At 42.9% G+C, this 136,816-nt stretch overlaps 3 protein-coding genes and 1 pseudogene across 14 annotated transcripts in view; 2 read left to right on the forward strand and 2 right to left on the reverse strand.

Annotated features, from left to right (window-relative positions):
* The first annotated feature begins 988 nt into the window (after nt 1–988).
* Nucleotides 989–51,601, forward strand: Dlgap5l1 (DLG associated protein 5 like 1). 2 transcript variants are annotated; one of them, XM_039110931.2, is made up of 8 exons: nt 989–6,412; nt 8,342–8,437; nt 11,546–11,644; nt 44,087–44,312; nt 45,050–45,206; nt 46,367–46,498; nt 47,156–47,331; nt 51,008–51,601. In XM_039110931.2, the coding sequence occupies exons 3-8, from the start codon at nt 11,642–11,644 to the stop codon at nt 51,091–51,093; spliced, it is 780 nt and encodes a 259-aa protein (XP_038966859.1). In that variant the 5' UTR covers nt 989–6,412; nt 8,342–8,437; nt 11,546–11,641; the 3' UTR covers nt 51,094–51,601. The 2 variants fall into 2 exon arrangements, with proteins under 2 accessions (XP_038966859.1, XP_063117329.1); XM_063261259.1 differs by lacking the exon at nt 8,342–8,437.
* On the reverse strand, nt 12,606–15,806 carry St13-ps6 (ST13, Hsp70 interacting protein, pseudogene 6; annotated as a pseudogene).
* A 2,775-nt stretch (nt 51,602–54,376) lies between the features above and the next one.
* Nucleotides 54,377–119,633, forward strand: Cd99l4 (CD99 molecule like 4). Of its 10 annotated transcripts, XR_010066450.1 has the most exons (12): nt 54,383–54,548; nt 77,409–77,471; nt 88,930–89,001; nt 89,358–89,444; nt 91,336–91,401; nt 98,334–98,375; nt 99,016–99,135; nt 99,404–99,499; nt 100,335–100,421; nt 101,715–101,877; nt 106,517–112,565; nt 115,838–119,633. XR_010066450.1 is itself a non-coding variant. In XM_039110935.2 (10 exons), the coding sequence occupies exons 4-10, from the start codon at nt 88,998–89,000 to the stop codon at nt 100,412–100,414; spliced, it is 495 nt and encodes a 164-aa protein (XP_038966863.1). In that variant the 5' UTR covers nt 54,412–54,548; nt 75,607–75,661; nt 77,409–77,471; nt 88,930–88,997; the 3' UTR covers nt 100,415–101,680. The 10 variants fall into 10 exon arrangements, 9 of the variants coding, with proteins under 9 accessions (XP_063144271.1, XP_063144273.1, NP_001406439.1 ...); XM_039110935.2 differs by lacking the exons at nt 101,715–101,877; nt 106,517–112,565; nt 115,838–119,633 and adding an exon at nt 75,607–75,661 and having other exon boundaries at nt 54,412–54,548; nt 100,335–101,680; XM_063288203.1 differs by lacking the exons at nt 101,715–101,877; nt 106,517–112,565; nt 115,838–119,633 and having other exon boundaries at nt 99,737–101,680.
* Nucleotides 119,634–136,728: 17,095 nt separating this feature from the next.
* Dlg5l7 (discs large MAGUK scaffold protein 5 like 7) overlaps nt 136,729–136,816 on the reverse strand; it is a 13,498-nt gene continuing 13,410 nt past the window's right edge. For both annotated transcript variants that reach the window (XM_017593688.3, XM_063261260.1), the window contains one exon: nt 136,729–136,816. This exon is cut by the window's right edge and continues 510 nt beyond it. The gene's annotated coding sequence lies outside the window, so the exon portion shown is untranslated.

The raw sequence follows: 136,816 nt of genomic DNA on the forward strand, positions 1-136,816 counted from the left end.
AGTCATCCCCATAGGCCTGCCAGTGATTGGGTGCTCAACTTTTCTTGTTTGGCTCTGCTGACTGGCAGGGAAATGCTGTGGTTGGTGAGGATCTCTTTTCTACTCTTTTTTTTGGTCAGTGTTCAAGGTTTTCAGATGATCTGAGCTTTCTTAGTTGTAATTGTGTCCATAGCTTCTCATTTCTTGTTGTGATCCAACAATTCCATGTCCCCAACACAACACATTGCCACCTTTCATTCTGATGTTAACACAACCTTATAGTGTGTAGATTGATTTAATTCCAATGTTTTTTTATAAACATTTTTTATAAACATTTTATAAACAGTGTCTTTCAGCCTCTGTTGTTCCTTTCTCATTAATGTTCAGAAAATTTAAAGTTAACAGAGCATTATTTAGTCCACCCCTTGGGGTCTTTGTCCTTCCTTTTTGCTGTATCAGCATTTTTTTCTTTTTTCTTTTTTTTTTTTTTTGGAGCTGGGGACCGAACCCAGGGCCTTGCGCTTGCTAGGCAAGCGCTCTACCACTGAGCCAAATCCCCAACCCCTGTATCAGCATTTTTAAAGGTACAATTAGATCTTTTTTTTTTAAATTTATTTTTTTATTAACTTGAGTATTTCTTTTCTTTTTTTTTTTTTAGTCAATGCTTTATTTCAGCAACAGAAAACAAACTAGGTCAGAGGTTATCCTTGACAACCTAATATATATATATATATATATATATATATATATATATATATATTTTTTTTTTTTTTATTAACTTGAGTATTTCTTATTTACATTTCGAGTGTTATTCCCTTTCCCGGTTTACGGGCCAGCATCCCCCTAGCCCCCCTCCCCTTCTTTATGGGTGTTCCCCTCCCCATCCTCCCCCCATTACCCCCCTCCCCCCAACAATCACGTTCACTGGGGGTTCAGTCTTAGCAGGACCCAGGGCTTCCCCTTACACTGGTGATCTTACTAGGATATTCAATGCTACCTATGAGGTCAGAGTCCAGGGTCAGTCCATGTATAGTCTTTAGGTAGTGGCTTAGTCCCTGGAAGCTCTGGTTGCTTGGCATTGTTGTTCATATGGGGTCTCGAGCCCCTTCAAGCTCTCCCAGTTCTTTCTCTGATTCCTTCAACGGGGGTCCTGTTCTCAGTTCAGTGGTTTGCTGCTGGCATTCGCCTCTGTATTTGCTATATTCTGGCTGTGTCTCTCAGGAGCGATCTACATCCGGCTCCTGTCGGTCTGTACTTCTTTGCTTCATCCATCTTGTCTAATTGGATGGCTGTATATGTATGGGCCACATGTGGGGCAGGCTCTGAATGGGTGTTCCTTCTGTGTCTGTTTTAATCTTTGCCTCTCTATTCCCTGCCATGGGTATTCTTGTTCCTCTTTTAAAGAAGGAGTGAAGCATTCACATTTTGATCATCTGTCTTGAGTTTCATTTGTTCTAGGCAACTAGGGTAATTCAAGCATTTGGGCTAATAGCCACTTATCAATGAGTGCATACCATGTGTGTTTCTCTGTGATTGGGTTACCTCACTCAGGATGATATTTTCCAGATCCCTCCATTTGCCTATGAATTTCATAAAGTCATTGTTTTTGATAGCTGAGTAATATTCCATTGTGTAGATGTACCATATTTTCTGTATCCATTCCTCTGTTGAAGGGCATCTGGGTTCTTTCCAGCTTCTGGCTATTATATATAAGGCTGCTATGAACAAAGTGGAGCACGTGTCTTTTTTATATGTTGGGGCATCTTTTGGGTATATGTCCAAGAGAGGTAGAGCTGGGTCCTCAGGTAGTTCAATGTCCAATTTTCTGAGGAACCTCCAGACTGATTTCCAGGTTGGTTGTACCAGTTTGCAATCCCACCAACAATGGAGGAGTGTTCCTCTTTCTTCACATCCTCGCCAGCATTTGCTGTCACCTGAGTTTTTGATCTTTAGCCATTCTCACTGGTGTGAGGTGAAATCTCAGGGTTGTTTTGATTTGCATTTCCCTTATGACTAATGATGTTGGACATTTCTTTAGGTGTTTCTCAGCCATTTGGCATTCCTCAGCTGTGAATTCTTTGTTTAGCTCTGAACCCCATTTTTTAAAAAAGATTTATTTATTTATTTTGTATATGAGTACACTGTAGCTGTCTTCTGACACACCAGAAGAGGGCATTGGATTCCATTACAGATGGTTGTGAGCCACCATGTGGTTGCTGGGATTTGAACTCAGGACCTCTGGAAGAGCAGTCGGTGCTCTTAACCACTGAGCCATCTCTCCAGCCCCCTCTGAACCCCACTTTTTAATAGGGTTATTTGTCTCCCTGCAGTCTAACTTCTTGAGGTCTTTGTATATTTTGGATATAAGCCCTCTATCTGTTGTAGGATTGGTAAAGATCTTTTCCCAATCTGTTGGTTGCTGTTTTGTCCTAACCACAGTGTCCTTTGCCTTACAGAAGCTTTGCAGTTTTATGAGATCCCATTTGTCGATTCTTGATCTTAGAGCATAAGCCATTGGTATTTTGTTCAGGAAAATTTTCCCAGTGCCCATGTGTTCGAGATGCTTCCCCAGTTTTTCTTCTATTAGTTTGAGTGTATCTGGTTTGATGTGGAGGTCCTTGATCCACTTGGACTTAAGCTTTGTACAGGGTGATAAGCATGGATCGATCTGCATTCTTCTACATGTTGACCTCCAGTTGAACCAGCACCATTTGCTGAAAATGCTATCTTTTTTCCATTGGATGGTTTTGGCTCCTTTGTCAAAAATCAAGTGACCATAGGTGTGTGGGTTCATTTCTGGGTCTTCAATTCTATTCCATTGGTCTATCTGTCTGTCTCTGTACCAATACCATGCAGTTTTTATCACTATTGCTCTGTAATACTGCTTGAGTTCAGGGATAGTGATTCCCCCTGAAGTCCTTTTATTGTTGAGGATAGTTTTAGCTATCCTGGGTTTTTTGTTATTCCAGATGAATTTGCAAATTGTTCTGTCTAACTCTATGAAGAACTGGATTGGTATTTTGATGGGGATTGCACAATTAAATCTTTTTACAACTACTTGTCCTGTAGTCTTGTGTCATATACCTGTATTGTGGCTTATATTATAATATGCAAAGAATTCCTTCATCTTATTGGAGACATATATCACTGTCATTCTTAAATTGTACAGGTACCCCCATACTTGCCATTACTTCCAATAATTTTATAATTATAAAATCAGCCTTGTCAGAACTCAAAATAGTTGCTCATTGAAATCCTGAGCCTATATCAATGGTATGTGTACAAACTTTAGTTTGTCAAATTCTGCAAAGTGAAACATATTCATTTCATTTCTTTTGGTACTCTGATGGTAACTTATTTGTAATGAAGTTTGGTTCTACAAAAAACAAGATTGACATTTTCTCATAATTTACTTGTCTTGTTGCCAAGTGATAGAAAAAATTTGAATTTTACCATTAACACAGTATTGGTTATGAAGTTTTGAGGCTTCTAGCTCTTGTTTTACTAATGGTCAATTTCCTCACTTTCTTGTGCTAGTTGACCTGGCAAGCGTGTAGGAGATCAAATATGGGTCATACTTAATAATTTGTTTCTAATTATTGCAGTTGTATAAAAATGTTAATTCTTAGTTACCAGCAGTTTCTGTCTGCAAAATAATTCTTTTTTTGGGAGAGTAATTATGTTAATAGGTCAGAAAAATCAAATAGAACCATAAAAACTTCATACAATTCTCTCTCTTTCAATTTTTTTTTATTTTGGAACTGAATTACATGGGCTTTGGATTACTTTGCTAATTTATTTTTCTGCTGTATAACTGGCCATTCTTAATTTATTTGCATCAGTAAAAATAATGTAGGCACTTCAGGAATTGGTATTCACATTAAAATACATAAGAGAATCCCATTAGTTCTTTTTATAAATAAAGGCATTTGCTTTTAGGATATTAGATGGTTAATTTCTCCCAGAGAGATTCCACAAGTTCTTTCCCACTCTTTATTGATTACCCATAACATAGTAATCTTAGCATTAGTATAAAGCACTATGATTTGTGCTGGGTCTATGCCTGATAGTTCATAAAGTCTTATTTTATAATTGAGTCAGAAACATTTTCTTTGTCTTTAATTTTTTACTTTGTATGTTATGAAAATCCATTCTAAAATACTATCTTTCCTTTGCATAATGAGCCCAGTAGGAGAATTAGTCGAAGGCAACAGAGAGTCCTGTTTGGGTTCTCTGTGATCCACGTGTGCATCTTGATATCTCTATTAAGTTTAACTCTATTAAAACCCCCACCCCCATATAGTTTCCCGATGGCAAGACATTGCCTTGGATATCTCTCTTGGACCTAAGTTCATTGGTCCAATGGTAACCCTTGCCACATCATCTGCACCCTCCTGGAAGTCTGCACTTTCTGAATTATGTTTTGGAAGACAATTGCCCTTAGAGATGCCTTGGCCACAATTTTGTTTCAAATGTCCCTATTCCCCACAATTAAAGAACCAGGCCCTCTGTTATGGGAGACCTATAGCTGTAGCTTGACCTGTTATACTAGCTGTGTATAAGTTAGAACCAATATCATTCATGTTCTTTATCTGTTCATCTATGGGCTTAGCCTGTTCCTTCACTGGCCTTATGACTTTTTACACTCCACATTTTCAGTTTTGATTGCTAGGGTCTCTATCAACACTTGTTTTGTATTGGAGTATGGTATAATCTTATTTACTGCTGAGATTAATCTTTGTAAAAAAAACAATGATGGCTTCTTCAAAGCCTCGGAATTTCTGAAAATGATGTTTGATTTCTTTTCAGGCTTGTAAACTTTGCCCCATGCTCTTAAAGAAACATTGTTCTATGATTGCTTCTTCAATTGAACCTGTTCTTGCATATCAGCATAATAACTTTTACCTATCAACCGGTTCCTCCCCAAATTAATTTCTCTTGCTCTATTGTGCTGTTCCAAATTCCTGACTACTCTTCACTATGAAAACCATTGCCATTTAAGGACCAGCCTCTAGTACAACTGTGACCAATGCCCTCCATTCTTAGGGAATACACCTATTCTGAATATTCCAATGTAGCGTTTGTTTCACTTATGCTGGGTGCATCAAATAAAATATCATTGCCTCCTTAAACTGCTTTAGGCCTTCCATTTCTATAGAATGCAACCTCTCTCATGATAACCTTGTGGATTATCCTCATTAGCAGGCATATGCTTTGTAAGTACTGGGAACGCTCTTGGTGATTTTGACCAAGGACTGCTGTGGGTTTATCCCTATTTCTTGAAGAAAAAAAAGCTTTTATTTGACCATTCTTTTTCATTTCTCTGATACAACTGCCCATTGACACATTTCCTCCCTCTTTTTCTATGTGGGGAAACTCCCTTCTTTTGAATTAGTCACTGGAAATGAACATATTTGTTCTCCTTTTTCTTGATGCTCTCTTATTACCAAGTTGCTCTGTTTCCGCCAGTAATGTTTCCAGTTGGCTAACCAGTGTTTTAACATTCTTATAAACTAATTAAGTCAAAACAAGGAAAAACGGGGGAAAATGGCTAAAAACAATGGAGGGTATATTCCAACAACAGCATCTGTAAATACACTGTCAGCTTTTTCAAACAAATTACCCATCCCTTCTTTTCTGTTCCTTGATCGTACTTGAAATAAAGCTTCCCATCCTGCCTAGCCACAATGGTGGCCAAATTTCTCTTAATGTAAGGTTGGTTTGTTTTGTTTCTGATTTGTTTTTCTTCCTTCAAACAGATTCCACATTGGGTGCTCAATTTTCCTTTGGCTTAAAATTTTTCCCTTTTTGTTTTATAGTTCTTTGTCTCTATAAACTTATATAGCTACTTCATTTGTGGTTTTTTCATGGGTTCTTCTTTTGTTTGTTCCCTAACACTATTGTCTCTGCCTCTGCCCAGCTTCTCCTGAGTAAACTGTGACCAACTGTCTTCTCACTGCTAGCTCATTCTAATTGTTTCTTAGTTTCACTCTCCAAAATGTCTTCTTTACTCTTTTCAAGCCCTGCCTAAGGTCTTCTTTCTTCTTTGCTGACACACTCTTCTGTCTCCTGAACCCTACTTCTCCTCCTACTCTCTCCCACTTCCTTCTCACTTCTCCCCTCCCTCTCAGCTTCTGTTGGCTTTCTACCCAATTCTGTTCCCAGAAGTCCAAGAGCCAACTGTCACTGAAGAGCATAGGGTCATTTAAAGGGCCAGGCACATAAAGTATTTCTTACTGCAGGAATTTGTTCCTATGTGGCTCTGCTTAGCTATGCAGAGGTTGTAACTTACCTGTAGATCAGTGAGACTCTGCATGGAAAATGTTCATGGATGAAAAAATAAGTACAGGCTAAGGGAGCAGGTCCTGGCTGAGTCTATGAGCCTTGTGCACGGAATAGGTCCCCACATCTCCTCATTCATTCATCAGGAAAGGTACTGCAACACAGCAATATTTCCTCTGCGCGCGCTCTCTCTCTTTCTGGTGTGAGTATGTGTGTGTGTTTGTGTGTCCCTAGATGTAAGAGAGGTAGGAGAGCATGATGGTGCCCATGTTGTACATATGTGTAGGTACATGCTTGCATAGGTGCTTATGGTCTGGGTGCTTGTATATACAAGTATGTGTGCATGTGTGCCTGTATGCATTTATGTGTGAGTGTGTGTATGTGCAGGCACACACTCATTTGTGTTTCTAAAGACATGTATGTTCAATTGCTCCGGAAACATGTTAAAGTTGGTAAAGACCAATTTTAATGAGAAAAGTACTCTGTCAGTTCACTTGGCATCCAATGAATTGTCAAGTACAGCAGACCAACATTTTACATGGCCACCTAGCTCCCTATAACAAACAGAAATAAAACCTGCTGTGAACACAGATTTTCAAAGATTTGTAGAGGCAAGCTATATATCTGCATGGAGATTCGTTAGAGATAAAACAAAGGACTATGGGTACATGGAGGAGAGAAGGAGGCTGCTGTGGCAAATCCATGTTCTTGAAGGTCAGGACACACTGCCTAAGTGTTTATGTGTGTTTTCTGCCCTTGGTGCATGCTGACTGTTCACTGCAAGGTCAGGGGACTCATTGTTCCTTCTCAGCATCCCGGATGGTTTTCCTCAGCGCCTCCTGCCATTTTCTTTCCAGCTGTGCCTAATCTTGACTCAGTTAGCATTGGCTTTGGAGTTTGCTATGATTTTATTTGAGAGATGGAGTTGCATCTGCATCCAGTAAAATTCCCAGAGCTGTGCTGAGGTGCAAAACCAGGGCGGTCTCCAACAGCCCCTTTAGGCTTGTGATTGTTTAAAGTGCTCACTGTGTCCTGTCTGTAGCTCTCTGTAACTGCTGTATTTCAAAATCATTCCCTCTGAGTTAAAATCAGCCACAAGGAAGGTTGCAAGAAATGTGAGCCTTCAGACTGTGCTGGTGATGTAAAATGGGGTGTCCCCATGAAGAAGCCATGAACAACTCTTCAGATATATGAACTGCAATCCCTGTTGACCCAGGGATTCCAGAACAAGAAGTAGGTGTCCTCAGAGAAACTAGGGCGCATCAGGTTTGTAGTGGTCCTCCTTAGAGCAGCCCTGAAGGAGAAACTATACAGATGTCATGAATCTTGCGTGAAAAAGGATAACATAGAGCAGCCCTTCCATGGACTACTGCTCAGTACGAGATAATACTTGTAAGCACTTGGCCTTCAACTAGTCATCCTTACCTTACTCAGAATATCCCTGACACAGTCACGGTACAGGGAGGGAAGTTTTATTTTTGGCTCCTTGTTATGGAGATTTTCTAGTTGCCTGGGGTTATAGCTTTAGACCTGAAGTCAGGCAGGCTATGTTAAAGGGAGCTTCATTTGGAGGAAGCTGCTCCCCATGGAGCAACTGGGAAACAGTGCACAATACAAGATGCTGGTCCACTACCATACAAGATGCTGGTCTAAGGATGTGCTGGCATCCAAGCCTACATTTCACAGTCTTGGGAACTTGCTAAGCATGCATAGCTCGCTGGCAAGACCTCATGGGTAAAACTTTATTGTTCATTAGGTGTACAGGAAAAGCACTTATCGATACTTGTCTGTATCTCCTGACCACTATGTTCTTATCCCATCCAAGAAACTATTGGAGAAAGGTGATGTTTGTTTGTTTGTTTTTTCTAGTCCCTCATAGTGTGTAGTTCACAGTTCAGTTTCTAACATTTTTATAGCTGAAAAAAATCTAAGCCTACACGTTCTCTGAGACTATTTCCTTGGGATACAGGGAATGACCTCAACTGAAAATTATTGCTAGATTGTGCAGCAGAACAGAGCTGATTCAGACTCTGCGGCTGACATGGCAGCCCATCACCAGGTCCGTCCCCTCTTTCTCTAGGTCTAAAATCCCCTAGCATGAGGATGTAGCAGAGCCTAGGATGAGCGCTCCCTCAGACAGAGCTGCTGCAGCAGGAGCACTGAGTGTTCACAGCAAGTAAGCCACCATTGCATCCAATCCCAGCAAGCATGGCAGTTGTGGGTGGGTTTTCTTCCTTTGCTTTGCTGTGTGCAAATAGGCCCTGATTTTGTCTAGCCTGTGGCCCAGCAAGAGTGCTTCTGTGTCTGACTGCCTTTCCTTCACGGATAGCACCCATGAGAAAACTGAGGGGGCAAACGAAAGCCACAGAGAACTGGAAACAACATTCCACACTCTAAGATCAAGGCCTCCTCAGGAAAAGACACGTCCTGTAGCTGTGAACTCACCAGTGAGGCAAATCCCAACTGAACTCTAGGGGATACAGCCCTAATCTGAAGCATGAGTCTGTTGGCTAACCATTGCAATGGAAAGAAAGCATCAGGAATTAGCCTGACATATAAAGAAGCCAAAGACAAGAGTTGCTCAGAATTCTGACACCCACCAGCAAGTTGTCCCAGTAAGGGGGACAACAACAAGGAGTTGGTGAGCAAAGTTCCTCTATTAGGGGCTTTCGCAAGTTGACTGAATCCTCATTCCTCCATATGTGGTAGGATGGAGGACTATATTGATGTCACACTGTTATTTAGACACACTATACCAAAAAGCATCACATTCTTTCTACAGTACAGTATTGAAGCCACGCCATATCACACCCATGGGATGCTGACATTAATGCTCTACGGAGATGACAACAATCCCTCACTCCTCTTAGCAGTAATTTGTTCTTCCATAAGGAAAATTGGTGTATATTGTTATGTCTCAAAGCCTGGATTAAAGGATTGATCCTTAGGAAGGTTGTTTAGAGGACATCCAAGTTTTATTTGCCATTTTTGGATAGGCAGATTTTCTCCAATACAGTATTTTAGTATCAAATAAGCACACAGAGGCAGGTGTTGGCTGAAAGAATAACATAGTGGCCAACACAGTACACGATCAGCCTGCTGTAAAGGCTATTCCTTTTCACAGGTCAAAGGCTATGTATTACACCAGCAGCTGGTGATAATTTATGAAGAAGCATTAATTAGGGCTACAATGAATCTTCTTTCTTTTTAAAAAAATTTTTTATTAGATATAATTCTTTACTTATATTTCAAATGTTATTCCTCTTCCCAGTTTCCTGTTCATAAGCCCCCATTTCCTACCCCCACCTCGCCCATATGGGTATTCCTCCTACACATCCCTCTTATTGCCCCCTCCATATTCCCCTGCACTGGGGGTCCAACCTTGGCAGGACCAAGGGCTTCCCCTTCCCCTGGTGCCCCAACAAGGCTATTCTTTGTTACATGTGCAGTTGGAGCCCTGGGTCAGTCCATGTATAGTCTTTGGTTAGTGGTTTATCCCTGGAAGCTCTGGTTGGCTGGCATTATTGTTTTTTATGGGGTTGCAAGCTCCTTCAACTCTCTCAATACATCCTCTAATACATCCTTGCCAGCATCTGCTGTCACCTGAGTTTTTGATCTTAGCTATTCTGACTGGTGTGAGGTGGAATCTCAGGGTTGTTTTGATTTGCATTTCCCTAATGACTAAGGATGTTGAACATTTCCTTAGGTGCCTTTTGGCCATTCGATAATCCTCAGCTGAGAATGTTTTGTTTAGCTCTGTACCCCATTTTTTAATAGGGTTACTTGGCTCTCTGGAGCCTAACTTCTTGAATTCTTTGTATATTTTGGATATTAGCCCTCTATCAGATGTAAGATTGGTAAAGATATTTTCCCAATCTGTTGGTTGCCGTTTTGTCCTAATGACAGTGTCTTTTGCTTTACAAACGCTTTGCATTTTTATGAGGTCCCATTTGTCGATTCTTGATCTTAGAGCATGAGCCATTGGTGTTTTGTTCAGGAAATCCCCCCCCCCATCCATGTCTTTGAGACTCTTCCCCACTTTTTCTACTTTCAAACTAATAGAGTTTGAGTGTATCTGGTTTGATGTGGAGGTCCTTGATCCACTTGGACTTAAGCTTTGTACATGGTGATAAGAATGGATCGATTTTCATTCTTCTACATGCCAACCTCTGCTTGAACCAGCAGCATTTGTTGAAAATGCTATCTTTCTTCCATTGGATGGTTTTAGCTCCTTTGTCAAAGATCAAGTGAGTATAGGTGTGTGGGTTCATTTCTGGGTCTTCAGTTCTGTTCCACTGATCTATCTGCCTGTCTCTGTACCAATACCATACAGTTTTTATGACTATTGTTCTGTAATACTGCTTAAAGTCAGAGATGGTGATTCCCCCAGAAGTTCTTTTATTTTTGAATATATTTTTTGCTATCCTGGTTTTTTTGTTATTCCAAATGAATTTGAAAATTGCTCTTTCTATCTCTATAAAGAATTGAGTAGGAATTTTGATGGAGATTGCATTGAATCTGTAGATTGCTTTTGGTAAAATGGCCATCTTTACTATATTAATCCTGCCAATCCATGAGCATGGAAGATCTTTCCATCTTCTGAGATCTTCCTCAATTTCTTTCTTCAGAGACTTGAAGTTCTTGTCATACAGATCTTTCACTTGCTTGGTTAAAGTCACACCAAGATATTTTATATTATTTGGGACTATGTGAAGGGTGTCATTTTCTTAATTTCTTTCTCAGCCTGTTTATCCTTTGAGTAGAGGAAGGCTACTATTTGTTTGAGTTAATTTTATACCCTGACACTTTGCTGAAGTTGTTTATCAGGTTAAGTAGTTACAATGAATTTTCTAACAACTACCATACAATGATATGCCATGGTCAGTAGGGACTAGCAATCTCTTTGCTTAGAAACATCAGATAATATGATGTTGGAGTGCTATGATGAATGATTCTGGATATTGTTAAATCAGCCAAAAAGCATGTATATACAAGATGCAATCCCAAAATAATCCAGAGGCATTTTTGGGGACCTACATCCAGCACAAAGAAGGTGATTCCTAGATTCCTAGATTGCGATCAGAACCAGGTGACTGTAAATAAAGCAATATGGGAATCACTTGTTCATTCATCGATAGTATAACAACTAGATAGTCACAGCACACATGACATTCATGGGCATGTCCTGAGTTTGCCACCCAATGTTCTCCTGTACATAATGAGATTTATACAAACCCCTCAGATGACCAAAATGTCAAGATCAAAGATAATATTGATTTTTCAGATCAATCAACACTTGCTGAGTTATTTGAAAAACCAATTTGAGGACCCCACAAATTATTCATTCATCTTACAGACCTGAATCCAAGTGAAGAGAACAATGGTGAGTATCATGTGGTTAATATGCACCCCAGAGGTACCAAATGCTGTCATTGTGGGTTATTAGCTATGCTATGCCTTGCCACATTGATATCTGATCTTTTATACTAGTGGGATGCCATTTCTGTGATACAATGTATGAGAGAAATCAACTTTAACAGGAAGCTTTGGTGCCAGGAGGCATCTAGGAGAAGCTGACACTAGCAGGTGACCTTTCTGAGATGTTTCCACCAAGGGCTGAAAAGTTATGTTGGATTCCCATCTTCAGGCAAGGCTGAGGCGATTACATCTGGGCAAAGATTCTTGCTATTAATTTGCTTTCCAGTAATTATTAAATATACATAACAATCACTAGGTATTAGCACACCTTTTTGAGCGGATTTCTGCAGAATTACAAAGGTGCACTATCTTGTAGTCATGCTATCTAGACAAATAGATGATTTCTTAATACTTCATGATGGTCCTATAAGAATCAACCCTTTCTTCATTTCCTAAGAACCCCGTCTGGGTATGTTCCCAACAGCTGACATTAATCTTCTCCCAAAGATCAAAATTCCCTGTACCAAGAGATACCAGGCATGGCTGCTAGTGGCTGCTTTGCTCAGGGCTCTCTGGTGAACTCCAAGTCACCACTGGGATAGCAGGGACAGAGCCTAGCTACAACTATTCACAGCTAAGTTAAAGGGTGATTGGAGGTAAAACCTGGTTCTAGACTCAGTCTCTCATCTCTAATTTGTGCTTTTGATTGCTGTCACCAGTCATCTCATAGCATACACACATACTCCTATTGTTTAGAGATCATAGAGGTCTCAGATGCTTATGTCACAAAGTGTCCCCAAAACTATTAGAATAAAAGATACACTCAGCACTTCCTCATTTGGGGAATCATAATATTTAGAAAGTATGAAGCCAGAGGAAAAACTAAACACCTATTTCTTTTTTTTTTTTGCTTCCCACTAACAAATCTTTATTTCATTCATGAAAGCAGTAAATCATCCACATTCACCTTCCTCGCCCAGTAATTCAAAAGGAAAAACCCAAAAAGATTAGTAAAGAAAAATGTAGGAATTGACATCCCCTAAATTTTTAAAATATATGTTTAAGGTTGAAAAATGTTTTAAGTTTGTAATTCCTAGTAGGAAAACATTATCTGAACGAACACTCTAATGGTAAACCACTGTAAAATGCCTCAGCCGCATATGATGCAGAGGGTAGGGATTATCTTCGAAGCGCCCCAGCTCTCCGGTGAGGTCAGAGGTACACTGGTTTGTATTATTGCCACATCCAGTAAGTGAGCTAAGCTGTTCTTCATTCAGCAAGGGCTTTGACATTATGAGTGACCTCCAAACTTGGCTGACAATTTACTGATGAGATTCATAACCTTTGGGTTGTTCTGATAGTTTGACATATTTGATGGGTTCTGGGCCACATCCTGGAAAGCCACCATGACTTCTGGATCCTGCATGGCTGCAAGAACCTCTGGGTCACTGAGGATTTCGTTGAGTCCAGGCATTCCTGCCATTCCTGGCATGGCCCCTCCCATTCCAGGCATTCCTCCAGAAAAATTTCCAGGCATTCCCCCTGGAAAACCACCTGGAAAAGAGCCAAACTGAGATCCAGATTGTCTTCTGGCTTCTTCTTCCCTTTGGGCTTTTTCATGCTCTTCTCGAGCCTTCTTCACCCTTTCTATTCGTTCTTTTATCTCTCGCTCTTCACGTTTTCGCTCATACTTTCTCCGATGTTCAGCAATCTTTTGAGCCCGAGGCTGGACTTCTCTGAGCATTGCACTGGCATCCTCGTCATAATCCAGTTTACAGGAAGGGCAAGATTGCGAGCTGCTTCTTCCCAGTGACCCAGGAGTCTGTGCGCTTTCCCTCTCTATTTGTATGGTTGAGCTGAATCAGGGTTTATTTCAATAGTTCTGTCACAGTCTCGGATGGCAGCATTTGGCTTCTGTAATTTGACGAAAACACTGGCTCTCTTGGCATACAGAATGGCCAAGCGAGGGTTTAGCTTGATGGCGTCTGTGAACAAGTCAATGGCTTTCTGGAGCTCACCATCATTTAGAGCGTCGATGGCAGCCCCCTTCTTTTCATTTGCTTCATCCATCATCGCCTCAGTTATCTCTGCATTTTCATCTCCCATTTCTTTTTTTTTTTTTTTTTTTACTTTTTTTTTTTTTTTATTAACTTGAGTATTTCTTATATACATTTCGAGTGTTATTCCCTTTCCCGGTTTCCGGGCAAACATCCCCCTCCCCCCTCCCCTTCCTTATGGGTGTTCCCCTCCCAACCCTCCCCCCATTGCCGCCCTCCCCCCATAGACTAGTTCACTGTGGGTTCAGTCTTAGCAGGACCCAGGGCTTCCCCTTCCACTGGTGCTCTTACTAGGATATTCATTGCTACCTATGGGGTCAGAGTCCAGGGTCAGTCCATGTATAGTCTTTAGGTAGTGGCTTAGTCCCTGGAAGCTCTGGTTGCTTGGCATTGTTGTACTTTTGGGGTCTCGAGCCCCTTCAAGCTCTTCCAGTTCTTTCTCTGATTCCTTCAATAGGGGACCTATTCTCAGTTCAGTGGTTTGCTGCTGGCATTCGCCTCTATATTTGCTGTATTCTGGCTGTGTCTCTCAGGAGCGATCTACATCCGGCTCCTGTCGGTCTGCACTTCTTTGCTTCATCCATCTTGTCTAATTGGGTGGCTGTATATGTATGGGCCACATGTGGGGCAGGCTCTGAATGGGTGTTCCTTCAGTCTCTGTTTTAATCTTTGCCTCTCCCTTCCCTGCCAAGGGTATTCTTTTTCCTCATTTAAAGAAGGAGTGAAGCACTCACATTTTGATCATCCGTCTTGAGTTTCGTTTGTTCTAGGGATCTAGGGTAATTCAAGCATTTGGGCTAATAGCCACTTATCAATGAGTGCATACCATGTATGTCTTTCTGTGATTGGGTTAGCTCACTCAGGATGATATTTTCCAGTTCCAACCATTTGCCTACGAATTTCATAAACTCGTTGTTTTTGATAGCTGAGTAATATTCCATTGTGTAGATGTACCACATTTTCTGTATCCATTCCTCTGTTGAAGGGCATCTGGGTTCTTTCCATTTTCTGGCTATTATAAATAAGGCTGCGATGAACATAGTGGAGCACGTGTCTCTTTTATATGTTGAGGCATCTTTTGGGTATATGCCCAAGAGAGGTATAGCTGGATCCTCAGGCAGTTCAATGTCCAATTTTCTGAGGAACCTCCAGACTGATTTCCAGAATGGTTTTACCAGTCTGCAATCCCACCAACAATGGAGGAGTGTTCCTCTTTCTCCACATCCTTGCCAGCATCTGCTGTCACCTGAGTTTTTGATCTTAGCCAATCGCACTGGTGTGAGGTGAAATCTCAGGGTTGTTTTGATTTGCATTTCCCTTATGACTAAAGATGTTGAACATTTCTTTAGGTGTTTCTCAGCCATTCGGCATTCCTCAGCTGTGAATTCTTTGTTTAGCTCTGAACCCCATTTTTTAATAGGGTTATTTGTTTCCCTGCGGTCTAACTTCTTGAGTTCTTTGTATATTTTGGAAATAAGGCCTCTATCTGTTGTAGGATTGGTAAAGATCTTTTCCCAATCTGTTGGTTGCCGTTTTGTCCTAACCACAGTGTCCTTTGCCTTACAGAAGCTTTGCAGTTTTATGAGATCCCATTTGTCGATTCTTGATCTTAGAGCATAAGCCATTGGTGTTTTGTTCAGGAAATTTTTTCCAGTGCCCATGTGTTCCAGATGCTTCCCTAGTTTTTCTTCTATTAGTTTGTCATCTCCCATTTCTTGTGGAGCATCAGTGTCTGCTTCAATTACACCTTCATTGTCAATTTCTAGATCGCTCTCCTCACTCGATGGCTCCTCTGTCTTTATGTTGTCCTCTGTCGTCTTGTCTCTTTTTTCTTCCTTAGTGTTTTCTTCTGACTTCGCTTTATGAGTAGCAGGCGGTACTTTACCCCCCCACGCTCTCCACCCACTCCCTCAGGAAACGCATTTCCTCGGTGTGCAGGACGCTCGGGTCCTGCCTACACATCTTCACGAAGGCCGGAAGCTCGCTCACTTTTCGGGGATCCATAGTGGTGAGGCTGGAAGCTTCTGGCGGTGGGCGGCTGCGGAGGCCCGATGCCAAGCCCGGGAGCGGCTCAACGTGACCAAGTAGAAGGGGCTAAACACCTATTTCTTACATAAGGATCCACCATTCAAATCATTATATACTTTTATATTTACCACCAACTAATTCAGAACCAAAAACCCATTATTCTAACGGCTCAATCCCTTTGGGTACTACACAACACAAATTTAATAATTCTTCATTAGGCTTTTAGTTTTTGTTTTCGATATTCTCTTAATTGAATTCTTACTGCATATGAACTTTCAAAGTTGGTATGTACAGATATAAGAGTTTCTGTGGATATGTACTAGATATATGAGTCTGGAACTAATGATTGCTTTGACCTTTGCTGTCCTTTGACTCTACATTACTAGGTACCTTGTGGTAAAGCAACTGACTAGCTGAGTAGCTTTTCTTTCCCTGTAAAATAATATTTCTTTCTTTATTAATTTATCTGATGATTTATTTATGTGTGCATGCATATGTTACATTCCACATGTGAAGACAGAGGACAACTCGAAGGAGCTGGTTGCTAGTTTCCTTTCTCTGTTGTTCTCCACTTTATTTCCTGAGGCATGGTCTCCTGTGGACCTAGCAGCTTGCCCTTTTATTGTCTAGTGAGCCATCTCATGCTGAGGATCCTGTTTCTGTTCCTGAATCTTCCATGGAATGACAGACAAGCTATCAGATTTATTCGAACTCTGGTCCTCACACTTTATGGCACATACCTTATTCAATGAACCATCTTCCCAGCTCTGATGTACTAGCTTCCTTCTGTTCCACAGATCTTGAACCTATTGATTGCTAGGTATTATTTAAATCTTTAAATGGTAGTCCTTTTTACAGGCTCTACAATTTAGAATACCAGTTCCTCTTTCAGTATTGTATTTTTCCTCTTGAGAAGCTTCTGAAGGGGTCTATTTATTTCATTTTTTTGCTCCACTCCAAAAGGAGTCCATAGGTCATCAGTACCAGGAGCAGACCAGGAAACTAGGCCATAAAACATCTGCTCCAGAAACAGACCCCCAAAGTCCAGGAATAAGAGAATAAGATCCCCAACTGAGGAGCAGCCAGAAGAGAGCTACATGAATGGGAGGTAACTTACCTCAGGATTGGACATCTGTGCTGGGCAGCCTCTGCTGTGGTTTCTCATTCTTGAGGCAGGAATGCAGTCCATCTGGGGCATCCCCTCACCATACCAATGGAGTTTTATATTATGTCACACTGACATAATAGCCAATAAATTGTCCTAACTTCAGAGCTTTGGCCCCTATGAATCATATTAGAGAAAACTATCCCAGTTCCCTATAAAAGAAGCCTGAGCATCTCTGTCTGGGTTGCCATTTTGATGTGGTGACCCCTGCATGCTGGCCTTTTCTGCAGAATAAACTCTCTTTGTACTTATACACTATTTGATTCTGCGGTCTGGCTTCTGTGATTTCTCAAACCCCAAACACTTCACTGGAAGGATGAAGGGATGTGGGACTCCAAACTTACTGACTTTTGTAAGGAATACTAAAACTTCAAGTTATCTTAACATGGGGCCCTCCTTACTGAATGTGCCTCTGTACCACAAGCAAACCATTTCCCTTTGTAAACCTCAGACTATGAACAGCTCTTGCTGGGTTTGAAGAAGCAGGCTTCTCATGTTTTCATTTCGTTCCTTCATACCCAAGAATACTCTTCTACCTCTGGTGACTCATAGTTCCTGCATCCCTACATCTTCAGTCTGATGACAATACACTAGGCTCTTACAAACTCTCAGACTTTCTCATAACAAATTCCAGGGAATTATTTCAGTCCTCCTTTCTCCTGATTACTGTGCAAACCCTGCACCATTTGTACTGTGGGCAATTCTGCTAGTTCTCCACCAAATATCACTGACCAGTACAGCTGATATATATCCAATTAAAGACTCAGCTTTACCAGCATCCCATGCAGAGGAAATGCAGGTGACATTGTCACACTCATTAGGCTAATCCCAGACATCCCAACATCCTGTAAGGTCCATGTTAAATTCTAATCAGCATGACATGATAGTGCTCTTTGTGTTTGCTTGATTTACATATGATCCATATGCGTATTCCCATGTAGGCAGTAACCACCCAACACTGTCATTCTGAGGCCTAGGTTCTCTCCAGGTTCACTTGTTCCTATGACCTCAGATGGCCTCTATTCAGCCAGGGCAGAGAAAAGCATCAGAGACTAGGCAGCAATAGGAAAGTTAAAACTCAGCAATACGATAACACATAACTACCAGGAGAGCAGAGATTGTACTTTATGTATGTGCCAGAAACGAGGAAACTGGTCTGGTCCAAGAGAAGGCAGTCTTTGCCATAAGACTTTGTCACCTGGCCACCCAGATCTGGCCAGTTAGACCAGTAGGCATGGCAGGAGCAAACCATGCACACTGCTCCCCAACTGTGTGTATTCCTGGGCACAAAATCTCACCCGATCTGTCCCTTATGCTTCAGATCAGCATGTGTTTCTCACTCTCTGTCATAACAGACATAGGAGTCAACATTTCCATTTTCTTCCTATTTCTGTCTTAATCCAAGAGTTCATTTGCCCTGGGGTATAATCTGAAGCAATGTCCCAATCCCCAGCACCCCTGAGCTTCTACAGCTGTGAGAATGAAGCTTGAGAACAAGAGTCTGAGATAAAAACACAGGTTAGTTTGGTTGTGTTTTCAAGCCTGCAGTGATGGGCAACTTACAAAGTTTTAGTGACGTTAATTTTAGTTTGTAATAATACTTTTCCAAAACTTAAAAAAACAGGTACAGAAGAGTATTTTAACACAAAGATTAGTGTCTTCTGTGTAGACCAACCACTCTCCTGTCAGTTTAACTCACTCCGAGCCCATGTGCGATTCCTTGTCTCTGACTGCCAGCCCCCTCTTGTCTTCCCATGCTTATGGAGTTGGCTAGAGTATACTGTTTGTTGTTAAACCATTGGATAGTGGTATGGTGTGGTTTTCTGTTTGTGTTCAAGATGATCACAGAAAGAAGTAATTTATCCTCCCCTCCTCTCCATCCCAGTGATAACCATTCATTCTGGAATGCGGGTGTTTAAACATCTGATTGAGTATTCCAGAGTCTATCCTGATGAAATGTAAGGTTGTAATATTTTGTGACTAATACATTAGCATCAGCTGATATCACAGATGCAGAAACAGTGTTATTTGACTCTTCTAGCGCTCCCTTTAGGTATCTAAAATACTGTTGGGTCCAAGACTGCTTCATACAATTTGCATTTATTTAGCATAGAGTCTGTCTAATAGCTGCATGGATCTTTGATTTCTGGAATAAGAACCTCAAATTGGTTAAGACTCAGGAATAGTTTCCTTCTGTCTAGGTATGGAAAGATAGTTGAAGGCCTCATGGAGTCGTCACTCATTTGGGAAACATTCATTAAGACCCTATTGTGCCAAACTCAGACACAGAAAGACCAAGCCCTTGAGAGACATCACCTAATATACAATATACAATATATAATATACAATAAATACATCATCCATAGGTACTGTGGGCTTTTCACAGGGCCTGAGAGACAGTAACTTAGGTTTGGAAGAGGACCAAAAATCTTCCCAGAAGTATTTGAAGACTGCTGAGTCTTCAGAGGGATGAACTAAGAGTCTGAGACCAAGGTGCAGACGGCTAAATCAAAGCCAGTAGTGTAGCCATTAAGCAATAATTCCAGGACTCCAGTGAAGGACTCTTGCAAGAAGGACCAAAATCCTGTCTTTTTGTCAACCCAGCCTTCCTTCTCTCGGTGTTAATATCAAAGTAAACAGCCTACACATTTTATTCTAATTCCCTGCTAGGGGTCTGCCATGAAGCAAGTTTAACCAATTGCACCGCCAAGAGCTGCTTTACAGCCAGGACCAAACTGCTGAAAAGTCTCAGTGACCTGTGGGGGCCCCACAGCCTGCAACCAGGATAACAATGATTGGTTCTGCTGTGTATTTACTCTAGAGTCATCACACACAGGCAAGTTGAGATTTCAACCTGATCCCTAGAGTTTAAGCTACATCCACTTGAGAATTAAAATTAGGTTTTATTGAAGTACAGTCCCCAGCACAACAGAGAAACCTCTCTTGACTTCCACAAGGACACACAAGGTTAGGAAGACTGGCTAAGACCTACTAAGGTCTCAAAATCTCTAGGCAATTTTATTTCTAAATTTAAGGACTAAATACTCTCTACCTCTCTGTCTTTCTGTCTGTCTCTGCCTCTGTCTCTCTGTCTCTGTCTGTCTCTGTCTCTCTCTCTGTGTACATTTGTGTGTGTGTGTGTGTGTGTGTGTGTGTGTGTACATTATATATGTAGAGGATTGGAATACAGAAGACAAGACTATATGAATATGATAACACATTTTGCCAACTCGTTGAAATGATACCAGAGCAGACTAGAGCATAAGTTATTGATTGACCACAGGAATATAGAGGGTGGGATGTTTCTCACTTCTGGGGCTGTGGATTCAGCTTCTGAGTTCCTTATTTGAAAATAAATAATGCAGCTTCTTTGGCCTGGTTGATAAGAATAAAAGCATTGAATAGCATAGTAGAAAGCCTTATAGACATAGCATTAACCTTCCAGGTGCAGAACAATTGGGGGGGGGGTAATTAAAAAAACAAAAAAATTGTTTGTTAGAATTAAATTTATTTTCCATGTCCACCCAGCTTTCCAGATATTTCTAATTAAAATAATATTAAACTAAAAACAATTTTCATTGTGTGCATATGATACTGGGGAGTACACTGTGGGTATGTGGGATCAGAGGAAAAATTTGAGGAGTCAGTTCTCTGCCTCCAATCTTTGGGTTCTACAGAGTAAAGCCTTCTCAGCAGGTGTTTCTAAAGCATGCTGAAGACAAATGATCCTTCATCCCAAGGAAATTGTGATCTAGAGATGACAGATATCATGACTAACAAAAATGAAACTCTATCCTCACCGGAAATGCCCCAAGACCTTCCAGAATTTGGCCTGGAAAAAGACTAAGAGAAGAAAAAAGTTACTTCATCTCCAGAAGATTCCAGAAGTTTGTGGTAAACACAGATTTAGTTCTGGAGAAAAAACCCAGAAAAACAAAAAACTGGTTTTTGCAGCTGCTGGTGCCCTGGGTAAGGGCGAAGGGTTGGTAGTGGAGGATGAGAGGTTTGAAGTAGCCAGCTGATTCCTTACCTTCTTGATCTGTTCTTTTCTCTCCTGGCCAATGAGATGGCAAGGAATCCCATTCCCTTGGCTTCCAATTTCTCAGGGAAATGACAGCAGAGAGGGTTGGCAAAGAAACAGCTGCTTTAGGGACCACATCTGCACAGCCATGCTACATCAGCCAAATGTAGCCCACGGGCCACCTCTGCCCGCTTTTCACTTCTCGATGCAACATGGAATTAAGAGAGGTTTGTACAAATGATTGTTTGTAGTCAGTTTCCTGACCAATTAAGCTAAGGTGTATTCAAACTACTAAAAAGAATTAAGTCCCTTTTTCTTGGGTTTGTGCTTTAAAAGATTACATCTTTAATTTTATCAGTAACAATTGTGGGGAGACATGGCTCGGAAGCCATTGTTAGCTACTCTCTTCCAGAGGACTAGGGTCCAATCCCCAGGATCAGACCCCCTCTTCTGTCCCCACAGGAACTTCACAGCTCATAGCACATAGACATACATGCAGACAAAACCCCTGTAGACCTAAGATAAGAAATAAAAGTCTGCAGGGATGTGTTTTATCTCCGGTTCTATTAGTGTCTACCAAACACCCATCATGTGGGCCCTTGGCCTATAAACCTGAACCTCCCAATCTATGGCCTTTACAGACTACAGCTCCAAACTAAGTGGAGCCTCCTTATGGTGTGAGAAAGGCAAACAGCTACTAAGTCCATGGAAATGTGGAGCAGCGTTGGCTGCTTCAGTGAGAAGAGCTCAACAAATAGTGAGATGAGGAAAGAGCACAGGGACTGAACCCAGCTCTAAGGGGATCCGTAGTGCCGTATGGCTCTGTGAGAGTTAATGGAATTAATATATTTGAAAAACATTCTGTGAAACAGTGTGTAAAGCTCTGGATAACTGTCACCCAGGTAGATGCCTCTCAGGAGCCATGACTCCCTAGACAGAGGAACAGCACTGACTGTTGGTCTGCGTCAAGATTCAGTCCTGACTGGCTGTGCTAGAGGCTTAGTTATTGGCCGACCTCAGCTGTTGAGGGGTAAGCACACTAGTTCTGTAGGATTAACAGAGGTTTGAAATATCACACACACACACACACACACACACACACACACACACACACACACACGTACATACATACACAAGTTGGATCTTCCTTTGCTCTATGTATGGAGTATGTGCTGTGCATGTATGTGTGTGTGCACATCCATATGAGGACAGACATGTGCATTCCGTGGTGCACATGTGGAGGTCAGAGGACAACCTCAGTTGTTGATGCTCACCACCACTTGATCGAACAGGGTCCTTGGTTTACTGGTGTGTGTGCCAGACTAACTGGCCGGCAGCGTCATATCTTGCAATATTTCGGTTGCTGGGATAAAACACCATGACCAACAGGAACTGGGGAGGAAAGGATTTATTTCACCTTGCAGTTCCATAGCACAATCTACTGAAGGAAGTCAGGGCAGGAAATCAAGGCAGGATCCTGGACACAGGCACTGAAGCAGAGACCACTGAGGCTCACTGCTTACAGGCTGCACCCTGTGGCTTGCTCAACCTGCCTTTCATACACCCCAGGGTCACTTGCCCAGGGGTGGCATTGCCAAATATGGGATGGGCCCTTTGCCTCAGTCACTAAAATTGTCCACAGGTTTGCCTACAGCATTTTGTTAATTGAGGTTCTGCATTCTCAGATGGCTGTAGCTCACTGGTTCTCAACCTGTGGGTCATGGACCCTTTGGGGACCACATATCATATACCCTGAATATCAGTTATTTACATTATGATTCACAACAGTGTCAAAATCACAGTTATGAAGTAGTAATGGAATAATTTAATGGCTGAGGGTCTCTACAACATGAGGAATGGTATTAAAATATTGCAGCATTAGGAAGGTTGAGAACCACCGTTTGAGCTTCTATGAGGTTGACAAAAATCCCAGCCAGGACATCATAGGAGCTCTTGAATGACAAATGTGCCTCACCATTAGCTGGACCTGGGCTCTGGAGAGTGGAATTCAGGTTCCCAAGCCTTCATAGCAGGAGTTTTACCTACCTGGTTGTGTCCCCAGCCCACACTGAGCATTCTTGGGCAGAAAATCCAAAATGCTTCATAGTCTAAAATGTATTAAACATTGTCTGGCTGCAAGTGGGAAATTCCCACAACTGGAGTCCAAACACTGTGTCTGTGTGAAAATATATAAAATGACACCCTCAGACCATAGGTGTATGAGAGACATACATCTCATGAAAATGGTGGCTGTTATACTTGGTGGCTGTTATACTTGGCTGTTATACTTTTATTCCACATTCTGGGTAAAAACAAAAACTTTTCTAGTTTCAAACAGCTTGCGGTGTGTGTGTGTGTATGTGTGTGTGTGTGTGTGTGTGTGTGTGTGTGTGTGTGTGAAGATGTTTATATCTGTGTGTATACCACAGAACCCAGTGCCTAGCCTCACTAACATTAGTACTGTTACTAATATTGTCACTCATTTACTGTTATTACCTATTTTATATTTTAAATTCTCAGGGAGTATGATCTCAGGCCTCTGCGCACAAGTCTAAGGCAGCAGTACTTAAACATCTTATGTTCTAAGGACTTCTGGGGCCTACCCAGCCTCAAACAAGCTGAGGTGGGACAGAATTGAACAAAAGGTGAAAAGACTATTTAATGATCTCTGGCCTTGTAACTGCCTCTAACTACTAGAGGCTTCTGAAAACTGAACACTCTCTTGCTTACTCCGTGACTGAAAACCACTGCCTTCTTTTCTCTTTAACCCTCTGTCTTCATTACCCATTATTCCTCTGTGTTTTATTTTTATGTTATAAATCTCTGTGCTTTATTATGTGTTTTATTACACTTTATAAATGCTTTATTAAATGCTGTATCTTTATTTTATAACTGTATTATCGTTGTTATGTTCTTCAGTAAGCACTGAAACTTAACTCTTTATTAACAGTTCAGTGCTTTGTCGAGGGCTACAATAACTTTATTACTATTCTGGGTTAAAAACTTACCTTTTCTTGCTGTTCTCTGTTTTGCTACAGGCTACAAACTTGACTCTTAACTTCCTATTGCTGTTCTGTCCTACTGTTCTGTGCTAAAACCTTAGCTCTTTATTACTTGTGCTTAAACAAGTGCTCATATCTGGTGACTAACACGTGCTGTTCAGCAGTGGGAGTTAAGTAAAAATATTTATTCCTCCTTTCTCTTGCTGGCCAAGGAGCTCCTTAACTGTTCTTGAACCTGAGATAAAAAGGAAAGGAAAGACATCACTCTCACAGACGCATATATACCAGGTGAAGCAGAAAACGGCTGCAGCCCCTTTTGTTTTGTGCTTTTAGTTTTTCATAGCTTTTAGACAATATCTTCTCTATGTAAAAAAGAATACCTCATAGAAAAAATGATACAAAGGAAATTGTTAAATCCTTTACATAGGAAAATGTGCACAGACAGGATACATTTATAGAGGCACACATTCTGGCCAGTACCTGATTTGTCCACAGTTGTTCATGCATACTTACATATATACAAATATACCTACATGTATGTGGAGACATACATGTAGAGAACCAGACATATACATTTGGGTGGGTGGGTGGATGGATGGATGGATTGGGTAGAGAGAGAGCCCCCCAAACCACCAACCTTGTTTCTTTTCTGTAGCATTTTTATACCTTCTTACACAAATGTTCTTAGAAAATTACCTCAGAGATAAAATGTTACAAAGAATGGGAGTTACAGAAGGACGTTGTTCAAAGGGGTGTTTCATTCTATATGCTCTTTATAAGTTCAAAGCAACAGTTTCCTATGGCCTTGCTTTATCATAGTGCACACTTATGACTTCATCCTTGGTCCTGAAATTTACCTTGAATACAAATTTGTCCCCAACCTATTCCTCTTTTTAGTGTAATAATGAAAGTTAATTGTATTTCTCATTATACAGCTTTTATTTACTATTATGTGGAATGGAAACATTCTACTCTTTAACTTTACTACATCTTTCTAGCAAACAACTAAAGCCATATCTTTTTTTTTTCCTGTTTGGATTTTTGATTTATTAGCATTTTATCATTCCAATTCAAATGGTTAATAAAGAGATTAGATGAGAAAATAGTATTGCCATGTTTACTATAAATAAGAGGTGTTATTTTTAAAGTACAAGAATCCAATAATGGTAGTCATATATTAGTAATAACAAACAACTCTCTAGTTGGACCCAAAGCCTGCTGGGGGCTAAAAAACAGATATCTTTTTTTTTTATTAACTTGAGTATTTCTTATTTACATTTCGAGTGTTATTCCCTTTCCCGGTTTCCGGGCAAACATCCCCCTAATCCCTCCCCTCCCCCCTTTATGGGTGTTCCCCTCCCCATCCTCCCCCCACTACCCCCCTCCCCCCAACAATCTAGTTCACTGGGGGTTCAGTCTTAGCAGGACCCAGGGCTTCCCCTTCCACTGGTGCTCTTACTGGGGTATTCATTGCTACCTCTGAGGTCAGAGTCCACGGTCAGTCCATGTATAGTCTTTAGGTAGTGGCTTAGTCCCTGGAAGCTCTGGTTGCTTGGCATTGTTGTTCATATGGGGTCTCGAGCCCCTTCAAGCTCTCCCAGTTCTTTCTCTGATTCCTTCAACGGGAGTCCTGTTCTCAGTTCAGTGGTTTGCTGCTGGCATTCGCCTCTGTATTTGCTATATTCTGGCTGTGTCTCTCAGGAGCGATCTACATCCGGCTCCTGTCGGTCTGTACTTCTTTGCTTCATCCATCTTGTCTAATTGGATGGCTGTATATGTATGGGCCACATGTGGGGCAGGCTCTGAATGGGTGTTCCTTCTGTGTCTGTTTTAATCTTTGCCTCTCTATTCCCTGCCACGGGTATTCTTATTCTCCTTTTAAAGAAGGAGTGAAGCATTATTTCTTTTATACATAAGTGTTATCTCTGCTGTAAGTACTGTGCACCACATACATGCAATTCCGAGATAGGCCATTACGGGGCAGTGAACTCCACCTGGAACTGAGTTACCCTTTTGGTTGTATGTTAAACAAATGCAATATTTTGTTTTATATTTTCAGATTATTTTGAGGGGAATTTTTTCCAGACTTTTCCACAGTATGATTTTTACTGGCATACAGGAAGGCTAAGGATTTTTGTGTGTTCATATTGTATTCTGCCTTTATGAATGTATTTATCAGTCTTAAGAGACGGTGATATATTTTTCGAGTTTTTAAAATAGAATCACGACATCTGCAAATGAGAATATTTTGACTTCTCCATTTTTCATTTCTATTCCCTGGATCTTCCTCAGTTGTCATATTGTTCTTGCTAATTATACAAATACTGTACTTTATAGGTGTGAAACAATGTACATTCTTATCTTGTTCCTGATTGTAGTGTAACTGATTTGAATTTTTCACTCTTTAGCATGAAGGTAGCAGTGGGCGTGTTGTACCTTGCGTTATTATGTTGAAATATATCCTCTATGACTATAGCTTCTCCAGGACTTCTGTCATGAATGAATGATGGATTTTTTTCCAGGTCATTTTTTTTGTACCTAAAAAGATGATGGTGTCTTTTGTGCCTTTAATCATTTTATGTATTTGTATTCAACATACATTTATGTTAAATCAACCTTGTATGTCTGGATTTAAGAAAGCTTACCTGGTCAAACATTACTTTTTATTGTGGTCTTGAATCTGTTACGAGGATTTTTTTGAGAATGTGTGTATAGGTGGAAATTAGTCTGTGATACTCTCTCTTCCTCTCTCTCTGTCACTTGTCTGTAATCCTCTCTCTCTCTCTCTCTCTCTCTCTCTCTCTCTCTCTCTCTTTCCCCTCTCCGGTTTGCCTCTTTCTACCCCTGTCTCCCTCTCTCTCCTTTTTTCTCTATCATTTGTTGGAAAATACCAGATTCAACATAGAATTTTAATGTATTCAATCCTTTTGTCTACCTTATGGAATAGTCTAAGATACTTTAAATGCTCTTTTAATGTCTAATCCCATTGTAAAACTGAGCACGTGAGGTCCTATGATCATTTAGGCGGGAGACTTTAAACACCTACCTCTATGTCATTGGTTACTGTGGCGCTGTTTGAATTATGCACCTTGAGCTGATTTAATATTGGTACATCAAGTACATCCAGTACATCATGAATACCTTAAAAGAATATTCTAGTCTTGGGAATGTAAATATAAAAAGACGTGTTTTCTCCATGACTCCTTTCCTCTCCACGATTTTAGTAATTCCAGCCTTTCTTTTACCTGACTTGGCCAGAGGTTATGACAATCTTGTTAATATTTTCCAAGAACCAACTCTTCATTTCATTCATTATATTTTGTCCTCATTTTATTGATTTCAGCCATGATGTGTTGGATATACATGTTATACCCCTTCCACAAGGCTCAAAGGCCGACCTAAAAGATGGGGCAAAGAGACTATAGGTTCCCAAATTGAGGGGGGATCAGAGGGAAAGAGTATCTTCTGGATATGAGGAGTGCTGCCCTCATGGCACATAGCAGCTGTGGTTCCCTGCAGAGCTTCAAGTCAGTCAACAGTCAAGAGTGCAGTGAAAAGCCTGAGAGCCCCTACTCCTAACTGACATACTATGGACAGTTACTGTCTTCTGTTCAAGGGTTGAACAATTTTTTGTAAGGGTTTATCATGGGGCTATTAAACAGTAATTTAATGTAGAAGATATAAAAAATAGGATTCAAAGAAATAGAGAGTGATGTGGGTGGAATAAATGGGAGAATTATCATCAAAATACATTGGTGGAAATTCTCAATAAAACATCTAAAGTATATTCCTCAATATTATGGACATAGAGAATGTTTTATTATATAGGGATATTTCATTAAGTTACTTTAATGAATTCAATTAATTATAACATATCTGCCAATTCTGTGAGTTCAATGAGAGAGCATTATCTAATTCATCATTAATAATTTTAAATTGCCATTTATGGAAAGAGGAAATATTATTTCCATGTACACATTCAACATTGGACTTATATAAAATATATTTGCAAAGATAAACACTATGTATAAGGGAAAAATGTAATTCAAATGGGCAACATATATATATATATATATATATATATAATACTCACAATTGAAGAAACTCAAATGACTTAGAAGCTCATAATAAATATCTATAATCCTTGGACCTTACAGTATTTCAAATCAAAATTATTCTGAGATATATTTTCACACCGTTCATAATAACTTAGTTTAATAACACATGACAGAACTCACATTTACTGGGTTATGGAGCAAGGGGAACATTGAGAGTCTCCTGGTGGCAATGCAAACTTCTTTAGCAACTTTGGAAATCGGTGTGCTGTTTCTCCAGGAAGGTGGGAATGGGTGTACCTCAAGATACAACTCCAGGGCACATATCCTAATGCTGATTCATCCTAGTACAGAGACCCTTGCACCACCGTGGTCAGTGAAGCTCTATTATAACATTCAGAATTTGGAAATATTCAAGTTGTCCCTTAACAGATGAATGCATAAAGAAAATGTGGTGCATTTACAGACTGGATTGTGGATTAATAACTACAAAAGGAAAAAGGGAAGCTTGTAATTTTCAGGACAATGAATGGATCTTGTAAAAGTCATCCTGGATGAGGTGATCCAGATCAAAAAGGACAAAGGGGATACATATTCACTTTAATCTGAATGTTAATTCTTCAATCTGTGTAACTGTTAGATCAGTTTAGTGTAAGAGACTAGGGAAGTGGGCCAGACTGTCCTCATTTTGGGAAGTACAAGTTTACTTATGGATTGCTAAGCGACACTGTCAGGAACAGGGATGTTGAATGTGAAGAGACAGGGAAGAGGTTGACAATGGAGGAAATATGGAAAGGGACAGCTAAAATTGAGGAAAAATTGAGGTATTGATTGGAAGCCTAATGGAGTAGAAATTCAAATTATTTTTTCAAATTTTTTATAAAGGTAACTAAACATTTATTATAGGTGCAAGAACAGAAGATAAAATATTGATTGGTTTCATCTATGTGAAATTTCAATAAAAGTAAGTCACAAAAGTTATTGAGTTTAATTTTAGTAAACCTATGTAACAGATAAAAAATATCTGGTCCTTATGGAGACATATGTGAACCTCTTCTTGGAAATATAAATATATTATATTATAAACATTATATATACTTACACACAGACATATATATATAATAAATATATGTAAAAATCGACTTATTTGTTTACATTGCAAATGTCATCTTCCAAACTGGTCTTTCTTCTTGAATCCTCCAAATCATTCTGATCCCCTTTTTTTCTAAGAGGGGGCTCCCCCATCTACATACCCACTTCCTCTTCAGCCCTCTAGCACTTCTCTGGGATATCAAGTTTCCACAGGACCAATTGCCTCCCTTTCCGGAGATGCAGACGAGGCAGTTGTCTTCTCCGCATGCTCTGCTGTCTATGGAGCAGAAGCCATGGACTGGCCCATGTATACTCTTTAGTTGGTGATAAAGTTCCTGAGCCTCTGAAGGGTAAACACAATTGATACTGCTGTTCTTCATATTGGGTTCCGATCCCCTTCAGCCACTTCAGGCGCTCCCCTAATTCTTCTTTCGTGGTCATCAGGCCCAGTCAAATGGTTGGCTCTGAATGTCTGCATCTGTCTCAGTCAGGTGCTTGCAGAGCCCCTCTGAGGACAGCCATTTCAGGCTCTCATCTGCAAGCACATCTTGGCATCAGGAATGGTGCCAGGATTTGGAGTCTGGATGAAATGGTTATCATGGTGGGTGGTCTCTGGATGGCCTCTACTTCAGCCTCTACTCCTTTTTTGTCTTTGCGTTATTTCAGACATGGCAATTATAGTTTAAAATTTTTGAGATATCTGGGTGGCTTCATCCCTCCAATGCAGGGCATCTCTAGCTACAGAGGCATTCTCTTGTGTTTCTATCCCTGCTGCTGGGTATTTCAGCTAACATCATCCAGTAGGTTTGTGGGATCCTCTTGCCTCCCTGGCATCTGGGACTTTCCAGGGGTCACCCAAGTTCCACACCCCCCACTGATGCTTATTGTTATTGATTCCCCTTTTCCTCTGGATTTCTCTCCTGTCTCTCCCCATGTTTGCTACTGCCCTTTGTCCTTCCTTCTCTGCCTCTAGTTAGTTCCATCCATCCCTCCGTCTCCCCTGATTATTTTGTTCCCTATTCTAAGTGGGTTTCATGGATCCACAATTTGGCCTTCTACACTGTTAACCCCCATGTGATCAATGATTTGTATGGTGGGTATTCAGTTCTTTGGGGCTTACATACACTTGTCACTAAGTACATCCCATTTTATGTCCGTTTCGATCTCTGTAAATTCACAGTTGTTCAGTTCCATCCCTTTGCCTATAGAGTTCTTGCTGTCCTCATTTCTAATACCTGAGTAGTAGTCCCGTGTGTAAATATAGTACATTTCCGTATTCATTCTTCAGTTGAGGTCTATCATGGTTGTTTCCAGCATACAGCTAATATAAGTAAGGCTGCTATGAACATATTCAAACACATGTCCTTGTCACATGTGGATCATGTTTGAGTATATGCGAAGAAGTGTGTGGTATAGCTGGATCTTCAGGTAAAGCTATTTGCAATTTCTCTGATCCTCCACATTGATATCCAAAGTGGCTATACAGCTGGTAATCCCACTGCAATGGAGGAGTGTTCCTCTTCCTCAACATCCTAGCCAATCTGCTACTGCCTAAGATTTTTATCTTAGATGTTCTGATTGGTGTAATGTCGATTCTCAATTTCGTTTTGATTTGCTTTTTCCTGATAATTAAGGATGTTGAACATTTCTTTATGTGTTTTTCCGGCATTGAGATACCTCAGTTAAGAATTATTGGTTTAGCTCTCTACCCCAATTTGAAAGTTGGGTTATTTGGTTGTCTGGGAGTGTGACTTTTGAGTTCTGTGTATATTTTGAGTTTTAGCACTCTCTCAGATGTAGGGTTGGTAAAACTTTTCCCGATCTGTAGGTTGCTGTTTTGTCCCATTGACAGTGTCCTTTGCCTTAATGAAAATTTTCAGTTTTATGAGACTTCATGTATCGATTGTTGATTTTAGAGCCTGACCCTTTGGTGTTCTGTTCTGCATATTTTCTCCTGTGCAAATGTGTTCTAGGCACTTACTGACACTTTCCCTTCTACTAGTTTCTGCATATCTGGTTTTATGTGGATGTCCTTGATCCACTTGGACTTGAACTTTGTACAAAGAGGTAGAACTGGATAAATTTGCAATTTGCTACATGCAGACTATCAGTTAGGGTAGCATCATTTCTTTTTTTTTATAGTTTTGTTCTTTATTATTATTATTATTATTTTTTATTAACTTGAGTATTTCTTATATACATTTCGAGTGTTATTCCCTTTCCCGGTTTCCGGGCAAACATCCCCCTCCCCCCTCCCCTTCCTTATGAGTGTTCCCCTCCCAACCCTCCCCCCATTGCCGCCCTCCCCCCATAGTCTAGTTCACTGGGGGTTCAGTCTTAGCAGGACCCAGGGCTTCCTCTTCCACTGGTGCTCTTACTAGGATATTCATTGCTACCTATGGGGTCAGAGTCCAGGGTCAGTCCATGTATAGTCTTTAGGTAGTGGCTTAGTCCCTGGAAGCTCTGGTTGCTTGGCATTGTTGTACTTTTGGGGTCTCGAGCCCCTTCAAGCTCTTCCAGTTCTTTCTCTGATTCCTTCAATAGGGGACCTATTCTCAGTTCAGTGGTTTGCTGCTGGCATTCGCCTCTGTATTTGCTGTATTCTGGCTGTGTCTCTCAGGAGCGATCTACATCTGGCTCCTGTCGGTCTGCACTTCTTTGCTTCATCCATCTTGTCTAATAGGGTGGCTGTATATGTATGGGCCAAATGTGGGGCAGGCTCTGAATGGGTGTTCCTTCAGTCTCTGTTTTAATCTTTGCCTCTCCCTTCCCTGCCAAGGGTATTCTTTTTCCTCATTTAAAGAAGGAGTGAAGCATTCACATTTTGATCATCCGTCTTGAGTTTCGTTTGTTCTAGGGATCAAGGGTAATTCAAGCATTTGGGCTAATAGCCACTTATCAATGAGTGCATACCATGTATGTCATTCTGTGATTGGGTTAGCTCACTCAGGATGATATTTTCCAGTTCCAACCATTTGCCTACGAATTTCATAAACTCGTTGTTTTTGATAGCTGAGTAATATTCCATTGTGTAGATGTACCACATTTTCTGTATCCATTCCTCTGTTGAAGGGCATCTGGGTTCTTTCCATTTTCTGGCTATTATAAATAAGGCTGCGATGAACATAGTGGAGCACGTGTCTCTTTTATATGTTGAGGCATCTTTTGGGTATATGCCCAAGAGAGGTATAGCTGGATCCTCAGGCAGTTCAATGTCCAATTTTCTGAGGAACCTCCAGACTGATTTCCAGAATGGTTTTACCAGTCTGCAATCCCACCAACAATGGAGGAGTGTTCCTCTTTCTCCACATCCTTGCCAGCATCTGCTGTCACCTGAGTTTTTGATCTTAGCCAATCGCACTGGTGTGAGGTGAAATCTCAGGGTTGTTTTGATTTGCATTTCCCTTATGACTAAAGATGTTGAACATTTCTTTAGGTGTTTCTCAGCCATTCGGCATTCCTCAGCTGTGAATTCTTTGTTTAGCTCTGAACCCCATTTTTTAATAGGGTTATTTGTTTCCCTGCAGTCTAACTTCTTGAGTTCTTTGTATATTTTGGATATAAGGCCTCTATCTGTTGTAGGATTGGTAAAGATCTTTTCCCATTCTGTTGGTTGCCGTTTTGTCCTAACCACAGTGTCCTTTGCCTTACAGAAGCTTTGCAGTTTTATGAGATCCCATTTGTCGATTCTTGATCTTAGAGCATAAGCCATTGGTGTTTTGTTCAGGAAATTTTTTCCAGTGCCCATGTGTTCCAGATGCTTCCCTAGTTTTTCTTCTATTAGTTTGAGTGTGTCTGGTTTGATGTGGAGGTCCTTGATCCACTTGGACTTAAGCTTTGTACAGGGTGATAAGCATGGATCGATCTGCATTCTTCTACATGTTGCCCTCCAGTTGAACCAGCACCATTTGCTGAAAATGCTATCTTTTTTCCATTGGATGGTTTTGGCTCCTTTGTCAAAAATCAAGTGACCATAGGTGTGTGGGTTCATTTCTGGGTCTTCAATTCTATTCCATTGGTCTATCTGTCTGTCTCTGTACCAATACCATGCAGTTTTTATCGCTATTGCTCTGTAATACTGCTTGAGTTCAGGGATAGTGATTCCCCCTTGAAGTCCTTTTATTGTTGAGGATAGCTTTAGCTATCCTGGGTTTTTTGTTATTCCAGATGAATTTACAAATTGTTCTGTCTAACTCTTTGAAGAATTGGATTGGTATTTTGATGGGGATTGCATTGAATCTGTAGATTGCTTTTGGTAAAATGGCCATTTTTACTATATTAATCCTGCCAATCCATGAGCATGGGAGATCTTTCCATCTTCTGAGGTCTTCTTCAATTTCTTTCCTCAGTGTCTTGAAGTTCTTATTGTACAGATCTTTTACTTGCTTGGTTAAAGTCACACCGAGGTACTTTATATAATTTGGGTCTATTATGAAGGGTGTCGTTTCCCTAATTTCTTTCTCGGCTTGTTTCTCTTTTGTATAGAGGAAGGCAACTGATTTATTTGAGTTAATTTTATACCCAGCCACTTTGCTGAAGTTGTTTATCAGCTTTAGTAGTTCTCTGGTGGAACTTTTGGGATCACTTAAATATACTATCATGTCATCTGCAAATAGTGATATTTTGACCTCTTCTTTTCCGATCTGTATCCCTTTGATCTCCTTTTGTTGTCTGATTGCTCTGGCTAGAACTTCAAGAACTATATTGAATAAGTAGGGAGAGAGTGGGCAGCCTTGTCTAGTCCCTGATTTTAGTGGGATTGCTTCAAGTTTCTCTCCATTTAGTTTAATGTTAGCAACTGGTTTGCTGTATATGGCTTTTACTATGTTTAGGTATGGGCCTTGAATTCCTATTCTTTCCAGGACTTTTATCATGAAGGGGTGTTGAATTTTGTCAAATGCTTTCTCAGCATCTAATGAAATGATCATGTGGTTTTGTTCTTTCAGTTTGTTTATATAATGGATCACGTTGATGGTTTTCCGTATATTAAACCATCCCTGCATGCCTGGGATGAAGCTTACTTGATCATGGTGGATTATTGTTTTGATGTGCTCTTGGATTCGGTTTGCCAGAATTTTATTGAGTAGTTTTGCATCGATATTCATAAGGGAAATTGGTCTGAAGTTCTCTTTCTTTGTTGGGTCTTTGTGTGGTTTAGGTATAAGAGTAATTGTGGCTTCATAGAAGGAATTCGGTAATGCTCCATCTGTTTCAATTTTGTGGAATAGTTTGGATAATATTGGTATGAGGTCTTCTATGAAGGTCTGATAGAATTCTGCACTAAACCTGTCTCTACCTGGGCTCTTTTTGGTTGGGAGACCTTTAATGACTGCTCCTATTTCCTTAGGAGTTATGGGGTTGTTTAATTGGTTTATCTGTTCCTGATTTAACTTCGGTACCTGGTATCTGTCTAGGAAGTTGTCCATTTCCTGCAGATTTTCAAGTTTTGTTGAATATAGGCTTTTATAGTAAGATCTGATGATTTTTTGAATTTCCTCTGAATCTGTAGTTATGTCTCCCTTTTCATTTCTGATTTTGTTAATTTGGACACACTCTCTGTGTCCTCTCGTTAGTCTGGCTAAGGGTTTATCTATCTTGTTGATTTTCTCAAAGAACCAACTTTTGGTTCTGTTGGTTCTTTCTATGGTTCTTTTTGTTTCTACCTGGCTGATTTCAGCTCTGAGTTTGATTATTTCCTGCCTTCTACTCCTCCTGGGTGTATTTGCTTCTTTTTGTTCTAGAGCTTTTAGGTGTGCTGTCAAGCTGCTGACATATGCTCTTTCCTGTTTCTTTCTGCAGGTACTCAGCGCTATGAGTTTTCCTCTTAGCACAGCTTTCATTGTGTCCCATAAGTTTGGGTATGTTGTACCTTCATTTTCATTAAATTCTAAGAAGTCTTTAATTTCTTTCTTTATTTCTTCCTTGACCAGGTTATCGTTGAGTAGAGCATTATTCAACTTCCACGTATATGTGGGCGTTCTTCCCTTATTTTTATTGAAGACCAGCTTTAGGCCGTGGTGGTCCAATAGCACGCATGGGATTATTTCTATTTTTCTGTACCTGTTGAGGCCCGTTTTTTGACCAATTATATGGTCAATTTTGGAGAAAGTACCATGAGGAGCTGAGAAGAAGGTATATCCTTTTGCTTTAGGATAGAATGTTCTATAAATATCTGTTAAGTCCATTTGGTTCATGACTTCTCTTAGTCTGTCTACGTCTCTGTTTAATTTCTGTTTCCATGATCTGTCCATTGATGAGAGTGGGGTGTTGAAATCTCCCACTATTATTGTGTGAGGTGCAATGTGTGTTTTGAGCTTTAGTAAGGTTTCTTTTACGTATGTAGGTGCCCTTGTATTTGGGGCATAGATATTTAGGATTGAGAGTTCATCTTGGTGGATTTTTCCTTTGATGAATATGAAGTGTCCTTCCTTATCTTTTTTGACGACTTTTAGTTGGAAATTGATTTTATTTGATATTAGAATGGCTACTCCAGCTTGCTTCTTCTGACCATTTGCTTGGAAAGTTGTTTTCCAGCCTTTCACTCTCAGGTAGTGTCTGTCTTTGTCTCTGAGGTGTGTTTCCTGTAGGCAGCAGAATGCAGGGTCCTCGTTGCGTATCCAGTTTGTTAATCTATGTCTTTTTATTGGGGAGTTGAGGCCATTGATATTGAGAGATATTAAGGAATAGTGATTATTGTTTCCCTTTATATTCATATTTGGATGTGAGGTTATTTTTGTGTGCTTTCATTCTCTTTGTTTTGTTGCCAAGACGATTAGTTTCTTGCTTCTTCTAGGGTATAGCTTGCCTCCTTATGTTGGGCTTTACCATTTATTATCCTTTGTAGTGCTGGATTTGTAGAAAGATATTGTGTAAATTTGGTTTTGTCATGGAATATCTTGGTTTCTCCATCAATGTTAATTGAGAGTTTTGCTGGATACAGTAACCTGGGCTGGCATTTGTGTTCTCTTAGGGTCTGTATGACATCAGTCCAGGATCTTCTGGCCTTCATAGTTTCTGGCGAGAAGTCTGGTGTGATTCTGATAGGTCTGCCTTTATATGTTACTTGACCTTTTTCCCTTACTGCTTTTAATATTCTTTCTTTATTTTGTGCGTTTGGTGTTTTGACTATTATGTGATGGGAGGTGTTTCTTTTCTGGTCCAATCTATTTGGAGTTCTGTAGGCTTCTTGTATGCCTATGGGTATCTCTTTTTTTAGATTAGGGAAGTTTTCTTCTATGATTTTGTTGAAGATATTTACTGGTCCTTTGAGCTGGGAGTCTTCACTCTCTTCTATACCTATTATTCTTAGGTTTGATCTTCTCATTGAGTCCTGGATTTCCTGTATGTTTTGGACCAGTAGCTTTTTCCGCTTTACATTATCTTTGACAGTTGAGTCAATGATTTCTATGGAATCTTCTGCTTCTGAGATTCTCTCTTCCATCTCTTGTATTCTGTTGGTGAAGCTTGTATCTACAGCTCCTTGTCTCTTCTTTTGGTTTTCTATATCCAGGGTTGTTTCCATGTGTTCTTTCTTGATTGCTTCTATTTCCATTTTTAATTCCTTCAACTGTTTGATTGTGTTTTCCTGGAATTCTTTCAGGGATTTTTGCGATTCCTCTCTGTAGGCTTCTACTTGTTTATTAATGTTTTCCTGTGTTTCCCTAAGTGTGTTCATGTCTTTCTTGAAGTCCTCCAGCATCATGATCAAATATGATTTTGAAACTAGATCTTGCTTTTCTGGTGTGTTTGGATATTCCATGTTTTTTTTGGTGGGAGAATTGGGCTCCGATGATGGCATGTAGTCTTGGTTTCTGTTGCTTGGGTTCCTGCGCTTGCCTCTCACCATCAGATTATCTCTAGTGTTACTTTGTTCTGCTATATCTGACAGTGGCTAGACTGTCCTATAAGCCTGTGTGTCAGGAGTGCTGTAGACCTGTTTTCCTCTCTTTCAGTCAGTTATAGGGACAGTGTGTTCTGCTTTCGGGCGTGTAGTTTTTCCTCTCTACAGGTCTTCAGCTGTTCCTGTGGGCCTGTGTCTTGAGTTCACCAGGCAGCTTTCTTGCAGCAGAAAATTTGGTCTTACCTGTGGTCCCGAGGCTCAGGTTTGCTCGTGGGGTGCTGCCCAGGGGCTCTCTGCAGCGGCAGCAACCAGGAAGACCTGTGCCGCCCCTTCCGGGAGCTTCAGTGCACCAGGGTTCCAGATGGTCTTTGGCTTTTTCCTCTGGCGTCCGAGATGTGTGTGCAGGGAGCAGTCTCTTCTGGTTTCCCAGGCTTGTCTGCCTCTCTGAAGGTTTAGCTCTCCCTCCCACGGGATTTGGGTGCAGAGAACTGTTTATCCGGTCTGTTTCTTTCAGGTTCCGGCGGTGTCTCAGGCAGGTGTCCTGCCGCTCCTGGGCCCTCCCCCACGGGAGCCCAGAGGCCTTATACAGTTTCCTCTTGGGCCAGGGATGTGGGCAGGGGTGAGCAGTGTTGGTGGTCTCTTCCGCTCTGCAGCCTCAGGAGTGCCCACCTGACCAGGCGGTTGGGTCTCTCTCTCACCGGGTCTGGGACAGCATCATTTCTTAAAATGCTTTCTGTTTTCCACTGAATCATTTTGGAATCTTTGTCAAAGTTCAAGTGATCATAGGTGTGTGGGTTTATTAAAGGGCCTTCAATTCTCTTCCACTTATTTACCTGTCTATGTTACAAAATCCATGAAGTTGTTTTTCTCTATTTCTCTGTAGTGAATCTTGAGGTCAGGAATGGTCACTGCTACAGAAGTTCTTATATTGTTGAGAAGTGCTTTGGCCATTCTCGTTTTGCTGTGAAGAATTGAGTTGCAATTTTGATGGACATTTGTTAATCTGTAGTTTGCTTTTGTTGGATGATCTTTTCTGACTATGTTCCTTCTACTGATCCATGAACATGGGGAATCCTCCCATCTTCTGATGTCTTCTTTGATTTCTTTCCTCAGAGACTTTGATTTCTGGTCATATGGTTTTTTACTTGCTTGGTTTGAGTTATGCCAAGATATTTTATAATGTTTGCAAGTAGTGTGAAGGATGTTGTTTCTTTAATGTCTTTCTCTGCCATTTCCTTTGTGAAGGAAAGGCCACTGTTCAGTTTGAGTTAATTTTATGTATAGTCAACTTGATGAAGTTTTTTATCAAGCAAGGAGTACTGTGGTAGGATATGTTGGCTGCTTATGTATACTATCATATCATCTGCAAAGAGTGAAAACTTAACTTCTTCCTGTCTGGTATCCACTTGACCTCCTGTGGTTTTCTAATTGCTCCAACTTGAACTTTGAATGTTCTGTCTTGTAAATAGGAAAACAGTGGAGATCGCCTTGTGTTTCCCTGAGGTTAGTGGGATTGCTGCAAGTTTCTCTCCATTTAATTTGGTGTTTGCTGTTGGTTTGCTGTACATTGCTTCTGTTAGTTTAGGTTTGTGCCTTGCAACAGAATCATCTGAGACATCAGAAGTGCTCTCTCTTTCCTCTCAAAAAGTGAAGATCAGTGAAGGCAAAGACTGGAGACCACGGAAGCTTTTCAAATCTAGCTATGCAAGCATCCATCACTGTCCATGAGTCCTATTATACTTTCTCCAAACATAACATGTTTTCCCCAGAGGATGGCCTCATCAAAACATCACAGGATTCTGAGTAAGCAAAACCCATGTGGCTCTGCACTACACAACATCCAGACAGAACTTCTTCAGGCTACTTTTAAGCAAAGCTGATAAAATTACCTTTTGAATGACAGAATCAGAGGGTGGTTAAAGTGAATAATTTACTTAGAACAGATTTTCCCAAGGATTTAAAGTTCTCTAGCCCTGTTTGATGAGACAGGAAGTGCTGACCTCCTCCCCTCTTTTCAGAAGTTTCTCATGACCCAACTCTTTCACTATGTACATGATGTCCTCCTATCTTTCATCCTGAACCATACTCTAAAGGGGCCTGGAAAAAAACTTGTGGATGAGGTACAGGCCATGTGCTACATAGTGTGAGCTGAGAAAGTCCAGCTTTGTTGATAAGAGCATCCCTATATTAGATACCAACTTAGTGGAAGCATAGGTGCACAGCAAACTAATCCTGACATCCTGTAGATACCATACTGAGAGGAAGGTTTATCTGATCCCATGGGTTTGGGTATTGCATACCCCGGATACTAGGGCTTACAGATAGAGCAAAACCTCTCTACACCAACAGAAATGAGTGACTTTATCCCCTAACGAGGAATGATATGAACAAATGTGCTTAGCTCTTTCAACAGAGGTGAATTTTCATATAGACCTAGAACTTCCAGATGCTTCTAAACAATTTGATCTGTTTGTTCATGAAAGTAAAGGCACTGCAAAGAGTGTTTAAACCAAACTCAGGGCCAGGGAATGGCCCTGGATTACGCATGTCCAAACTCCTGGAACCTATAACACCAAGCTGGCCCATGTGTCTCAGAGCTAAGGTGACTGCCACTATTAGTGAAAGAAGCAGATAAGTTGAGTCTGGTTTAGGATCTTAAACACACATCCCCCATAGAGTTGTGTCTTTCTTCATAGAGACAGGGGAGCTCTGGCTGTTTAATGCATGTGTGAAACGTAGCAGCTGCTTCTCCTGAACCGTCCTGGAGTCCAGTTTGAGAAACCCACTGACATCAATCTTGTTCCTGTCTGGCCTCCTTATGACTTCATCAATGATTGTATGCGATAACAACCATAGTCCCAGGCATCTTTCTATACCTAATGTGCATTCTCTCAACGGATCAAAAATTTGAGTCAACTTATTTCTTAGATGGGAGCTTCATCATTAATGTAGAACCACATACATATGGGCTCCAGCAGTTATTATAAGTGAAATGATTTGTCCTCAAAACTTATTTTTTTTTTTTTGGTTCTTTTTTTCGGAGCTGGGGACCGAACCCAGGGCCTTGCGCTTCCTAGGTAAGCGCTCTACCACTGAGCTAAATCCCCAGCCCGTCCTCAAAACTTATATGCAGGTCTTGGTTCCCACAGAGAAGAACTTAATGACTCAGACTCAGATGGCCAGATTGTGAAAAGGAAAGTGTATCATCATAGACCAGGAAAATCCCTATGCATTTGTTACTGCATGTATGTATGCTATGATGTACAGGGAAAGAGGGATCCTCACTGAGTGTTCATACAGTAATTGGAGTGATTCCATCCTGGCAAACGAACTGCATATCTTAAAGCTCCTGGACAAAAAGTAGCAAACACAGGTAAGAGTAGAAGGGAGGAAATAATCAAACACAATGCTGAATTCATTGGAATAGAAACACAAAGAAAGATACAAAGAGTCAACAAAACCAAGAACTGGTGCTTTGAAGAACTCAATAAGATAGAGAAACCTTTAGACTAACAAACTAAAAGGCACAGCGATTGTATCCAAACAAAATCAGCAAGGGGAAGGGTAAAAAACAACAGAAAATGAGGAATGTCAAAAAAAAATCATGTCTCAATAGAAAAGCTTATACTCAACAGTACTGGGAAATCTGGAAAAAATGAAATCACAGACAGACACCATGTATAAAGTTAAATCAATTCACGAAGTCTCTAATGCGAAAGGAGAGTGTACAAAACATTTTGGAAGCTTTAAAGACAGATACTTGGATCCCGTCCCAGGACTGACGTGTCCAAATATTTTCATCCATAAGATCATGACAGAAATTTTACTACAAAATGCAAAACCTGTGTAACCACTCACTGTAGTGACGTGCAATCGCTGTGTAATGTGCCTTTCCAATGAATGAACCCTGCAGCATCAGGCTGGCCCACTTGTCTAAGAGCTGTGGTTGCTACCCCTATTAGAGAAGTTAACTCTGTGTCAGAAGCTGAAACTCATATAACACCATGCAGTTGAGGCTCTCCTCAAAGGAACAAAAGAAACAAATTTTATTGCATGTTGGATACTGTAGCTGGTTCTACTCCTGAACCATCCTGGAGTATGGAGTGAAAACCCACGGCTATCGATGCTGCTACGCTCTAACGTGGTGTTGACCCAAACATGCTCATCAATGATTGTATGATGAAAGCAACATGGTTTAAATAATCTGTCTAGACTTATTGGACACCCTACATCCTAAGAAAGGTTCGGATGCAATGCTCTACATGGATGGTAATGACCTAACTAAACATGGAACCAGGTACAAATGGGCTCTGGTGAGTTACTGCAAATGAAATGATATGGACCCAAGACTTAGAGCCAGAATACATGGTGAAAATGAATACCTGTCATTGCATGTGAGCAAAGTCACTATCCTTTGGTTACTGCCCATGCACATGGTGTGATCTAAAGGGAAAGAGTTGTCCTCACAGCTTCCAGAAGGACATCAAAATAAAAGAGAACTCTTAGGTTTCCTGGTGAATATTTGTATTCCTCCAGCATTTCTTTGTTTTCAGGGTTTAGCATAACAAATTTATGTCTGTATAGAGGCCAGAGGTTAACATGGCACTGACTTGTCTGCCCCAAACTGGCCCAAAGAACAGTGGGATGTACTGACATTCTGCTCACATCCTGTGACCCACTGCTGCCTCAGACTCCATGGTGTAACCGTGGGAAAGCTGAGAATGTACAAAGGACAAAAGGAGAACTTGAGCCCAAAGGTCGGTGGTGGACACCACAGGAAGGATTGGTGTGCCCGAAAATATTGGCAGGGCTCTGATAACAAACCTTAACCAGGCTCCCTGTCTGGGGTCCACAATACTTAAATATGGTGTAAGTAGACTTGATAGGCTGGCCCTGTATATGTAAGCAATGTGTCAGGTTTGGAGTAATGTAAATCTTAAACAGTGATAATTCGTTCAGAAGTGGGCAGATATGCGAGGCCTAGGCTGCAGACAAGACTGGGAAACTCTTCGCTGATATCTGCCAGAGAGGGGAGCTTAAGAATACATGATTGTTTTTAATGAAGCCTTTTCTGGATGGGAAGATGTTTTCTTCATCAAACTGAAAATGCTCAAAAAACAGCTACAAGTTCCTCCAGGTACTGTTTCAAGCATTTTTCCATTCTCTCAAGATTGTCTCAAATAATAGCTGAACATTCATACTCAAAACTGGATAATTGAAGGTAATGATAAATGTATGCATGGCAAATTAATGGTGCATGCAGATTCAGAGTTCTGGTCCTGTGAAAATAAAGAAAACGATGTTACAGTTTACAAAACTCTGAGTAGTGTCCAAGAAAAGGTGTATAGGCCTCCTAGTTACCCTGTGTTTATTGTACCACATACATGGCTGGATTCATCCATATAATTTTAGGTTTGACGTACCTCCTTCATTGTTTCTCAGGCTCACAGGTAAGCAGTTGGCCAAAATCAATAACCAATTCTTTTCCATTATCCAGGCCCTCTAGTTCTCCATAAGGGCTATTCATTGAACTATCCCAGAGATCCACTGGTCTTCTGACTTCCCCCACATCCCCCCAGTTGCCATTTTGAGCCTTGTCATTGTGTTACCACCCGCTCAAGTATCCTAAGTTAATGAAATCGATTTGGAAAGGATTTACAGGCTTCTCCCACTCGTACACCTGTGTGGTGAGGCAGCATTTTACCATGGCTTCTGCAGACCCTTGTCAAGAAGGCAGAATCCCCAGATGACAGTGTCTACGGGACTCCCTCAGGCACTTAAGAACACATGACAATCGAGGTTTCACTAGATCTGAAGCTTTTTCCCCCCCCTCTATCCCTGTTAGTCTTAGCTACATTATGACTAGAAGTTCATGGTCCAACCCCAAACTCACTCAGGCCTGGACCTGGGAATTCAGGAAGGAAGATAATGGAGAAGTCATAGTTGATGAGACCACAGAGCAGCAAACGACAGTCCCTGTTGAATGTGCTCATGATATCTACTTTAATTTTCTGGTTGTTTGAGAGTTTGTAAGGATGCAGGACTTTAACTTTTTTTCCTTAGGGGAAGAAAAGTTTATTAAGATAAAAAAGACAAATGAAACAGGGAACAACATCTAGGACAGAAAGAAACATGGTACCTGTTGGGTGTGGCTGCCCATTTATAATGTCAGCACTTGGCCTGAGTGAGTCCAGGCAGCCTTGCTTGACTCCATAGCGAATTCCAGCCCAGCATTTGCTAAAATCTAAAACCCAAGCCAATTAAACAAAAGCCACCAGCTACAAACAAAATGACAACTGGTTTTCCCATGCCAGTGCACGCAGCTCGGCCTCCAGCGAGGCCCTGGCCTGGCACAGCACCATCGAGGGGTGGCTGTCAGAAGCCAGCAGGTTGCCCAGGTTGAATCCAGTTCTAGCTCCTTGTGCACCATGATGTGCTACAGCTTCTCTGCTTCCTCCTGCTCTTCCTTGGCCAGCAGCTCCTCTGCATACAGCTCCCCCATGGCTCTCGCTTGGGTCTCGGTTCCATCACTTCTGGGGATTTTAACTTTTAAGAATGGACAGAAACTTTACAATTTGATGTGTGCCCTATACCTGAGCACCTATGTTGCCAGGACAAGGGAGTTTTCATTGCACACAATGGGATTGCAAGACAGAGATTTCAGGTAAAAGCATCAGTGAATATATTGAAACCAAGCCCCCTCTCGATGCAGACTCCATGAAACATTATCCTCCAACTTGCATATTTTTAAGGGAGTAGGAAAAATATTGGGCTCCAGGAAACAGTAAAAACGGTGGGAATTTCACTATATGGCACATGCATGGACCTTGGGTTTATACATTTCAGGGAGAAGAATCTCCCTCATCCAAGGTCTTTAGATCTTTGGGTGTTAACAAAGATGTTCTATCCATATCGAGGCCTTAACCAACGCTCCCTGTCCTCAGAACTGAGTGGTAATGGAGCAGTGAGAACTCTGAAGCTCTGGAAGGAGAGTGTGCGAATGGGTGTTCCCTGACTCAAAAGTGAGTCTCTGGAAAAGGCACTGCAGACACTGGTCAGTCAGGGTAGAGGGAGTTAGCAAGGAAGCTACGGCATTTCCCAGTGACATCACCGTTAGGGTCTTCCCTGGAAATTCTCTCGTATCCAGGAGAACACTAGAATCTTCAGTGATGTCACCAGTGTTGTGGTGACACCAACTGCCAGTGTGCTATCCCTTCAAAGACTAATGGGTTCAGAAGCAGGCATGTTCTCCAGGATCCTCAGTCTCTTTCGGAGGGATGATCGTACACATGCCTCCAGACCAAGGCAGAGGGAGGCCAGCCTTCTATCACGTTGGAGAACAAGACGAATGGAAAGGTCCTTGAGAAGACTCAGTGAGTACTGGGCAGGGCAAGGGGAGCTTCCTGGAGGAGGTTGGCTTGAGCTGGTCCTTCCAGGACTAGGACGTATGATTTGGAGCCTCAGTCTTCCTAAATGGCTGACCCAGACTCAACAATTTCTGATCATTAGTTTGACAGAGAACCAAGAATTGATATATGTCAAGGGGCTTTCCTTGGACCACTTTAATGTCATGGGGAGTGTCAAAGAATACCAGGATGAGCCTCTGTAAGAATAACAATGTGTCTCTCTGAGGATAGGCTGTTGAAGCACTTCATTCTCAGCAGTGTCCTGTAGATTACGTGGGTAATTGATGCCAAGAGGGATACTCTCTTGGTCATATATCAGGTAGTCAGTTACTTTGAACTCACATGATAAGGGATTCACGATGTTAAGCAGTTTGGACTCAAGGACTTACCTGCCTCACATCAGACATTAGCTAAGTAGGTCCTCCAATTCTTCATGTTCAGGCCAGCTTTAGAATTTCAGTGCCAGACGAATGGCTTTAGGAGGTGTGGTCTCTATCTATGATGGCATATGTCATCATATGGCTATGATGGTGGGGAACAGGGACCTGGCTGAATTCAGCTTAAAGATAGCTTTCTTGCTCTGTCAGGGATTCACTGTATCTGTACAACTGTTCATCCTCAGACTTCTGTTTTAGACTAAGCATAGTTTTTCCTGACACTGTGTCCACATATGTGTCTGTTTCCTTGTGTTTATCTACCTACAGATCAGAGGGCATCATCTCAACCCTCCACAAACCCCGTTGAGGAGGAGAGAATTAAGCGTTTGGAGAACCTCAAAATTGCTCTCCACAAGATGCAAAAGGAGAGAGATGAACTCCGGAGTATCCTGGCAGATTACCCTGGAAAGAATTTAAATGACAGGTAGTCACAATGCAAGTTCTTTTAAATCCACATTTCCTCACATCACAGTAGGCCACAACTCCAGGGTGTCCACATAGTCAAAATCACTCTCCTGATTGCATCAGAACGTGAAGTTCAGATGGGAATGAGATGGTGGCACAGGCTATTTTAATTCCTACAAAAGTAAATCATAGCCTGTGGCCTGAATCACAGTGTGGGAATGAGGGTAGTAGTGTGTGAGCTCTCATTGTGTGTTTTAAGAAGCCTGGACAGGTGTTGGCTTGTGGGAATTTCTAGGTGCTCTGATTCTGACCAGTCATTGTTGTAATTGACGTGGAGGTGCTTTGGGTTCAATAGGTCCTGTGAAGAGCTGGAGGGGCCTAACCCCACTTGCGGCCACACAGTGTGTGACTGGACTGACATCAGGGTATCATGGGTTTTCTCTGATTTTATTCATTGTATTTTTAGAAAATGCCACATCCTTGTATTTATTTGGCATTCTAATTGTATGAGAGAGAGAGAGAGAGAGAGAGAGAGAGAGAGAGAGAGAGAGAGAGAGAGAGAGTTTTGTGTGAGTTTGTGTGTGTGTATGCATGTGTGAGTGCGTTTGTGTGTATCACTGAAGATCTGGGTATTCTATGTTCTGATTTGGCCTGAGAATTATCCTGTGTCAATTTCCATGGCATGATAATGATGCGGCTGAGAGCCTCCCTTTGAGCAGTACAACATCTCACCTCTGCTGAGCTTGTATGCACATGGGTATCTCCCGGTATGTGGTATAAATTCTTTTCCCTGTAAATACTGCTCATGTTCCTTTGGGCTTTCATGTAGCAATAGATTCTATGATTGAGAATTGTTACCTAAGAACAGGAGAATAGTCTTCATGGATTTAAGTTGGAGCCTGGATCGTGGCACGGGGTCCTCGAATATTCTTGGCAAGCTAGTCTATTCCTTTAAACCCCCTCAGGGAGCTCAAGCAAATCAGCTCCCTCCTTTTGTTTGCTGGCACTGCTGTCCTCGTGTTCATAATAATAAACTTAATAAATACCAAGTGGACCCTGTACAAGGAGCAGGGGTGTGGCATGTCCTAGGCTGTCGTAGTTCAGGATTCAGTCTGAATTCATGTAATTCTTGAATCCTTCATTTATGTTATTTTATCCTTGGACCATGCCCTACCACAGGAACAACTTTGAGTCCGAGATGCTCATGATGCAGCACCAGGACGTGATGACTGACATGCAGAATATGAGGGGGCAGATCAATAGAGCTTTGATCAAATGCAAACACCTTACACTGGAAAATGACTGGTACTGGTGAGTAACTTACAAGGTTGTGACCCCAGCACTAGGCACAGCATGTGTCAGCCCATCTTATCTGTGAAGTAAAGTGAGGATCAGGCTTTATAGTGTTTGAAGCAGACCAGGAAGCCTGTCTCTAAGGAAGGCTCTAGGATTTTTACCTCTTGTAGATAGTTTGACCAAATGGAAAGAGGCTGTGAGATTCTTCAATCATTGTCCTTCCCAGATAGAGACCCTGTACATAGAAAACGTGTGCACAGTGATGGAGTTATCAATCAATCTTGATGCCCTGGGGCTCTGACAGGAAACACACACACACACACACACACACACACACACACACACACACACACACACACGACATGTAGAAAGACTGGCCTCCAGGTGACATTCTAATAAAATGGACATATAAGCACACATAGGGATTAAGACCTCCTCTGGGAAAAACTTGACTCAATGGTGTCAGGTTTTGAGAAGTGACCTGAGTCTTCTGGAATGTTGCTCTTTTCTCCATTTGACCTGTCTCTAGGTTATGCTCCATGGCTACTGTGGACTTGGAGTATAATCTGGGGCTCTCTTCGGATCAGGACCCTAGAAGGAGTAAGGGACTTGGAGACGTGGGAGGAAGTTGGAGCCTGGCTGGGATTCACCATTTTTTTCTTTGTGTCTCAGCCGCAGCTTCTGCCCCCTCATAACTGAGTTTTTTGAACTGAAGAACAATGCCCAGAGAGCACGGAATGAGAACAGGGAGCTTCTGTGGGATCAGATTGCACTGGAAGAGTCCATTAAGGAAACAACAAGGTTCTGTGGGGAAGCCAGTATGAAAATCCGTGTAACAAGCAGAACAGGTAGGATGAATGAAGCATCAAGGGCAGGTTGTCCTGATATCTAACTGTAAACCAAGTCAAACCAACTTAACCATTCTCCACCTTATCCAGACACTCTCCTAGGACTCATCCAGTTGTTCAATTCTTTGACTTTTTACAAAACTTTCTGTGATGTTGGCTTCATGCAAGGAACTGGAGGATTGACAACCAAATCCTCCTGCTCAACTAGAAAATGCATTTCTTTAAGGGGGATCTGTGGATCACACATTGCACACTTACAGGCCATTATGCTAGAGGGATGCCATGTGGATATCCATCTTTGTAGTGCACAGAACTGATTAGAGTTCAGTTCAATTGCCAAAAGAATGGCTCTCATTGTCAATTATGATGGGGCTTGTGTACTTTCTCTCCTTTTCCCTGTACATTGAGAATGGTCCCTCTGACTGTCCAAATCGTAGTTTATAGGGACAGATCTTGAGAAGCAGTTTGTCAGTCCTGTTTTATGTCACTGGTTTAGTGTTCTCTCCTGAGGCTTATGTCCTGGAGCTGACTGGATGAACAGGGATGTAAGAAAGGCTTTTCTCAGGGTGAGGGTTTGTGTGAGATATGTGAGGATTGGAAGGAAATTTTCTCCAACTCTCTCATCCTAGTGTGCCCAAGAAGTGCATACCCTATACAGGTTTACTGTATAAGGGATGGATAGCAGTGTCTAAGCTCTCACTTGAACCATTTCCTTTGCCTAATCTGTATTCAGCAACTGTTCTTCCAGCATGATGGCCTCCTCATTCTTTTCTGCTTCTCAATTATGATTTCTGGTCTCTCTCTCTCTCTCTCTCTCTCTCTCTCTCTCTCTCTCTCTTTCTCTCTCTCTCTCTGTCTCTTCCTCTCCCCCTCTATCTCTCCTTCCCCCTCTCCATCTCTCTTTGACTCTGTGTGTGTGTGGGTGTATGTGTGGGGGTTTTTTGTGTGTTCCTGTATGCAGAGATATGTGTGAGCATGTTTATGGCTATGGTGCATATTGTACATTGGGGTTGTTTGTTTTAAGTGTTTGTGCTATGGGTGCTTATATATAGAAGTGTGTGTATATGTGTGTGTTTGTGCATGTGTGTGTGTTTTTGTGCATGTGTGTGTGTGTGAACTCCTCAGGTTTCTGAACACAGACACATATACATATATTTATATATATTGTGTAAGTCTATATGTACATAAATAGAAACCACAAACACACACACACACACATATATATATATACACATATACTCAGAGAAAGAGAGAGAGAGAGAGAGAGAGAGAGAGAGAGAGAGAGAGAGAGAGAGAGAGAAGAGAAAACACAATTTTTCCAATTAAATTTTAAACTGTTCTTAATGGGGTCTTGATCACTATTGAAAATATTTATACTGGGAAAACTATTCATCGACATTGACATTACTTGGAGTAAAACTCGGGAATGGGGTACAGGGATGTGAGGAGAGGCTGCTGTGTGAAATCCATGTACCTGAGTGTGGAAACTGCTGTCTCAGGGCTCTTCTGCCTTCTTTGCTCTCGGTGTATAGCAACACTGGAAGGTCACTGGGCTTGTTGTATCTTCTCAACATCCGGGTTATGTTAATCATTAACCTGCCACCGATTTCTTTCCAGATTGTCCTAAACTTGTTTGAATATACCTTGGCTTTGGAGTTTGGCCTGGTATTTGTTATTTGAAACCGTAATTTGCTTAGAGTTGAATGTGCAAGCAGAAGATGTCCAGGAGTTATGCTGAGGTGTTTGCCTCAGACAGATCCTTAGGCTCAAAATAGTCCAAAGCACTCATCCTGTGTTGGGTCGGTGGCACTCTTAACTACTGTTATTAAAAATCATTTGATCTGAGTGAAAATCACCTGTAAGGAGGGTTTAGAAAAGTGATGACCCTCAGACATTGCTGGAGGTGTCAAATGGGTAGCCCTGTGAGAAGCCATGTACAACTCTTCTGAAAGTTCAACTTTTTGACACAGCGATTCCAGAAGAAGAAGTAGGTGTCAGCAGAGAAACTGTGGCACATTAGTGTTGTAGTGGTTCACCTCAGAGCAGCCATGAAGCAAAATTATCCAGATGTCCATCAGTCAGAAAGTGAAAAGGTACAATGCTGTCCAGCCCTTCCATGGACTGTGGCTGAGTTTGATTATACCTGCCAGCATTTGGCTTTGAATTAGTCAGCCTTATCTTACTGGAATTATATCTGATAGCATCCCATTACAAGTTTTACCTTGGATTGTGGTTATGGAGATTTCCTAGCTGTTTGTGCTGGTAGTTTTGGCTCCCCTGTCAGGTAGCGTATGGTAAAGGGACCTCATATTGAAAAATGCAGCTCACTTGCATGCACTGGGAAACAGTGAGCAGAGGACAGAAGAGGCTCACCTGCCCCCACCCAGTGCTCTGTTGCCTGAAATCAGCCTCCTGTGCACAGCCTGGTGAACTTGCTAAGCAGGCTTGGCTAACAGGCCTGGATGTCACATTTCTAATTTCTGATTTTCACGGTAATGCACTTTATTGGCTGAGCTGTCTTTAGGCTATGCTCACTGTGTACTTAACCCATTCCAGGTTTTTTTTTCTTATGCCACATTATAGACTGGGTGATCTCTTATATCACCATTAACTGGGAAACTAACCACATTCTGCAAAATACTCTGCTTGTATGTGTGAACAAATATATTTGGGTTAGCTCAAAAGTGTGTATGTCCTAGTGTCTGTCTGTCTGTGTCTGTATACATGCTGCCTCTATGGACAATATAATCTTCTAATGACCAGGATGAGGAAAGAATGGAGGAAAGTCTGCAGGACCCCCTGAATCAGAAAAAATGGTCACTGAGCAAAAGGCCTTGGCTGGGAAGATGCAGCATCATTTCGGTTTCACTGAGAAGATTTAAAAGCAGTGGATGGGAGGACCCAAGTAGATTCCCTGTCCTTATAAACTGTCTGTTGGGTGTGTGACTTTCTCCATAGTTCTCAGCATCTGTCAGCTAGGAGCAGCCAGAATATTATTCTTGTATAATGTGCATGTGATCCATAGAGATTCTGGCTATTGTGTACTGATCCCTCCAGTCTGAGCTTTCTAGTATTATCTGACCCTGTGCCTTTAAGTCTCCCCACAAAAAGTTTTATGATACCCATAAACAAAGGAGTGGTATAGTTTATTTTCTGCATGAGCATCTCCTTTAGAGTTCAATGCCTACTCTTGGCAAGATTTCCTTCCAGCATATTCTTGCCAAATATAATATCACTTCAGTGTGCATGTACTTCTTGAGATATTGTTTTTCTGGGTCTTTGCAGATATTGAGGTTGTCAAGTGGACCCCAGGCATATTCCTGCACTGGAGGAATAATAATAGCCTTCATTTCAGTGATGGCCAGGCTTCCAAGGCCTTCCTATTGTTTTCTAGGTTGTTCACATCTCTCCTCAACTGACATTGAGACATTGGTACATGATATTAAAATATAATATATATGGACGATTGGAATTGTCTGCTGTCCACTGTTCAATTTTTAGCATTTTTAAAAGCTGAGAAAATATGCAGGCCTGTGGGATCTCTTTCCCTTCTCTCTTGGGCATCAGAGAATGACATCAGAGAAAAATCATCCTGGATTGTCCTGCTGAATTGTGCTGCTGTGTATGGGATACACAGTGGCATGGCATGTCCTCACCAGGCCTTTTCCACCCCTAGGTCTGAAACAGTGCAGCAGAAGCTTGCCCAGGGCCCAGACCAGGACTACAGCTCTTAGAGACAGAACTGTCCACCAGGATCACTGAGGGTGCAAAGATTGACAACACCTCCTGCATCTCAGTCCTCGTAACCATAGCAATCTGGGGCTGAATTTGAAAGACCTTGAGATGTGGCATGGAACATGCCTCACGTTTAACCTTTTGAGGACTTGTCCATCAACAACCAACCACCCCGAATGAGTCATGTCTACATTCATTTTGAAGAAATTTTTACCATCTTACCTGCCGTTCTGCTATGTTTGCAAGGCCAGCAACTGGCTGGAGTTATATGTTGAAAAATGTTCAGCAATTCAATGCTGACTAATTTACTTGTTGTATTTGGTTTTTAGTTTGAGGTTGTTTTATACATTTGGTTTTATTTGTTCACATTTGAAAATTTGTTATTTATTTGTTAACTTTAGTTTTTTTAATTAATATGTTACATTCCTAAGGCTATATACATTGAACTCATTGACTCCACAGTTTAAAATATTCCTGAATAAATTAATGTTTGCCTATAAATAAAACTGTGACCTCTAACCCTTCACTCACAAGACCATCCTGAGTCACGTGTGGTTCTTCCTCCTGTAACAGCACAAGCATAAGGCAACAGTGGTTTTCTGCAAGTCTCATGCAGCGTAGGCTTCATCATCAGTTCACAGCCATCCAGAGCTGCACAGGAAACTGTGCTCCTGATGTAGATAGATCCCACCTTTATGATGAAAAATATCCTTGCTGTGTCCTTGTGCTCACAAATTTAGCTTCCTTTATAATGACAAAGAAAGGAGAAACACGGACGTATTTCTCTAATACATTAGAGGAAATAAAAACATTCAGTATGTGAATATAAAAAGAGATCAGGACACACAGAGTTTTATGCCTGTGGAGTCCTTGAAATATAGCATCAGCTATGACTGCACATTTAATGAATTCCACCAATTTTAGAGGAATGAATATTTTTACTATTTTTGTTGTTGGTTTGTTTGTTGTTATTCTTGATAATGTTATTTTTGGTGAGTTCATTTTGATGTATATGAACTTATATAGCTTATTTTGGGCAGAGGTCTCTCAGTTTTGAATTATTTCTTTTTTGCAATTTTTAGTGGATATTTTGTCTATATTTCAAATATTATGCCCCTTTCCGGTTTCATCCCATAAAACCCCCTTTTCTCTCCCTACAACCCCTGCCTCTTGTTCTTCTGAGGTCAGGATACAGGGTAGAAAATGGTGCCTTGGGAATAGTATGAAGATGTTAGTTATTTCTTGCCAAGTGCTTATGCAAATTCCATATTAACTTGACTGAGCCCTGACATGAGCAGTGCAGAGAGCCTCTCACTTTAGGAAAACAAGCAGGTGGAAGGTTTTGTCCTGCCTGACCAAAGACACAGGGGACTCTGCATGTGGGTCACAGAGAGGAAGGCTCCTTCTCATCATAAGGAGCCTCAACAAGGAGTAAGGACCAAGTGGCCTTTTGCACTTTCCGTCCTGTTTTCCTTCTGCACCCTTCCCTAAGACTAGTGCTGCCCTTGTCCTCACCATGGTGTGGTACATGAGGTGCTGAGAAAGGCCCTCACACCCCAGGGGAAGGCCATGCTGCTCTGTAGTTGAGTACATGCCTTGCATGTGTGAGGCTTTGGGTTCAGTCCTTCCTGTCCCCTCCCTCCTGCCTCTCTTTCCCACCCTCTCCTCCTCTAACCTTCTACTCCCTCCTCCCTCTCCTCAGCTTCCCTCTTCCCCCTCCCTCCTTTTCCATTTTCCTTTCCATCTCTCTCCACCTCCTCTCCCCTCCCCTCTTCTTTTTCTGCTAAGGATCCAGGGCAGAATTTCCCCCACACTTGTAGAGCAGGGTTTTCTAAGGCAAATGCTGGCTTCTACACAGTAGGGTTCTGAGGTTCCTTGGAGAAACTGATCTAGAAAATCCCAGTCGTCTGGTCTTGTACTCTTTGCAGTGCTACCCTGTTCCTGCTTAAACCTCTTCAGCTGCCTTAGGGGAGTGTGAGCTCCACCTGGTCCCCAAGTCTTGCACGAAGTAGTTCTGGCAACCCCTACTTCATGTCTTTTCTTATCTCCAATCCCTCCTGCATTCGCCTTAGTCTTTTTTCTGGGAACTCCTTTCTTTTTGGCTGGGTGAACTGTTACTTTCCCTTTACATCAATTCTACAGGACATTCCTCTGCAGGCAGGGTTGCTCCGGCAGCTCCACAGGGCCTTGACTCTAACTGCTTCCCTCTCCTGGCTCAATTCCTTCTGTCCTTGAATGTTCTCATTTCCTCTGCCCTGTAACCAGGCCCAGACAACTCCTCCTACCCTCCTATGCAGCCTCTAGAATCCAGACCTAGCCTTTCCTCTGACATTATGCTGGCCATTTTTCCATCAACCAGAGGCCTTGTCATGCTACAGGATGCTTTTCAATGCTTTCCCTTTCTTTTCTGAATCAAACCTTTGCTGTTGACTTGGTATTCAAGGCCTTGTCTGACCAAATCCAGAGATGATTTATGGGGAGTCTGTGGGGAATCTGGGGATAATGTACTTGCAAGTCAAAGAGAAAGGGGGGCTCCTTTTCCAGAGCTGCTGTTTGATTATGGGGTATGTTCTGCCAGTTTCATACGTCTGTATGGGCTAAAGGCTCAAAGATGTGTCAATTTTGCCTGCTAGATTTTGTTTCCTTTTTCTATTTGGGAAGTAGTTTGCTTGCGAATATTTAATTTTCTGCAGCAATCACTTTTAAACAAAACAGTGCAATGAGTTTTTGCAGGGAGGTGGACTCCATTTGCATTGATTCATGGGGAAAGCCTGCAGTGAGTTTGTTAGTCTCAGTAGATTGAGCAGCTGTGAACTTTCCCTTCACTAAGGCCATCTCTAACTCCAACCTCGGCAACTGTTCCCTACAGCTTTTACTCTGGACTGAGCCCACCCTCTCTGTTGCCTGCCCTGATCCTCAGCTTCTACCTGGTTCCCAGCAGCTACACAAACAGACCAGTTCTTTTAGTCTGGGGCAGGGATTTTGTTGCAGCTTTCAACCTGGAGTAGCAAGCGCTGCTGAGGCGCTGGGGTCCTCGCAGCTGGGAGAACTGAAGTAGAGGAGAAGGTGCGGCCCATGGTCGCAAGCTCTGGGCCAGGGTGTGGTGGTCTCACAGGTGGCCATTTCTGAGCATCATCTCAGCTGCTGTTTCTCACCCCCTGGCTTCTGAGACTCCCAGGCCGCTTTTGACATTCCCACAGCAACGCGGGGTGGGGCGGGATGGGGAGGGGTCTGTGGGCAGCAAGTAGACAGGGCACCCAATCCGAATCAGGAGACCCAATGGTGTCTGTGAGTCCCGCCCCCGCCCGGCTGTGATAGGCTCCTCCTCTCTGGCTCCTCCACCCCGGCTCCACCTGCGTCTCTGTCCCTCCTGGGATAACTGTGCTCCTCTGGGATCCTGCACCTGCTCCCAGCCATGGTGGCCAGGCTCACCGCTCTTCTCGTTTGCCTCGTTTTCTCCTTGGCTACTCTGGTCCAGAGAGGTAAGGTGGGTGAGGGCTGCGGCACCCGGGGACCCCGCCATGGGGCCTGGGGGGGGGTGTCGTTATGTGCCTGAGCGGCTTTGTCTCCCTCTGGCTGGCCTGAGGTGTGGGGTAGGGGTAGGAATAGGGACACCTGGCAGCTCTGGGCCTAGGGGTGAGGGTCTAAGATTTTCTGGAACTGAACCAACTCTGAATTGAAGATGAGGGATGGGACCTTCTTAGGGCTGGTATGAAAACATTAGGGTGTTAAAATCCTAGCCAAGCATTAGTGGTAACAGCTGTCCCCAACAGTGTACCTTGGGAAAAAACCTTGGAAAAAGCAGTCAGGTTGAAAATTGGCCGTGAGGCCACCTGCAGCAAAAGCATCTGGAGAGCTAGCTTCCCAGGAGACTTTCTGGCCACTTTCATCGGGATCTCGGAGGGTTTGTAGAGAGACAAAGGGAAACTAGGGTGGGGGCGACTTGTATGTCTTAAAAGACTCCTAGTGCTTTTGGTGTCTGTCCCTACACTTCTGGAGACTTTGGTCATACTTTGTGGAGGAGGTGGACACAGAAATTGTGCTGAATCAAGGGAACACGTTTCTTTCACCTTGTGCAACTCAATTTGTAGACCAGGCCTAAGTGGAATCACCTGGGGTCTAAGGTTAGAAATGCAGTAGCTCCTGAGTTACTGAGTCAGATTCAGTGATCTATTTAGCATAGTAATCAGATCCCCAGGAATTTTCCGGCACATTCAAGTTTGAGTAGTGTCTTCTTATAATAAATACAATCTGTGATTCAGAATAGCATCTTAAGCCTGGACCAGCAGGGTCTTCTTTCATTTATTATGTCCGGTCTCCACATCCGGAGGGGAAAATGGCTTCAAGAAAACAGTGCAATTGTAGGTGATTCAAAGCAGCATTATGCTTTGAGCTTTCTAAAAATGAAGGCAAACCCAACCAGTGAGAAACATAGGCTTAGGCAAACCAAACTTGGCCTTAGCACTGACTTCTAGCAAGGTTTATGTCACATGTAAGGAACACTGGGAAAGAGAGCTCTTTGCCCAGGTCATTATGATAAATCAATGGATGGATGGATGGATGGATGGATGGATGGATGGATGGATGAATGCAGAAATGGTTTTCCTAAGGCAACTCTGCTGGTGTTGGTACAAGTACCTTTCAGTGAGCTACAGAGAGATGGCCAGTCTGGGTTCTGGGTTGTAGGAACTGATGCTGCAGAGGGTGAAGACAGCCAACACTTGTATCTCTGCGATGACAATACGGTAGAGGAAGAAACCCAGCATAAACGTCAGATCTAGGTCATGGACTGCTATGGAGGGAAGAGAGCAAACAATCACAGGGATAAAGAGTGGCTCATGATTTTAGTCTCCCTTTGGGGATAAAATTTTTATTGTCTAGTGGCCTTTGGTAGAGAAAAGTATCCAGTAGCCCACCTTATCCTTGAGGTTTGTGTCCCACACACTGCGGGTGATGCCTGAGACTGTAAATGTCAATTGTTTTTCCTTTGCTGAGTTGAGACAGGAAGCCCTGTGCATGGTAGATGATTGCATCTTAAAGCACGGAGGTTTTGAAACTAGACTGTGGATGCCCTTAGGTTTTCCTGCTTGGAAGTGAGAGAGATGGGGAAGCTGGTAGAGGCAAAGCCATACAGTGATTAATTGGCAGCCAGGGTTTGCTCCCAGGCTTCTATGACTCCAGAGTCACCATCTTAAAATACGCGGCATAATTCATTTAGACCTGGAGGCTGCCCCACTTCTAACCTTCTGTGGCTTTCTGAAAACGAGTTCTCTAAACCCGTTCAATCAATGACTAATAATCGCAAAAGATGTCTCTGGTCCAGGAATGTGTCCATCTTAGATCAAGTACTACTCCCTGGGTGTTTTTTGTGCTCATTATATGTCTTCCTTCTTTGCTTGCTTGCTTTCTTTTTTTTAAAAGACAGAGTCTCATGTAGCTCTTTGCTATGTGTTCAAAGCTGGCCTTGAACTCTTCATCCTCCTGCCTCTGCTTCCTGAGACCTAGGCTTAGTTTCCTGATTCTCTTGCCTCTCCCCCCTGATACTTGGAGTTCCACTTATGTGCCCCCATGTCTGACTGCCTCTTGTTTTGAATCTGCACTACAACTGTTTAGTTAGATATCCTCACTTCCAAGTAAGGGGACTGTGGCTACACGTCAGAAAGAATAGCAGGGTTCAACCAGGTAAGAACGCCACTCTGTGACCTTTTTGTTTTGTTTTGTTTGACCTAAGAATACTGAACCAGAAATATCTTTGCTTTGAAGTTAGGGACCTAATTTTTCTGTAGTGGGGTCCAGCGAGCTCTGCCCTAGGGTCCCTTTATTCTTGTTCCTGGTCCTCAGTAATGGGTTGTACCTGAACAGCCCTAGAAGGCATGCAGAATGTTCCAGAAACACTTCTGGGGATAAGGTGTAAAGTCCCTCCAGGGTCTAGGAAGTAGTGACACATTTTAGTTCTCAAAAGTTGAAAGGGTGATTAAAACGTCACTCTACCTGCCCCACATGTAGCCCATACACATACAGCCACCAAACTAGATAAGATGGATGAAGCAAATAAGTGCAGGCCGACAGGAACCGGATGTAGATGTCTCCTGAGAGACACACCCAGAATACAGCAAATACATAGGCAAATGCCAGCAGCAAACCACTGAACTGAGAACAGGACCCCCGTTGAAGGAATCAGAGAAAGGACTGAAGGAGCTTGAAGGGGCTCGAGACCCCTTATGAACAACAATGCCAAGCAACCAGAGCTTCCAGGGACTAAGCCACTACCTAAAGACTATACATGGACTGACCCTGGGCTCTAACCTCATAGGTAGCAATGAATAGCCTACAAGAGCACCAGGGGAAGGGGAAGCCCTGGGTCCTGCTAAGACTGAACCCCCAGTGAATGTGATTGTTGGGGGGTGGGTGTTAATGGGGCGAGGATGAGAAGGACTTAGGGTGATGTTGGCCTGGAAACTGGGAAGGGGAATAACAATCGAAATGTAAATAAGAAATACTCAAGTTAATAAAGATAAAAAAAGTCACTCTATAGAGACAAAGGGGAGTTAACGTTAATGTGTTCTAGTGCTTCTGAAACATCCTTTGAGGACAGGTGCATCACACACATGTATGCCATGTACCAACATGGGAAGGTTGCCACAGTTATCTGCTCTGACACTCAACGTACATAGTGACTTGTTTCAAACTGCTTTGCAATTCTATCTCGCCATAGTCAGGACCATCCGATCAGTAAATAGACAGCTCTCAATGGACAAAATATAAATGGCTAATAAATATTTGAGGAAATGTTTAATATCCTAGGTCTTTGGGGAAATGCAAATTAAAATTGCTTGAGCTTAGAATGGTGTTGATGAGGATGGGGGGGGCGGCTTACTCACCATTGGTGCAGCCACTGTGGAAATTAGTATGCGGTTCCTCAAAATCTGTGAATAGAACTCCCATATGATTCAGCTTCACGATTCCTGTGCATGTACCTAAAGGGCCTAAGTCAACAGACCATGAAGATGGTTGTGCACCATGTTTGTGACTTTCCCAAAGCCAGGGAATGGAATCAGTCTAGACTCCCATCAGTTGACAGGTAGCTAATGACAATGTGGTATATACATGCACATAATGGAGTTTTGAGACGATTATCATTATCATTATTTTTATTATTATTTTACTATTGGGGTATATATGTCTAGCCACACCGCAGGGTACACATGGAAGTCAAAGGACAAGTTTCTTTAGTTGGTTGTCTTCTTCCAACACACAGGTCCCAGGGATCAAACTCAGGTTATCTGGCTTGATGGCAAGTGCCTCTACCTACTGAACCATTTTACCAGCCTCACAGTGGATTTCATTCATCTGTGAACAAAAAAAAGTTATATTCCTTGCTGAAAAATGGATAGAACTGGATATGATCATGGATAGAACTGGATATAATCATGTTAAATAAAATACGTCACCCAGAAAACAAATACCCAAGTTTTTTCTCTCATATGCTAAGTCTATATGTGTATCCATGTATATGTTTATATTTATAAGCCATGAATATAAAGCAGGACTGTTGAGAAGAGGTAAGGGGGTAGTAATGTGGCAAGAAAAAGAGAAGGTTAATAGGGAAAAGATAAATAGAACATTTTTCTCAGATGTGAAATCAGAAGGGAGACTAAGCAGTGGATAATGGGGATGGTGAGCATGAGTGAAATGTGAAATGTCATAATGAAGCCCATTACTTTATATGTTAAGTTTAAAACAAAATAAAAGTACTGGTCAGTAACCAACTTCCTACGTAAGCAACATGTATTTCCAAAGGCTTTAGCAACCTTTTGGGGATGTTACTATTCGTTTCCTCAGTTATACCATGGGGATAATGGCCCTCTTCTCCTGGTGTGGCAGTTATCAGGATTAAATAAATGTGTCTAAAGTGCTTTGCACAGGACATACCTTCCAGTAGCCCCTTTCAGATTAGTACATATTAATCTTACTTCTTCGATGTCCCAAGCAACATTTTAATAAGTACACTTTGCAAATCCTGACAGTGTTGTTTACATGAAATTGTCAGAGATCTCACACCTATACAAAGAAAAAGGGGGGAAGGAGATGATGGTAACTGACTGCTTAAAGTCCAAAAGCTTTTGGGAGTAATAAAAACCTTCTAGAAATAGAGAAAGGTAATGCTGTATGTTCTTAAAGTATCATAAAAGTCATTGAATTAGACATATTGAAAGGGTGACTTGTGTTATGTGAATTCTATATTCATTTAAAATAATTCCCAAAAGTTGAAGGTGTCGCTCATTGTCAGGTAGAATATATCTTTAACATGTGCAAGGCCGTGGGTTCTATCATCAGTACCACACAAAGAAAGAAATGAGTAGATAAATGTAAGTTTTTTAAAAGGTAAGCTGGATGTGTTGGCCTATGCCTGTAATCCCAGCATTTGGGGATGATGCAGAAGGATTGCTGTGAGTTTGAGAGCAGTCTAGATTACATGATGAGGTCCAGGCTAGCCTACGGAAAGGAAAGGAATCCAAAAGACCACATCACATCAAAAAGAAAACAAATGTTTTTCTAATTATACCTGATGTGGTGACACATGCCTTTTAATCTCAGTGCTCCAGGGGCTGAGTCAGGAGGATCTTGAATTTGGGGCTAGACTCCCCTCAGCAAACAGCCAACCAGAATTAGGTACACATAATTGTGGGTAACAGCACAGTGACCCCGGTGCTAAGTACTGAGTGGCCAGGCTGGGTTCCTAACAGGAACTTGTGCACTGATTTGGGGTTATCAAGCTTTCTAGATGTGCCCCAGAAAGAGTGTGGGATTGGCTTCAAGCTCCTTGAGTGCCTTCATCGGTCCTGGGAATTGGGCATCATGAGGACAGAGAGAATTTTCTTTCCCTCAGTGGTTCTGGGGTCACCATTTTGTCAGCCAATCCTCCACAGGGTCTAGAGCCTCAGTCTTGAGACGTTTGATAAGTTTTCAGCCCCTCCTTTGATGGTATAGGCCATGTCTTCATTTTTCAGCCCAAGACAGACACCAGGTACCTGTAACCAGTGTACAGAAGCCATTTGAATGGATATTTGTGGGTAGCAACAAAAATAAAGTTATGGTTAGGGGTGTCCACAGCATGAGAAATGGTGTTAAAGGGTCACAGTGTGAGATGACAAGAAAAAGGCTGCTCAGAGGGGCCTGAAGCCAGGAGCTTCACTGGGTTCTGAGAGGAGACTTTCTAGACACACTGACTTTCCTGTCTCCAGTTGTGCTTCCTACCTGATGGTTTGGCTTTTCCAACTTTGTGTCTACTGTCACTTTGTACATTTTGAATGCCATTCCTCTGCTGCTCTTGGGTTTCCAGAAAGCCTGGCTCAGAGGCTCCTGAACCTTTGTTTATCCTAGACACAGCTCTTCCAGAAGCCTGCTCAGAGGTCCACTGACTGAGGATTTGTTGTTCTAATGTAGGTATATATAAGATCACCATTGGATTTCTGGTGAATTCTGTAATCCCAACACTCAGGAAGTGGAGGCAGGAGAGCCAGGACTTCAAGGTTAGCCTCAGCTACACAGCCAATTAGAGGCTACCCTGTGGTATATGAAACCCTGACTCCACTTTTCCATACATCTGCATATCTGCCCTTTGTGGCCTTCACAGTCACACAGTGTTTCTGGAGTGTGGATGGTTGTAAGCCATGTAACATGGGATTCTGGGAACTGAACTTAAATCCATAGACCCAGTGCTAGATTTATAGCCTATCACCACCACATCCGGCCTTTACATGGCTGCTGCTCACCTGAACTCACTCAGGCTCTTATGCTTGTGCAGCAGTAACGTTACTCAGCGGTCTCCCTAACCCTGTTTGACTGCTTGAAATAGAATAGGCTTTTCTGACATTGGAATTGTAGCGCCCAGTTCCTCGTGCTCATGTGCACAGCTGGTTTCGTGCTTGGGCAGTCAGGCTTAGGTTTTGGTTGGAAGCCAGGTATATTTATGGTCCTTAAGACATAAGGCCTCCCTCTCCCCACCTCACACCCTGAATACTTGGCCATTTCTCATCCTTCTTCTCGGCACACATTATACAGGGCATCACTGATGCAGATGGGAGCTGCAGAACTCCTGATCCACTAAGACGTGAGACATGTCATCTGCTGACTCCTGTGGTCCCTTACCGAGCCACTCTGTTAGGCCTCCCTTCACCATGATGCACTTTATCCTCTAAGACTCGCGTCAGTGTGAGGCCATCCTCTGTAAGTTGCTTCTGTCAAGTATTTGTCCCAGCCACAAGACAAGAAGTCCGAGAGTGGAGAGATGGGCTGGGCTGTTCCTCACTTGGTTCAGAACTTGCTTGGTTCCTACCATCAGGTAATCCCAGGCACAGAGACTGCAGTTACACACGCTGTCAAGGTGCATTCTAGCTGCAGCATGGCTCAGGACTCTGTGCCTTTGCACCTGACTGATAGCCCACTGCGTAGCTGGACTGCATCATAGGAGATGACCTGTCCTCACCTTTCTCTAGTATTACTTCTCTCCTTTCCTTCTCCTCTCTCCCCCACCCCGTTTCTTCTTGTATTCCTTTCAGCAGACTGGATTGCCCCAGTGACCCTGCATTTCTGCTTGCCATGCAATGGAAGATAGCTGTGTTGCTGTCTGCTCAGTAGTGTTACAAGTGATATGTGATTGGCCAGCATCACCCTTTTCATTGTTCTTGGGTAATTTTCCCTATTCCACGTGTTTATCCTGAAAATAGGTGCTTGAGTTGTTTTGTTTTTATTACAAATGAAACACGTCTGAGAGACCAAGGGGGGGGCATTCCTGACTAATGGAGCACATATATGTCTCATGTCTTAAGAAACTTCTGGGGGTTTCTAAAGTGTTCCTACCATGTTCTACTCTCAGCAGCAATGCATGGCACATTCCATTCTTCCTAAGAGTAAGAGGAACTTCCAGAGAAACAGAAGTGGCTTAAATCAGAAATACAAATTCACTCAAGAAGAGCTTTGAATCACTAAATGTTGACTAAAACACAGAAAAATGGTAGAAGCACTTTGGCTTTTTTTGTTGTTGTTGTCTTTTTTTGGAGCTGAGGACCGAACCCAGGGCCTTGCGCTTGCTAGGCAAGCGCTCTACCACTGAGCTAAATCCCCAACCCCCACGGTAGAAGCACTTTGGAATGCCTCCTGTGTCTAGCTAGTGTCTGTGGACACCCATGTGCTCTTTTTTCTTTCTTTCTTTCTTCTCCCTTCCTTCCTTCCTTCCTTCCTTCCTTCCTTCCTTCCTTCCTTCCTTCCTTCCTTCCTTCCTTTCTTTCTTTCTACTGTTTCCCAGGTGTTTGGACAGACCAAGGATACAGATATGCATGCTTGAGGACATAATGTTTTAATTACACAGATGTGTGTGGCATCCAGCTTGAAGTTCTCTGTAAACAGGGCCAGCTGTTCCAGACATTTTCCTCTTCTCTGCTTTTTCTTTGAATAGAGGCAGATAACAAAAAATGATGATTTCTGTTCCCTCTGATCAAAGACTGTTAACCTTTCAGCTATAGCCTTATCACAAAGCCAAGAAGTACTCACTGAAGGGGGGAAATGGGCCTGTTGACATTTTACAGGATTTTTTGAAATGTTAAAGATCTTTGTAAGGGTGGGGCCAACTGCACGAACACCTGTAATGTGTGCACTGTTCTGAGTGTCCTTACATTCTCAGGAAACAGGCGGCTACTGCTTTGTCTGTACTCTTGGAACAAACACATACCCTCCTGAAAGGACCAGAGTTCCTTGTGCTGATAGAGGTAGACTGGGGTGAGGCCTTCACAGCCTCTGGGAAGCCTTTCTGTCCGGTATTCTTAAACAATGCTTGTCATTTGGGGCTTTGATATGTTGCTTAGCAGAACACTTCTATAGAGCAGGACACACAGATTTGTATGGTGGCAGGAAAGCAGTTTCCTGACGGAGAAGGTCTTGTTTTTTTTTTTTTTTTTTCATTCACTTAAGAATTTAAGAGGAGGGCTCAAACCCTCTACACTCTGTAATTTTGGTCAATCGTCATTGGCTATCTGTTAGTCTGGCAGGCATGAGTTATAAAAACACGAAAACAGTATTGGAAAAGGATGTTCGGGCCCAGGGGGAATCCCAGGCTAGAGGCTTTGTCAACTTGACTTTAAACATCTTTTTTCGTAGAACTTAGCACAGCTAGTGAAGGTGGGGGTGGGGGTGGGCAGTGTAGGGAAGAAACCTAATTATGCAAAGTTTGATCTTAAAGCTTCATTCCTGTTTCCTGGCAGGCTGTTCTTTAATCTCTAGAGCAAGATTGCTCAATTACCATATATTCTCATTAATTGCATTAAAATTATAGCAAAGGTTGTTTTTGCTATAATCAAGAGTGATTTTGATTAATACTTTGGAAATCAAATGCCTGGCCAGCAGTGGGAATGAGAACGACCTTCTCAGTTAGTCGTCCTTTCTCTTCCTTCTCTCCCTTTCCTGCAAAAGGCCAAAGATACAAATGCACCGGAGGGATTTTTAAGAGTCTCTTTGCTTTTGCAGATAGTTCTAAGGAAAACACTCCAAAATGGGAGTCCATTTTCCTCTCTCTTGAGTGTGAAGAAAGAACACACGAGTGCACACCAGCCTGCCTTGGCTGGCAACAAACAGTGCCAGGAGCACACACCCTCTCTTACAGGCTGACTGTTAAGTCAGCAGAGAATGCTGGGAAAATCTAGAAGATGAAGAAGGTAACATACCCATGTACCCATGTAAAGAGGACATGAAAATTGCAGACAGGTATTAGATAAAAACTAAAGGACCAGTCGAAGGTGATCTATCTTTGCTTTTAGAAACCATGCATATTGAGCCATCCCACATTATAACTTGCTTCGTCTTCAACGTATAATTTGACACGTGTGTTTGTGTGCTTATGATCTGTTCGTGAGTGTTCATTAGTACACCGTGTACAGTGTGAGGAGGAGCAGGTCATTGAGGGAGAAACAGATACTGGAAAGATGGTCATTTGGAAACGCTATAGTTTCTAATGTTTCAACCATGCCCTCCTCAACTTTCCCTCCCTTCTTTCCATTCTTTTGACTGCTGAGGCTGGAAACCATGACCCTGTGTGTGCTAGACAAACACTCTATCAATGATGTGCACCCTCAGGTCACGACTTCTGTCTTACGGTTTTCCTGCTGTGAGCAGACACCGTTTCCTAAGTTTTCCTTCTTAAGTTGGTAGAAAGGTAACTAACACAGGAACATCTGACCTTCCTCTGGGGATGTAGGAGTGGATTTTCAGTCATGGAGAACACACACACGCAAATACACACACACACACAGATACACACACAGACATACATACACAAACACACAGACACACAGACACACACACATAATACACACACATCTGCACACAGACACACAGACACACAGACACACACACACACAGACATACATACACAAACACACAGACACACAGACACACACACATAATACACACACATCTGCACACAGACACACAGACACACAGACACACAGACACACAGACACAGACACAGACACACACACAGACATACATACACAAACACACAGACACACAGACACACACACATAATACACACACATCTGCACACAGACACACAGACACACAGACACACACACACACAGACATACATACACAAACACACAGACACACAGACACACACACATAATACACACACATCTGCACACAGACACACAGACACACAGACACACAGACACACAGACACAGACACAGACACACACACACAAATACACACACACACAGATACACACACAGACATACATACACAAACACACAGACACACAGACACACACACATAATACACACACATCTGCACACAGACACACAGACACACAGACACACAGACACACACACACAGATACACACACAGACATACATACACAAACACACATACACACACAGACACACACACATAATACACACACATCTGCACACAGACACACAGACACAGACACAGACACAGACACACACACACACACACACACAGATACACACACAGACATACATACACAAACACACAGACACACAGACACACACACATAATACACACACATCTGCACACAGACACACACACACACAGACACACAGACACACACACATAATACACACACATCTGCACACAGACACACACACACACAGACACACAGACACACAGACACACACACACACACACACACACACACACACACACACAAAGAGAGATTGCTATGTACCATGGTGCCTGTGGAAGTCCAAGAAAAGTTATGGAGTTGATACTCTCTCACCTCCACATCAGTTCAAGGAATCGAGCTCAGGTTGTCAGGGTTTCTGCTCTTTATGCAGAAGATAACTGTATAATAAACTAGATAACTTAAAATTTGAAAAGATATAATAATAATTTTTTTACAATTCCCCAGAGTAGAATTCCCCAGAGTTCAAAATATCAGCAGATCCGTGCTCCCGAGTGCTCTTGGCTTTTGAATGGAATCCTTCCTTGCATCCCGGCCTCCCCCTGACCCCCATTCTTAATTACTTTGTATCTCACTAAAATATAAGAACAGCTAACCAGTTTCCTGTAGATAGATGTGGTGTCTTGGAAGCCTTTCTTCTGGGTTTAGGTTAGTATGAGCAAAGGATGTGTCCCTCAGGTGAGTGGAATGCCATCCTTTGTCACCTCAGCTCTCACAAGGCCTTCATAATGACAGTAATTGCAAGAAGCTGTGCAGACGACTGGGCCATGGTACCATGTTCACAAATGCCAATGTGTAGCAAAGGCCTAATACTACACTAGGTGTGAATTATGGACCTCAGTTAAGGCCTTTGCCAGTCATATTGCCCAGTTAGAATATACATAATTGTAAGTAGGACTCCATTTTTTTTAACAAGAAGAATAACTGCTTGTTAAAAGTGTGACATTCAAGAGTTAGCAGAATAGGATGTGGAAAGATTTCCCTATGAATACTGCAGACCTCGGAAGAACAAAGGCGAGCACGTGGTTTATTTTAAACAGATGTCACCTGCTGTGGAAACTTCTTTCAGGCAAAGAATACAATGTTCTTATTGTTCTCCAGGCCTGTGATGGGTTGTCATATACATAGGAGAAAGGGGGAAATAGTCTCTCTATTTCTGCTTTGAACTTAGATGCCTAAAGCAACACAAATCCATCCATTTACATTTTGGGTATTAGGTGGCTGAAGGATTCCCACTAGAATAAAGTTCAGCTTTAGCAGCGTTGTCTTCCTCTGAAGGCTCTGGTTTCTTTGCCTTTCCTGAGTTTGTTGTTATTGTTTGTTTTGTTTTGTTTTGTTTTGTGAAATGTGTCTTCATCTCATGGATCATGGCTCCTTCCCCTGATCCACTGACCACATGTCCTCTGATTATCACTCTTCTTTTCTTATGGTGACCCTAGAATTCACTTTGAGCCTGTGCAGATAATACAAGATAATAACTGTATCTCCAATACCTTAGAACCAGCTTAGTTACATTTTATAGTGATTTCTGCCTCGTAGAGCATCATCTGTGTATGCCCTGACACTGGAAATGAGACACCCCTGAGGGATTGTGTGCATTACAGGAGATTGGACATTATATCGTTAGCATTGTGTCATGATGTCACACTGTTTTTATTTTACATAAAACCACAATAGATTCTCAGAAAAGATCTTATCTAGACAACTTACATATATGTTTTTAAAAACAGTATAAGATCTTATGAAAAATAGAAATGAAAATTCCACAATATGTGTGTTAAGTGAGGGGTCAGCTGAAATGACTCAGACCCATTGCAGGGGCCTAAGTACTTTTTCCTTCCACTAAGTGGTAGTTAATGAGCACACAGTAAGCTAAATGGACTGTGCATGCAGTCTTCTTCTTGTGTAGCCTGGGTTCTGCTATTTTGCACAGGTCTGGTATTCATGTTTTTGCATGTGTCTCATTTGGTAATATCTATGTTCCTCACAATGCAGGTCTAGGTGTGACAAACATGTTGCGTGTACAGTGGGGTTGTGTCTCAGCGGCTCTACCACAGGTGTCTTGTCTCAGGCCTCTTGGGCGTTCTTTGTGCAGAAATGTTAGAAGGCATCTACCCAGTGATCCCACAGGGATGTGGGGTGATAGCCAGGACAAAATGATTCTCTGGTTGGGGTCAGGGGGAGGGGAAAAGGGACATGATGCTTTAAGTGTGTTTTAAAAATTATCTCTTTTACTTTTGAAATTATAACATAATCCCAACATTTCTCCATTCCCTCCACTTCTCCTCCCACCAAACCCTTGCATGTGGGCTGGAGAGATGGCTCAGTGTTTGGAAGTGTATTTCACTCTTCCAGAAGAACTGAGTTTGGTGCCTAGTACCCTTGGCAGATGGTTCACAACTGCCTGGAATTCTAGCTCACAGGCTCTGATGCCTCTGGCTGCCTTGGGCATTTACACATACACAGGATGAAAATAAAATAAAATAAAATATTAAAATGACTCCCATCTACTCTTGCTTGCTCTCTTTCAAATCCACGACCTCCTTTTTCATTAATTGTTGTTACTTGCAACTCTGTGTAGATTTTCCTACATACATAAATATAACCTATTCAACCTGTGTGATGTTGCTTGTATGTTTATGTTTTCAGTGCTGACTACTTGGTATTGGGTAAAAATTGACCTGCTCTTCCCCAGGGAAGACTATCTCTCTCTCAGCATTTCTTAGTTGCTTGTAGTTCTCTGTGTAGAGTTGAGGCTTCACGGGCTTTCATCCACTTTGATGTGTCTATTAGCTTGGTAAATCAATTAATTTATTGAGGCTCAGTTACTGAGAAGAAACTGTGTGACTGAAAGGCAGCTGCATCACCAAGGCTCACCACAGAGGCTGAGGAGAGGGTTCAGATCGTAAAGTGCTTGCTGCATAAGCACAGGAGTCTGCGCTCAATACCGAACACCCACGTGACAAGCCAAAGCTAGTGGCACACACTTGTGCTCTCATTGTTGGTGAAAGGGGGAGAGCAGATCCTTGGCCCTGAGTAGCAAGCTGACTTGACTTAACTGCTACGTTCTGTATATGTATGAAAGATTCTGTCTCTAAAGAGAAAACACTCGGAGTTGGTCTTTGGCCTTCAAATACCCACAAAGGTGTGTGTGAACCCAAACATAGAAACATACACACACACACCTGCATATACATCTGCAAAGTTTGGTTTTGAAGTTCCACCACAGCATGGGTGATGGCTCACCGAAGCTGTAGCCATAGAGCTCTCTGAACAGTTTACAGGTAGCCCGAGGAAGCTGGTGACCTTGCAGAGGAACCAGAGGCATCTCGTTAAGTTTTATGTGCCCTATGAGTCTACCTTCTCACTCTAGGAAGGGATTAGCAGTGACTGGCTTTATGGAGGACCATACTTTGAGCTGTTGGAAGGGACAAAAGTCCTTAAAGAAAACGGTGTGCAGTAAAGAGTCACAGGGTAGGTTGTAGCTGGACTGGATCTAAAATCCTTGCCCTGCCTTGTTTAGAGCTGCTTCACTCCAGTCCGTTTCTACCTCCAAGAGGCCTCCTTCATTATATACCTTCCTCCTCTTCTTTGAGGTAGGGTTTCAGTGTGTAGCCCTGGCTGGCCTAGGACTTGACACGTACACCAAGCTGTACTTGAAATCGCTGTGCATGCCAGGCTCTCCTTGCGCCTCTGGTAGAACGTCTGCTGCTGACTCTCAGTTCCTGGGAGCAGAGAGGCTCTTGCAGAGGACCTGGATTCAGTTCCCAGCATCCACACGATAACTCGTAGATGCCTCTAAGTCCAGTTTTAGGGGGTCCGATGCCCTCTTCTTATCTCCAAGGATTCTTGCACACACGTTGTTGATTTTATATGTGTGTTATCAAATTAATAACATATTAAATAAATGAAAAATATATTTATATATATTTCTTGCCTTCGTTTGTGCGGAGTATCACTCTTTGCCTTTGCTGAGGAAAGGTTTCCTCTTTCAAACCTTAAACCTAAAACCTTAGCTGCCCCTAAGCCATCATCCAGCTCACACACAAGTCTTACATCTCGTTATGAGCAGCAGTAATTAGATGGACCAGAATGTGACAAGGGGAGCGGAGCAATAAAACAGGCGAGGTAATTTCGCATTATTTCCAGACTGGTATCTCATGGGAAAACTGCTTAATGGGCTGCTTGTTCTGAAAGTTGGGCGAGCATTCAAGTGTGTGTTTCTGGGGTACTGCTTTGGCCCCAGGGCTAGAGAGAGAGCTGTCCATCTCTACTGGTTTCTGGTACTGTTAGTGTAGGTCAAGAGGATAAGATCTCCGGTCTGAGTGGAGACTTGTTCCATCCCTTTGGTAAGGGACCACCACAGAAATGTTGGCTCACCAGCTAAAACCTTACTGGAAAGATAGAATGGTTTTTAAAATGAGACACTGTACTTTTCTTTCCCATGATCCCCACCACCATAGTTCAGAAGCTTAGTTCAGAAGCTCACCGACCATAGTCATGTACAAGGTCCTAAGTCTAGCGTATGACCAAGTCAGAAAAGCATACATATTTTTCACATTTTCTATCTCTCTTCTAGGTGTTCTTTCCTTAGTACTGGGGTCTTTATCCCCAGCATTTTGGGCCTCCCTACTCTTTCCTTAAAACCTGTAACCCCACATGTGGCTGCTTGCTGGCCATGAGCCTAACCTCCATGGCAGCTTAAACAGCACGGCTTGGCCCTTCTCCTTTCAGACTCCTTTAGCCATGCCCGGTAACAGACTCCAGGTTGTAGAAAATCACATTGCATGTGGCCACCGTGGCTGGGGAGAAGCACCGTTGCTGAGCTATGATCAATATGCACAGCTAGTTTGCCCTTCCAACCATGTCACTATCCACTGATGGGACTTTCATCCTCTGAAAGTGTAAGCAAGCCACCAACTAAATGTTTCCTTTCTTACCTCACTTTGGTCATGAAAGTGGGATCTGAGACTTAGCTTCTCATGCCTGCAGAGCACACACAGCGTTGACTAAGCTGTCTTCCTTGAGTCCCCGTGATGAAGACCTCTGCCACAGGCAAAATAGCTAGCACACAACTTGGTCCCCAAAGGCAGGCTCTGATAATCTCAATGTTTTTAATTTTGCATTTATTTTATGTGCATTGGTGTTTATGTGCATGCATGTCAGTGTGAGGGTGGTGGATCCCAGGTTACTGCAGCCACCATGTGGGTGCTGGGAATTGAACCTGGGTCCTCTGGAAGAGCAGTCAGTGCCCTTAACCTCTAAGCCAACATTGACCAAGTCTGTCTCTTCTTTGTAAGTCGTAAGTAGCTGTGCGCCCGTGGAGTTGTTTAGACACAGACACTAGTCCAGATTTGACGAAAGTGAGTGGCATGCATCATGGCTCTCATGGACTCACTGTGTGTGTGTTTGGGGGGGTGTCACCATGCACTTGAGAGAAACTGAGCTCTGCTTATGTCCCGACATTACCTCTGCAACTCCTTCCCTGGAAGGTGGTCCAGCAACCTCTGCAGTTCTTAGCCAATCAGCCGGCAGGAAACACACCCCTCTGTAGTGGTGAATTTGCCCTTGGTCTAAACCCCAAATGGATTTTGACCAAGTCATAGTCAGCACTGCATAGTGGTAATGGGGAGGGGAGACGGGTGCCTGGGAGAAGCACTCACCTAAACATTAGTTGATGTTTCCCTTATTTTATTTTACGTAGTGAGAGACTGACATGTTGGACAGGGCATGCCCCTAGAAGATGCATTGACCCGGAAGAGGGTACTTTTGGGATGAACAAAGTGAAATGGGCAAGGAACAATGGAGGCAGCCGTGATTAATGATTGAAGCCCAAACGCCAGGCTGCTTAAAGGCCGATCAGTCGTTTGTCCAGGATCGCAGATTTCCATCAAGTCTTTGGTAGGTGCTGGTACAGAGCCAGCTCACGGCATCATGGCTAACAAGGGCTCACTTTTCCTTGTTTTACAACCTTCACTAAGACACTGCTCTGGCTTCCCACACCACTCCTGTAAATCAGGTTGCAGTGGAGGTCGGGTTTATTTTCTCTCCTCAAAGGAAACAGAGCTGGAGGATAGACGCTGGCTCTCCTGGTGTGTTGGTTAGAACCAGCATTGTATTCAGTAGAGCCTTTCGAGCACACGCACAAGTTCACAGGGAACATTTCCAAAATCCTTCTCTGTCTTTGACTTTGAAAAAGACTGCGTTGGACAGGTGTTATCAGCGCGTGGTGCGGTTTTCCTATTAAATTCCTAGTGGCCTTCTGTAGTGGATGAAGAAACTTTTCTGCTGAATGCTGGGAAGGCTGTCCTCTCAGATTCCAAGGCTTATGAGTTGTGAACTGGGCCTAAGATGAATTGACCGCTTTCAAAAGTGCATCCGGGACACGTGCTGGCAGCCCAAACAGAGCTGAGTTAGAGCATGGGTGAGCAGTGCCCTTTGGTCCATGTGGTGTTGTGTGAGGACCCCTGTGGGGTTTCAGTTGTGCTACGTTGTGGGTGTGCATTGTCTTATGGTTCGGAAAAACGAAACCCAGGGCTTCGTGCATGTTCCTTAAGGGCCGCACCATCGGATTACATTCTCGCCCTCGTAGGATTTGAACAAGTGTCAATAGATCAGGACTGAGCTTGAGGGAGGGTCTTTCATTCAGAGATGGTTTGGGCCTGTTGAATCAATCAATAAGGAATTAATTAATAAACATTACAAAGGTGCGTCTCACTGCTCTTAACGCCTTACCTAATGACATGGCCAGGTACGTCAGGAGCTGGTAAGGGAGTGGCCAGTTGTACAGTTATTAGCTCAGCTTGCTATGGTGGAGCGTGCACTTCTGTTATTGGGCAGTGACATAGGGAAAGAGTGTTTAAGGACTCAGTGCAATGATAGGCTTATGGTTTGGAAGACACTGACATAGAACCTTGAATTATTGTAAGGAAAAGACATGGACATGATTAAATTTTTTTTCCAAAAGCAAGCAGGCCATCATCCTGACAGGAAATAGTTCCTAAACATAACCTGTATTAGCAGCTCCCGTGTGTGAACGTCTACAACATTTTTATGGTTGAGGATTTAGATATACACACACAAATAGGAGGGGATTTCTCTGTGTCTTGCTGGATTTCAGAACATGTTTCATGTCAGTACGGGCACTGCCCGTCTTTTCGAACACAGCCATGCAGTAAGTTATTGTGTGGAAGAGCCGCCTCTCACAGAGCTGGGCCTCTCTGATGACCGCTGCTCTGCCTGCCTCTGGTTTTGCTGTTGTAGGCAGAGCTAAGGCTGAGATCTTTGTGTGTTCTGCTTTATGCCCTCTTATTGTTTTTCTCTATTGCATATTTAGAAGTGGCATGATCAAGTTGGAAAACGCATGTATAAAATATTTAAATGTTGGAGTAACTACAGACTTCTAGGAACTTTGCAAATAGGATATGAAGTGTTTGGTCTCCGTACTCAGATGTCTTCGGTGTACATGGGTTAGCTGATGTGCCGGCTGCCCCGGTCTCTGCACACTGGACTATATTTGTAACAATCCAGGGAGTCTTCACTATGCCAGCATCTACGTCTCTGACTGGTTGTTTAGTTCTGAGAGCACTTGCTTTGGGGATTTTGCCTATTTTATGGCTGCTTTTCCCTGATTGGACACATCCCTACACTAAAGTTCATAATCGTCTCTATGTGTTCTCTGGCCTTTCTTTCCCTCTCTGGTGTCTTTTGTGGATTTGATTTAGTTTCATCATTTATGTTGTTTTTCAGTTTTTTCTTAACTGTTTTGAGGCTATATAATCCACATATTTTTATTTGATAAATACTCTTTTTTTGCTATAGGAAAATGATTTTTTTAAATAAAATTACTTTCGGAACAATTAGATTTGAAAAAGTTCCAAGCAGCAGAGAATTTCTACATGCACTCTACTACCTTCCCCTGTCATCACTCACATTATCTTAGATTAAGAACCGATGTCGATCCTCTTGTTAACCAATAGGAACCCAAGAGCTGCACATTGTGCTACAGAGTTCTTGACTTTTAGCTGAAGCCATTGCCCCCATAGGGTCCCCAGGCAGGGATTCTGTCTCAGGCTCTCCCTGGTCTCCATGACCTTAACAGGTGAGAAAGGGGGCCTACTTAGTTGTTTTGCACAATATTCCCCAGTTGGGATTTGTCCGTTGTTTTTCTCATATTTATAGTGAGAATTGGGAAGCATGAAAAGACCACTACAAGTAAAGCATTATTTGTATCTGCTGCTTTGGTTGCTTTTAAAGATGGTGTCACCATACTAGGCACAGTGGCAGATATTGTTAGTCCCAGCACTTTGGAAAGAAAGGCAGAAAGTTCTGTGTAAGTCTTCATAATCGGTATTAGGCCAGCTAGGGCTACATAGTGAGATCTTGCCTCAAAAACTGTAAATATGGCCCCAGCATGTGGTCTAGGTTGGCCTAGAACCCACAGCACTCAGTAAGTATCAAACTCAGTAGGACACAGGGGTGGATAGGTGGGTCCACTTCAGAGGACAGTTTCTTCATGAACAGCCTTTGCCCTCGAGCCTTTTCAATCGAGTACAGTTAGAATAGCCAGTTTACATCCCAGGGGCCAGCGTGATGGCTAAAGTACCTTGAGTTGGCAAAATACTTTAATCCAGGGTAGTGTGAGAGGGCTTAGCTCATTGTCAATGAGCCTGGAGAATACAGCACCCTTTCTTGCAAAAGCCGTCCTCTCAAGACTTCCTGCGTGATTGCAACGTTTGTTTCAAATAGCCTTCTACTGTCTAATAAACGACAACCCTGATTTTCCTTGTTGCTGGTGTGATTTCGGAGAAAGTACATTGTTTTTAGAAGGACATCAACTCTAGGTACTTGGTGTGGTTTTGGATGGCTGCCTTTTTGAATGACTTATTGTTTTGTGGATATGCATGATGTTTGTGGCAGGGGAGGCACAAATGCCACACAGACATGTTGAGGTCAGAGAGTAACTTTCTAGAGCTGGGGATTGAACTCAGGTGCCAGACTTTTTCAATGAAGTTCTTTTCCCTACAGAGCCATCTCAACAACCCTGATTGTCTTTTGATAACGTTTGGAGAATAAGGACTCTCAAGAGTGTGTCACTATAATTTTTTTTCATACAAAGATAATTTAGAAATCTATTAGAGATAATCTAAAATATTTATTTACTTATTTATTTGGTATTGGATATTGAACTCTACCACTGAGTTATTCCTCCTGGTAAAGTTTATTTTAATTGACAAATAACACTTGTGTATATTTATGGAGCACAGTTTTTAAACATGGTCTGTGTAAATCCTAGCCTAACTTTGAACTCACAATCCTGCGTCATCCTTCTTTTTGCTGGGTTTACACACATGCCCTACCAGGCCTCTTCCTAATGGTCAAGGTCCAAGCCAGGTATGTGTGGGTTCTTGGTCTCCTAGTCACAGAGCCGAAATAAAGGCTTATGTAGATTGCAAAGCGCCAGGAAGCTTATGACCTTTCTCTGGAGCAACCAGCCAAAGTGAGCTTGATTTCTTATGTTGCTGCTGCTCATGGTGTTTTGATATAGAACAGTAACTCACTCAAGGGCCTTTCCCGCCATCCCAGCCCCTGTCTGCAGGGGAGAAGTGGCAGCAGGTGTCCCGGACAGGAAGCTGAGAGATCACATCAGCAAATGTGAAACCGAGTGAATGGGAAGTGAGGCAAGGCTATAAACCCTTAAAACTCTGCCAGTCTAGATCCCATATACACAGGACCTTGAAGCATTTATCCATCTGTGCTGCCGTGAGTGATGTGATTTCCTTTTTTCTTCCATATGCTCTTCTTTGTAATTCTAGGGATTGGGCCTTTTGCACACACCAAGTAAGCGTGATATCACCAAGCCATTTCCCTAGTCTAATATTCTGTATAATTTCTGTATAATTATATATTCTAATAATGTCTGTATTCATTCACATAGATAAAGCTTGAGTTGTTTTCCCCATATGTTGGCTACGTGAATAGTTGTGCACTGAGCGTGAGTGTGCAGATGCCTCTGACATACCGACCTCACTTCCCAAGCTTCATATAACTGGATTATAGGATAATTCTATGCTTACTTTTCAGGAGTGTCCACACCGTTTTCCATGTGCTAGGATTAAAGCTAGCTTCATTGCACTTGCAATTTGTCTTTCCCCAAAGTTTAGAGTTGTCGTACATTGTCTTTTAATTCATCGGCTGACCATAAACATCATTTCTTTGTGGAAAATGTCACTTAATTGCACGGGTCATCCTTTAGCTGTGGTGAAGCATTTTGGTTGGACGCATGTTAGTCTCCTTGTTTTGTGGTGCTGGGAATTGAACCCAGGGCTTTCCACTTGCGGAGTGAGCCCTTGCCCTGTAAGCCCCACCTCACTGCTGCAGTTTGCTTTTTTGCCTATGCTTTGGGAATGCTCTTCAGGAAACCATCAGCCAGACCAATGCCTGCTACTTCTTTTAGTAGCTCTTCAGGATTGGGTATCGCATTTAATAAATTGCAAATTAATTATGATTCAGTTACTGTATTGGAATAAATGTCTAATTTTATTCTTTTGTGTTTTCCCACCAGTGATTCCTGAAGACACTATCCTTAACCCTTTGTGCATTTTCAACTCTCCGTAAGAGTTACGTTCGAGTTTATTTCTGGGTTGTGTATTTTACACTACTATTATTTTGCTTTTATTTTTGGCAGCTTTGTAGCATACAGGTCAAGTACTGCTTATACGGATTTTAGATCATTTTGGATTTCTGACTTTTATATTATCACCAACCTATAGTTCGTGCCTGTCACTGACCAATGTCTACCCTATCACTTTCCACACTGGCCACACAGGGCTTTCACTTATTCTGAACTGTGTCCTAGGATTTGTGATGTGTGATTTTATTTTATTTGTTCCGTTCCTCGAGTGCTTGTTTAAAATCTAGACTCAGACTTGAAAGCTAGCTTAGTCATTAAGATTTTGGTTCCCAGCATCCATGGTGAACTGCTAGCCCCACCTCCTAGGGAACTGACACTCACTTCTGGTTTCCAAGAGCACCTGTACCTATGTCTACCAATACACACATACGTGTAATTTTTAAAAATTAAAAATAAATAAAAATTCAAATCTAGACTCTTCATTTGAGACAAAGTGTGTGATATTCAGCTTTCTGAATTCATCCTTGTATACAACCGCTTCTTCTGTGGGGTTCCAGAAATGACCCAGCAGTAAAGATCACTGACTGCTTTTCCACAGGACATGGGTTTGTTTGATCCCTAACATTCACATGACAGACCACAGTCATCTGTAACTCCAGTTGTAGAGGAGTTGACACACCCTCTTCTGGCCTCTAAAGGCACTGCATGCATGCCATGCAGAAACATACATGCACCCCAAAACATACATACATAAATACACACACACACACACACACACACACACACATAAATAAAGAAATTTCAATCATTTCCTTTAGATTACCCACTTTGTTGTTTTTTTAAAAATGCTTTGCTCTGCTTGGCTTTCCCTTTGTTCTGCTTTCTAGCTTTCTGAGGTGTAACATGAGGGCTGATGTAATGCAGGCTTCCGGTCAGGACTGCTTTCCGTTTGAGTGTATTGTGATCCCATGTGCCCTCGTCTCTGGATCCTGTTTGGTTTCCGTCTAGTTGGTTTTCGTTGACATATGGATTGTCGAGAAGAGTGCTGTTTAATTTCTACATATTTGTGAGCTCTCTCTCTCACCATTCAGTCTTAGTTTCATGCTGTTGTAGTCAGAAAAGGGACTTGATATGATCCACTCTTCCATAATCACCACTGGAATGTGCTTCGTGTATTAGCACATGATCTGTGATGTTCCCTATGTGTGCATTTGCAAAGAACACTTGTAAAACCCACTGTTTCTCCCCATGCTTAGGTCATCCATTTGATGGTGGAAGTTTCCTATTACTGTGTTACATTCTATGTTCATATCTATTAATGATTGCCATATATGCTTGGGTGCCTGACAATGGGGACATATATATACATACATATATAGATATATATCTCAAATGCATTTGACTTGTTGCTGAAGTAGCCCTTTTGCATTATGTAGTGATCTGTTTCAATGGAGTGTTTGACTTCTGCTCTATTTTTTCTTGGCGTAAGTATAGCTACTTTGGATTTTTGTTTTCCGTTTGCATTCACATCCCCTTATATTTTTAAATGACAAACACCATGTGAAGAGTATATTTTAGCATCAGCCTCAGTGGTGAACACTTGCCCAGTACGTTCTAGGTCCTAGGTTCAGTTCTCAGAGCCACAAATTATAATGGTAAGGACAAAGAAAATATTGCAATGTCACCTTCATTTTAAAAACTACCTAAACTTTAAATTGTCTTCTTCTTTGCAGGATATGGAGACTTCGATGATTTCAATCTGGAGGATGCGCTGAAAGAAACTTCCTCAGTAAAGCGTGAGTCAAACCAACAAGTCCACCAAGCAAACACAAGTGGTCGGCCATGCACCACAGTCACAATCTTGCCTTCAGGAAAGTACACGCATATGAGACTAGCTGTGCCTTCATCTACCTGTTTGTTCTGTTGTGCAAGGCTTGTGTCGTCTCGTCATACGTGTGTCATCTTCCTTTTTCGTTCAGTCTATGTCGCGTCCACGAGAGAGAGAACATGCATCTGCCTTCGCCTTTTTTCTGCTGTACAAAAAGAGAGCTCCGAGGCGTTTCATTCCTCTCACTGTTTTGTTTTGAGACAGGGTCTCTTGATTTAGCCCGGGTTGTCCTGAAATTCTCTGTGCCAACAAGGCCGGCTTTGACTTGGGTCCAGTGCTAGAGCAACAGTGACTCTTGTCCACTGATGTGCATTTCTAGCTTCAGAACCCATGACTTTTTATGATTCTTCAGTGTGATCCCCACAATGGCCTCGGGGACCAATACCGAGGCCATTCTCACGATGTGACTTCTGTAAACCATAAAGCAGCCAATGTGTTGTACAATCTGCTCCTCTCGTCCTCCCTTCTCCCTTCAGAGAGCCACTTTAGCATCACGACTAGGACAGGAATGACCAGAGCCCCAGCAAATCCAGCAGGTAACGAGGTGTGGGAAGGCCAGACTCACCTGAGAAGGGACACAAGGAGGCACTCGTTGGGACTCCATCGGGGCCAGGGTCAGAAGGAGCCCTGTAGGTTTTAGCCGCACATATGAAAAGTCAGCAAAGGCACCCATGTGAACGCTAGATTTAATTCAACAGAATCCCGTCTGGTTGGTCACTGTGCCTTACGTGAAAGCCATGCATTTCCACTTCCCTATTGCTTTGGGTTATGACGATGGCTGCCAGAAACCAGGTACAGGAGGCAGAAGGGGTGAGCTGGACTTGATGGAAGCCCCAGGCTATCCCCATAGCTCCCCGGGTAAACATGAGCCATTCCTAGTTAAGCAGAGTAGGGAAACCTCAGGCCTAAGAAGTCTTCAATGAAGATATTCAGACGTTTTCTTGAAATTCTCTAAGTTTTTGAAGATCTCAGTAGAGTTTGTGTATGTGGGTCACATCTATAAATACTTCTCATCTGAGAACTTAGAACTGAAAACTGTTATTAATCTGAGGAAAATAAAAAACCATATGCATAGACATATGTGGTGGGTTTTTATGAGAAATAACTGTGCTTATAAGAGTAATGAATGACATTATTTTATAGTTTTCTGTAATGTCTGGCTTCAATAGAATGCATCTGGATTCTTTGTGTGTGTGTGTGTGTGTGTGTGTGTGTGTGTATGTGTGTGTGTGTGTGTATGCATGTCTGTGTTTGTGTGCCGGCCTGTGTCTCTGTGTGTGCGCCTGTGCGTGTGCCTGTGTGTGTGCGTGCGTGTGTGTGTGTGTGTGTGTATGTATGTGTGTGCCTGTGTGTGTGTGTGCGTGCGTGTGTGTATGTGTGTGTGTGTGTGCGCGCGTGCATGTCTGTGTCTGTGTGTGCATGTCTGTGTGTGTGTGTGTGTGTGTGTGTCTGTGTTACTGTAAGACAGACCTAGGATTCACTATGTAGACCACACTTTACTCGATAGGCCAGACTGGCCTCAAATTCACAGAGATCTACCTGCTTCTACCTCCCTACCCCCCGACCCCTGTGCCGGGATTACAGATGTGTGTTACCACTCCACCTGGATTTTTAATATCTGCATCTGGACTGAGCAGTTATAAGTTCCTGAGGTCCGATACAACATGTGGAGAAAATCCAGGCTCATGCAGATATGTGGGAGAAAAGGGGAAAGAACTCAATGTGCTTTTTTTCTTTAGTATTTTCTTATTTATTTATTTACTCACTTTTTATCCCAATTGCTGCCAGTTTCCCTGCTCCCTTACACAGTCTCTCCCTCTATCTCTCCCCTTCTCCTCAGAGAGGGTGGAGCCCCCAGGTTATCTGCCCCACCCCCACCCCTAGCTGACACATTGAGCCTCTGCGGGGCTGCATTCATCCTCTTCCACTGAGGCTACTAAGGTAGCCCAGCCAGGGACATAGGATTCACAGGCAGGCAACAGCTTTAGGGATGGCCTCTGCTCCAGTTGTTTGGGGACCTACATGACCAAGCTGCATATCTACTACATCTGTGCGGTGGACCTAGGGCCAGATGTGTATACTCCCTGGTTGGCGGTTCAGACCCTGAGAGCTCCAAGGGTCCAGGTTAGTTGACTGTGTTCATGGTCCTTTGGAGTCTGTGTCCTCTTCTGGTCCTTCAGTCCTTCCTCCAGCTCTCCTATTCTTCGAATGGATCATTCACAGTTTGCTAGTGCTGTGCACTGGTCACTTGGAAACACTGATACCCTGACCAAATAGCACAATGTAATATATTACAGAATCACTCCGATTCCTGCTGCCACCTATCTCATTGAACAAAGCGTTCAGTAAGCTGTACAGGGTGGCACACACCTGTAATCCCAGCACTGTGGAGGCAGAGGTGGGGAGAATACCCAAAGTCTGAGGCTAATCCTGTTCTGTATTGCAAGTTCCAGGGTACTCAGGGTTACAATAGCAAGATCTCTGGTCCAAAAACAAATAAACAAGTAAATGATGAGTAAAACAATGATTTAAAAAACCATCTAGATATTGAAAAGCTGCTCATATCATAGCCACCAGCAAGTTTTCGGAAAACTCTGTCTTTTAATTGAAATTCCAAGTTTCGTTACTGGCAGCAGATACGATCAGAAAGGCTACAGGGATAGTTCAGTGGTGCAAAGCACTAGTGCCTGTGTGGCAGCTCATAGCTGGCTACACTTCCGGCAAACCTACCTGCAGAGTCAGGAAAGTGGAGCGCAGACACACGTGCAGGCAAATCACTCAGACACATAAAATAAAATGATTTTGAAAAACTCAGATCCTATCAGGGTTTGTGTTCGGGTGATAGGAAAGTCCATAAATTTGCAAGGAAATATCTGACATGCATTTAAGTTGGCGTAACAGTTGTTATTTAGATTAAATCTTTAGGTAGTAGTCTTTGTTTTTTTTTATATTGTATATGCATATATGTATACATACACATTTTTTTTTATTAACTTGAGTATTTCTTATATACATTTCAAGTGTTATTCCCTTTCCCGGTTTCCGGGCAAACATCCCCCTCCCTCCTCCCCTTCCTTATGGGTGTTCCCCTCCCAACCCTCCCCCCATTGCCGCCCTCCCCCCATAGTCTAGTTCACTGGGGGTTCAGTCTTAGCAGGACCCAGGGCTTCCCCTTCCACTGGTGCTCTTACTAGGATATTCATTGCTACCTATGGGGTCAGAGTCCAGGGTCAGTCCATGTATAGTATTTAGGTAGTGGCTTAGTCCCTGGAAGCTCTGGTTGCTTGGCATTGTTGTACTTTTGGGGTCTCGAGCCCCTTCAAGCTCTTCCAGTTCTTTCTCTGATTCCTTCAACGGGGGACCTATTCTCAGTTCAGTGGTTTGCTGCTGGCATTCGCCTCTGTATTTGCTGTATTCTGGCTGTGTCTCTCAGGAGCGATCTACACCCGGCTCCTGTCGGTCTGCACTTCTTTGCTTCATCCATCTTGTCTAATTGGGTGGCTGTATATGTATGGGCCACATGTGGGGCAGGCTCTGAATGGGTGTTCCTTCAGTCTCTGTTTTAATCTTTGCCTCTCCCTTCCCTGCCAAAGGTATTCTTGTTCCCCTTTTAAAAAAGGAGTGAAGCATTCACATTTTGATCATCCGTCTTGAGTTTCATTTGTTCTAGGCATCTAGGGTAATTCAAGCATTTGGGCTAATAGCCACTTATTAATGGGTGCATACTATGTATGTCTTTCTGTGATTGGGTTAGCTCACTCAGGATGATATTTTCCAGTTCCAACCATTTGCCTACGAATTTCATAAACTCGTTCTTTTTGATAGCTGAGTAATATTCCATTGTGTAGATGTACCACATTTTCTGTATCCATTCCTCTGTTGAAGGGCATCTGGGTTCTTTCCAGTTTCTGGCTATTATAAATAAGGCTGCGATGAACATAGTGGAGCACGTGTCTCTTTTATATGTTGAGGCATCTTTTGGGTATATGCCCAAGAGAGGTATAGCTGGATCCTCAGGCAGTTCAATGTCCAATTTTCTGAGGAACCTCCAGACTGATTTCCAGAATAGTTTTACCAGTCTGCAATCCCACCAACAATGGAGGAGTGTTCCTCTTTCTCCACATCCTCGCCAGCATCTGCTGTCACCTGATTCTTTGATCTTAGCCATTCTCACTGGTGTGAGGTGAAATCTCAGGGTTGTTTTGATTTGCATTTCCCTTATGACTAAAGATGTTGAACATTTCTTTAGGTGTTTCTCAGCCATTCAGCATTCCTCAGCTGTGAATTCTTTGTTTAGCTCTGAACCCCATTTTTTAATAGGGTTATTTGTTTCCCTGCGGTCTAACTTCTTGAGTTCTTTGTATATTTTGGATATAAGGCCTCTATCTGTTGTAGGATTGGTAAAGATCTTTTCCCAATCTGTTGGTTGCCATTTTGTCCTAACCACAGTGTCCTTTGCCTTACAGAAGCTTTGCAGTTTTATGAGATCCCATTTGTCGATTCTTGATCTTAGAGCATAAGCCATTGGTGTTTTGTTCAGGAAATTTTTTCCAGTGCCCATGTGTTCCAGATGCTTCCCTAGTTTTTCTTCTATTAGTTTGAGTGTGTCTGGTTTGATGTGGAGGTCCTTGATCCACTTGGACTTAAGCTTTGTACAGGGTGATAAGGATGGATCGATCTGCATTCTTCTACATGTTGCCCTCCAGTTGAACCAGCACCATTTGCTGAAAATGCTATCTTTTTTCCATTGGATGGTTTTGGCTCCTTTGTCAAAAATCAAGTGACCATAGGTGTGTGGGTTCATTTCTGGGTCTTCAATTCTATTCCATTGGTCTATCTGTCTGTCTCTGTACCAATACCATGCAGTTTTTATCACTATTGCTCTGTAATACTGCTTGAGTTCAGGGATAGTGATTCCCCCTGAAGTCCTTTTATTGTTGAGGATAGCTTTAGCTATCCTGGGTTTTTTGTTATTCCAGATGAATTTGCAAATTGTTCTGTCTAACTCTTTGAAGAATTGGATTGGTATTTTGATGGGGATTGCATTGAATCTGTAGATTGCTTTTGGTAAAATGGCTATTTTTACTAAATTAATCCTGCCAATCCATGAGCATGGGAGATCTTTCCATCTTCTGAGGTCTTCTTCAATTTCTTTCCTCAGTGTCTTGAAGTTCTTATTGTACAGATCTTTTACTTGCTTGGTTAAAGTCACACCGAGGTACTTTATATTATTTGGGTCTATTATGAAGGGTGTCGTTTCCCTAATTTCTTTCTCGGCTTGTTTCTCTTTTGTATAGAGGAAGGCAACTGATTTATTTGAGTTAATTTTATACCCAGCCACTTTGCTGAAGTTGTTTATCAGCTTTAGTAGTTCTCTGGTGGAACTTTTGGGATCACTTAAATATACTATCATGTCATCTGCAAATAGTGATATTTTGACCTCTTCTTTTCCGATCTGTATCCCCTTGATCTCCTTTTGTTGTCTGATTGCTCTGGCTAGAACTTCAAGAACTATATTGAATAAGTAGGGAGAGAGTGGGCAGCCTTGTCTAGTCCCTGATTTTAGTGGGATTGCTTCAAGTTTCTCTCCATTTAGTTTAATGTTAGCAACTGGTTTGCTGTATATGGCTTTTACTATGTTTAGGTATGGGCCTTGAATTCCTATTCTTTCCAGGACTTTTATCATGAAGGGGTGTTGAATTTTGTCAAATGCTTTCTCAGCATCTAATGAAATGATCATGTGGTTCTGTTCTTTCAGTTTGTTTATATAATGGATCACGTTGATGGTTTTCCGTATATTAAACCATCCCTGCATGCCTGGGATGAAGCCTACTTGATCATGGTGGATGATTGTTTTGATGTGCTCTTGAATTCTGTTTGCCAGAATTTTATTGAGTATTTTTGCGTCGATATTCATAAGGGAAATTGGTCTGAAGTTCCCTTTCTTTATTGTGTCTTTGTGTGGTTTAGGTATAAGAGTAATTGTGGCTTCGTAGAAGGAATTCGGTAGTGCTCCATCTGTTTCAATTTTGTGGAATAGTTTGGATAATATTGGTATGAGGTCTTCTATGAAGGTTTGATAGAATTCTGCACTAAACCTGTTTGGACCTGGGCTCTTTTTGGTTGGGAGACCTTTAATGACTGCTTCTATTTCCTTAGGAGTTATGGGGTTGTTTAACTGGTTTGTCTGTTCTTGATTTAACTTCGATACCTGGTATCTGTCTAGGAAATTGTCCATTTCCTGAAGATTTTCAAGTTTTGTTGAATATAGGTTTTTATAGTAAGATCTGATGATTTTTTGAATTTCCTCTGAATCTGTAGTTATGTCTCCCTTTTCATTTCTGATTTTGTTAATTTGGATGCACTCTCTGTGTCCTCTCGTTAGTCTGGCTAAGGGTTTATCTATCTTGTTGATTTTCTCAAAGAACCAACTTTTGGTTCTGTTGATTCTTTCTATGGTCCTTTTTGTTTCTACTTGGTTGATTTCAGCTCTGAGTTTGATTATTTCCTGCCTTCTACTCCTCCTGGGTGTATTTGCTTCTTTTTGTTCTAGAGCTTTTAGGTGTGCTGTCAAGCTGCTGACATATGCTCTTTCCTGTTTCTTTCTGCAGGCACTCAGCGCTATGAGTTTTCCTCTTAGCACAGCTTTCATTGTGTCCCATAAGTTTGGGTATGTTGTATCTTCATTTTCATTAAATTCTAAAAAGTTTTTAATTTCTTTCTTTATTTCTTCCTTGACCAGGTTATCATTGAGTAGAGCATTGTTCAATTTCCACGTATATGTGGGCATTCTTCCCTTATTGTTATTGAAGACCAGTTTTAGGCCGTGGTGGTCCGATAGCACGCATGGGATTATTTCTATCTTTCTGTACCTGTTGAGGCCCGTTTTTTGACCAATTATATGGTCAATTTTGGAGAAAGTACCATGAGGAGCTGAGAAGAAGGTATATCCTTTTGCTTTAGGATAGAATGTTCTATAAATATCTGTTAAGTCCATTTGGCTCATGACTTCTCTTAGTCTGTCGACATCACTGTTTAATTTCTGTTTCCATGATCTGTCCATTGATGAGAGTGGGGTGTTGAAATCTCCCACTATTATTGTGTGAAGTGCAATGTGTGTTTTGAGCTTTAGTAAGGTTTCTTTTACGTATGTAGGTGCCCTTGTATTTGGGGCATAGATATTTAGGATTGAGAGTTCATCTTGGTGGATTTTTCCTTTGATGAATATGAAGTGTCCTTCCTCATCTTTTTTGATGACTTTTAGTTGGAAATTGATTTTATTTGATATTAGAATGGCTACTCCAGCTTGCTTCTTCTGACCATTTGCTTGGAAAGTCTTTTTCCAGCCTTTCACTCTGAGGTAGTGTCTGTCTTTGTCTCTGAGGTGTGTTTCCTGTAGGCAGCAGAATGCAGGGTCCTCGTTGCGTATCCAGTTTGTTAATCTATGTCTTTTTATTGGGGAGTTGAGGCCATTGATATTGAGAGATATTAAGGAATAGTGATTATTGCTTCCCGTTATATTCATATTTGGATGTGAGGTTATGGTTGTGTGCTTTCATTCTCTTTGTTTTGTTGCCAAGACGATTAGTTTCTTGCTTCTTCTAGGGTATAGCTTGCCTCCTTATGTTGGGCTTTACCATTTATTATCCTTTGTAGTGCTGGATTTGTAGAAAGATATTGTGTAAATTTGGTTTTGTCATGGAATATCTTGGTTTCTCCATCAATGTTAATTGAGAGTTTTGCTGGATACAGTAACCTGGGCTGGCATTTGTGTTCTCTTAGGGTCTGTATGACATCAGTCCAGGATCTTCTGGCCTTCATAGTTTCTGGCGAGAAGTCTGGTGTGATTCTGATAGGTCTGCCTTTATATGTTACTTGACCTTTTTCCCTTACTGCTTTTAATATTCTTTCTTTATTCTGTGTGTTTGGTGTTTTGACAATTATGTGACGGGAGGTGTTTCTTTTCTGGTCCAATCTATTTGGAGTTCTGTAGGCTTCTTGTATGTCTATGGGTATCTCTTTTTTTAGGTTAGGGAAGTTTTCTTCTATGATTTTGTTGAAGATATTTACTGGTCCTTTGAGCTGGGAGTCTTCACTCTCTTCTATACCTATTATCCTTAGGTTTGATCTTCTCATTGAGTCCTGGATTTCCTGTATGTTTTGGACCAGTAGCTTTTTCCGCTTTACATTATCTTTGACAGTTGAGTCAATGATTTCTATGGAATCTTCTGCTCCTGAGATTCTCTCTTCCATCTCTTTTATTCTGTTGGTGAAGCTTGTATCTACAGCTCCTTGTCTCTTCTTTTGGTTTTCTATATCCAGGGTTGTTTCCATGTGTTCTTTCTTGATTGCTTCTATTTCCATTTTTAATTCCTTCAACTGTTTGATTGTGTTTTCCTGGAATTCTTTCAGGGATTTTTGTGTCTCCTCTCTATGGGCTTCTACTTGTTTATTTATGTTTTCCTGGAATTCTTTCAGGGATTTTTGCGATTCTTTCAGGCATTTTTGCGATTCCTCTCTGTAGGCTTCTAGTTGTTTTCTAAGGGAGTTCTTCACGTCTTTCTTCAAGTCCTCCAGCATCATGATCAAAAATGATTTTGAAACTAGATCTTGCTTTTCTGGTGTGTTTGGATATTCCATGTTTGTTTTGATGGGAGAATTGGGCTCCGATGGTGCCATGTAGTCTTGGTTTCTGTTGCTTGGGTTCCTGCGCTTGCCTCTCGCCATCAGATTATCTCTAGTGTTACTTTGTTCTGCTATTTCTGACAGTGGCTAGACTGTCCTATAAGCCTGTGTGTCAGGAGTGCTGTAGACCTGTTTTCCTCTCTTTCAGTCAGTTATGGGGACAGAGTGTTCTGCTTTCGGGCGTGTAGTTTTTCCTCTCTACAGGTCTTCAGCTGTTCCTGCGGGCCTGTGTCTTGAGTTCACCAGGCAGCCTTCCTGCAGCAGAAAAGTTGGTCTTACCTGTGGTCCCGAGGCCCAAGTTCGCTCGTGGGGTGCTGCCCAGGGGCTCTCTGCAGCGGCAGCAACCAGGAAGACCTGTGCCGCCGTTTCCGGGAGCTTCAGTGCACCAGGGTTCCAGATGGTCTTTGGCTTTTTCCTCTGGCGTCTGAGATGTGTGGGCAGAGAGCAGTCTCTTCTGGTTTCCCAGGCTTGTCTGCCTCTCTGAAGGTTCAGCTCTCCCTCCCACGGGATTTGGGTGCAGAGAACTGTTTATCCGGTCTGTTTCCTTCAGGGTCCGGCGGTGTCTCAGGCGCAGGGGTCCTGCCGCTCCTGGGCCCTCCCCCACGGGAGCCCAGAGGCCTTATACAGTTTACTCTTGGGCCAGGGATGTGGGCAGGGGTGAGCAGTGTTGGTGGTCTCTTCCGCTCTGCAGCCTCAGGAGTGCCCACCTGACCAGGCGGTTGGGTCTCTCTCTCACCGGGTCTGGGAGCAGAGAGCGGCTGCGGGCCGGGATCCGCGGGTGTGGGACTTCCGGTAAACACCGTAGTCTTTGTTTTGTAATTCAAGGAAACTCTCTGCAGAGATGATCGCCTGGTGCTCCTGAGAGTGCGTCAGTCTGTGCATATGGAGCGTTCCTTTCAAATACGCTCCTGTGTCAGAGAGGATTTTCATTTTGTTCACTTAGGCCGAGACAAGGTCCCACTGTGTAACCCCAGTGATGTCGGGTACACCATTGTAGACCAGGATAGCTCTGAATTCTCAGAGGTTAGAAGGAAATCTTTCAGTGTTTCCCCCTTGACTACATCCCTGGTCCCTCATCCTGTGTGGTCTTCATTCCGTTGCGTGACATTACTTTTCTAGTTGCTGTAAGAAATGCCAGGGTGGAAGCCGCTTAAGGGAGAGTTATTTTTGCCCAGTTTGAGCGATGATGGCGTACACTCAACTCACTCCATCACCTGTGTACAGGCTAGGATCTCAGACCGAAGAACCATGTCATCTGCTGTAGGTGCTCCTTTTCAACACAGTTTACCGAGTCAAGATGATCTCCTACCATATTGCTGGAGGCCTCTCTCTCAGGAGGTTCTAGAACTCATTGAGTTGACAACTCCCGCTAACCACTCTGGCTTCTACGGCTGATATGTGGAGAATTGTCATCAAAAAGATGTTAAATTTTGTCAGTTTCTCTTTCTATACCTGACATGATCACATGATTTTTATGCTTCATACTTTTAATGTTTAATGATTTAAGTTATGTTGAGCAATCCTGTGTCCTGGACATGAATCCAGTTTTGATCGTAGGTGCAATCTTTTAAATGTGCTGTTCATTCTCTTTGCTAATGTAATGTTTCCTTGATTTTTGCCTCTATTCATGTAGTTTTGCTTGTTTTTGGCATTCTCGTCTGGCTTCGAGAGAGGGTCATGCTGTTCTCATGAAGTGAATTTGGAATTATTTCCTCCTCTTCAGATCTGCAAGGATTTGAGAAGGATTAGCTTTAACTTTTCTTTGATTTCATTTTTATAGCCTTCTCTTACCTGGATATTTCTTTGTTGGGAGGTTGTTGATTATTGTAATTATTATTCATCCATTTATATTTTGATTTTTCATAATCACCTTAATAGTTTGTGTGCTTCTAGAATTCTGTCCATTTCCTCTAGCGTGTCTGATTTGTTGGAATACATTGTCCATTGTAGTTTCCTTTCTACTTATTTAGTATTAGGTGCAATGCCTCCTCTCCCATTTATAATTTTGAGTCATTAGAGCAAGTTTTTAATCTTGCTTACTTTTCTCAAAAAGCCAACTCCAGATTTCCTTTCTTTCCTCTCCTCCCCCTTGTTTTTCCCCGTTTGTTCTGTGGAACAACCTATGACCTCCATGTAAATGCATGCTTGCTTCTGAGCTACCCCACCAGCCCACCAGAACCTTAGCTCCATGATGGTCAAATTGGCTTCTTTAACCACTTTCAGTTTGTAAAGCAGTTCTCTGTACATCACATAAATGCTAGCTTATAAAACCATTCTCTGCACATTACAGACAACGCCAGCACATTCATCTCTGGGCATCGTAATCTGCTGTTCAGTTCTTGCTCTAACAGTGGAGGAAACCATAGCTCAAAGGTCTCAGGGATCGTCTAGAATTCCCTACTCCATGTGTGCAGCAGATGTGGGCTCATGTTCTAGCTCTGGTCAAGTGGTGAGGTGTGGGTCTCTCGGTCCCCAACCTATGAAGAAGAATGGTTAGAATCTCCCTCACTTAAACCTGTTCCATCTCTTTGCCATCTTTTTCCAGGTAGTCATGAGGTTGTATAGGAGCTTTAATAAGTACTAACGATGGTCTATTCATGGTGTGACTTCCTTAAACTATGATGTAGGTATACATTTTATTATTAATTATTTTTTATTGCTATTTTCCCTCCCACTTTCAGAGAGATGGGACCACATCACCACTACTACAACGAGAAGGCCAGGAACAACTAGAGCACCGTCAAATCCTATGGGTAAGACAAGCTCTCAGAGGAGAAAAGGAAGGAAGGATTTTCCACATCAGCTACCTGTTTCAGTGGGTGTCCTAGTTTGCATTTCTACGGTGATAATTAAACACCATGATCTAAAACGACTTGGAAAAGAAAGGGTTTATTTTATTTGGCTTATGACCACCAGCGTAGGGACGGTAATGCCCACGGTGTGCTGTGTCCTTCCCCACTGATCAATCACTGAGAAAATGCCTAACAGCCTGAGCTTATGGAGGCCTTTTCTCAAACACGGTTCCCTCCCTGTAGATGGCTCTAGCTCATGTCGACATAAAAACTACCCAGCACAGCAGTGATTATCTCTTTTGTTCTGTGGTTCCCAGAACTTGATGGTTTTGACTTGGAAGATGCCTTGGATGATCGGAACGATCTAGATGGCCCCAAAAAGCCAAGTACTGGAGAAGGAGGAGGTAAGTTCTAGATGCAGGATATCACAGGCCAGTGCTATAGTTCCTGGTATGGTTTGTCTTATACCTGCAATGGTGTTCTGAGACACCAGAGTACTGTAGATCTGGGCCAGATCTGGGCCACGTCGAGCTGTAGGAGAACCCCACAACAGTGGTGCTGATATATTTTGGTCTTGGGATTCTCCTAATTATTGGGAATCTCAAAAACTTTTGTCTGTGTGTATTATATCGATCTATGTTTATCATCTCTATATTTAATTTTTTTAAAAATCAGTATTATTAGTATAAAATAATACTAAACAAATATATATTAACATAAATAGCACATTGTATGAGTCTGTGTGTCAAAATACAAACAATTTGTCAGAGAGTGGCATTATTTTATACTTCTTAGAAATTTCTAGAATGTCAGTCTTGCTAGGAGATACCTGGATTCTCATATTGAGATATGCAGCTTGAAAGCTGTCCTCTGACCTACACACACACACACACTTAAATACAATTAAATTCAAAAGGGTTTAAATCAGACATATAAATGAATAATACATTTTAGAAAGTGTTTAGTAACCTTTCCTCACTTAGTTCCCCTTTCATTACTTTTCTGGTTGCCCTGACCGAGAACCTAGCAAGCAGAGAGAAGAGGAAGGATTCTTCCAGCTTATCATTTTAGAAGGGATGAGGCCCCGCTACGACTCCACTGCTCTCGTTGTATCCACACGCAGGAAGTGCAGAGTCGGAGACAGGAAGTGGGCTAGTAAAACCCAGATGTCACCTTCAGTGATGTATTTCCAAAAGCAGGCCTCAAGCGTCCCAGCTCAGGAGCCTATAGGGACATTTCACGTTTGAACTACAACACCCGTTCAATGGACTTGTGCCCATTTGTTGTTTTCTAGCATTGCAGGTTAGTCGTTTGGAAAACCTTGTTCTCTTACGGATTATAAAACTTCAGTGTAATGCCGCGTGCTGTAATAAAAAGTCTAACTTGCTGCTAACACCACCCGTACCACGAGAAAAGACTCACGGTAGCTTATAAAGGCTTCACCCACAATCTCATTGACAAGCACCATCACTGGCTGTCCTGGACTGACGGATTCATTTCATTCAGTTTTAAGAAATGCTTCCCAAGTCATCCAGTTGGTACGACGTTCATTCTGCCTGGCAAAAGTGGTCTCACGACACAAAGCAGACAAAGCCAAGTAAGAGAAGGAACAGTGACTCCAGGGGCCATAGCGAATCACCCCCTGTCCTCTGGAATACAGCGGGACGGCTTCAAGCACACTTTGCACACAGAGCATAGGACATTCAGGAAGATATGAACTTAAACACTGAACTATGGTTAATAATGATTCTGCTTCTCGTATCGGTCATCTGTGATTGGGTCGCAGATCGTGAGAAAGTTGAGACTTATTTTTGCAGAAAGGCATTAATTTCCTTGGTTCATTTAGGAAGCCGAGTCTTCTATAGAGTCAGAGCCTCAGAGAGCTGCCATCGAGGCAGGGGGACGGCGTCTCATCTGAACTTAATTATAGGATCGTATTTCTTCTCTCTGTGGTCAAACACTCGAGATGATTGGACGTTCTACAGAACATATACATCGGCAGTCATCAATCTGAGGGGCTGGTTGAAATTTTGCCTACCACCTTAATCCTTTTTCGTTTCCCTCAACCTCCTTCCCTTCCTCCTCCTTCTACCCCCATCAATCCTTAGTGTGAGCACAAGGCGTGGTTCTGAGGCCTTACATCTGCTGTGCCACTGAACCACACTCTCAGTACCATGAAGAACACTCACATGTCATGGACAACTTTAATCCAAATGTTTGCTGCTGAGATTTTTGTTTTTTTATTTTTATTTATTTATTTTTTTTTTGCCACTGAAATGTGTGGTTTTTCTGTAGGTTGGTCAGACAAGGATCTCGAAGACATCTTGGGAGGCGGGGGATACAAACCTGACAAGAATAAAGGTAGGAATGTTGCTTTGTCTGACAACACACGGATTCTCCTTAAAATGTTGACCATTTGCCGCCAGGTAAAACATGTGACTCTCAGCCTCTGGCAAATCAGCCTTCGACATGTGCACTTGTCATGTGCAGTGGGCTCTCATTCTTGCGGGTGGGGGCTCATTTGTGAGCCATCCTGGGATGCTACCCATTTGCTCTGTTGCTCTTTAAGCATGAGCTGGTGTCCCCACTACCTAGGTGCACCTCGTAAGCCAGTTTTCCATGCAGTGCGAGGGTTCAAACTTAACATGGCGCACATTTTAAAGATGCCCCTAGCAAATCAGATGTTTACAAAATTCCTTTGGATTCCATTTCCCCTTCCCAGGAAGATATATACTTCCCTCCTATTGGATCCCAGGGAGTGGAAACTGTCCTTGGGATGTATTGTGTGAGCGAAGAATCTATTTTCAATTAAAAAGACTAAATGTTGGGGGTGGGGGATATCAGGGGATGGGGGCTGATAGACAGGAAGGTGGGAAGGGGAATAACATCTGAAATGTAAGTAAAGAAATATATCTAATAAAAAATTAAAAAAGAAAGATTAATACAAAAAGCAATTTATAAAAAAATTATCTAATGAAAAATTAAAAAAAAAAAAAGACAAAAAGTCCCACATCATTCCTTGCCAGGTCTGAGCCCCAAGTACTGTTTATCATCCGATACAATCCATTCTTACCTTAAAGATCACGGGAGCTTTGCTACTTTGCAATAGAATTTCAAGGTAACCTTCCCTGAGGTTTAACTGTGTTTAAATGTATAGGAAAATTAAACCACAGGATCAGACTGTCTACCAGTCTGACACACGAAACAAAACACAAAATGAAAACAATCAACTAAAAAAACAAAAGCCGTTTATATTAAAAAAATAATGTAGCACCAGTCAGAATTTTAAAACGGTTCAGGAAAACTCCTACGTAATCTTCATCCGGCCTCGCCCAAGGAGCCTTTATTGTAGAACCATAGAGTTGGTCGTTCTAATCAGAAGTTGTTATCTGTGCAATAAAGTCACCTATTGACATTTTGGAAATTATGTTAGATCTCATTTTATGTGTGTGCCTGTGTGTGCCTTTGTGTGTCTGTATGTGTGTCTATGTGTGTGGGCCTATGTGTGTGTGTGTTTGTCTGTGTGTCTATGTGTGCCTATGTGTGTATATCTATGTGTATGTGTGTCTGTGTGTCTGTGTGTATGTGTGTGTATGTCTGTTTGTTTCTGTGTGTGTGTGCCTGTTTGTGTGTGTGTCTGTGTGTGTATGTGTATGTGTGTGTGTCTATAGGTGTCTACGTGCGTGTGTCTATGTCTGTATGTGTGTGTGTGTCTGTTTGTTTCTCTGTGTGTGTGTCTGTGTGTGTATGTGTGTGTGTGTCTATGTGTGTGTGTGTGTCTATGTGTGTGTATGGGCGTGTATTGGTGTGTGTGTGTATGTGTGAAATTTTATCACATGTGTAGATTTCAATAGCCATTAACACAACCAGGGAGAGATTATCATAAAATCTGCATGCTGCCCCTTGAACAGTCATGTCCTTCCCAAGGCTCATGTTTGCAGTTTCCACAGCTGTTCATGACTGAAACCTTTCTCCACACATCTGTCAGATCGGATCTTAAGCTTGGATGGGGTGAGAAGTCTGAGTCTTGTGTGGCGAGGCAAGTTCCTGTTGGAACCCATAGGTGTCACATGCCACAGTTGTGACCTTTGACATAATCACTTGTGACAAGATGTTGGAATGATAAGTTGTGGTGTTTGAAACCCTTTGTTTATTATTCCGTGTTATGATGGAGAAATTGTAGCAGGGTCCGAAGGATTCAAGCTGTGAGTCCATCAAGACCCCTCTTCCCGAGTCCAGGCTGAAGTTGAGCATTTGCTTCGTTCTCACAAGCGCTGTGCCTTGCATATGGGAATAGTGTTCTTTGTTGCTTAAAATGCCCCGCAGTCATGTTTGTCTCCAGAAACACGTGTCATCCTGAGGAAAAAGCCATAAAAGCCTCTAAGTGAAACTTCCAGGGGTCATGAGGACACGGAGCATTTAAAGGGCAAACCCGGGGTTGGGGATTTAGCTCAGTGGTAGAGAGCTTGCCTAGGAAGCGCAAGGCCCTGGGTTCGGTCCCCAGCTCCGGAAAGAAAAAAAAAAGTTAAAGGGCAAACCCAGCAAACAAGCCAATTATTCCTGGGTGACAATTGTTATTTCTAGATGGGGAGAGAAGGGCAGGGGTTACCTCTGTAAGCATCCACGGGAACGAAAGCCTGAGTGACAGACTGCGGGCTTCTCTTCATTAAGCGTACTTGTTTTAGCAAGGAAGAGGTGTCGGGAAATTCTGTAATTGGGCTCACGTTGGAGCTCGTCTTGTAAAGAATAATTAATTGTTGGCTATGGTTACTCCCTCCATCACCCATCACCGTAGGTGTCGGAAAAGAAGATCAAAGGATGACACAGGAACATGGGTGACATTCACAGACACCGTCCCTTCCACCGAAAAACAAGCTCATGATGGGGAGTGAAGGGGAAGCATCACATACTTTCCATACCTTATAAGCTCAATTAGCAAACTTCCTCGACTCGAGGCTTTATGATGTAGCTTCAGTCATTCTGGTATGGATTTGTCAAGTAATATATTATGCGTTGTGTATTTTCCCTCAAGACAACATTTTTGACTGCGAATGTGTACCTGAGTCTCCAGCATTTCTCGAAGTGAGTGGTGTGCAACCCCCCCCCCCCCCCCGTTCTTCCTCCTCCTCTGACCTTTCAGGACTCACACTGTTGCCATTTTTTGCAAATGGCCTTGTTCTTTTTGTAGTGTGGACGAGAGGTCCAAAGAGGTTTCTTTGGAGTTGTTTCCATGATATTTCTGGCTTTAACGTGGGGAAATACTGTTCTATGGTGAGGAGACACATCAGGGAGTGCAGCATGAGCATAGGGAAGTTGTTGAGCTGCTCTTCATGTCTAACACTGGTTGTTTTGATGTAGATAACAGCGCGTTACCTACAAAGTAGTCTCAGTTTTGTGGTAGGAAATGGACGAACGTGGCTGAGAGAGATTTTGCAACTGCAGGAATACTGTATTCCCTGGTCGTTAGCCAGACAGTACATTTTGGAGTAATTTTTCTGTTTGATTTTATTTAGCAATTATAAGTTTTTTTGCAGCAATATTTTCCCTTTTATTTTTTTTTAGTAATTATATGTTTTTTACAGCAATATTTCCCCCTTTTTATTACTTTTTTCTGTTCTTATTACTTTTTTTCTCAGCAGGGTTTTGTTTTACAGCCCCAGCTTGCCTGGATGTCACGAGCTTCCTGACTTAGCTCTCTAGGTTCAAGGGTGGCGCCACCTGGCATAGCTTTATTTATTGACTTTAAAAACACCTACCTCTCTTGCTATTTTTTGAGACAATAAAAGCACGTTTTAAAAATATTTAAAAGCCCTTGCTGTGTCTTGCTGGAAGCCTGAGACACTCAAGATGTCCCCAGCAGTTGTTGACATAATCACTCCACCATCCCATGATTCTCTGTGTCCTTCACAACCAGATGTGTCAGGCACTCGCTGGGAGCCACAAACTGGGTTGCAGTCAGAGAGGGGCAGACTCTGCAGGACTGGAGGCTGACGTGTGTGTGTGTGAGTGTGTGTGAGAGTGTGTGTGTGTCTGTGTGTGTGTGTGAGTGTGTGAGTCTGTGTGTGTGAGTGTGTGAGTGTGTGTAAGAGTGTATGTGTGTGTGAGAGAGTGAGTATGTGTATGTGTGTGAGTGTGTGTATGTGAGTGTGTGTGTGAGTGTGTGTGTATGTGTGTAAGAGTGTATGTGTGTGTGAGAGAGTGAGTATGTGTATGTGTGTGAGTGTGTGTATGTGAGTGTGTGTGTGAGTGTGTGTATGTGTGTAAGAGTGTATGTGTGTGAGTGTGTGTGAGAGTGTGTGTGAGTGTGTGTGTGAGTGTGTGAGAGAGTGAGTGTGTGTGAGTGTGTGAGTGTGTGTATGTGAGTGTGTGTGACAGTGTGTATGAGTGTGTGTGTGAGAGTGTGTATGTGTGTGTATGAGTGTGTGTGTGAGAGTGTGTGTATTTGTGTGTGTGTATGCATTGTCGTCTTTGTATCTGAGATGCTTAAGGTCTGACACCTCTGTTAACAGCAGAGCTTATTCACAATTTCTTAACCCATTGTCTTTCCCTATAAGAATAATTAATAATTAATAATTAAAGTAATATTAATAAAGGAAAGACTTTTTTTACCTCCAAGTTCTGGGAGCCGGGTGACCAAGATGGGTGGCTATATCTGGTGAAGGATTCATGTTGCACCCTAACATGGCAGAAAAACAAAAGGGCAAATGGGCACAGGCCCATGAGACAACACAGCCTGCTCTTGTGGCACCGAACGGAAGCATCACGCTTTTTACTGCAAGTTTCTGTGGGGACAAGATTTATTCAAACCACTGAGCACAACTTCCTCACTGAAATAATAATTCTTATACTATGGGGTCCATCCAAGTAAAGGTGGTTGCTATAGCGACAACGTCCCTGTAACCTCAATCGGGCAAGCATCATAGTTTTGTAATCTTTGCAAATTCAATCAGAACAGGGCATTTGTCCTGGTCACAGTTTCATGTCTTTGAATATATGTGTTTTTAGAAAGTCGGTGTACATCGTGATCTCATGTTCATGCCCTTGACCCAGTTTCTCCTCATCGTTTTATAATAATTTATACCACCGAGCCCTTTTCCATATATTACCAAACATTTTACTTTGCTATTTGTCAGTGGATGGACTTCCAGACCGAAGGCCGTCATGAAAGAACTGTGCTGCTGTGAACATCTGTATATGGGCGTATAGAAGATTTCACACAGGCATAGTTTTTCACTGTCTTGAGTACATGTGGGCATTGGCATCCGCTCAGCATCTGCTAGGGCCTCTGTGCTGGGTCCAGACATGGCTCTGTTTCACTTGTGGGTGCCCCTTTAATTCCCGAACAATATATTATATATTGTCTCTTTACTAATCTCGCTGCACTTGCCCAAAATTCTCCTCCTGAGACTTAACCAGAGAACAAAGTCTCTTGGGCTTTTCTGAGACTTCCTTTGTCGCTGCAATGAATCTGAGTCTTCACCTTAGCCTCTTCAGACAGACTCTTCAGACAGGGGCAAAAAGCAGCCACATTCTTCACCAAAACACCACAAAAACAATCTCAGGCCACACACTGAAATTATTCTCCCTAAAGCCTCCTGGGCCAGGTCTATGCAGTTAAATTCACTCACAGCCACAAAGTCTTCCTGCCAGGATGGCTCATTGGTCCCCACTCAAACCATTTCGTGGCTTTCCAAATCCAAAGTCCCAAAATTCACGTTCTTCCAAACAAAAGTATGGTCAGGCCTATCAGTAATACCCAGGCCTTGGTATCAACTTCTGACTTACTTAGGGTTTTACTGCTGCGGACAGACAGCGTGACCGAGGCAGCTCTCACAGGGACAACATGTGACTGGGGCTGGCTTATAGGGTCAGAGGTTCAGTCCATCATCATCATGGAAGGAGCAGGGCAACGTCCAGGCAGGATGGTGCAGGAGGAGGTAAGAGTTCTCCATCCTCATCTGAAGGCTGCTAGCAGAGCACTGAGAGACTTATAACCCACTCCCTCCGGGCCACGCCCACTCCAGCAGGGCCACACCCACTCCAGCAGGGCCACACCCACACCCACTCCAACAGGGCCACACCCACTAATGGTGCCACTCCCTGGACTAAGCACATACAAACCATTAAAGGGCTGGGTTCAGCCATAGGGAGAGAAAATGAGTGGAGCTCAATAGCCAAAGAGGGATGAAGGCTGCGACTTTGATCTGGGCCATTGCAATGCTAGAGCCATGTAGCTCAGTTTAATTCAGGTTCCTATTTGTCATACAGTACAGATGGGTAAGAGAATTAAAGCTGAGTAGCACTCATGTGTGTGTGTGTGTGTGTGTGTGTGTGTGTGTGTGTGCACATCTGTGTGTATGTGTGTCTGTGTGTGCATGTGTGTGTATCTGTGTGTCTGTTTGTGCATGTGTATGTCTGTGTGTGCATGTGTGTGTCTGGGTGTCTGCATGTGTGTGTGTATGTCTCTGTGTGTCTGTGTGTACATGTGTGTGTGTGTCTGTGCATGTGTGTGTGTCTATGTGTGCATGTGTGTGTACATGTGTGTGTATGAGTGTGTCTGTGCATGTGTGTGTCTGTGCATTGTGTGCATGTGTGTGTCTGTGTGCATATGTGTGTGTGTATGTCTCTATGTGTCTGTGTGTGCATGTGTGTGTGTCTGTGCATGTGTGTGTGTCTGTGCATGTGTGTGTGTCTATGTGTGCATGTGTGTGCACATGTGTGTATGAGTGTGTCTGTGCATGTGTATGTCTGTGCATTGTGTGCATATGTGTGTCAGTGTGTGTGTGTCTGTGTGTGTTAGTCCTACAGCTTGCCATGTGGTGATAGTGTATCACCATAAGCAGACGAAACGTTCTGTCATGATGACCTTTGTCCTGTGACCCTTATAAGCAGGGCTGATGTCCTCCCTGACCTCTGTCCGCATTCCCCTGTTTTGCGTCTCTCTGACGTTTAAGAACTTGTTAAATGTGAAAATGTCAGATGTGGTCTCACGTGTTTGCGTTTGTCTGTGCTCGGACTCATGTTTGGCATAGATGTGGAGAAGATTTGCAGTGCCATTGAACTTCCTCTTGCTCATCTCTCGGATGAGAACCCTGGCTCCCACCCTTGTGAGGCAGGGCTGCTCAGTGCAGCTGCCCCAGTGAATAGGGAAGAACTCGACTTGAAGCCAGGGCCTCGAGAACACTGTGTGTGACAAGGGCTCAGTGTACAGAAGTCACCATCTCACGGGGTCACGGGGTCATAGGGGTCACAGGGGTCAGAGCACACACTAAGTGCTCTTGTCCTTCCTCCAGGTGGCGGTGGTGGTTATGGCAGCCATGATGACCCTGGATCCGGTGGGTATCCTCGGCCCAAAGTTTCTGTTGGGATCACAAGGAAAACGACGCTGGCCCCACTCTGGCCTCAGGGCTGCGCTTCTCCGCCGGCCCTGAGTGTTAATTCCCGTCGCCATCTGCACGATTTAAAAGGAGATAAAACCTGGGTTGCTCTTGATCCTGCAGGCTACAGGGCATGGTTTCTTGACCCTTGACCCTGCTGCCCTTTGCAACTGTGAAGGGGGTGGACACCTAAGCCGCAAAGGCCGCTCACCTCGGGATCCCTAGGCGTAAGCACTGGGCACAGAACCATCCCTGGCATCCATTGCACTGCAATCCTGCGTCCCTTGTTGGAATTCAGTTCCTTCTGAGACGCTGCCCACTGCTCCATCCTGCCGCATACGCTGCAGTAGTCAACGCAGGGCTTTGGGGGGGCGGGGCTCGCATCCAAACCACCAGAGAAATTCAGCTGTGCAGTGCAGGCGACATGAAGACCCCCGCCCCAGGGTAGGCGACCCACGTGGTTAGGACGGTCTGAGCGTCCGCCTCATAGACGTGAAGGTCATGGACCTCCGAGCCAGTGTGACCTGGGGACCTCGGAGCAGCTGAGTCCCGGAGGCTGCAGTCACGTGCTCAGCTCCGCCCCTTCTTCCGTACGCAGGCGCAGTGACAGACCCCGGCACCATAGCGGGCCTGGTCAGCACCCTGGCCGTGGCCCTTCTCGGAGCGGTGTCCGGCTACCTCTCCTACCAGCACCGGAAGTTCTGCTTCAGCGTCCTGCGTGAGTACAGCAGTGCTGCCTATGGTCTGCAGAAACCACTAGGCTTCCCTGCCCATCCACCCGCCCTTCCTAACATGCCGTGTCCTTCACTCGCTCCCTCAGGCTTGCCTCCTTCTCTCCCTCCCTGGACTCGCGTGGTGCCACGGACAGCACAGAGCCCAATCATTGGATCCTCCGTCCATGTCCCTGCACGAAGGGCTCAGTGGGCAGCGCTCAGTCTCAAGGGCTCCTCTGTTTCACATGGCCTCCTTTGTTTTGCCATTCGCAGGCGGCCTGGAGGAAGCCTACATGAAGGGGGAGAACCTGGAAGCCGTGGTGTGCGAGGAGCCCCGGATGGAAGCCTCGATGTGCGAGGCGCCCCCAGGTGAGGGCTTTTCTGTCCAGTCCTCAGCTCCTGTATACTCAAATGACACAGCCCCTATATATGCAAATGATTCGGCCACTATGTACGCAAATGACGCAGCCCCTGTGTGCGCATCATGGGCCACCCCACCTCTTGGCTGTCGAACCACATGCGTCCTGGGCGCTCCCATTCCGGGCTGGGGTGGGTTTTGCTTCCGAACCTGCACTGCGGTCCTGTCCGTTTGTCGTTTGTCCTTAGCTGTACATCTGAGTCTGGACCTGGCCTCGAACTCACGCCTGTAGCCGGAAGTGGCTTTGAACTTCCGATGCTCTGCTTCCTCCTCCTGAGGGCTGGGCTTACAGCCTTGGCTCCACATCTGTCTCTAAGCTTCTCGGTGGGAAAATGGCTAAAGAGAGGAAGCCAGACTTTCTGTTAACCACCCCTGGGGTCCCTGAGCACTTCCAGGGGTGGAGTGCAGGAGGGGGGGTCCCGGAAGCAGTCGTCATCACACGGAGCCACCACTGGAGGGATGAGTACCCCTGTGAAGGCATCAGATCCCACCATCCACTAGTCTCAGCGTAAGCGAGCCCATTCTGCAGATGGAGAAATCGAGGCACAGCTTTCTGAGCAGCCGGCCGGACTTCCACCTCTGTTTCTCTTGGCTCGCCCTGAGCTCTGTCCCCACGGAGGCAGTAAGGGGCAGTGGGCAGTAAGGGGCAGTGGGCAGTAAGGGGCAGTGGGCAGTAAGGGGCAGTAGGCAGGCCTGGGATGTGCACGCAGCCTAAGTCTAAACCTCTGACAGGGACTTGGGAAGGGCAGAGGTGAAACCCTCCTCACCTGTGTCTTCTCTCCCTAGTGACGGACTCGACACAACACACACAGCCTGCAGAGCCCCCGGCACCCGAGCCCCCGGCACCGGAGCCGCCCCGGATCTGAGGCCCTGGTCAGTGGTCAGCTCCCCGACACCGGAACCACCCCTGATCTGAGGCCCTGCTCGGTGGTCAGCGCTTGGCACCCGAATATCGTCGGCCCATCCTTTCCCTGGGTTCCTTCCCCGCCCCTGGCTTCTCCCCACACCGCATTTTCCCTGCCAGCCTTGGGTGTGCGTGAGTTGCGATTTCTGTGCCCTTCCGTGCGGACCGCGCTGACCACTGTGCAAAACGGACTCGGGAGAGACTCGGTGCCGAGATCTGCGACCCTGGTTCGACAAGTACTGTGTGCACATTTGTCGTTTTGCGCTGACCACTGAGTGCTGTGAGGAGTGCGCCCAGCTGGCACCTGGTGCATTCAGAGCCCACTTGAGACAAATCAGACAGCTGCAACACATGCTCACACACACACATGTAACACACACGCACACACACGCACACACACATGCACACACAAAACATCACACATGCACACATATGCACACACAGGCACGCGCACAGGCACACACACAGACACACACACACATGCTTGTGTCTGCAGGTGTGTGTTACATGTGCGTGCTTGTGTGTGTGCGTGTGTGTGTGTGCACGCCAGGACCAAAGCTGACACCACTCCTCCTTGGGCTGCACCGTGCATTGTTCTTCGGCCCCCGGGAGTCCTACAGTGAACCTTGCAGGCGGGAGCTCAGGGCATTTCTATGCCATGTGGCCCAATGGTTTGCCACGTCAGAAAATCATTTGTGAGAGTGGAGCGGCCCGCTTGGAAGGCGAGGCCCACAGTGGACGACGTGATTGGCTCCGTGTATCCCACAGGCTGCACATCACCTCTGCTGAGCTGCAGCAGGAACCTGACCAATGAGCCATCCTGCTGCTATGCTGTCTTCTGGCGGCTCAGGAACCCGGCCATGGAAGCCATGGTTGTTGGTGGTCATCTCAGCTCCTAGGATTTGTTGGGCCCTACCTTGGGGTGTTTCCCTTCCCCTTCGCTGAGCCTTTTAGCCTGCTATAGCAAGTTGTTTACACCCTTGGCAGCTGCTCTTGGCCCCTGATTTGGGGCGGGACTTTCCATGGCACCCTTTCTCCCACCGAGCCTTCCAGCTTGTTGTTAAGAAGTTGTTTATGCCCCTGATTGGGCCTGGGACTGTCCACCATACAGACTTTTCCTGTTTTCCTGATTGGGGATTTTCACCTGCCTTGTTGTTTTTCCATGGCTTTTGCCTCGGGTATATAAGGAGATCTCAGTAAAGCCTTGGTGGCACTCTCTGAAAACGGGTGACCCGTGTACGTGTTTTCTTTCAATCCTGCAGACCTATGCCCGATATTTACACACTGGCAGCACAGGCGTCCTCATTTGGAGGTCCCATGGAGATCGGGAAAGAGAGGACAACCTGATGGGATCATTCCAAAAGGCCAGCCGGCAAGGAAGCGGAACGTATTGGGGACAAGTGGTGACCACTGGAAAATCTAGAAGTAAGTAGCGCTACAAAGGTTTTGTCTTAGCGATGGAAGCTACAAGTTCCTCATTATTGGTTGTAGATCAGCTTGTAAGTTTACTCAAACAACAAGGTACTGGTATTAAGGTAAAGATAGCCCAAGAGTTTGTTAAAACTATAGAACTAGTCAGTCCTTGGTTTATAGCTAATGGAGGTTTGAGTATTCCAGATTGGAAACAGGTTAAATGGGATTTACAGAAGGCCCTCCAGGATGGGGGATCAGAGAACATTCCAATTGCTACCTTTTCCTTATGGAGGATAGTGAAGGACGCTTTACTTAGTGAAAATGCGAGGGTCAAAGTACATATGGAAATTGAAAGAACATTTGGAACTGCACAGGATGAACATACTAAAGAGTCAATTGTAGGGACAGCAGTGACTCTGATTCAACTTGCTATGAGTCTGATGCAGAAGAGGAGGTAACATTGGACAGGGAGATGGAGAAAATGAGCCAGGAAAGGCCCCAGTAAGCAGAATTCAGAAGGACCGTAGGAATTGAAAGCACATGCAAAGAAAAATAAAGATTTGGGCTAGTGGTGAGTAAACCTTGCAAAAGGGGACAAGGTAATAATGATAAAATGTTTTTGTATATGTGTTCTTTTAGAGTTATGCTAAAATCTAGAGAAGTGAAGTCAATTCCCATAGATGCTTTTAGTCTTTGGACCCTGATTAGAGACAGTTTACAACCTAGACAAGAGAGAAAATGGGTTTGAGAGAAACAGTCCTTCTGGACTCTCCACAGATGCTTTGTGAAAGAAGGGAAATGAGCTTAAGCTTTTTTGGAGCTCTCCTGGGGACAGAAGGAGGTGGGAAACCACTTGCCTCCTTCCTGGCTCCTATTGGAGAACTGCTTATTTCTGGCTCCGGGTCCATTACGTAGGATATCTGGGTCTTTTGGTGGGACACCATCTAGCTCCTTCCCTCTATGTCTATTGTCTGTCCTTGGTGCACCAAGCTGTCCATGTTTGTCAGTTTATGGCTAGGTTTTGCTTCTAGTTGCTTGAATGTTTTCTGTTTCATGTTTAAAAGAAAAAAAAATGGTTGAAACTTTAAATGCTGGTTGATTCCCCCCTTGATTTAGTTTTAAGTCCTTTCAAGAAAGGAACAAATAAATAAAAAGCAGTTTTAATTGACCTTTGGAAACCCTGCATCATAGATAACTGGTTATCTCTGGTGTTAACTATCATGCGTGTCTCTGACTGGATCTGGCCTCAATGGAGGAATGTAGCTAGGAGCCTAGGTCTGTCCACTGGGGAAGCTCCCCAGGCGGCTGGCTAAATGTTTACACTAGCTGACCTTAAAGGTGCCAGCAGCTTCAAAGCTTCTATGGTAAGGGAGCTGATGGCTGTTTCTCTTAGAGAAATCTTTGACTTGGATTATTGGATTCAACAGGTAACAAGGTGCTTCTTTTAAAATGACAGCTAGAAAAAGTAAGAATGGTGTTTGATCCAAATACTAAAGATATGTGTAGTCACTTTATTTTTTTCTGTTTGGTTTTAATGTATAATACACTCTACATATATTGGCAATAGGTTATTGGCTTTTAAGTTATTGGGTATGGTTAAAAATTGGTAACATTGGTAACAGAAAGTTGGCTTAAACCTGGAGTCATTCTAGACAACATGTGGCATGAGCCAACTCAGGGAAACAGGTATAGATTGGGATAATATTTTAATATAACTTTTATCATGGAAACCGGACTTATAAAAGAATTTAGGGCAATGTCTCTTTGTTAAGGTATTAGAGCCTGCACCATCGTTCGTTCATATGCAAGACTTGGCGGTCATACTTTATAGCACCAGGAATGGACTTGGAGTTTTTGGAGAGACTGGATTTTGGAGAATAGATTGTTTGTCGGAGGGTGAGTTTTGCTTTCCAAAGTTGTGGTTGTGCTCTGGTATTATAAGGGAAACTTAAAGATTGTGGTTAATGATTGCCAGTGTTACATTGACTACAGTTTACAGTCCGATCACAGACAGACTCAGGATTCTAACTCATACATATTTGTAGTTAAGGAAAAATCAAACAGGTGGATATTGTTAGAAAGGGTTGATGAGGCTATGGAACTTGTAAGAGCATTACAGCCTGGTTGCTTACTCCAAGTGCTATTTCAAGATATACATATAGAATTATTATAAGTTTACGAGATTGTTTATATGCTGTTTCTTTGCACTCTGGGGCTGTTATGAAATATTTAATTTTTGTGTTTTCTTGGGTGTTGTTTGCCTTGACTATACATTTGTATGCCTTTTTGAAAGAAAAATGTATTCATTTTTATTTATTTTGGTGAATTGTTCTTTGGCTGACTTTTGTCTGTGGTCCCTCTGCATACAGTTCCCTCAGTGGCCAGTAGAGGGCACTAGATACCCTGTTACAGATGATGGTTAAGCAGCCTATAGGTTCTGAGTGAGCAGCAGATTTTTGCATTGGGTTCTGTTGTTTATGACCTGGAGTTTGCCTCTCCCCTACTGTTTATCTCTGGTGTTAACTGTCATGTGTGTCTCTGACTGGACCCCGCCTCACTGGAGGAATGTAGAGCGCTGTGACAGCTGGTCTCCTGGGAGTCAGGTAGTACTGTCTCTGTTTAGGGTGGGCCTCGGGTGTCTCTGGTTAGAGCAGGCCTCCAGGGTCCCTGGAGTACAAACCCACAGGCCTAAGAGAATTTTGAGAGAGTGTGTACTATTATTTTCTACCGTCCCTTCACATTTCCTACATCTTTAATTGAGTACAGAGGTGGTAATTATGAATTAGATTTCCTAGGTGCCTCTCAAACCAAGAGTTTGCATGTGACTAAGTTCTAGCCAGAAACATATGAACAGAGTCCATAGGCAAAATGTCTGCCACTTTCTTATTTGTGTTTACCCTCCCTAGCTCTGAGGATCAAATTCCTATATTCTTAAAAATAGTTGCTTTATTCATATCAAGAATGTATGTGTAAAGTATCAATATCTGGTGTTGGGAATTGTCTTATTTTGGCTCCCCAAAAGCTGCACTTCCAGACCTGAGGGTCCCTGAGGACTCCGAGTTGCCATTGCCAATGTTTGGACAGAAAGACAGAAAGACAGAGCAAGGGATTGGAAGAGAGGTGAGGATGAAGAGAATCACCATGATCCAGAGTTAGAAGGATCAGATTTAAGAGCTACAGGAGAGATAGCAGCCTACAACGTAGGTGGAAGGCAATAGAACCCAATTGGGGGAGTGGGGTGTTTCCCAGAAGGTAACAGGGCAGCAGAGATAAAACATAGATTTAAAAGGTGTTAAACCTGGGATGCTGGGTAGAAGGGGAGATGTATGGTAGCTGTCAGGAGGATTAGAAATGTCCAGACATTGATTGTGTGTGTGTGTGTGTGTGTGTGTGTGTGTGTGTGTGTGTGTGTGTTTGTGTGTGTGTGTGTTTCATTCTCAAAATCAGAACTCTTGGGCAGGTGCCATGACTGCACTAAGGAGCCAAAACTGTAATTAATTCACCACTACAGTCTGTTACAGTGAGGTCCCAAGGTCGCATTAACCAGGACACAGAGGGGACACAGCCCAGTCAGCCAATGCACAGTTTATTCAGTTTCAGCAGGATAAAAGTTTCCCACTGTTTCTAGTTCTCTCCAGAAGCTGTTTCCCTAGCAATATCATATCTTGGATCTTAGTGACCCAAACCTCCTTGCAGACTGAGAAACATGTCAGCAGTCCACCTCTTAGATATGTTAGAGGTGCTGCTGTCTAATTAAGCTATAAAGAAAGTTACTTTCTCGTGAGAAAATGACCATGAAGTCCACGTCCTCAGGTTTGCAGCTTGCTTGGCAGACAGAGCACCAGGATCTGCTGCTTCAGGAAGTTGCCTCCTCTGTATCTCAGTGTGGTGAGAGTGACTGAACCATCCTAGGGTGCCCTGCAGCTGGCCGGCTAGGAGCAGTCGCCTCATGGCATTTCTCTAAATTAGAGAAAAATGGGGTCAACCCTAATCCCTAGAGAATGGCTCAGCAGACAGAGGGACCTGTGGCCCTGAATAGCCAGAGAAATGCTGCCCTCTGTGGATTGGCTGCCTACCTTTGGGCTATCACAGGCAAGGGAAAAGTCTCAATATTTGCAGCAGATCCAGTCTTTCCCAATAGCTTGGCCTGTGCCCTAATTAACTTAAGAACACTTAATAATTTTAGTATTAGTAATTTATTCCACATTTCAGCTACATAATTCAGACTGTGCCTAAAACAGGAAAAATGAAAGGAGGTAAAGTCTTAGTAATCTTGGAGGTAAGAATCAGGGACTTTACAGAATTACACAACCCTTGTTGTGTAACAAAACCTTCAAGAAGTTCCGCCTAAGCCTTGAGTGTGACCAAGCAAGACGGAGCCAGAAACAACATTCTGGTTCACGTTTATACCAGACTCAAGGACAATCATACACAATACACAGTCAGTCAGACATTTTATGTCCTTTCCTGCTCCCATGGGAAGCCATGGAGCCAGAAACTCAGGTGATGAACTTCAGTCCAAACAAAGGAAGCCAAATAAAATAACAACCACAATAAAGAACCCTGGTGTGGTGCACACACCTTTGCTGGGGGGACAGAGACTCCATGTCCTCCCTAGCCAGCCAGCCCAGCTGACCTGTCCTATTCCCAGGCAATGAAAACTCCATTTTACAAAAATGGTGAAGGCACCTGAAGAGTAACAACCAAGGTTGTCCTCTGGCCTCCACACAGGCAAGATGGATTCTGGATGGTGTTTCCTTCTCCTCTGGAAGACACAGGAAACTCTACCACTCAGTCCTCCAAGGCTTCAGGCATCCGCATGGAAGGCACAGCAAGAGGAGAGACAGTGTCAGTGCATCCACTGCTCCACCACAGTCTGCTTTCTCACTGGGAAAACAAAGGCCTCCCAGGAATGCTGAAGCCTGCAAAGAGGAGGTAGAAACAGCTTTTGAATGACTCAAAAGTGTTTTTAAAAAATCTATTGAGTGAGTTCTCATTTGAAGTTCATAGAACACTCACTTCCTAGTTGAAAATTGGTATTTGAGGAGCAAATTAAACATCGAAACTTCCTAAAAATGTATCTTAAGGAAACCAAATAGGTCCAAATGATGACTGTTCCTCTGTATAGAAGACTGTTTATTAAGAATATGGAAAGCAAGACAGAATCAGAAAAGCCCACATTCTGTAATTCCTATTAAATTTAGCAATTTAGTTACTATGTTGAATTCTAATTAAAATGTTCAGTTGTTGGGACATAAGAAAGTCACATAGGAACAACAGTAACACTGCAGAGATGGTTGTCTTGTGGTCGGTGGTGAGAGAGGGGCTAAGGGATCAGTGAAAGCTCAGACTGGACCAACAAGCTCATCAGGTAAAGGAGATTGCCACCAAGCCTGGTGACCTGAGTGTGATCCCTGGAATCAGGTCCAAAGGAGAGAACTCCTCCCAAAAGTTACACTTTACTACACAGTACACAGTGGCATTCAGGTGCACAAGTGCACACACACACACACACACACACACACACACACACAGAAAGAGAGAGAGAGAGAGAGAGAGAGAGAGAGAGAGAGAGAGAGAGAGAGAGAGATGAATAAACATAATATATCTTGTAAAGCTCAAACATCACAATGCCTAAGAATGAATCCTAGCATCCAGTCAGTGTTGCGGAACAGAAGGCAGAAGCAGGCCATTCAGCAGGAGCAGCAGGCCAAGTCTTCAGCAAGCTAGTGAGTTTCTAAGAATGTGGGTCCTGAGCCAAAAAAGTCGGGAACCAGGCTGTGTCTGAACAAAGGGACCATCAAAGGAATTTTTGAGAACTGGATGCAGGCGTTTGCATTTCTACCAGAATTATTGTTAATGTTGGCATTCATTCTACACTCCACCCAGCAGTTACCTAGCAACAGCCAGGTAGGCCTGGCTTGCTATAAAAGGACTCTTTGGCCTCTCTTATGTTCTCTGACTCTCTAAACCCTTTGCTTTCCCTGACCCCTTTCCCTTTTTCTTCCCCTCCCCCATTGCTCTTCACATGTTTCTATCCAGCTTCTTCTCCTCTCTTCTCTCTTTCTCTCTCTCTCTCCCTCTTTCCATCTTTCTCTCCTCTCCCTCTCTCTCTGTCTCCTCCTTTTCTCTGCCTCTTCTCCCTCCTCAACTCCCCTTCTCATGCCCCTAAATAAACTTTATTCTATATGAGTCCCCATGCAGGGAGGATGCCTCAGCATGGGCCCGCTGAAGTGCCCCTCACACCACACTCTATAAAATGTATTCTTTTCCTTTTCGACCAAGCCAGCTCAGTCATTCAAAGGTTATGCAGGGCAGGAGTGAGGATTAAAAAAAGAAAAAAGACAATTAGACATCAATTAACACAACTCCAGCCAGTGCTGAGGCTGAAGCAGCTTTATTTCTCTCTGTCTGCTTTTGTATCACTTTAATTACATGCAGAACGGTCAGATCCTTTCTGAGCCAAGGAACAAGCAAGGTGATAAACAAAATCCTGGAACCATCTTTCTGGGGCTTAATCTGGATGACCAAGACCAAAGGATTGCCACACAGGCTTCAGCTGAGCCTGCTCTGAGCTTTGCATTAACTCAAAAGTAAATGTTCTTAATCAGGGCCTATATCCTGAGTACTGGCCCAAAGTCAGATTTCCACCTTGAGCTGAAGTCTTTTGCCCTGATAATGTCAGATTCCTGCCAAGTGTCTAGAAGCAAGTGGCCCCCAAAGGCTCTCTACACTTTTTATAAAACACATCAATTCTAACCGGCAGAAGGGTGCTGTGTGGAAAGGTAGAGATGCTTGAGTGAAGCAAGCAGGTAACAAAACATTGTGATACTTCAGTGACACCTCACCCTTCAGTACTGAGGAGGAGCTGGGCTAAAGTGTCCATAGCAGTAATTTCTCAATGGTAGGGAGATGCTATATCATTGCATTTCTCTTTATTTTAAACAACCATGATTTTTTTTCAGGATGCACACATGATATTTATTTGATTATCAGTTACTATTTATGTGATGTGTATGGGTATTTTTTTTGCAAGTATGTGGTGTCCACATGAATGCCTGATGCTCTAGAAAGCCAAAGAGGGCATCAGATCCTGTCAGTTGTGAGTTGACAGGTTCTTCTTGAGTTGAACTTGGGTTCTCTGTTAAAACAGCCAATGCTCTCAACCACTGAGCCAATCTCCCTGCGTAAGCCATCCCCAAATAGGAGTTGGAACTGCCATTTCCACATCTAGCTGCCGGGATAAAGAGTCCCATGTCTAAATCCCATCTGTGAGTTCAGAGCCTTCCAGGGTATCTGAAAAGATCTTCTCAGTACAGGCCCAACACCTCTGAGACTTTCTCATGCTCTTCCCACCCCAGCTTTAGTCTCCTTGATGGTGGCCTGGTTCCTTGAAAACGAAAGAAGTAAAAAGTTCTTAAGAAGCTGTGGCTTTTTGTTTAGCTTCTGGTTTTAGTGGCTTTGATGAAAAGCTGGATTATAGGAAAAAGATTTTGTACATCAATTTGCGATCATAGAATTCATATCCAACAAACTGGTGAGAACTGGGTTCAGAGCTGGAGAGGGGAGACTCAGAAGGAACTTGAGAACTGTCCAAAGCTACATCCTATTTCCCTTTGCAACTGCAGGAGCGGGAGAGGCTGATTTCACAGATGTGCTGTTTTGTGTTGTACTAGGCTTGATAGTGAGAAAGAACAGTGCCTCCCTTTGTAGCCTCAAACTCCAGGCTCTCCTGTCTCGGTTCCCCAAGCATCAGGAGGGCAGGTGTGGGCTGCCACAGCTCTAGCAGGAACAGGATGATTTCTGTGTTCTGTTCTCTTCTTCATGGGCTGAGGCTGAGCCTGGAGTCTCCATGTCAGTAGCATCCTTCAAGGCTGTTCCTCTGCAGCTCTGAAACTTTTTTTTGTTTAATTTTTTTATGTAAACCAAGTTTATTTTTCCTTTTAAGTAGTGTTCTTAAAGCACTACAGCTAGGTAAACAATGTGAATTGGTATAAGTCATCTGAAAAGCCAGAGTTTTGTTTTCATTGTTGTTGTTTTTTGATGAGTTTTTAAAAAGATGCAGCCTATTCTAACAGGATAAATATTTTTAACCATTTCACTTTGAGTTGATGAAGGCTCACAAATGAGCAACACTCCTCATTGAGGAAAACAAAAAGCTATTGTCCACAAGGGACAGCTCACACACACAAACAAAAAGAGCTGTGTAAAAATAACCCACTGTGCCCATATTAAATCTTGACCCCTGGGGAGATGCCTGGGGAGGTTCACTGTCAGAATATTCAAGCCCTGGGGCTCCCTCTACAGGAACAACTTGAAAACCTTGAAAACTTCATTTGTAAGTAACAAGAAAAACCTGATTTTACCTAAGCTATAAAATTTTAAAGCTCAGAGGTAGCATTTGAACATTTTTAGTTGGAAACCTCTCTGGAAGGTTTCTTGCTCTAAAGCACCCATGAAACGGGTGCAGCCACTGTCTTTGCTATTGTTCCAGTCCTTTCTGTACAGCAACACAGGGACAATCATCTCCAGTCTCTGAACTGCAGTCGACTGTGAGCATAGCTCCAGTGTGGGACAGCTAGCTTTCCTCCAGTTCTTAGGGACAGCATTCTTAACATGTGAATGCCTGTAGCATCTCTCATCTTTGGCCCTTCTTCCTCCCTCCTTCCTGTCCTTCTATTTGTCTGTGCTAGACAAGGTTCTGCCATTAGACTGTCGCCCCACATCTGAGTTTCTTTTCATAGGAGTAAATCACCAAATCATATAAAGTGACATCCCCAGAGATGACAGCTTGTTTCCCTGTCACTTCCTTGTGGCTGTTCTCTTGAGAAAGGCTCTCAATGCACAGCCCAGACTTAACACAGCCTAGAGACCCTCCTGCCTCTGCCTCCCAGTCCATGTCGCTTTCATCTGAAATGAGATTAAAAACTCAAATTTCAGTGTATCTCCCTAGTACTGGGAGCTTTCTCTCTTGAAGATGCTCTGACAATTTAGTGGGCCAGCATTGATTTGAATCAGTTTGACCTTGGGTTGGCAAAAATATTCCCTGACTTCATGGACTTCATTTCTTCTCTTTGAAAGTCTCTGAGAACCTGGTTCTTATTTTGTTCTTCAGGGCCCAAGAGTCCAGAGATTAGAAATATACCAAAGGTGAAGATTCTAGCAAGAAACCTTGTCCCATAAACTCAGGCCTTAAAAGGAAGGCTAAAGATGACTTAGTGAAGGCAATGTATTTTTACACTCTTTTCATGGGGAAAATACAAATCAGTAAGATAGACAGAAAGAAGACACTAAAGAAAACAGAGCCCTGTCCATGAGACCTTACAGGTATCTGTTGGTTGGGATTCTCTGTAAGCTTCTAGCCCCAACATCATCTCACCTGGATGTTCTACTAACATCATGCCTGGTTGAGTTTACAGTTGTTTAATATCATACATAGAACCAGTGTCGTAGTCAATGTTCTATTGCAATGTAGAGACACCATGAACATGACAACTCTTAGGAAGGAAAACTTTCAATTGGACTTAACATTTTCAGGGGTCTAGTCTATTATTGTCATGGGGGTGGTGGGAACGCAGGAAGGCATGGTAGTAGATAGCTGAGAATTCTACATTCCAACCAGCAGGCAGCAGGAAGGAAGCAAAGACATTGGGCCTAACCTGACCATTGTCAGATTCTCTTTTTGATCCCAAGAAACAAATAGATTTAGGTCTGTGGAGCTTTCCAGACAAATGTGGTGGTTAGGCCCTGTAATTCTAATACCCTGGAGATAGAGAATCAGTCATGGTGAAGACCAATTTCAGCCCACAGTGAGACCCTGTGTCAAAACACACACACACACACACACACACACACACACACACACACACAAAAGTAAAACAAAAACACAAGAACCTGAAGAAATATACCACACCTTGATTACATAACCTTCTGCATACCCTGAGGGATTACTGGGGTCAGGCTAGTTGGACAATAAATCTTAACAGTGAACAGCACTGATCAATCAAGAGGCCTTGACTGAATACAAAGAAAAAGAGCTTGGAGCATAAGCATTCATTGCTCTCTGCATTCTCAGGGTGGATACAATATAGAAAGCTGCTCAAACTGCATAGTGGACCGTGGCCTCCAATTGTTGGCCAACATACACCCCTTCATTAAGTTGACTCTCCGGCATGTGTTTTAGTAATGGGGAAGGAACTCATGTGGTAGGACATCTACAAATCAGTGTGAAAAGGCAGGCATGTTAAAAGTAGGGAAAGGCTCTAATGGAAGCTTCATAAACAAGAAAATCTCCAAATTGCAGTCTTTAAGTGTAGGGAGCAGCACATATAGATAAAAAGATGGCGCTGACATCTGGTGGTCGTTTGTGGTAAACAACCTTACAGCGCATGTGTTGACATACCTCCAGCATCTACAAGGCCGGGGTGATATTCATGCTCATGAGGTATTTCATGCTCCACCAATTCCTAGAGGACAAATATACAGCCATAGCCTGTTTTGTATATAAGGCTAGTGCCTTTGTTCCTCGGGGTCCCTGTATCAACAATGAGGTGTTCCTGCAATAAAGGCGGTTGAGAAGAATCCGGTGGTGTTGCGTCTTCCTTGCTGGCCGAGGTGGGTGTGCCAACTGGTGGCGTGTACATGGACCTGAGGACATCCTCGTGGATTCAGAACTCTTCAGGCTCAGGACTGCAACGTTGGTAAGTTCCTGAATAAGGGACAATAAAGCTCCTGGATAAGGGACAATAAAGCTCCTGGATAAGGGACAATAAAGCTCCCGGGTAAGGGACAATAAAGTTCTCTGGAGATGAGCAGAGACGATGAAAGCCTCGGTGTAGGGGCCAAGTGAAAAGGGGGATACAAGGTAGAGCAATGCTTTTCTCCCCGATTAACCCGTTGTGGGTAGGACTTGTAATTTTGTTTCTTTTCTTCTTTGTGTGGTGGATTTGTTTCCTTTTGAACTGCCACCATCCTGGACGGGAGTGCATTTGCTGGGAATAGCCAACAAGTGCCAGGCTATGAAGTCGTGTGTAATAAACAGGGCAGCCCACCCTGCTCGTGAAACCGCTAGTAAATAAAAGTTCCCCATATAATGTGGGACAATACAAGTCTGCGGTAGTAAGCGGTGATAAGGCCTCTGGGTATGGAGCAAGTGTAGTGAGTAGGAAATTTAATTTTATGGACCCCGCTCTAGTGGCAGTGTGTTGGTTGATAGCCAACATTATTTTTTGAAGCGTAAGTGTTTTATCTGTGCTTGTGCTCACAGCCCACACAGTAGGGGGGAGCAAAACTAGCCACGGAGCCCCAGTAGCGAGCATGGGGACTTCTCAGTCTCACCCAATTTTTCTGGCTCTTCAAGAGCTGTTTGAAAGAAAAAGGCTTAGGATGAAAAGAAGCACTATAGAGAGATTTCTTAGTGAGTGCGATGCCATTGCACCTTGGTTTGCTGTCTTGGGAATCTCATGGCGGACAGCTGGGATAAGCTGGGGAAGGATTTAGATTTTGCTTGGGAGCAAGGAACCTTAAAGGTGGGGGTTCGGCCGGTATGGCACTTAGTGCGTAGCTGCCTAGAAGATCAGAAATGCTGTCAACAGGCTATAGAAAAGGGACAGGCTGTGTTAGAAATGCTACAGGAGGAATGATCTGAAAAGGCTGAGAGTGAGGCGGGGGAGGACTCTAAGGAAAACAAGAACAAGAACGGAATTTATCCATCCGTCAAAGAACAAGGTCAGAAAAAAAAAGAAAAAAAATTCCAGTTGCTGCCTTTAGTGGCCTGACCTTCAACACTTGCTCACAGAAGGAGAGCGTTCATTAAGAGAAGTTCTTTAAGGGAGCCTACCTTATCTGCTGGCCTTATTCCAAGAGAGGAGTTGATCTCCAACATTAAGTTACCTTTCCCGTTGGTCGTCATTGACATGGAGAGTGCCTTTGATCCTATCCCCTCAGCAGCCAGTTCCTGCCCCTATGGTCAAAATGCCCCAGGTTTGGGGACAGGGGAGCCCCTGAAGTAGTTTCAGACAAAGTCTGCAGCAGACTGTGAGTAACTTTGTTTTGCCAGACAGAACAGGCTTTACTCTAAGATGATAAGAGGAGAAAGTCTTGGTACCGGCTCTTCAGCTTACTCCAACTGGAGGCTTGTGGCCAAGGTCAAGATAAATGTTTTCTTTTCCATGGGCCTTTAGCCCACTGAGACAGTTTGATAAAGGGCTGCTACTGAGGTCCTGAAAGTCCCAGGTGAACTGGTTACAATTCTTTTGTCAGCCACTTGACATCTAACACCCAAGTCTACCGCCAGGCTCCAAGGGTGGGTCTCCGAGGGGCTGGAAAATGCCCCACCAATCTGGCTAAGGTTAAGAAAAAAGAAAAAAAAATGAAAAGATCATTTAAAAACATTAAATGACTTTCAGAAATTACTAGGAAGCATAAATTGGATTTGACCTTATATTAAAATGCCCAATGTAGATTTGCAACCACTCTATGAAATCCTGAAAGGGGATTCTCAACTTACTTCACCCCATGCTTTAACCAAGGAAGCATGATTATCCTTAAGGAAAGTAGAAGAAAGACTGGAAAAGGCAATGCTAAGAAGGTACAAGGAAAAGGAAGATCTCCTTTTATGTATACTGAGAACCTTTCGTCAGCCTACAGGAGTGCTATGGCAACAAGGACCGCTTCTTTGGATTTATCCCCATATTTCTCCTAATAAGACCTGAATATTATCCTTCTGCCATTGAACAGCTTGCTATGTTAGGCATTAAATCTTGCATTCAGCATTTTGGTATTGTACCCAAGAAAATTATTATACCATATACTACAGCTCAGATGGAAACATTGTGTGCCTTGATAGATGATTAGGCCATATTACACTGTAGTTTTGATGGAGAGTTTGACAATCATTATCCTAAGGATCCTTTGTTACAATTTTTTACTGAACATCCAGTGATCTTTCCTAAGGTCACTGCCTCAGAGCCTTTGTCTGGAGTGTTAGATATTTATACAGATGGCTCCAAAACAGGTGTAGGTGCCTATATGGTTGATTCTCAAGAACCAGTATTAATTCAATACAGTCCAGGCACCCCCCAAATTACAGAATGTAAAGTTGTATTGGAAGTTTTTAAAAGATTTCATGATCCTTTTAATTTAATTTCTGATTCTGCTTATGTAGTTAATGCTGTGCGCTCACTTGAAATTGCAGGGCCAATTAGGGTGACTAGTACTGTATGTCAAATTCTTTTAGAATTACAAAAATTGATTTGGGCCAGAAAAAATAAATTTTTCATACAACATATTCGATTTAAAATCTCTAGAGCTGCAGCCCGTGATGTGGTATTATGTTGCCAGAATTGTGTTCAATTTCACTACCCTCCTCAGGTGGGAATCAACCTTTGTGGTCTGATTCTGCTAAAAATTTGGCAGATGGATGTCACACACATATCTCAATTTGAAAATTTAAAATATGCTCATGTTTCTGTTGATACCTGTTCCGGTATTATACATGCCACTCTGATGACTGGTGAAAAGGCTCGTAATGCCATTAGTCATTGCTTAGAGGCATGGGCAGCCTTGGGGAAAGCCTGATAGTCTCAAGACAGACAACGGGCCTGCCTACACAGCAAAGTCCTTTCAGTCATTTTGCCAGACAATGCAGGTCGAGCATACTACTGGATTACCGTACAATCCCCAGGATCAAGGAATTGTGGAAAGAGCACATTGTACCTTAAAAGAGCTTATACAAAAACAAAAAGAGGGAATTGCCAGCGGCCGAACGCCAAAAGAACAACTTTCTTTAGCTCTTTTTACTCTAAATTTCTTAATTTTGGATGCGCATGGCCACTCTGCTGCAGATCGCCATGCTGCTACTACACCTATGACTAATGCAGAAGTAAAGTGGAAGGATGTCTTAACTGGTGAATGGTGTGGCCCAGATCCCATGATTTCGAGATCTAGGGGAGCTGTTTGTGTTTTTCCACAGAATCAAGACAATCCAATTTGGGTGCCTGAGTGTTTGACTCGCAAACTGCCTCCTGCTACTACTGACAATGGAACTACGCACTCTATTATTGCTGGGAATGGTAATCCAGGTTGATTCACTCACTCTGTGGGTTATTGCCAGATCCTGGCCAGTACTTATGCCAGTTCATAGCAATTCTACTGTTTTGCCAACCTTTTTCTCCACCTCCTGTTTGCGTGATGTTCCCTGTATAGTGCCAAATGGAGAATTGCCCCAACGGTATACTGCCACTAATCTTTCTTTATTACATACCTTATGTTGCACTCTTATAAATTCCTCCCAGGCTTGTGTATGGCTGCGAAGGACAACATTGGCTAATTGGTTAGATCCTATGAGCAGTAGTGCTATGGGCGCTAGTGCCATCCTGGCTGCTTTGAGTCAAGTTACCCAAGGAGCCTCTTCAGGCAGCGGAGACACATCAGCCAATAATTCTGCTGAGTTGAACATTACAACTTTGATTATGATGCATAATTGTAGTTTTCCATCACGCCCGGGGCAAGGCAATCACACACTGGATAACTCTACCTGTCGTAGAGTCCTACCTACTTGCCCCCCATATCAAAAGTTTCCACCTGATTTTACCCCATGTCAGAGTCCATTCCATAGAGCAAAACAATTCCTACCGGGATTTGAATTTTCCCCTCCTCTTGGCCATGTACAGTTTGATTGGGGGGGAAATAAGACTGGCAAGCATAATTTTTGGCCTTGGTATCAATGGGTATTATCAAATGAGCAGGGAGCATATACATCTCTAATTCCTTTTACCCGATTATTAGGTGAAGACTTTACATTGTATAATATTTCAGCCACTAGAACAAATAACAAAACCAGTTTAGTAAATGTAAAGATTAATGGCCTTTTAGCAAATGATACTGCCGTTGGTGCTTCAGTATGTGTTAGACCACCTTTCTTCTTTCTGATAAGCACTAATGTAGGCGATGATGCTTTAAATTGTAATAACTCTGCTGTAGTATGCTCTTTAGCTGAATGCTGGAATGGCACCAATGATACCACAGTGATGGTCAAGATTCCCTCCTTTGTGCCAATCCCAGTAGAGGCCAACCCAGATAGCTTTCCTATTCTTAATTTGCTAAGAACCAGAAGGGATTTTGGAATTACAGCAGCCATAATTTCAGCTATTGTGCTGTCTGCTGCTGCAGCTACCACAGCTACAATTGCTATGACTAATCAAGTACAGACGGCTGAGACTATCAATCAGATTGTGGAAAGAACCGCAGTGGCACTAGAGATACAAGAAGAATTTAATACCTACTTGGCATCTGGCTTTCTATTAGCTAATCAATGGATAGATTTAATCCAAGAACTAATTGAAGCATTATATCATATGACACGGCTGTCCTGCCTTTCCTCCCTTAGAGGTTTATGCATTACTCTTTTACAAGCTAATTTTTCTCAGTATTCTCAACACAGCAAAGAAATCTCGAATTATCTGAAAGGAAACTGGTCCATGAAAACAGAGCAACTATCGAGACAATTGCTGGTGCAGATTGCTGTCCTTAACAACACTAGATTGGAACCTATCACGTTTGGAGATTTCACCTCATGGATTACCAATGCTTTCTCCTTTTTTAAAGAATGGGCTGGCATGTTTGCCTGGGGGGCCATTGTCCTCTTGGGATGCAGAGTATGTCTCTGGCTCCTCTGCTGTTTAAAGAGAGCATGCCAGACACAAAGCGATTGTTTACCAGCCTATGGTCACCATTGAAAATGGTGCTTCTCCCAACATACGGCTGGCCTCTTTGAAAAATTAAGAGTTCGCCCTAGATCTTTTTTGTCACTATCAAGTGAAGTCATTGTATCCAGAGACGGGCAACTTTCCTTGGGCTAGGACCAACCTAAGACATGGGGCCCGGTGGCGATAGGGTAACCCTATGACAGATAAGACTGAGTCGCCAAGAGGAACGACCTAAGACAGGAGCAATGACAATATTGACGTGACACCCTGATCTAGACCAGTCATAGACAGAGGTGGCTATACCCCATTTAAACATACAGGGTGGTCAAATGCTCTTCTGCCCAGTTTCTCCCCCAATAAAAACACACGTATAGCCTAGAACGGTGTGTTACAGCATAAGTTCATTTCTCGCCATTGGGGTGCAGTCCTAACTGCAAGAGTGGCTTGCCATGGCCAAGCTGGGCACTCTGTGAGACATGTCTGATCTCTCTCAGACCACTACTTCCATCTAATGGCTTTTTTATAAAACAAAAAAGGGGGAGTTGTAGGGAGCGGCACATATAGATAAAAAGATGGCGCTGACATCTGGTGGTCGTTTGTGGTAAACAACTTTACAGTGCATATGTTGGCATACCTCCGGCATCTACAAGGCCGGGGTGATATTCATGCTAATGAGGTATTTCATGCTCCATCAATCCCTAGAGGACAAATATACAGCCATAGCCTGTTTTGTATATAAGGCTAGCGCCTTTGTTCCTCGGGGTCCCCGTATCAACAATGAGGTGTTCCTGCAATAAAGGCGGTTGAGAAGAATCCAGCGGTGTTGCATCTTCCTTGCTGGCCGAGGTGGACGTGACATTTAAGTATACTGTATGTACAACACCAACATTAACAAGTAAAACACATCCAAATTTCAAGGAGAGACATTCTAGGCATGGTGGCACATGTGTATAATCCTGGAACTTGGGAAGGTGAAGCAGGAGGATCTCTGTGAGTTTGGGTCAGCCAGGACTACATAGTCAGTTAAAGCCACCTTATAGTTTGTCCAAAAAGAAATTTTTTTCAGTGAGATAACATAACAAGTCAAGAATACATAAACAGAAAACTCCAACAGTAGAAGTGTTACTGAGGATGCAGAGTGATAGGAAGCACCCAAACTCCTTGGATGTGGTGTAAGTTGGAACACATTTTTATGCCAATAAAAACTAGGTGTGCCCATACCCTGTGATCCTGAAGTCACAGGCCTGTGTACACTGCATTAGAGGATCTGCCTTCTCTGATCCAACACCTGCATTTCAAGACACAGGAAGCAGAGCCACACTGGCTCCAGGGTGAGTCCGCAGCCATAAGTGCTGTGGATCCCCCTCAGTCCTGCAGTTCTTGAGGGCATTGGCTACTAATGGTCCAGATTTGGCTCCTTAACCCGTGGTTAAGTTGTTAGTGCGAGCAGGCTATGTAGTCTCTGGGACCTGAAAAACATTTGACTGTCATTCTTGGAATTAATCTGCTGTGCATGGCTAAAAGCATCTGCACTCAGGAACTACTAGCCGGTGTCTTGGTGATATTAAACATGTACCCTTCCCCTGGAGATTCCCCAGAGTGACCTTAGATTGGTCCTATTTCTAGCTGATAGAATTGGAGGTAGAGCTTAGATTGGCTATGAGCTCCCTGCTTCTGATCTTTTAGATTATCAGGATTTAATATCTTTCCTACAAAAAAAGACAACATAAGAAAACTACAATATATTGAGGTTGGAAGCCCACTCTGGCTGACATCATTACCATGGCATCATTCTGTGAATAGCATATAAAACTGGGCTCTAGCATTCATGTGGTAATTTGTGCCAAAACAAGTTTCCTGAGTGATCAAGACAAGAGAGATGAAGTAATAGAAAATATTTGGTAACTTAAGTACATATGATTTTAAAGTTTTATGCTTGGAAAGTTGTTAACAATCATACAAATATTATTTTAAAATATTTTCTGTGTTCAAACATGTATGGATTAAATAAACTATTAATGAAACATAAGTCTAAAGAAAATAAGAAAACTATCATTATAAGAACTGTGTCTATTTTATCTTTAGTGGGTTAGAGACTCTGGTGATGACCTATATTCTGTAGCCCCATTTAGCTGGGTGTGGTGACACTGGGTGCTGAGGGCCACAATGTATGGACTTTCACCATTGGTTCCAAGCTCTGGGTCAGGATCCTCTCTGTCCCCATAAGGTTTCCAGTCTGGAACTTTTGGTCAAGCTCAGACATGAGCATGGGCTCAGCCTTGAGAATAGTCCTCTGGGTCTGTTGCAGGGTCTCCAAGAATGTGAAAGGGGAGTGGCTAGTAACTTTTACCTAGTGAACATCTCAATATGGGGGGCATCTGACCCTTAGGATGGCAGAAGGTAGGAGGTTAGCCTAATTTTCATTGGTCTCATGGACACATTTATTTTACCATTCCTGAGTTTTACAGCCTCTAGGCACAATGTAATTTTAGATGAACATTTAGGGCCTTTGCCAGATTTAGGGGAAACTTTGGTCATGAAGGTGAGGGCATTGTCAAATCTCAGAGGTAGAGGCAACCCATATACAGAATTCTTTGTCTTCTGATAACAGCAGAGAGTATGGGTCTTTTATTCAACAAGAACTGCCATCCATTTGCCTCCTGTTTCTTTTGGTCACTTGGTTTCTTCCTGTGTCCTTTCTGTCAAGGTGAGGAGTCCCCTTTCTCTAAAGAGGGCCCATGGACACTAGCATTGGCAAATGCATGTCAACTGTTTGTAGTATACGTGTCTTTGCCCTTCTCCCAGCAAAATGAATGGGATGAAGCAAGAAGGTCAGCCCTTTGTGCTGAAGTCCATTGGCTGAGGGACTGGGCCTATACCATCCTGGGTAGGTGACCACTGCAACCTAGTATACCTGATTCCATGTTGAAGAAAACTGTTCCATATGTGCCGCTCCCTACGCTTAAAGACTGCAATTTGGAGATTTTCTTGTTTATGAAGCTTCCTTTAGAGCCTTTCCCTACTTTTAACATGCCTGCCTTTTCACACTGATTTGTAGATGTCCTACCACATGAGTTCCTTCCCCATTACTAAAACACATGCCCGAGAGTCAACTTAATGAAGGGGTGTATGTTGGCCAACAATTGGAGGCCATGGTCCACTATGACAGGTTGAGCAGCTGTCTATATTGTATCCACCCTGAGAATGCAGAGAGCAATGAATGCTTATGCTCCACCCCCTTTCTCTTTATATTCAGTCAAGGCCTATTGATTGATCAGTGCTGTTCACTGTTAAGATTTATTGTCCAACTAGCCTGACCCAGTAATCCCTCAGGGTATCCAGAAGGTTATGTAATCAAGATGTAGTAAATTTCTTTAGGCTCTTGTTTATTTTATTTTTCTTTTTTTTTTTTTTTTTTTTTTTTTTGGTGACAGGATCTCACTGTGGGCTGAAGTTTGTCTTCACCATGATAGATTCTGTCTCCAGGGTGTTAGAATGACAGGGCCTAACCACCACATTTGCCTGGAAATCTCCACAGACCTAAATCTACTTGGTTTTTGGTAATCAAAAAGAGAATCTGACAATGGTCAAGCTAGGCCCAATGTCTTGGCTCCCTTCATGCTGCCTGCTGATTGGAATGTAGAAGTCTCATCTATTTCTCTAGCACCATGGCTTCCTGCCTGCCCTCCCCCACAACAATAATAGACTAGACCACTGAAAATGTTAAGCCAGTCCCTATTCAAAGTTTTCCTCTGTAAGAGTTGTCATGGTCACGGTGTCTCTTCATAGCAATAGAACATTGACTATGACATTGGCACTATGTCTGATCTTAAACAACTGTAAACTCAACCAGGCATGCTGTTGGTAGAACATCCAGGTGAGATGATGTTGGGGCTAGAAGCTCACAGAGAATCCCAACCAACAGATACCTGTATGGTCTCATGGGCAGGTCTCTGTTTTCTTTAGTGTCCCCTTTCTGTCTATCTTACTGATTTTTATTTTCCCCATGAACAGAGTGTAAAAATGCATTGCCTTTACTTCTAATTCATCCTTAGCCTTCTCTTTAAGGCCTGAGTTCGTGTGAAAAGGTTTCTTACTAGAATCTTCACCTTTGGTATATTTCTAATCTCTGGCCTCTTGGTCCCTGAAGAACAAAATAAAAACCAGGTTCTCAGAGACTCTCAAAGAGAAGAAATGAAGTCCATGAACTCAGTGAAAATTTTTACCAACCCAAAGTCAAACTGATTCAAATCAACGCCGGCCCACTAAATTATCAGAGCATCTTCAAGAGAGAAAGCTCCCAGTACTGGGGACAAAAGTTGAAATTTGAGCTTTTAATCTCATTTCAGATGAAAGCAACATGGACTGGGAGTCAGAGGCAGGAGGATCTCTAGGTCGTGTTAAGTCTGGGCTGTGCATTGAGAGCCTTTCTCAAGAGAACAGCCACAAGGAAGTGACATGGAAACAAGCTGTCATCTCTGGGGATGTCACTTTATATGATTTGGTGATTTAATCCTGTGAAAAGAAACTCAGATGTGGGGCGACAGTCTAATGGCAGAACCTTGTCTAGCACAGACAAATAGAAGGACAGGAAGGAGGGAGGAAGAAGGGACAAAGGTGAGCGATGTTATAGGCATTAACATGTTAAGAATGCTATCCCTAAGAACTGGAGGAAAGCTAGCACACTGGAGCACACTGGAGCAATGCAGTTCAGAGACTGGAGATGATTGTCCCTGTGTTGCTGTACAGAAAGGACTGGAACAATAACAAAGACAGTGGCTGCGCCCATTCATGGGTGCTTTAGAGCAAGACACCTTCTGAAGAGGTTTCCAACTAAAACTGTTCAAATGCTACCTCTAAGTTTTAAAATGTTAGCTTAGGTAAATTTTAGCTTAGGTAAAATCAGATTTTTCTTGTTATTTCCAAATGAAGTTTTGAAGGTTTTCAAGTTGTTCCTGTAGAGGGAGCCCCAGGGCTTAAATATTCTGACAGTGAACCTCCCCAGGCATCTCCCCAGGGGTCAAGATTTAATATGGGCACAGTGGGTTATTTTTACACAGTTCTTTTTGTTTGTGTGTGTGGCTGTCCCTTGTTGACAACAGGTTTTTGTTTTCCTCAATGAGGAGAGTTGCTCATTTGTGAGCTTTCAATAACTCAAAGTGAAATGGTTAAAAGTATTTATCCTGTTAGAATAGGCTGCATCTTTTTAAAAACTCATTAAAAAACAACAACAATGAAAACAAAACTCTGGCTTTTGAGATGACTTATACTAATTCACATTGTTTACCTAGCTGTAGTGCTACATGAACACTACTTAAAAGGAAAAATAAACTTGGTTTGCATAAGAAAGAAAAAAAAAGGTTTCAGAGCTGCAGAGGAACAGCCTTGAAGGATGCTACTGACATGGAGACTCCAGGCTCAGCCTCAGCCCATGAAGAAGATAACAGAACACAGGAATCTTCCTGTTCCTGCTAGAGCTGTAGCAGCCCACACCTGCCCTCCTGATGCTTGGGGAACCGAGACAGGAGAGCCTGGAGTTTGAGGCTACAAAGGGAGGCACTGTGCTTTCTCAATATCAAGCCTAGTACAACACAAAACAGCACATCTGTGAAATCAGCCTCTCCCGCTCCTGCAGTTGCAAAGGGAAATGGGATGTAGCTTTGCACAGTTCTCAAGTTCCTTCTGAGTCTCCCCTTTTCAGCTCTGAGCTCAGTTTCACCATTTTCTTGGATGTGAATTCTATGATCCCAAATTCATATGCAAAATCTTTTTCCTATAATTCAGGTTTTCATCAAAGCCACTAAGAACCAGAAGCTAAACAAAAAGCCACAGCTGCTCAAGAACTTTTTACTTCTTTTGTTTTCAAGGGCCCAGGCCACCATCAAGGAGATAAAGCTGGGGTGGGAAGAGCATGAGAAAGTCTCAGAGGTGTTGGGCCTGTACTGGGAAGACCTTTTCAGATATCCTGGAAGGCTCTGAACTCACAGATGGGATTTAGATGTGGGACTCTTTATCCTGGTATCTAGATGTGGAAATGGCAGTTCCAACTCCTATTTGGGGATGACTTACCCAGGGAGCTTGGATCAGTGGTTGAGAGCATTGGCTGTTTTAACAGAGAACCCAAGTTCAATTCAAGAAGAACCTGTCAACTCACACCTGACAGGATCTGACGCCCTCTTTGGTTTTCTAGAGCATCAGGCATTCATGTGGACACCACATACAGGCAGACAAAATACCCACACACATTACATAAATAATAACTGATAATCAAATAAATATCATGTGCACATTGTGAAAAAAATCATGGTTGTTTAAAATAAAGAGAAATCCCATGATATAGCATCTCCCCACCCCTGAGAAATTGCTGCTATGGACACTTTATCTCAGCTCCTCCTCAGTACTGGAGGGTGAGGTGTCACTGAAGTATGACCATGTTTTGTTAGCTGCTTGCTTCACTCAAGCGTCTCTAACTTTCCACACAGCACCCTTCCGCCTGTTAGAATTGATGTGTTTTATAAAAAGTGTAGAGAGCCTTTGGGGGCCACTTGCTTCTAGACACTTGGCAGGAATCTGACATTATCAGGGCAAAAGACTTCAGCTCAAGGTGGAAATCTGACTTTGGGCCAGTACTCAGGATATAGGCCCTGATTAAGAACATTTACTTTTGAGTTAATGCAAAGCTCAGAGCAGGCTCAGCTGAAGCATGTGTGGCATCCTTTGGTCTTGGTCATCCAGATTAAGCCCCAGAAAGGTGGTTACAGGATTTTGTTTATCACCTTGCTTGTTCCTTGGCTCAGAAAGGATCTTATGGTTCTGCATGTAATTAAAGTGATATAAAAGCAGACAGAGAGAAATAAAGCTGCTTCAGCCTCAGCACTGGCTGGAGTTATGTTAAATGTTGTCTAATTGTCTTTTTTTCTTTTTTTCAATCCTCACTCCCGCCCTGGATAACCTGTTGAATGATTGAGCTGGCTTGAAAAGAATACATTTTATAGAGTGTGGTGTGAGGGGCACTTCAGCGGGCCCATGCTGAGGCATCCTCCCTGCATGGGGACTCATATAGAATAAAGTTTATTTAGGGGCATGGGAAGGGGAGTTGAGGAGGGAGAAGAGGCAGAGAAAAGGAGGAGACAGAGAGAGAGGGAGAGGAGAGAAAGATGGAAAGAGGGAGAGAGAGAGAGAAAGAGAGAAGAGAGGAGAAGAAGCTGGATAGAAACATGTGAAGAGCAATGGGGGAGGGGAAGAAAAAGGGAAAGGGGTCAGGGAAAGCAAAGGGGTTAGAGAGTCAGAGAACATAAGAGAGGCCAAAGAGTCCCTTTTATAGCAAGGCAGGCCTACCTGGCTGTTGCTAGGTAACTGCTAGGTGGAGTGTAGAATGAATGCCAACATTAACAATAATTCTGGTCCAAATGCAAATGTCTGCATCGAGTTCTCAAAAATTCCTTTGATGGTCCATTTGTTCAGACACAGCCTGGTTCCCGACATTTTTTGCCTCAGGACCCACATTCTTAGAAAGATGCTCGCTTGCTGAAGACTTGGCCTGCTGCTCCTGCTGAATGGCCTGCTTCTGCCTTCTGTTCTGCATCACTGACTGGATGGTAGGATTCATTCTTAGGCATTGTGATGTTTGAGCCTTTACAAGATATATTATATTTATTCATCTCTCTCTCTCTCTCTCTCTCTCTCTCTCTCTCTCTCTCTCTGTGTGTGTGTGTGTGTGTGTGTGTGTGTGTGTGCACTTGTGTACATGAATGCCACTGTGTACTGTGTAGTAAAGTATAATTTTTGGGAGTTCTCCTCTTCTTTGGACCTGATTCCAGGGATCACACTCAGGTCACCAGGCTTGGTGGCAATCTCCTTTACCTGATGAGCTTGTTGGTCCAGTCTGAGCTTTCACTGATCCCTTAGCCCCTCTCTCACCACCAACCACAAGACAGCCATCTCTGCAGTGTTACTGTTGTTCCTATGTGACTTTCTTATGTCCCAACAACTGAACATTTTAATTAGAATTCAACATAGTAACTAAATTGCTAAATTTAATAGGAATTACAGAATGTGGGCTTTTCTGATTCTGTCTTGCTTTCCATATTCTTAATGAACAGTCTTCTATACAGTAGAACAGTCATCATTTGGAACTATGTGGTTTCCTTAAGATACATTTTTAGGAAGTTTTAGGAAGTTTCGATGTTTAATTTGCTCCTCAAATACCAATTTTCAACTAGGAAGTGAGTGTTCTATGAACTTCAAATGAGAACTCACTCAATAGATATTTTAAAAACACTTTTGAGTAATTCAAAGCAGTTTCTACCTCCTCTTTGCAGGCCTCAGCATTCCTGGGAGGCCTTTTGTTTTCCCAGTGAGAAAGCAGACTGTGGTGGAGCAGTGGATGCACTGACACTGTCTCTCCTCTTGCTGTGCCTTCCATGCGGATGCCTGAAGCCTTGGAGGACTGAGTGGTAGAGTTTCCTGTGTCTTCCAGAGGAGAAGGAAACACCATCCAGAATCCATCTTGCCTGTGTGGAGGCCGGAAGACAACCTTGTTGTTACTCTTCAGGTGCCTTCACCATTTTTTAAAATGGAGTTTTCATTGCCTGGGAATAGGACAGGTCAGCTGGGCTGGCTGGGTAGGGAGGACATGGAGTCTCTGTCCCCCCAGCAAAGGTGTGTGCACCACACCAGGGTTCTTTATTGTGGTTGTTATTTTATTTGGCTTCCTTTGTTTGGACTGAAGTTTGTCATCTGAGTTTCTGGCTCCATGGCTTTCCATGGGAGCAGGGGAGGACATACAATGTCTGTTATTGATGTGTGTATTGTGTGTGATTGTCCTTGAGTCTGGTATAAACGTGAACCAGAATGTTGCTTCTGGCTCCGTCTTGCTTGGTCACACTCAAGGCTTAGGCGGAACTTCTTGAAGGTTTTGTTACACAACAAGGATTGTGTAATTCTGTAAAGTCCCTGATGCTTACCTCCGAGATTACTAAGACTTTACCTCCTTTCATTTTTCCTGTTTTAGGCACAGTGTGAATTATGTAGCTGGGATGTGGAATAAATTACTAATACTAAAATTATTAAGTGTTCTTAAGTTAATTAGGGCACAGGCCAAGCTATTGGAAAAGACTGGATCTGCTGCAAATATTGAGACTTTTCCCTTGCCTGTGATAGCCCAAAGGTAGGCAGCCAATCCACAGAGGGCAGCATTTCTCTGGCTCTTCAGGGCCACAGGTCCCTCTGTCTGCTGAACCATTCTCTAGGGATTAGGGTTGACACTATTTTTCTTTAATTTAGAGAAATGCCATGAGGCGGCTGCTCCTAGCTTGCCAGCTGCAGGGCACCCTAGGATGGTTCGGTCACTCTCACCATACTGAGATACAGAGGAGGCAACGTCCTCAAGCAGAGGATCCTGGTGCTCTGTCTGCCAAGCAAGCTGCAAACCTGAGGATGTGAACTTCATGGTCATTTTCTCACGAGAAAGTAACTTTCTTTATAGCTTAATTAGACAGCAGCACCTCTAACATGTCTAAGAGGTGGACTGCTGACATGTTTCTCAGTCTGCAAGGAGGTTTGGGTCACTAAGATCTAAGATATGCTATTGCTAGGGAAACAGCTTCTGGAGAGAACTAGAAACAGTGGGAAACTTTTATCCTGCTTTGTCTTTAAAGAAGTTGAAACTAAATAAACTGTGTATTGGCTGACTGGGCTGTGTACCCAGCTTAATGCGACCTTGGGACCTCACTGTAACAGACTGTAGCGGTGAATTAATTAAACAGCTTTGGCTCCTTAGTGCAGTCATGGCACCTGCCCAAGAGTTCTGATTTTGAGAATGAAACACACACACACACACACACACACACACACACACACACACACACACACACAGGCACACACACAATCAATGCCTGGTATTTCTAATCCTCCTGACAGCTACCATACATCTCCCTTCCATCCAGAATTCCAGGTTTAACACCTTTTAAATCTATGTTTTATCTCTGCTCCCCTGTTACCTTCTGGGAAACACCCCTATCCTCAATAGGGTCCTATTCCCTCCCACCTACATTTATACTGCTATCTCTCCTGTAGCTCTTAAATCTGATCCTTCTAACTCTGGATCATGGTGATTCTCTTCATCCTCACCTCTTTTCCAATCCCTTGCCCTGTCTTTCTGTCTTTCTGTCCAAACATTGGCAATGGCAACTCAGAGTCCTCAGGGACTCTTAGGTCTGGAAGTGTAGCTATTTGGGAGCCAAAATAAGACAATTCCCAACACCAGATATTGATACTTTACACATACATTCTTGATATTGAATAAAGCAACTATCCTTAAGAATATAGGAATTTTCATCCTCAGTACTAGGGAGGTTAAACATAAAGAAGAAAGTGGCAGACATTTTGCCTATGGACTCTGTTCATATGTTTCTGGCCAAAACTTACTCACATGCAAACTCTTGGTTTGAGAGGTACCTAGGAAATATAATTCACAGTTGCCACTTCTGTGCTCCACTTCTGTGCTCTATGGAAGATGTAGGAAATGTGAAGGGAAGCTAGAAATTAACAGTACACACTCTCTCAAAATTCTCTTAGGCCTGTGGGTTTGTACTCCAGGGACCCCGGAGGCCTGCTCTAACCAGAGACACAGGAGGCCAACCCTAAACAGAGACAGTATTACCTGACTCCCAGGAGACCAGCTGTCACCCAGCTCACAGAGCTCTACATTCCTCCAGTGAGGCTGGATCCAGTCAGAGACACTCAGGACAGTTAACACCAGAGATAAACAGTAGGGGAGAGGCAAACTCAAGGTCATAAATAACAGAACACAATGCAAAATCTGCTGCTCGCGCAGAGGACCTATAGGCTGCTTAACCATCATCTGTAACAGGATATCTGGTGCCCTCTTCTGTCCACTGAGAGAACTGCATGCAGAGGGACCACAGACAAAAGTCAGCCAAAGAACAGTTCACCAAAATAAATAAAAATGAATACATTTCTCTTTCAGAAAGGCGTACGAATGTATAGTCAAGGCAAACAACACCCAAAATGTGGACAATCTGGCCCACTTCCTTAGACCCTTACACTAAACTGATCATACAGTTACACAGATTGAAGATTTAACATTCAGATTAAAGTGAATATGGATCCCATTTGTCCTCATTGATCTGGATCACCACATCCTGGATGATTTTACAAGATCCATTCATTGTCCTGAAAATTATGTGCTTTCCTTTTTCCTTTTGTAGTTATTGATCAGCAATCCAGTCTGGAAATGCACCACGCTTTCTGTATGCACTCATCTCGTAAGGGACCACTTGAATATTTCCAAATTCTGAATATTATAAGAGAGCTTCAGTGAACATGGTAGAGAAAGGATCTCTATACTAGGACAAATCAGCACTGGGATATATGCCCTGGTGCTGTATCTTGGGGTACACCCATTCCCACCTTCCTGAAGAAACAGCATACTGATTTCCAAAGTTGCTACAGAAATTTTCATTGCCACCAGGAGAATCTCAATGTTCCCCTTGCTCCATAACCCAGTAAAAGTGAATTCTCTCATGTGTTACTAAACTACATTATTCTGAAAGGTATGAAAAAGGATCTCAGAATAATTTTGATTTGCATTTCTGTAATGTCCAAGGATGATAAATATTTATTATGAGTTTCTAACTCATTTGAGTTTCTTCAACTGTGAATATTATGCTTATATATATAGCCCATTTGAATCACGCTTTTTAAATATATTGTTTTTGTTTTACAAATATGTTTTATATAAGCCCATTAGTGAATGTGCACATGGGAAATAATGTTTACCATTTCTGTAAATGGCCATTTAAAAAATTATTAATCACAAATTAGATAATGCTCTCTCAATGAACTCACAGAATTGGCAGACACGTTGTAACTAATTGAATTCATTACAAAAGTCCAGGACAGGGACTGGAGACATGGATCATCTCTCTTTTTTTTTTTTTATTAACTTGAGTATTTCTTATATACATTTCGAGTGTTATTCCCTTTCCCGGTTTCCGGGCAAACATCCCCCTCCCCCCTCCCCTTCCTTATGGGTGTTCCCCTCCCAACCCTCCCCCCATTGCCGCCCTCCCCCCATAGACTAGTTCACTGGGGGTTCAGTCTTAGCAGGACCCAGGGCTTCCCCTTCCACTGGTGCTCTTACTAGGATATTCATTGCTACCTATGAGGTCAGAGTCCAGGGTCAGTCCATGTATAGTCTTTAGGTAGTGGCTTAGTCCCTGGAAGCTCTGCTTGCTTGGCATTGTTGTACTTTTGGGGTCTCGAGCCCCTTCAAGCTCTCCCAGTTCTTTCTCTGATTCCTTCAATAGAGGACCTATTCTCAGTTCAGTTGTTTGCTGCTGGCATTCGCCTCTGTATTTGCTGTATTCTGGCTGTGTCTCTCAGGAGCGATCTACATCCGGCTCCTGTCGGTCTGCACTTCTTTGCTTCATCCATCTTGTCTAATTGGGTGGCTGTATATGTATGGGCCACATGTGGGGCAGGCTCTGAATGGGTGTTCCTTAAGTCTCTGTTTTAATCTTTGCCTCTCCCTTCCCTGCCAAGGGTATTCTTTTTCCTCATTTAAAGAAGGAGTGAAGCATTCACATTTTGATCATCCATCTTGAGTTTCGTTTGTTCTAGGGATCTAGGGTAATTCAAGCATTTGGGCTAATAGCCACTTATCAATGAGTGCATACCATGTATGTCTTTCTGTGATTGGGTTAGCTCACTCAGGATGATATTTTCCAGTTCCAACCATTTGCCTACGAATTTCATAAAGTCGTTGTTTTTGATAGCTGAGTAATATTCCATTGTGTAGATGTACCACATTTTCTGTATCCATTCCTCTGTTGAAGGGCATCTGGGTTCTTTCCATTTTCTGGCTATTATAAATAAGGCTGCGATGAACATAGTGGAGCACGTGTCTCTTTTATATGTTGAGGCATCTTTTGGGTATATGCCCAAGAGAGGTATAGCTGGATCCTCAGGCAGTTCAATGTCCAATTTTCTGAGGAACCTCCAGACTGATTTCCAGAATGGTTGTACCAGTCTGCAATCCCACCAACAATGGAGGAGTGTTCCTCTTTCTCCACATCCTCGCCAGCATCTGCTGTCACCTGAGTTTTTGATCTTAGCCAATCGCACTGGTGTGAGGTGAAATCTCAGGGTTGTTTTGATTTGCATTTCCCTTATGACTAAAGATGTTGAACATTTCTTTAGGTGTTTCTCAGCCATTCGGCATTCCTCAGCTGTGAATTCTTTGTTTAGCTCTGAACCTCATTTTTTAATAGGGTTATTTGTTTCCCTGCGGTCTAACTTCTTGAGTTCTTTGTATATTTTGGATATAAGGCCTCTATCTGTTGTAGGATTGGTAAAGATCTTTTCCCAATCTGTTGGTTGCCGTTTTGTCCTAACCACAGTGTCCTTTGCCTTACAGAAGCTTTGCAGTTTTATGAGATCCCATTTGTCGATTCTTGATCTTAGAGCGTAAGCCATTGGTGTTTTGTTCAGGAAATTTTTTCCAGTGCCCATGTGTTCCAGATGTTTCCCTAGTTTTTCTTCTATTAGTTTGAGTGTGTCTGGTTTGATGTGGAGGTCCTTGATCCACTTGGACTTAAGCTTTGTACAGGGTGATAAGCATGGATCGATCTGCATTCTTCTACATGTTGCTCTCCAGTTGAACCAGCACCATTTGCTGAAAATGCTATCTTTTTTCCATTGGATGGTTTTGGCTCCTTTGTCAAAAATCAAGTGACCATAGGTGTGTGGGTTCATTTCTGGGTCTTCAATTCTATTCCATTGGTCTATCTGTCTGTCTCTGTACCAATACCATGCAGTTTTTATCACTATTGCTCTGTAATACTGCTTGAGTTCTGGGATAGTGATTCCCCCTGAAGTCCTTTTATTGTTGAGGATAGCTTTAGCTATCCTGGGTTTTTTGTTATTCCAGATGAATTTGCAAATTGTTCTGTCTAACTCTTTGAAGAATTGGATTGGTATTTTGATGGGGATTGCATTGAATCTGTAGATTGCTTTTGGTAAAATGGCCATTTTTACTATATTAATCCTGCCAATCCATGAGCATGGGAGATCTTTCCATCTTCTGAGGTCTTCTTCAATTTCTTTCCTCAGTGTCTTGAAGTTCTTATTGTACAGATCTTTTACTTGCTTGGTTAAAGTCACACCGAGGTACTTTATATTATTTGCGTCTATTATGAAGGGTGTCGTTTCCCTAATTTCTTTCTCGGCTTGTTTCTCTTTTGTATAGAGGAAGGCAACTGATTTATTTGAGTTAATTTTATACCCAGCCACTTTGCTGAAGTTGTTTATCAGCTTTAGTAGTTCTCTGGTGGAACTTTTGGGATCACTTAAATATACTATCATGTCATCTGCAAATAGTGATATTTTGACCTCTTCTTTTCCGATCTGTATCCCTTTGATCTCCTTTTGTTGTCTGATTGCTCTGGCTAGAACTTCAAGAACTATATTGAATAAGTAGGGAGAGAGTGGGCAGCCTTGTCTAGTCCCTGATTTTAGTGGGATTGCTTCAAGTTTCTCTCCATTTAGTTTAATGTTAGCAACAGGTTTGCTGTATATGGCTTTTACTATGTTTATGTATGGGCCTTGAATTCCTATTCTTTCCAGGACTTTTATCATGAAGGGGTGTTGAATTTTGTCAAATGCTTTCTCAGCATCTAATGAAATGATCATGTGTTTCTGTTCCTTCAGTTTGTTTATGTAATGGATCACGTTGATGGTTTTCCGTATATTAAACCATCCCTGCATGCCTGGGATGAAGCCTACTTGATCATGGTGGATGATTGTTTTGATGTGCTCTTGAATTCGGTTTGCCAGAATTTTATTGAGTATTTTTGCGTCGATATTCATAAGAGAAATTGGTCTGAAGTTCTCTTTCTTTGTTGTGTCTTTGTGTGGTTTAGGTATAAGAGTAATTGTGGCTTCGTAGAAGGAATTCGGTAGGGCTCCATCTGTTTCAATTTTGTGGAATAGTTTGGATAATATTGGTATGAGGTCTTCTATGAAGGTTTGATAGAATTCTGCACTAAACCCGTCTGGACCTGGGCTCTTTTTGGTTGGGAGACCTTTAATGACTGCTTCTATTTCCTTAGGAGTTATGGGGTTGTTTAACTGGTTTATCTGTTCCTGATTTAACTTCGATACCTGGTATCTGTCTAGGATATTGTCCATTTCCTGAAGATTTTCAAATTTTGTTGAATATAGGTTTTTATAGTAAGATCTGATGATTTTTTGAATTTCCTCTGAATCTGTAGTTATTTCTCCCTTTTCATTTCTGATTTTGTTAATTTGGACGCACTCTCTGTGTCCTCTCGTTAGTCTGGCTAAGGGTTTATCTATCTTGTTGATTTTCTCAAAGAACCAACTTTTGGTTCTGTTGATTCTTTCTATGGTCCTTTTTGTTTCTACTTGGTTGATTTCAGCTCTGAGTTTGATTATTTCCTGCCTTCTACTCCTCCTGGGTGTATTTGCTTCTTTTTGTTCTAGAGCTTTTAGGTGTGCTGTCAAGCTGCTGACATATGCTCTTTCCTGTTTCTTTCTACAGGCACTCAGCGCTATGAGTTTTCCTCTTAGCACAGCTTTCATTGTGTCCCATAAGTTTGAGTATGTTGTATCTTCATTTTCATTAAATTCTAAAAAGTTTTTAATTTCTTTCTTTATTTCTTCCTTGACCAGGTTATCATTGAGTAGAGCATTGTTCAATTTCCACGTATATGTGGGCATTCTTCCCTTACTGTTATTGAAGACCAGTTTTAGGCCGTGGTGGTCCGATAGCACGCATGGGATTATTTCTATCTTTCTGTACCTGTTGAGGCCCGTTTTTTGACCAATTATTTGGTCAATTTTGGAGAAAGTACCATGAGGAGCTGAGAAGAAGGTATATCCTTTTGCTTTAGGATAGAATGTTCTATAAATATCCGTTAAGTCCATTTGGCTCATGACTTCTCTTAGTCTGTCTACGTCTCTGTTTAATTTCTGTTTCCATGATCTGTCCATTGATGAGAGTGGGGTGTTGAAATCTCCCACTATTATTGTGTGAGGTGCAATGTGTGTTTTGAGCTTTAGTAAGGTTTCTTTTACATATGTAGGTGCCCTTGTATTTGGGGCATAGATATTTAGGATTGAGAGTTCATCTTGGTGGATTTTTCCTTTGATGAATATGAAGTGTCCTTCCTTATCTTTTTTGATGACTTTTAGTTGGAAATTGATTTTATTTGACATTAGAATGGCTACTCCAGCTTGCTTCTTCTGACCATTTGCTTGGAAAGTTGTTTACCAGCCTTTCACTCTGAGGTAGTGTCTGTCTTTTTCTCTGAGGTGTGTTTCCTGTAGGCAGCAGAATGCAGGGTCCTCGTTGCGTATCCAGTTTGTTAATCTATGTCTTTTTATTGGGGAGTTGAGGCCATTGATATTGAGAGATATTAAGGAATAGTGATTATTGTTTCCCTTTATATTCATATTTGGATGTGAGGTTATGTTTGTGTGCTTTCATTCTCTTTGTTTTGTTGCCAAGACGATTAGTTTCTTGCTTCTTCTAGGGTATATCTTGCCTCCTTATGTTGGGCTTTACCATTTATTATCCTTTGTAGTCCTGGATTTGTAGAAAGATATTGTGTAAATTTGGTTTTGTCATGGAATATCTTGGTTTCTCTATCAATGTTAATTGAGAGTTTTGCTGGATACAGTAACCTGGGCTGGCATTTGTGTTCTCTTAGGGTCTGTATGACATCAGTCCAGGATCTTCTGGCCTTCATAGTTTCTGGCGAGAAGTCTGGTGTGATTCTGATAGGTCTCCCTTTATATGTTACTTGACCTTTTTCCCTTATGCTTTTAATATTCTTTCTTTATTTTGTGCGTTTGGTGTTTTGACTATTATGTGATGGGAGGTGTTTCTTTTCTGGTCCAATCTATTTGGAGTTCTGTAGGCTTCTTGTATGCCTATGGGTATCTCTTTTTTTAGGTTAGGGAAGTTTTCTTCTATGATTTTGTTGAAGATATTTACTGGTCCTTTGAGCTGGGAGTCTTCACTCTCTTCTATACCTATTATCCTTAGGTTTGATCTTCTCATTGAGTCCTGGATTTCCTGTATGTTTTGGATCAGTAGCTTTTTCTGCTTTACATTATCTTTGACAGTTGAGTCAATGATTTCTATGGAATCTTCTGCTCCTGAGATTCTCTCTTCCATCTCTTGTATTCTGTTGGTGAAGCTTGTATCTACAGCTCCTTGTCTCTTCTTTTGGTTTTCTATATCCAGGGTTGTTTCCATGTGTTCTTTCTTGATTGCTTCTATTTCCATTTTTAATTCCTTCAACTGTTTGATTGTGTTTTCCTGGAATTCTTTCAGGGATTTTTGCGATTCCTCTCTGTAGGCTTCTACTTGTTTATTAATGTTTTCCTGTGTTTCCCTAAGTGTGTTCATGTCTTTCTTGAAGTCCTCCAGCATCATGATCAAATATGATTTTGAAACTAGATCTTGCTTTTCTGGTGTGTTTGGATATTCCATGTTTGTTTTGGTGGGAGAATTGGGCTCCGATGATGGCATGTAGTCTTGGTTTCTGTTGCTTGGGTTCCTGCGCTTGCCTCTCGCCATCAGATTATCTCTAGTGTTACTTTGTTCTGCTATTTCTGACAGTGGCTAGACTGTCCTATAAGCCTGTGTGTCAGGAGTGCTGTAGACCTGTTTTCCTCTCTTTCAGTCAGTTATGGGGACAGAGTGTTCTGCTTTCGGGCATGTAGTTTTTCCTCTCTACAGGTCTTCAGCTGTTCCTTTGGGCCTGTGTCTTGAGTTCACCAGGCAGCTTTCTTGCAGCAGAAAATTTGGTCTTACCTGTGGTCCCGAGGCTCAGGTTCGCTCGTGGGGTGCTGCCCATGGGCTCTCTGCAGCGGCAGCAACCAGGAAGACCTGTGCCGCCCCTTCCGGGAGCTTCAGTGCACCAGGGTTCCAGATGGTCTTTGGCTTTTTCCTCTGGCATCCGAGATGTGTGTGCAGGGAGCAGTCTCTTCTGGTTTCCCAGGCTTGTCTGCGTCTCTGAAGGTTTAGCTCTCCCTCCCACAGGATTTGGGTGCAGAGAACTGTTTATCCGGTCTGTTTCTTTCAGGTTCTGGCGGTGTCTCAGGCAGGTGTCCTGCCGCTCCTGGGCCCTCCCCTACGGGAACCCAGAGGCCTTATACAGTTTCCTCTTGGGCCAGGGATGTGGGCAGGGGTGAGCAGTGTTGGTGGTCTCTTCCGCTCTGCAGCCTCAGGAGTGCCCACCTGACCAGGCGGTTGGGTCTCTTTCTCCCCGGGTCTATGGATCATCTCTTTGAGAATTTGGATCACAGAGGACTTAAGAGGTAATTAACAATTCTCTGTCACATCAGGTCCGAGTGAAATCCTCTGCCCTCTGCTGGCCGCTGGCAGAATTGCATGCAAACGAACATGGGGAGGTGGGAGGGAGAGGACAGGCAAGTGGGGTAGCTCCCACATGGAGGTGGGCGTTGTGGGGAGAGAATAGGGGGTTTTATGGGATGAAATTGGAAAGGGGCAAAATATTTGAAATATAGATAAAAATATCCATTACAAATTGCAAAAAAGAAATAATTCAAAACTGAAAGACCTCCGCCCAAAAGAAGCTATGATATATATCAAAATGAACTCAGCAAAACATCATTATCAATAACAACAAACAAACCAACAACAAAAATAGTAAAAATGTTCATTCCTCTAAAATTGGTGGAATTCATTAAATGTGCAGTCATAGCTGATGCTATATTTCAAGGAATCCACAGGCATCAAACTCTGTGTATCCTGATCTCTTTTTATATTCCCATACTGAATGTTTTTATTTCCTCTAATGTATTAGAGAAATGCTTCTGTGTTTCTCCTTTGCTTGTCATTATAGAGGAAGCTAAATTTGTGAGCACAAGGATACAGCAAGGATACTTTTCATCATAAAGGTGGGTTCCACAGAGCATGACACCATATCTACATCAAGAGCACAGTTTCCTGTGCAGCTCTGGCTGGCTGTGAACTGATGATGAAGCCTACGCTGCATGAGACTTGCAGAAAACCACTGTAGCCTTACCCTTGTGCTGTTACAGGAGGAAGAACCACACATGACTCAGGACAGTCTTGTGAGTGAAAGGTTAAAGGTCACATTTTTATTTATAGGCAAACATTAATTTATTCAACAACATTTTAAACTGGGGAGTCAATGAGTTCA

The sequence above is a fragment of the Rattus norvegicus genome, chromosome 5 (genome assembly GCF_036323735.1).
Source record: "Rattus norvegicus strain BN/NHsdMcwi chromosome 5, GRCr8, whole genome shotgun sequence".
In the NCBI taxonomy this organism is placed as follows: Eukaryota; Metazoa; Chordata; class Mammalia; order Rodentia; family Muridae; genus Rattus; species Rattus norvegicus.

Bases quoted from the DNA above. Each gene is read 5' to 3' on its own strand.
- Cd99l4 (XM_063288197.1), top strand. From the start codon at position 115,905: ATGGAACTACGCACTCTATTATTGCTGGGAATGGTAATCCAGGTTGAT.
- Dlgap5l1 (XM_039110931.2), top strand. The intron at 45,207-46,366 runs GTAGTCACAATG...GCCCTACCACAG, and splicing joins GGAAAGAATTTAAATGACAG to GAACAACTTTGAGTCCGAGA. The intron at 47,332-51,007 runs GTAGGATGAATG...TTCCACCCCTAG, and splicing joins CCGTGTAACAAGCAGAACAG to GTCTGAAACAGTGCAGCAGA.